General features: G+C 42.1%; 1 protein-coding gene across 4 annotated transcripts; it reads right to left on the bottom strand.

The window, feature by feature from the left end:
* Positions 1 to 71,272: 71,272 nt before the first annotated feature.
* LOC148026013 (YbaK/aminoacyl-tRNA synthetase-associated domain-containing protein) lies at positions 71,273 to 140,848 on the bottom strand. Of its 4 annotated transcripts, XM_087693250.1 has the most exons (14): positions 140,691 to 140,706; positions 120,104 to 120,150; positions 107,871 to 107,930; positions 107,726 to 107,779; positions 105,147 to 105,207; positions 104,954 to 105,030; positions 96,624 to 96,673; positions 96,374 to 96,456; positions 73,455 to 73,525; positions 73,234 to 73,372; positions 72,442 to 72,623; positions 72,272 to 72,370; positions 71,984 to 72,063; positions 71,276 to 71,639 (listed from the first exon to the last, which is right to left on the bottom strand). In XM_087693250.1, exons 3-13 carry the CDS (start codon positions 107,907 to 107,909, stop codon positions 71,989 to 71,991), a joined length of 930 nt encoding a protein of 309 aa, XP_087549376.1. In that variant the 5' UTR covers positions 107,910 to 107,930; positions 120,104 to 120,150; positions 140,691 to 140,706; the 3' UTR covers positions 71,276 to 71,639; positions 71,984 to 71,988. The 4 variants fall into 4 exon arrangements, with proteins under 4 accessions (XP_087549374.1, XP_087549376.1, XP_087549375.1 ...); XM_087693248.1 differs by lacking the exon at positions 120,104 to 120,150 and having other exon boundaries at positions 71,273 to 71,639; positions 72,442 to 72,608; positions 140,691 to 140,848; XM_087693249.1 differs by lacking the exon at positions 140,691 to 140,706 and having other exon boundaries at positions 120,097 to 120,135.
* Between the last annotated feature and the right edge of the window lie 3,331 nt (positions 140,849 to 144,179).

Raw genomic sequence — 144,179 nt, 5'->3', positions numbered from 1 at the left:
TGCTGCATAAACTAAAGTTGTATTAACAAAGAATGTATTTTCCTTGATATCTCACCAATATGTGACGTGTGAAGTTTTTCCAAATAGAAGGATAAGGAGAGAAAGTCGTGTAGGGGGGAATCAACAAAGCCCCAATTACCATTTAGAGAGGAAGACTATACCAGATACAATTTGAAGAAGGAAATCGGGTGATATCTTCACTTGTGATACTATTGGATTCACAACCTTGTTGAACTAGAAAAGAGAATGGCTTATTCTAGAAGGGAAAAATACTTTAATATTATCATTGGGAATATTGGTTGATCCTCCAAATGCTATCATTAAACATTAAGAATGGGTAAAAATAATTTTGTAATGCTTGTTGACAAGCTTGCCTTGATTGCATAGGCTCTTGAAGGTTGAAGGTAGTGGGATGTTCCACCATGAAATAATAGTCTTTGTGGTCCAACAGCATGAAGCAGCAACAATGAACCTTCTAGGTGGGAAAGAAATTGTCTACACAATGGAATCAAAATGATGCCCATTACTGTGTTTATAGCAGCATACCATCGCCAAGTGGCTTAGTCATTTTAAACACCACCACGTGTGACAATGACATTGGCTATGTGGCTGTATTATGAACAAATCCCCAATTACCATTTAGAGAGGAAGACTATACCAGATACAATTTGAAGAAGGAAATCGGGTGATATCTTCACTTGTGATACTATTGGATTCACAACCTTGTTGAACTAGAAAAGAGAATGGCTTATTCTAGAAGGGAAAAATACTTTAATATTATCATTGGGAATATTGGTTGATCCTCCAAATGCTATCATTAAACATTAAGAATGGGTAAAAATAATTTTGTAATGCTTGTTGACAAGCTTGCCTTGATTGCATAGGCTCTTGAAGGTTGAAGGTAGTGGGATGTTCCACCATGAAATAATAGTCTTTGTGGTCCAACAGCATGAAGCAGAAACAATGAACCTTCCAGGTGGGAAAGAAATTGTCCACACAATGGATCAAAATGATGCCCATTACTGTGTTTATAGCAGCATACCATCGCCAAGTGGCTTAGTCATTTTAAACACCACCATGTGTGACAACGACATTGGCTATGTGGCTGTATTATGAACAAATCCCCAATTACCATTTAGAGAGGAAGACTATACCAGATACAATTTGAAGAAGGAAATCGGGTGATATCTTCACTTGTGATACTATTGGATTCACAACCTTGTTGAACTAGAAAAGAGAATGGCTTATTCTAGAAGGGAAAAATACTTTAATATTATCATTGGGAATATTGGTTGATCCTCCAAATGCTATCATTAAACATTAAGAATGGGTAAAAATAATTTTGTAATGCTTGTTGACAAGCTTGCCTTGATTGCATAGGCTCTTGAAGGTTGAAGGTAGTGGGATGTTCCACCATGAAATAATAGTCTTTGTGGTCCAACAGCATGAAGCGGCAACAATGAACCTTCCAGGTGGGAAAGAAATTGTCTACACAATGGAATCAAAATGATGCCCATTACTGTGTTTATAGCAGCATACCATCGCCAAGTGGCTTAGTCATTTTAAACACCACCACGTGTGACAACGACATTGGCTATGTGGCTGTATTATGAACAAAGCCCCAATTACCATTTAGAGAGGAAGACTATACCATATACAATTTGAAGAAGGAAATTGGGTGATATCTTCACTTGTGATACTATTGGATTCACAACCTTGTTGAACTAGAAAAGAGAATGGCTTATTCTAGAAGGGAAAAATACTTTAATATTATCATTGGGAATATTGGTTGATCCTCCAAATGCTATCATTAAACATTAAGAATGGGTAAAAATAATTTTGTAATGCTTGTTGACAAGCTTGCCTTGATTGCATAGGCTCTTGAAGGTTGAAGGTAGTGGGATGTTCCACCATGAAATAATAGTCTTTGTGGTCCAACAGCATGAAGTGGCAACAATGAACCTTCTAGGTGGGAAAGAAATTGTCTACACAATGGAATCAAAATGATGCCCATTACTGTGTTTATAGCAGCATACCATCGCCAAGTGGCTTAGTCATTTTAAACACCACCACGTGTGACAATGACATTGGCTATGTGGCTGTATTATGAAGGCTATCCTTGTAGGGCCTTCAGCATTACATGTGGAAGTTAGGAATGACACATGCTATAAAGGGAATCTCACATAGGTTATCATCATCTTGAGGGGATCCCTTCCAACGATTATAGCGTGTTTTCTTATTTTTGGGTTGTTGGCCACTGTTTTAAGTCTATTTGATGTAGAATGACTAATACCGCTCTTTTTAGGGTCATGTAAGGTGAAATCCCCCCAAATATATAAGCAGGTAGAGATAGATTTCATTATGATGGAATCAATCTAGAAGGTTGACATGAATTGCATGTTACTGAGATGGAGAACTAGGATGCTATTTGTGTTCAATGTATTGAAGTTGGCCGAAGGTTGACATCACTTTGGTAGCACAACAAGAATTATAGGAGATTGGTGTGAGGTCAAGAATAAAATGGTAGCTCCCAAGTTGCCAACCTAGTAGCATAGTAAAAGTAGCACAATGGTGTAGCATTGAAAACAAAATGGCAGCTCCAACCTACTAATCTGATAGCGCACCAGTAGTATAATGACAACACCATGGTAGAACCTACTTTCCAAAAAGTAGCACCCTAGTAGCAAACTAAAAGGGGATAAAGGTGGAATGGTACCTTCCATCCTATAATGTCTCAAGCTAGTAGTGGACTAGTAGCTCTCAGATAGTAATCTCTTAGACCTTGAGCATGGTAGCAATGCGGTAGCTAACAATCAATCAACGTGCTAATAAGATGGTAGATTACCATTTGTAATTGTTGAAACCTTTCATTGGTTGGTGGTATGTTAGCTTCCAATAGAAGGTGGCAGGTGATATTAGGATGGTACATCTTATGTCACTGACACGGTACCAGCTATAGTTTGGTAGTAGAGTGGGATCTAATAGTGGACTACTAGCTAACAATGCTCTAGTATAACTGAGTCTTAGGTGGAAATGGATTTGTACTTGACTTAGTGTAGTAGGAATCTTGCAGCATGCTAGTAGTTAACAATTCTATGTCAGTGAGAGAAAGAAGACAAGAATGTGTGACGGACAATGCAATTGCATGTTGGACTCAATGTGCAACCACATGCAATTGAAGGACAATCAAACCAGTCATAAAATCGATGTAGAATGAAGAAAATAAATCTAAGGTTGCTCAAGAAGATGCATTGGGTGTTGTGTATACACTTCTCCCAATATGCTTTTAACAAACATTCTTTTTTGGGCAAGACACGTGTATTGTTTGTCCAAAAGGATACTATTATGCCTTTGATTTCCTTTGTAATTACACTTCTTGTGTGTCGTTATCACTCACATAAATGTAGTGGAAGCATTATTTTTAGGGCTCGAATTGCATCATTTACCTTAGTACTTCTACTTTAGTACTTATATGCATGTAGGTCCATGGAATTAACATATCTAAAGTGACCTTGGATGTCGCTTGGTTTGACTTGAAAGGGTGGCACCTATCCCTCAGCATTATCAATTGTATATTTTCATATCCTTGATCATTGAAAATACAAAAATCTTCAAGATAGCATCTGCACAAGGTCTCTTATGTTTGATTCTACCAATCTATCTTTGTCTCCTAAAAACTAATGTTATTTGTGTCAAGTTATTTATTCAGGAATGGCTATGTTGATAGTAATCTAATCAATATTTTTTACAAGAACATTTTTCTAAGAATGATTATAACGTGTATTTAATGGCTATACATCAATCTTGAAAATCAAATGTTCAATATGTCTATAAATTGATTCATGAAGTCATATGCAATAATAGTGTTGTTTCAGGAAAAATGGTGTTTTCTGTGTTTTTATTATGGTCTTGAGAGGCCATAACACTTTGGCAATCTTTCTGGTTTCATGAGCACAAATCTCATGATTTAGGCATCAAACCTAGACATAATATTATAGGAAGTGGTTGTAGGAGTGAAGGAAGGTAATGGCATTGAAGATGTACAAGGTGTCTTTCATGGACAACATATATGACAAACAAGTACCCATATTTCTCATATCCTATTTTAATAAGGAAAATATCTCAAGAATTAAAGAAAGCATTGGAAAGACAAAAATAGAAGGTTGTAGGGGTAAATGATAGAGGAGAAGTAGGAGGATTAGGAAGGCTGTATGAAGAATAGTTCATAGATGGTAGGAAAAATTGTTAGGATGTGGGTACCTCAATAGTATACCATTCCTTTGCTACCTTTACCAAGTCTCCTCTAGATCCTCCAAATCCTTCAAGCATACCAAGTTTGTTAGATGATGAGGAAGCAATACTACCCCCTAAAGATCAAGATACTCCTCCTAGACAAGCACTTGAAAGGTTGCAGCATATAGCATTAGGAAGAACATTCTTGTTGCAAAGTGCAAGGATTCCATCAAAGCAATCTATGAACTTTAAACCTTTACCACCTCAGAGGGGAGGCCTAAAAAACAAAACATAATTAGTCCAAATCATCTTGTCAACCCAAAGCTGAGAGCTTCTAAGTTTTCATGTAAAAAGAAGGAAGATCTTGATTGCCATGTGGCTCAGTTTGAGACACGGTGGGTAGCAAGTGGATTCAATTAGATGTATGAAGATCAAGTTAAGAAGCAACAATTTGTAGCAACTTTGCAAGGGAAAGCCATGGATTGGTTTAGTAGTTATGGCATGGCAGCATTTAATACATATGATAAATTAAAGACTGCATTTTTAGGCATGTTCAAGAAGGATAAAATTCATGGAGACATCTTGAGAAAGATTAAGAAGATTAAATAGAAAAATGTGTTAGTTGAAGACTATGCTCAAGTTGAAGAACATGTTTAATATGTTGGATGCTATAGATGCACCATCAATAGAGATGCAAATTACTTATTTCATCATGGGTATGAGGGGTAAAATTATGAATCCAAATGCTAATGTGGAGATTGGTCAGAATGATACACTAGATACTATGATTAGGGATGCTATGAGGGCTGAGAGAAGACTTGGTACTTCTCGATCAAAGACCAATAAAAATGATGATTCCTCATATTTAGATTCAGACTCAAGTTCTCATTTGGGATTAGAAAGTGATAGTGAGCATGAGGACAACGAGTCAACTTTAGGATCAGAAGTGAATTTAGTGATTTGGATGATGAAGAGTCCCAACAAGAAGAAGCACTAGAGGAAGAATAATAAATTAGGTTCATCCAAGAGTAAGAAGAAGAAGATAAAGGAGAAAATCAAGAAGAATATTGAGGACAATGAATTGGATAAGAAGATAAAGCATAAGCTAAAAGACTTGGAACTTTCTTAAACTAAGAGGAAGGAAAAGTATCGTGAAATATGCTAGAGGAATGGCCATGAAACCAGAATTTGTTGGTACAATCCTAATATCAGGATGGCACAATAGGTGCCAGTAATGTAGCGTAGACCAAGAGTTGTGTAGCCAAAAGCAGTTAATTAGGTAATTACTAACACAATGCCTTAGGGACCCTCTAGGGGACCTAGAAGAATGCTAGCAAGATAGCCATGGAAATTTTTTTAGGCATAGCAACAAACTACTCAAACAAGAGCATGCCATTATTGTGGAGGTCAAGGATATTTTGTAGGACCAAATTGTGAACTTTGAGCAAGGCATAGGATTGAGAGAGAAATGCCGATAGCAGGAGCTGCAATGATGGAAGACCTATAGGAGCACCTCATCAATAGCATCCACTTGCCTTTGTAGAAACAATCTTGATAGAACTACTTGACCAAGGTGAGCAAAGGCAACCTCCTAAAGAGGCAAAGACTATTGGTCATCACGAGAGTATTAATCAAGAGCAAGATCAAGGAAGGGCAGAAGAGGTGTTAGGTAGCACTAATACTATAAGTATGCATGTTCATTGTGATTGTTCTAATTGTATTGAAGCAGAGGATTGTCTTGAAGATGCTATGGTACTAGCTATTACAAGAAGCCAAGCTGGTTTGAAACTTGATTGGCAAGAATAGGAGAAAGTAATGAAAAAGGTAACTAAACAAGTTAAGAAGCTACAAAAAATGGTAGGAAAAGTAGCACTTGAGGAGTTTGATGATCAAGAGGGACAAGGTACACTAAATCTTGAGCAATAGAATCAGTATCTTGAAGATATGACCTTAGGAAAGTTTCAAGGAGGAGGTTGAGAAGAGCTATTCCAGGCACTCGAAAAATGCTCTTTGCAGTTAACCTTGGAGAAAATCTTAGATTTAATACTTGGGTTCAAAGATAAGTTGCTCTTAAAGATCCAACACAAACAAGTGAAGTTCTTAAAGGAAAATCATTTGAGGATCAATCATTTCCTTAATGTCAAGGCAGTAATACCCACACAAATGGAAGTTGTGGATTATCAAGTTCCAACTATTTAAGTTGAGTATCCAAGAAAGAAGCATGATGATGTTTTTATTGATGGGGGTTCATGAGTTAATATACTTCGTGTGAGCAAACATAGAAAGTAGGAGAAATTGATACCAATCTAATATGTGTTGGAATCACGAAGTTATGGGGAGGTTGGGGCTTTACTGGAGACACCATAACCGATGCGGGTATTTGGAGCTATGAGGATTACGTGGGAGCTCACATCATACTGCTCGGTTTATTGCTTTTAGCTTCCATCTAGCATTGGGTTCATTGGGATTTTTGGACCTATTTTGTAACCTTGATTTACCTAAAATATTCAGCATTTATCTCTTCTTGTCGAGAATGCTCTATTTTCCTTTAGTGATGAAGTATAGCAGTAAAGGGTAGGCAAGAAAATCTCACATAAACAACTAACTCTTGCCGCATTGTGAATGGTATAGGCTAAATAAATGCTTTCCAAATCAAATGTGTGAGTCACCCGTCATATAGCTATCTCATTGCTTGATGGATCTCATCCAAGCATAACTAGGTAGGCTAGGCATCTTGCGATAGAGTGTTGCTTTAATGAAGTGTAGCATATGGTGGTATACATACCTCTTTTCTATTATTTGGCATCCACTAGGTGATTTTTCATTACTAGTAGGTTTCCAAATGTGAGTGGTACAGGCCCTTTGATTTCCTCTTCACAACAGCGAAATCTACTCTCGAGATCTTATTATCGTTTCCTATATGGCTTGCCTAATGCTTGATTGGATGTTTAGCTTTTTATTTTTAATGACATAGGTCATTATCCTTTATTGTTTGTACTATAGGGAGTTTTCCTCATTAGCTCAATTGCCTTTTAAAGATCTCACCATTGTTATCTATAAAAATATATGTTTTTAATGCTTGTGAAGTGTGACCAAGTGTTAAGGTAATGGGTTTTGATTTTGTCATTCAAAGAATTTGAATCTTTTTCAATGGTTTATTCACTATTTCATCTATCCCATTCTAGGTTAGGATGGTACACCAGAGGAGGTTACAACCATTTGGGCATCCTTAGAAACCAGCAAATAAAGGTGGCTCGCTTGAAGTCAGAGTAAGTGTTGTGGTGGCTAGCTTGAAGTCAGAGTAAGTGTTGTGGTGCTCAAGATGCTAGAGATTCAAAAATCTTACAATATGCTCCTAGTTAGGCCTTGGTTCAAACTTGATAAATTGAGATAGGACTAGGGGAATGATTATGTATGCATCCCCCCAGGGCACCCAAAGAGATCAGGTTATCAATAGTCAATAAGGTAATCCTGAAGAGTGCATCTAGACCTCAAGTGACTCAGACTATTAACTTTGTAGATGGAGTGGAAGATGATGAGGAGGAATTATTCCTTCAGGAAAATCCTTCTCTAGTTCTAGTCTTTGAAATTGATGTTGATACTATTATTTAGGAATATTAGGATCATCCTAGAGGTGTAAGAAATGAAGTTTTGGAACATCAAATTGTTCAATCTACAGACAAAAATTATGCGAGGACGGAGGATCGAGGTGCAGCTGAGAGTGCAATAGACAGTGTGAGAGTGAGAGAGACAGAGTAAAGCACGACACCCAATGGAATAGACTGAAAGAGTGTAGAATGAAAGTACAAAGTACAACCCTTAAACCTTAGGGTTGTAGGGGGTGTTCACACCCGAACACGGTAAGTGCCCATAAGTGTGTAACATAAGCACATAAGCACATATGAAAATAAGACTATAAGTCTAGGGGAAAAACCTCTCCTACCGAGAGTAAAAAGTGCCCCAGTGTCCTACTGATCACTGACACTCCCATATGAGCGTAGGCGTAAGTGAGGCGTGAGTCAAATACCCAACAAACCCCCCTGGAGTGAAGAGTGATCAAGAGTACAAGGATCATCTGCCACCAAAGGGTATCAAATTTAAAGCATCGCGAAATGCTTCAAATTTGTCACGAGGAAGAGCTTTGGTGAAGATGTCTGCCACATTACTGGTGGTAGGACAATAGACAAGGCTGATATCACCTGCATGTAGCCTCTCTCTAACAAAGTGATAATGGATCTCAATGTGTTTCGTGCGGGCATGAAACAGTAGGTTCCGTGCCACTATAATGGCACTCTAACTATCAATGAACAAATGTAGTAGGCTCCGTAACAGATACATCCAAATCAGCTAGCAAGCGTCTAAGCCATACACATTCAACTGTGGTAGTGAAAGCTGCCTTGTATTCAGCTTCACATGATGATGTGGTAATAGTGGATTGTTTCTTACTAAGCCAAGAAATGCAAGAAGAGCCAAGAAAGAAACAATTGCCACTAGTGGAGTGACGTGTATCATAATCACCAGCCCAATCAGAATCACTGTAAGCATGTAACTGCAGTGGTCCCCCCTTGGCATAAAGCAACCCAAGAGATCTAGTACCCTGCAAGTAACGAAAAACACGCTTGACAGCTTGCCAATGTGACATACGTGGCTGATGCATATACCTGCTCAAAGCTGAAACTGCAAACTGTATGTCCGGCCTAGTGTTGCACAGGTAGATTAGACATCCAACTGCAGGAGCATATGTATGTATATCAAACAAATCACTGTCATCATGTAATGACAGTCTCAGTCCAGGTTCCATGGGGGTACAAACTAGCTTGCAATCCTGTAAGCCAAACTTCTCAAGAAGCTGTCCAATATACCTTGACTGGGATAGCCCAATACCTTGAGCATCATGTATGAACTAGATGCCCAAGTAATAATGCAAAATTCCCAAGTCAGACATGTCAAAAGTTTGCTGCAAATTTTGTTTGAATGCTGAAATCTGATCAGCATGTGTTCCAGTGAGCAAAAGGTCATCAACATAAAGACATATAATCAGCATAGATCCCCCTTCTTTACATACATAAAGGGTAGACTCAGATGAGCTGTTTAGAAACCCTGACCAAGCAAGAAAGCATCTATTTTTGCATACCAAGCTCTAGGAGCTTGTTTCAAACCATATAGTGCCTTTTTGAGCTTGCATACCAAATGTTCTGAGCCTTCAACTACAAAACCAATGGGCTGCTATACATAAACTTCCTCCTGAAGTTCCCCATGTAAAAATGCAGTCTTGATATCCAGCTGATGCACTATCCAACCATTATGTGCAGCCAAAGCAATCATAGACCTGATGGTCGTCATACAGGAAGTAGGAGCAAATGTCTCCTCATAGTTGATGCCCTTTTTCTGTGCGTAGCCTTTAGCTACAAGCCGTGCCTTGTATTTATCAATGGATCCATCTGCTTTCCTTTTCAGTTTGTAGACCCATTTTGTTCCAATGGCTTTCTTCCCAAATGGCAAAGACACCAAATCCCAAGTTTGATTCTTAGTGATAGAATCTAATTTAGCTTGCATTGCTGCCATCCAATGCACACTGTGTTGTGCATCCTCAAAACATTCAGGCTCTTCATTATCAAAAGTACTTGTTGCCATAACAAACTCCATGGTATGTGCTGAATCATGCAAACGAGTTTGCCTTCTTGTACGACCAACCATGGGTGCATCCAAAGGACTATCTTGCATAGTCTGCAAATACCATCTAGGTAACTATCTAGCTTCCTGACTGTGTGCAAGCTCTTGCTGAATTTCAGTTTCAGCATTATGCTGAATATTCCGATCAACCAATGGCTAAATTTCTGCACTTTCCATAGGAGCATCTGGCTGAACATTAGGTTCATTTTTTGAAGCTCGAGCTGAATCACCAAAAGTAATGGGCAGCAGCCCTTCAAAAACATCACGGGCAGCTTGAAATGTGTCCAAACGAGCCAAGGATAATTCTGATTTTTCATCAAAAACAACATCCCTGCTGACAAAAACCTCCTTTGTAACGGGATCATAGAGTCTGTAGCCTTTGCTCTCACTGCTATATCCCATAAAAATGCACTTAATAGCCTTGTTGTCCAACTTTTTTCTAAGTACTTGTGGAATATGGGCATATGCAAGACACCCAAAGGTACGGAAGTGGCCAATAGAAGGTTTATGGCAGTCCCAAGCCTCAAAAGGTGTGATGGTCTTCAAGGCTTTGGTAGGGCATCTGTTCAAAATATGGCAAGCACACATGATTGCTTCCATCCAAAAACTATGAGGCAAGCTCTTTGCCTTCAGCATACATCTGGCTATCTCCATGAGTGACCGATTCTTCCTCTCTGCTACCCCATTCTGCTGTGGAGTATAGGCAGTAGTGTACTGATGGACTATGCCTTTCTGCTTCAAAAAGGAATTCAGCATAGAGGACATGTATTCCCCCCCTCGGTCCGAACGGAGAGTCTTAATTTTGCATCCAGATTGATTTTCAACAAGTGCACTGAAAGTCAAAAATGCATCATACACTTTTGACTTCTTTTTCAAACAGTAGACCTAGCAAAAACGTGTAAAGTCATCAATGAATGTCACAAAATAGTAACAACCGCCCAATGGCATTGTTTGCATAGGCCCACAAACATCTGAATGCACCAACTGCAATCTGGTTGTTGCTCTAAAAGCAACATCACGGGGAAATGAGAAATGATGCATTTTTCCCAAAATGCATCCCTCGCATAAGTGCTCAGGAGGTCTCTCCAAGAGAGGTAAGCCATCCAGCATCTGAGTACGTTGCAAAAGCATCACGCTGCCAAAGTTTACATGCCCCAAACGAGCATGCCATAACTCCGCCTGTATCATAGTAGGAGTAAGAGTGGATGTCAAGTATGCCAACTGATCTACTGAAAGAGCATCCAACTCATATAAACCATGACACAAAGATCCTATCAAGACCAAAGTCATGCGTTCTTTATATCTAACCATGCAACGGTCATCATCAAATGTGACCTGCAAACCACAACGTGCCAAAGAAGAAATAGATAGCAAATTCTTCTTGATTCCAGGCACAAACAAAGCATCTTGCAGGTGGAGAATGGAGCCATCAATGGCTGTGAGTTGAATCTCCCCAATACCACAAACATGGTATGATGCATTATTGGCACACTGTACAGATTTCCCAACGGGAGGTTCACTAACTGAAGCAAACAAATCTCTATGAGATGTAATATGCCTAGAAGCACTAGTGTCAAAGAACCAAGTGTCAGAGCTAAGTGCTCTATCAGCCCAAGAGATATCATAACTGCAAGTGTAAAAACAATAGTCCCTGTCGACAACAAAGGATGCGGACTCACTAGCAGTGGAAGGAGTAGTAGAAACAGACATTCCTGACTCCTTCTTCTCTTTGACAATGCGCTTCCTGCACTCAGTGATATAGTGGCCTGGCTTCTTACAATAATGACATTTTCCCTTTTTAGCTTGCGTGCCTCCTTGTGTCTGATTCTGTGATGTGCCAGAAGTACCAGAACTTTGTGGAGCATTTTTTACCTTGCTGTTTTTGCCTTTTTGTCTTGCCACAAAAGCCTGCTCAGAGACTATAGCATCCACACCACTATTTTTCCTTGTTTGCTCCTCCTCCAGAAGCAAACTAACCAGCTGAATAAAAGTGAGTGGGTGCTTAGCAATCCTCATGGTGAGGTTCAAGGCAGTATGAAAAGACAAGTACAAAGGAGGTAAGGAATTCAAGGTGGTGGATATCAGCTGTGCATCCGAAAAGTACTCATCTACATTCATGAGCTGCTCCCGCAAGTCCTGAATCTTATTCAAGTAATCCTGCATAGAATCACCCTCATTCATCTTCAAAGTTTCTAACTCTTTCTTCAAGAAAGAGATTCGAGTCTCATTCTTTCCTGCAAACATATGCTCCAAAGTCAGCCATGCATCTCGTGAAGATGATGCTGAACGAATGTGAGGGATGATGGACCATTGAACTGCCAAAGCAATCAACGAGATAAAGCATGTGCATCATATGTATCCCAAGCTTTTTGAGCTGCAGTTCTTGGAGAAAGTGGCTGAGGTGGAGCGGGCTGAGGTCCCCGTTGTCCACGTGCCCCTTGAGGAGGAGGAGTAACGTGAGCTACAACTCCCGGTCGAGTTTCCTCTCCACTGACATAATCCCATAAATTCTTAGCCACTAATACATTCTTCATCATGAATGACCATAGCGAATAATTGTTTCCATCCAATCTGTCTTCCTTGGATACATACGTAAATACATCACCTCCTTGATTTGCCATGATGACATATTTCCAAAGACAAATGAGCAATGTCACAACAGTAAGGACTAGAAATCTGCAAATTTCCAGAAATTGCAGCAAGCACACTTCTGCAATTAATGTGCAAGGGTGTACTCTGTCAAAAAATGTTTTTAATGCACGCTTCCCAAGGTGCAAGCAGTGCTCATCAACACTGTAATATCAAAATCCCCAAAATTTGTGCCAAAAATGTGTTCAAAACAGTCTTTTTGTGAGGACTGTAACTGCAGTTCATATGCAAATATCCTCAAAATACATAAAAGCCCCAAAATTTTTTATGAATGTGCCCAAAAATTTGCATCAACCGTGTCCTAGACACGTATCCTGAATTCTATACGTGCTTGCGTAGGAACCCCCTCTGCCAGAAATTTATTCTGGAATAAAAGGATATTTTTTTTAAAAAAAATACCTGACGTGGACAGGGCGGACAGTCAGGTCACAGGCAGGTAGGGTAGTCGGGCGGGCGCCTAACGTGGACAGGGCGGATAGTCAGGTGGCGCAAACTGACAGTCGGGCGGCGAGGCTGACGACGTGGAGCTGCAACATCAATGGTGCACACATAAGGGTGGCGTTGGCCACAGGTGGCGCACGCAGGTACATGTGGCGCTGAGGGCGTCTGGAGCTGCGCGCTAGCGAACTGCAGGAGGACACGCTGGTGACGAGCAAGAGTAGGCGGTGCTGGTGAGCAGACGAGCTGGAGGAGAAGCAGGTCGAGCTGCTGTGGATGAAGCGTTGCTGTGAAAGCAGAGGAGCAGGGCGTCTCCTTCTGAAGGTTGAGGCTGGACCTGAGCAGAGATTCTTGAATGCTGAATGGAGCTAAGCTGAACAGGGCCTCAGCTGAACAGAGCCTAAGCTCTGATACCAAATGTGAGGACGGAGGATCGAGATGCAGCTGAGAGTGCAGTAGATAGTGTGAGAGTGAGAGAGATAGAGTGAAGCATGACACCCAATGGAATAGACTGAAAGAGTATAGAATGAAAATATAAAGTACAACCCTTAAACCTTAGGGTTGTAGGGGGTGTTCACACCCGAACACGGTAAGTGCACATAAGTGTGTAACATAAGTACATAAGCACATACGAAAATAAGACTATAAGTCTGGGGGAAAAACCTCTCCTACTGAGAATAAAAAGTGCCCCAGTGTCCTACTGATCACCGACACTCCCATATGAGCGTAGGCGTAAGTGAGGCGTGAGTCAAATACCCAACAAATTAGTCAGGATAGCTTCTTGATTGAGGGTTAGAAATAGTTTAAATTTCAAGAGAGGTTAGGGGATGAGGAGTATAAAATGGTTCAAGACCTAGGAATTAGTCATCCTGAAGCTGCTCATAGTAAGGGATACCTAAAAATCAGCAAATTGATATGGACCACTGTACGAATAGCTCTAATGTATTGGATGTAGAAGGACAAAAAGCTATCATTCAGGCTGAGTTGAGATATAAGCATACAATGACAAGATCTGCAAGGGTAGTTGAAGATGAGGTTTAGGAAGTTAACTTGAATATGTGGAAGGAGAGACTAAACCCATTAAGGACAACATCCATGTGGAAGAAAACTTCAAGCAAGATCTTATCAAGTTGTGCAAAGGGTTTCAATATATTTTTTCTTGGAATTATATGGGTATAAAGGGGTTTGATCCAATTGTGTAATAGCGCAAGATCAACTTAAAGAAAGATGCTAAGCCAATCATTCAAAAGAGGTATAGAATGAAACCAAACTATGCTAAGTAAGTCAAGGAAGAAATTGACAAACTCTTGAGGGTTGGGTTCATCAAACTGTTAATGAAATCACTTGGTTGTCCCCTATAGTGGTGGTGCCCAAGAAGAATGGGAAGATCAAGTCTGTGTGGATTACATCAAATTGAATGCAACTACCATTACCGACCCCTTTCCGATTCCTTTTATTCAATCTCTTCTTGATAATGTGGTAGGCCATGAAATGTATAGTTTTTTGGATGGATTTTAATCACATCAAGATGCATTTAGAAGATATGGATAAGAGAGCATTCATCAAAGAGTGGGGAGCATATGTTAGCATAGTCATCATGAACTTTGGATTCAAGAACGTACATCCTAAGTTCCAAGGAGCACCCCTGTTAATCCCAGTGCAAACAAAGCAAAAATAAAATTAAAAAGACATAGGGAAAAGCGGAAAAAGATGGGCTGGCTGAAGAAATAGGAGGAACAAAGGCCAAAAGCGCAAGGACAACCTTAAAAGTTCAGGGCAAGTGCAAAAGAGAAAAGGCACATTTTAAATATAAAATTGCACTCTAGATCTTTGTAAAAGAGGATCAGACTCCCTCATTTGTAATTTGTAAATGTGGACGAGCATGGGTGAAGGCACAATGCAAATAGGAAGGAAATAGGAAAAGAGGACCTAGGCTAAAATTATCGGGCATGCAAAAAAGGAATGGGTGCCCAAAGGGGATTAGGGTTTTGTATAAAAGGAAAAAAGTGAATGAAGAAGCTCATTCTTGTGTGTGGCCGAAACTAACTCTACTCTTCCTCTTCTTCTTCATGTTCTTACTTTCTTGAGCTTGTGTTTAAGAGAGGGAGTGTGAGGGAGCGAGTGTGTGAGGGTGAGGGACCGTGGTGGAGAAACTCTCCATCTTCTCCTTTCTTCTTCTTCTCTTCTCTTGTCTCATGTGCGCCAACGGAGCATGGAGCTTGGAGCTTGAGGATCAAGCTTTCTTGAGCTTGCACCTTTGGGATCGTGGAGCTATCGGAGTGCTTGAGAGAGGAGACAACTCAATCAAGCATGGAGGTAAGCTCACTACATTGGTAGATGTGAGAGTGCACATGACTATGTGAGAGGTAGTCATTGCACTTGGCTTGAAATACTTGAAACAATAAGTGGTCCGTGGGTCTTGGTGGTAATCGAGAAGCTCCCACATCTTGGTTCCATTGTTGGGACCAATGATTCAAGCTTTGAGTGCTTGTGCACTCCAAATCGAGCATTGAAGTAGGGTTTACCTAGAACCGATGCTTGACATAAGTAAGAAGTGAGGGAGTTAAAGAGGTATTTGATCTCCTTTGCAAGTTTTTTTGGTTTCTTAGATTTAGGTAAGTAGGTTGGATTAGTGTAAGTGGTTGCTTGTGATTTGGATGCATTTAGGTAAGGAAAAATCAGGAAAAATAGAGAACCAAATAATAGGGTTACTACTATAAATAGGGAAAAACAAGAATAAAAAGAGAGCTTCAAGGCATTAGGACAACAAAGAAAGAGAAGAGGGAAGTAAAATGGCAAGAGAGAAAGGGTGTAAGAAGTCAAGAGGAAAAAGAGAGGGCTCATTTGGGTGCATTCAGTTAAGAGAGATCTTGATATATATATATATATATATATATATATATATATATATATATATATATATATATATATATAGAGAGAGAGAGAGAGAGAGAGAGAGAGAGAGAGAGAGAGAGAGAGAGAGAGAGAGAGAGAGCGCTATAGGACTGGAAACCATTTTGTGCTTAGCAATCTTCACCACTGTGCCTTTGAGCCCCACATGTAAGCTTTGAGTGTGCCTTTGTGTTGGATAATTGCTTCCAGGATCATAGTTGAGAGATTGATTAAGGAAGGTGTGAGATTCGGCAAGATTTTCATCATTCTGGATCCTTGGTTGGCTGAACTTGGACAGATTCCACAGTCATCTGAGTTCTCCTACCACTCCGACAGTTTGAGTTACAAGTCCACTCAGACAATGTGACTTGGACTCGAATGCCCCAAAACTATCCATTGGACTCAAATAGGACCACTTGGACTTGATCAAGTACCTAACTTAGACGTCCGAGTCTGAAACTCAAACACTGCAACTTGGACATTGTCACTCGAATGACATGTGCAAAACCCAGATTCTGGCAAATTGGACCCACCCCAAGGCATGCAAAGGCTAAACCCAATCTAGATGATACACCTATAGGCCTCCAAATGCATAGAACGGCTCATAGGGCCACCAAACTCACGAATTGTGATCTAACGGCCCAGAAAACAACTGTGGCACTAACCCTCAGCCCTTGTCCCAATAGAGACCTAGACTCATTGACCAAATCTACTACCCCTCTCAGGCCACATGTCTAGAACGCTCTAGAGACCAAAATGAACTGGCTAGAGTGGTTGTTAAATGAATGAATAAATAAGGAAAAATATATCTAAGCTATATTGTTTTCATTGGATTTGCACATTACGTCAATTAAACACTTGATGTGCATAGAAAAGCTGATAGCTTGATTTTGCATAGCGCACTTTGAGGAGCATACCACTAGCATTTGAGTACTCATAGCATTGATGATTTTTTAAACAACAAGGAACTCACCCAAGATAAGATAAGCTAAACAAACCCACCAATAGAAGGAGACCCCTAGACATCGAATAGTTGCCAAGGATCCCAATCACCGAACATTGAGAGACTTGAATCATCAAGTTTCTTAGGGAGCAACAACAACATGCACAATTGGGAATGCACCTCTACCTGATTTGATCAATTTGATTGATACCCTAGTGGCTCAAGAAATCGTTAACATGTTAGGATCCAGCACCAACTTGCAAAATGACGAGCTTGACTTGGGAGAATTCCTAGTCAACATCCAGCAACAAGTGATGACTCAGTATGACATGCAAACCAAAATGGAGCATCACGATAGACGAGTCAAGGATATCATAACTGATATAGAGGAGGAGAGAAGGTTGGCGAGGAAATCACTGCAAATCATGGTCACCTACAATTGAGAGCAACAAGCTCAAAAGCTGAGACAAGACATAGAAATGCGCAAGGTCTAATGTGTTTTAGCTCTCGCCAATAGAACCAGGACATGAACAAATGTTGAGAGGGAGAGAGCCTTAGAGGTCGATCTTATGCTAAGCAAGCTTCTCACAAAGCAACTCTTAGGCAATACAGCTATAGAGCAGAGCAGAGTAGCTCTAGTGACTACATTGCTAGTAGGAGCAGAAATCACCCCGAATTCTAGTAGTCAAACCAAGATACTTGTGGTTGTTAAGCAACTCAACAATTATTATCCGAACAATGACCCTTATAGCTTTGTGGATCAGTTTGAGAAAGTATGCAAGTCTAATGGTCTTAGGGACCTTACTTAATGTGAACAAGCTTTCAGGATTTGCCTAGGAGACAAAGGATGGATGTGGTACACTAGTCTAGACAATGCTGAATGCAATGACTTCAATAACCTCAAGAGTCTCTTTATCAAGAGATTCTTTGAGGTGGGATACTCTGACAACCTCATCGTCACATTGATGAATGTCAATCAAAAGGACATGGAGGATATCCAAGACTACACCACCCATGTGGTGCAAAGTCTCTTTAAGAGAATCCTAGCTGCCGCCGCAGAGTGACCTAGCAAATGAGTGATCTCCACTTTGTTCATAAGCAAGATCCAAAGCAAAGAGCTTTACAAGGCCTTGGTGAGAAACTCAACCTTGCAAAGGAATGTGCTAGCTAGGGTCTTTGAAGCAGCCATATGAGTGGATAGCATGCTCAAGGAGAGAAGCTCAAGACCCACAACTTGAGACAACACTACCACTAGAATCTCCAAAAGAGCTATGACAATTAGCAAAAGATCTAACCAAAGCACCCAAGGCAAGGGAAAGAATGCCGACCATAGCTAGGAGTTGGCAGATGTAAAGTTAGAGTTGGCTAGGTTGCAAATAGATTATGGGAAGGCATGCATGACCTCACGTGCAATGCATGCATTGTGGAGGAAACCACCTTCCAACCGAGTGTATGAATCCTAGATTTAGACCCTGTGTTAATTTCAGTAGGTTTGGCCATGATGCAATGCATTGCCCATTATCGAGGCGTTTTCTATACTCATAGCCATACAATTAGTCTCACTACCTAGGGAATAGATTGTAACCTTTCAAAAGGAGAGCTCCACTAGCTCTCCTAGCACCTAATGATTCAAAGCCAGTTGTCCCTAGGATGGACATCAACCCCATAGGAATACCTAGACCACATGGACCCATCGTGACCTATCCATAAAGCCATGCTCCGATACATTATATAGAGGAGACAAACAAGGACAAAGCATGCATAAACCCTTATGTCTCATATGATGAAGAGGGAAATCCCATCTTGATGGATTTCAAACCAGTGCTGGTGATGTCATGGGTAGGGGAAGAGGTAGAGGTCTAGGAGGACAGAACTAGGAACCCATCGCATACTGGACTTGCAGTCACCCATTATGCATCTCATCATGATGCCCAAAAGGAAGCAAGCTAATCGAGAGAAGGATAATGTGAGATGCCCTAAGTGTGGGATCCCACACTTGTATGTCGGGTGCCCTAGGAAAAATCCTTCCATTAGTTTGGCTATCACACCATCTGTACCACTGAGAGTGTCAAAGTTAAAACACTTGATGGTGAAGCCACACCAATTCCATTGAATGTCATGACTTGATCACAAGCAAAGGAGACCAAAATTTCAATACCATGACCTACCAACCTCGATGTAGCTTCAATAGGAAAGAGAAGCCATAGAAGAAGGAAAAGGAGGGTTGAGACAAAGATTACGCTCAAGAAAAATAGTGCCATTATGTTACCAAAGGGGAAGCAAGTCACCAACACAAAAGCAGAGATTTGCTCCTAAGACATCAAAAAAGAAAAGTACCAAGGTTGGAGAATATCCGGAGAATATCCCGACCAAGGCACCATTAGAAGTGGTTGATAAGTTTAAGAAGTGGGTGAAAGAAGCCCAAGCACACCTAAAGGATGTGGAATGCATTATCAAAGATGAGATCAATGAGCTCTCTAGTGTGAGCACACTGATCTTGCCTACTTAGGTTCAAATCAAGAGATGCATCCACACCCCACATAGCACTGCATAGACAGAGCCTAGATGCCACAAGTTGGTAGACTGCCCAAGATCATTAGAAAAAGAATGTAGAGCCTAATGAAAAATATGCAGTTGGCAACTTGCTCGTCATTGATATAAGCCCTTCTGACCCTACCTTTGGCAAAACTGCTAGGTAGAACTTAACACTATGGCAAGGGTTGAAGCAGTGGGTAGAACGACATGACGAGCTTGGAGTGACCAACTTGCCTGACCATGATGCAGTTGTTGATACTTTAAGCTTGTGTGTGTGACCGATAGAGTCTTAACTATGTCCACCTGTATCAGAAAGTGTGGGACATTAAATAAGTTGGTGGATTAAGGCTATGTGTGAATGGTCTTACATACCTTAGAGTGTTGTATTCACTTTTAGTTATATAGATTATGGAATATGAAGATAATGTGAGTGAGAGCATGTGACTCCTCTCAATTGCTCCAACCCTTCTCTCTGTCTCTCTCTCTTCTAACATGGTATTAGAACCATGAATGGGCTCTCTGGAGCAGGAGGCTGTGAAGAAGACCTAAAGAATTTGAAGGCTAGAGTATCTAAGAAGAGAAGCATCCTGCCATTGTTTCTTGAATGTATTCATTGAGACATTGAGTTTGCCATTGCTCAAGAAGTGTCTGTAGCTCGTTTGGGAGCCTTTTAAGGCTTCCTTGAGCACTTGTAAGGGTGCATTTGTCATCATTAACCACACGAGAATCAACAGCAACCTCTAGACCAGCTAGCATGATTGCATTTGCTGTCCAAACTACTCCATATGACTACAAATCAGTAAAGTAGTCACTGCTCAAGAGAACTACAGCTTGCATACCCTTTGAAAGGTGCTTGAAGATTGTTGTATGCAAATACTCTGGAGAGGGCTTAGTTATGAGCTACGACATGAATGTATAGATCTAAAATTCAGTCCTGAACTGTTGGTAATAGAGAATGCACAACATGTATGCTGCCTTGTGGGAGCTTTCGCTCAACCGCCAAGACCCACAGACCGCTTATTGTTTCAAGTGTTCCAAGCCGAGCACTAATAACTACCTCTCACATAGCCGATGCACCATCCATATCTATGGGTGTAGTGAGCTTACCTCCATGACGATCCAGTTATCTCCTCTCCTGCACACTCCGGTAGCTCCATGATCCAAGTGCAAGCTTCAAGAAAGCTCCATCCTCAAGCTCCACGCTCCAAGCTCCATTGCCACGAGCAAGAGAACAGAAGAGAAGAAGAGAGGAGAAGATGGAGATCTTCTCCTCCCCGATCCCTCACCCTCACACACTCACTCCCGCACACTCTCACACTCCCTCTCTCAAGCACAAGCTCAAGCAAGCAAGAAGAAGAAGAAGAAGAAGAGAGGCACTTTTGGCCACACACAAGAATGAGCTTCTCATTCACTTTTCAACTTTATATACAAAACCCTAATTCTCTTTTGGGCGGTCATCCCCTTACCCCCTTTTTTACATGGCCGGCCGTGGTCTAGGCCCTTTTTCCCATTGTCCTCCTATCTTCCTAGCTTCCTTCCTATCGCCCATCTACCTTTACAAATTGCACGGGTGAGAGCCTTGCGCTCTTTAAATTAAATCATGATGTTCTTGCACTCTTTTACAAAAGTATTGACTTGCGCTTTTTCTTGTGCGCCTTTTTTCTTTATTTAGGACTTTTCTGCACTTCTTGTGCTTCCTTATTTTTCTTGGTGCACCTTTGTCTTTCGTTTCACTTTTTCCTTGCCCTTTGTCTTCTTCTTTAGATTTTCCAGATTTTCTACCTTGTTCATTTGATGGTTAACATTACCCCCCTCCTAGACGAGTGCCAGTCCCATGGCACTCACAGTCGTAGGTAGCAAGCTTTAGCATGCACCGAAGACGTGGGTGGCAAGGATGTCTGCAATTGCCGTGGAGGAGTGTTGGTAGTGGTGGGGAGGAAGGTCATTGGGGGCACGTTGGTGGCCTAGGTGGTTGGTGGTAGGGCTGTTGGAGTTGGTGGTAGGGTTATTCTTTGTGGGGATTGCATTGATGGCTAGCACAAGTGGCGGTTTGTTGGGGATTCTGCATATGACGATTCTTGGTGGGCTTGCGGGATGATAAAGGATAAGGGTTCAGAGTTGAGTGTCGATGAAGAGCAAATGACACTTTCGTTGGAGTCTTCAATATCTGCAATTGAAAATCTCTCATATGTGGTCTCTCCCTAGGGGTAGTGCTAGTCTTCTTGATTATGCACAAGACGTAGTTCAATTAGGTAGGTCAAACTCTAAGCAAGCTGAGAGTATTGTCCTGCACTTGAGGACCCAACCTGTGTATATATTTCGGTGCGGATATTATGTGAGTGCTCATGTATACTTAGATATTATGTAGTTAGAAAACTGCGGCTTGGACACCACACTTGCGATAGCTGGTAGTTACTTGTATTGCTTGACGAGTACGATGTACTTTCCATGGTTGTTCGTGCATGACTTATCACGATGGATCGCAACGGTAGTAAGGCAGAGTGCAAAAAAGAAATCGTGCAAATGGGTCAAGGTGACAGGTCTAACCATAGGAGAGACAACCTCCCAAGGTATGTCCTGCCCTTGATGTTCCCTGAACAATTGTGGGTGATGCGAAAGGGCGAGAGGACTAGGGATGGAGCCAACCGACCAAGGTCACTGGACGTACCTAATTTGAGGACCCCTAGGTGTTGTGTTGTGATCGTGGGTGCTTCTTTTCTTTTCATCTCTTTTTGTTTCTTTTTTCCTTTTTCTTTTTCTTGTTCTTTTTTTTTAAAGACTAGCATGAGTACAACCATTGCAATATGTTGAGGCTATCAGCCTTTCAATGGATTGGGAGATTTCAAGCTTCGAAAGGCTCACAAAATGGATATTACAGTGATGATTGTGCCCTAGCCTTGTTGTTAGAGAAGTAGTTGTTTGAGATGGGGAGATACACTTGAGATTTTGCAACCCTCTTTGGAACGTGCAATGTTGGTACAATTGAGGTAAGGGCTACCGTGAGTGCCCGGTGTAGAGTGTAATCTAGAAAGAGAAAGTGGTTATGATCATGCTTTGGGCCATGCAATGTGGGTGATTGAAAAGGCTGATTTTCACTTTTGACAACGTGGCTTTGTCGCGGCTCTTCGTGGGGTTGGTGATCTTGCGATGTCTTGGGTATTGAAAACTTTCGCACAAAGACATGTGTCATCCTGCATCCACTTGTCACTTCATGAGAGTATATGTGTCGCATGCATCAAGTACAACGGACAGATGCAATCATATCAAGATATTACTTTATCAAAATCCTATGATGTTGACTGTGATGCATATTTCGATGCTTGTTAAAGATGTGGCATATATTGGGAGTAGGTAAGGAGAGTGTATACAGGTGGGGAGCCTGTCCCTTTAACCATTTAAAGACAAAAAGTTATGGCATGATGGCCTTTGTTAAGCAGCTTATATATCATAGGGGCTACTCTATTTGTACAAGGCAGGGCGAGTTTGGGTGGTCGGGCGACTGAGGCTGTGTCGGTGAGGGGCTCCTGTGAGGCTAGGCGGGGAAGATGTCGGCTGAGACCTGGATGGTGTAGTCCCTGGTCGCAACTATTTCCAGAATGCTTTTAAAAAATGCATCAAATTCCTGCTTGTCTCGAGCTACCCTCTCCTCTTTTGAGCAACTAGTGCCCGAGCATCTGGTGGGAACCTGCATGGTTGGTGTTGCCACACCCTGTGTGCTTCCTTGAGCCCTCATCCTCTTGGCTTGGGGGGTTTTTGGCCTGCATCCTAGGTGGTGTCGTTTGGGGCCTCTTTAGAGTAGGCATGTAGCATTCTGGTGGGGGCGCTAGTGCCTTATGCTCTTTCCGACGGCAGAGAGCTTTCTTGCATGCTAGCTGCACTATGTGGTCCATGGCTGCTACCATAGGGGGACCTGCAAAATGCAAGCCAAGGATTAGGCCCTGAGGCAAGATAAAACTATTATCATGGAAGGGATTATACAGTGGGTTATCAAGCGCATATGATGAGGAGGGGAGAGGTGAGGCATGCAGTGTTTGTTGTAGAGGAATGGCCCCCATGATGATGTTCGTTTTGCCTCCATCCATTAGCAGATCTTGGCTTACGGTAAGTTGCATGGACTGGTTGTCATGGAGTGGGGCAAGGCTCATCCCTGTAAGGATAGACCGGAAAGGGAAAAGGTGTATAGGAAGGGACGGTGCCCCGTCTACACCATTAGAGATGTTGGTCAGGGCTTCCTATGGCGGTAATGAGGGTTGCATGCCCTCCACCTCGAGGCAGGAATGGTCACACAACTTCTAAATGTGTGGTGAGAGGAGGACCTGAGGAGCTTAGCCTGTCAAACCCAACTCTTCTCCCTACGCTTGAATATCATTGCCTGTGTGTGTTGATGTTATCTATACAAGGTCGCAAAATTCATTGTCTATTTACATACATACTTACGAATCCATGTCACTTCATGAGGATAAAAACCAATTGTAGAACTTCAGATTGTACTAGAGTGTGGCACACGCATTTAATACTCGTGGCAGCTTCCTTAATAACGATAGATATTTTCCAACATCAAGTAGCATGGTGCCTTGTCCGAGTCTACTAGCAACATGTAACTCCTCCCCAGTGAGAACCTTATCAACTAGAGAGTTGTCTTGGCAAGTTCCAACTAAGTCCGTACCCTGAATGGCAGTCAGTACTCAAAAGGAAGTTGGTGCCACATAGGTTGGGTCTCTTTGAGATCGCCATTTGGCCAATCACTCCTCTAAGACTAATTTGGGCTCCTAGTTTGGCCATTGCAACATGGTTTTCAAGCCAATGTTTTTCAAATTGACTTCAACCCTCTAATTGTCGCTTTAGTTTCTCTATCTCTAAGAGATTTGGTTGGAAGAGCACATCATTGGATTTTACAATTAAGCCTAGTTCATTGGCTTCCTTGTTAGAGGTGACTCGCATGCGTTCATGCAAGAGCCTGTCATAGTGCTCATCAAGATGTTCTTGCTCTTCCCAAGATAGGGGAAATGGCAAGTATTCTTCAAGATGCTCCTTAGGGAATGCGCCCATGTCTGCCAGGACATAGATACGTGTGAACATTTTGAGCTTAGCATCCAACTCAGTTAAGCATTCTGCGATGCTTCTATGTTCAACAAGGGCTTGCTCGGTTGCTATCTCATGCAAGGTTCTAGGAGTTTTCCTAGGCTTTAGCATAGCTGGGGGCTCAGGCCTAGATGAGAAAGATTGGTCAACGCTAGGGTTGCTTATGCTCTCGGGGTTTCCATATTTCCCCTGAGGCTTTGTTATTGTGTCATTGTTCTCCTTAGATGTGACTGGTATAAATTTGTCACCCTGTTGTGACAGAGTTGTATCCACTCTTGATGGGTCAATGCGAGTTCTGTTGTCGGTGGATTGAGTGTTGCAAGCAACTGTTGATGGTAACGACTGCTTTGATTTTTCAGAACACACGGATATATATGAGGTTTCACTACTATTAGGAGAGACATCAATGGGTTCATTAGTGGATGGTCTCAAAGCTTTATCCCTCAACTCTTCGGCACTCTTGGTTTCAATCTTCTTGAGGTCTATAGCCACTTGCAACTGCTGTTGTTGTTTTCGTTCTTTTCTCTTCTTTTTCTTAGGCAATCGAGGTGTATCCCTTGAAGACTCAGGATCTTCAACTAGATCAGTCGTCGATGTGCTTGGCTAGGCCTCAACATTCTCTTTCTCTAGTGTGTCCTCATGGGACATAGCCGTCGCCTCTGCTAAATAGCCTCGCTAGGTTGTGAGGGTACAACTGCCTCTCTTTTTGGAGAGTCTAACTCTTTAGCCAATTTCCCTCTATTTAACTCCTCTAGCCTAGGCTTTAGGCACTTTGGAAGTGCTGGACTTGTCAAGGATGTTGGTTGCAGCACCGCCTCCATAGGTGAACTGCTAAGGACACGTTCCGCAAGGGTCGTTGTCATGGCCAAGGGTTGTGACTGATGTGATCCCTGATTGGAAGTAGTAGTAGCTAGTCCAGTGGGCTAGCTACTCTTGGTGGATTACGGTGTCAAGTCCCTAGGGTTGTGACTGATGTGATAACTGATTGGAAGTAGTAGCGGCTAGTCCAGTGGGATGGCTACTCTTGGTAGATTACGGTGTCAAGTCCCTAGGGCGATCAAAAGTGGTCGTGTTTTTTGTTGCCCTTTGAGCATTCACTTGTGTAGATTGAGCATGAGTTGATCTAGTCACATTAGGTTGCACAGGCATATCCTTGGAACGAGAGCTATACAGATGGTGTCATGTCCCATCTCTTGGACATTTGGAAGCTTAGATGGAGATAGAGATTGGGATTGAGCAGCTACACTTGATGACTGTTGTTGTGCTTCATGTGTCCGTTTAGAGAAAGAGGGTGTAGGAGACTTGGGACTCCTAAGTGGCTCAGACACTGGCTGGAAGATTTGCTCGTGGCTATTAGATGATTTTACCCTTTGCTTTATTGAGCATTTAACCTTGCCATGAGCAATGTTGTGCCTATGATGCCTGTTATCCTCTTGGGGAATCAAAGGCTCCTTGGGCACTAGTGGCTTTTGTGTATCCTCAATGATTACATCTAATATCTACTTGTCAAGTATGCTAGGTTGAGGATCTACCCTCCTATTAGTTCCGTTTGGTTTCTTAATTTCGACCGTGAGGGGCTCGATCACTCCAATGCTTTTGACTCAAGACTTGGTTTTTCATTTAGATCTCCTCCTACGCTTCTTTGCTCTTGATACAATCTGGCCTTCAACCGACAAAGGAGGTTTAGCAGGGGGTTTTGGCACCCAAATCCATCGGTTACCTACGTAATACCCTTGAGCGCATAGCAACGCTTTGGATATCCATCGTGGCATTGTGTTGACCCTCCATCGATGCCTTTGTCTATAAGGATTGGGCTTCTTTTGGGGTCTTCTACGATATTTGTAAGTCCAAAGCCCGTCCTTGGCATTGTCTCCTGACCTTCTTGTTTCAGGCATGGCCTCACTCAATGGTTCTCGTTGTTCAACCTATGCTTGTATCAACTCTTCCAACAAGTCCTTTCTCTTGTTAGTTGTTTCATGGATCAGATTGGATATTAGGGACTCGTGCCTTGGCGTCCTCAATGTCTATGCCTCTACGGAGGTTAGGGCATGCAACAAATTCTGGGTGGACATCGCAGATGGACTCCCAGAGGTGGGGTGGACTCCCGGATCATTGGAGAAGACTTCAACAACTTGGAAGCTTTGGAAGACCAGTAGGGCAGAGGCAGAAACTACCATGACATGGCTGGGGAGGAGTAGGAGGCATGGGAGGTCTTTCTACTGGCAGTAGGAGAAAGTGATGCCTGGAGAGACCCTGCCTTCCATAGGAGGGAGAGATCGCTAGACTTCTGTTGGGCATATAGGCGGCGAGGTGGAGTCCTGGTGGAGTGGCTAGACAGGTTTTATGTGGAAGAATGGGGTGGCTCTGTTATGTCAACACCCTCCTCTTTTTTCCCTCGAGGTTAGATGAGGTCACCCTTGCTAAAGGTTGTGACTATCCTCACACCCGGTAGTGTCAGGTGTATCCTCTGTGCTACATAGTCGGCCTCACACTTGGTCACCCTCTTGAAGGGTCTTCCTAGGAGGGTTTCCTTTCTGCAATTAGCATTATTTGGAGAAACATGAAATAGGATAGGCAAGCTTTCAGTTTCAATTGTTGCAAGGATTTTGCACTTCCCTATGAGTGCTTGTGGGTGTCCCCTGTAAGGGCTAAGAGTTGCATTAGTCTGTATGAGCTCTGTTTGGTCTAGTAGGGTCCATGCTTCACAGGTCGAGATATTAAAATCTACTCCTTTATCAATCAGAGCATTGATAGTGTGCTCTCTTTTCGCGGTGAGTTTGACCCTAAGATAAGCAGGCGGTACTGTGTCTTCATCTTCCGGGTCATGGCTCATAAATTTAAGTGGATAGCCAAATCAAAGCGGATCCATGCAACAAAGCTTTCTCCCTCTCTCCCTCTCTCCTGCTCTCCTGAAACCCTGCAATGCACAATGTGGCCTTTCTTGCCACTCCTGGCCCCTTATCACAATGTTTTGCTCCTATCCTTTCTAAATGCAAAAAAAAATCGTAAGGAAAATACCTACACTACTCCATCATACTTCCCCAAGTCCAAAACAATAAAATCCTACTTGCTAAGGAGATCAAATACCTCTTCAAACTCCCTCGCTTCCTACCTATCTACCTCAAGCATCGGTTCAGGGAAAACCCTACTTCAATGCTAGATTTGAAGCGCGCAAGTGCTCAAGGCTTGAATCCATTGGTCCCAGCAAACGGAACCAAAATGTGGGAGCTTTCGCTCAACCGCCAAGACCCACAGACTGCTTATTGTTTCAAGCATTCCAAGCCGAGCACTAATGGCTATCTCTCACATAGCTGACGCGCCATCCATATCTACGGGTGTAGTGAGCTTACCTCCATGGTGATCGAGTTCCCTCCTCTCCTGCGCACTCCGATAGCTCCACGATCCAAGTGCAAGCTTCAAGAAAGCTCCATCCTCAAGCTCCACACTCCAAGCTCCATTGCCGCGAGTAAGATAAGAGAAGAGAAGAGAAGAGAAGAAGAGAGGAGAATATGGAGAGCTTCTCCTCCCCGGTCCCTCACCCTCACATACTCACTCCCTCACACTCTCACACTCCCTCTCTCAAGCACAAGCTCAAGCAAGCAAGAAGAATAATAATAATAATAAGAATAAGAAAAGAGACACTTTTGGCCACACACAAGAATGAGCTTCTCATTCACTTTTCAACTTTATATACAAAACCCTAATTCTCTTTTGGGCGGTCATCCCCTTATCCCCTTTTTTACATGGCCGGCCGTGATCTAGGCCATTTTTCCCATTGTCCTCCTATCTTTCTAGCTTCCTTCCTATCGCCCATCTACCTTTACAAATTGCACGGGTGAGAACCCGACGCTCTTTAAATTAAATCATGATGCGCTTGACTCTTTTACAAAAGTATTGATTTGCGCTTTTTCTTATGTACCTTTTTCCTTTTATTTAGGACTTTTCTGCACTTCTTGTGCTTCCCTATTTTTCTTAGCGTGCCTTCGTCTTCCGTTTCACTTTTGCCTTGGCCTTTGTTTTCTTCTTTAGATTTTCCAGATTTTCTATCTTGTTTCATCTGACGGTTAATATGCCTTGACATGATCTTGGAGCCCTATGTCATGCTCAGAAAGCATCATTGAACCATAGGTATATGCAAGAAGGATATATGAATTGACTCTTAAGTCTTGGAGCTGAAGTTTGTTGACAAAAATACTCAGATCTGGAAGTATTTGATAGGCTAAAATCTATCCTAGAACTTCGAGCACTAATACATGGCACTATTTGATCCATACATGCCTTGGAATGATGGATATGCCTATCTAGAATGCTGGGTGAATGTCTGGGAAATACTCATGTACACTTGAGCATGATTAAAAGTATTAAAATTTTAGTTTTGGAATGCATTTTCAGATCTAAAAATTACAAGCTGAAAACAATCATAAAATTGTGGACAATAAACACGGTCTTTGCCTGAAGCACTACATGACATTGATTGGTCCTTATCAAATGTATGGTTTAGGATATGTCTAGGAATGTTTGGAGCATTAGAACAAGCATTGAATGCCATTGAAAACTGAATTTTGGAGTTGAAATCAAATGCATTTAAAGTGTATTGATTGATTACAAGCAGGTAATGCAGTCCATGACATTGCTTCTTGAAGATAGAGTATCTATGGTTGTATGTATGGTCATGTATTGACCCGACACACTGAAGCAAATGTATGAACTGATTTGAAGACATTTTGGAGCAGGATAAACCTTTCTTTGCTAAATATTTATTGATTGCAATCTGTGAACATGAGTTTTGACACTTGTACTTGCTGATTATGCACTAATTTGTGCCAGTATGGTCATATTTGGACTGCTATATGTAGTAGCAGATGTCTATGAAGTTTTGGAGCATATATGACATGTATAGATCTCAATTTTAGCCATGAATCAGTTGCTGGTCACTGACAATTTACATATTTTGGACTGCATGTATGTACTCTTACAGTAAGGTTACATGAGAAACTGAGTTAAAACACCTACATGGTTTATGTATTGATTGATATACCTACGGGTTATACCACATGTTGTGGATGGTTTTGAGATGTTAAGGGGCTGAAATACTCTAGTTTCAATAGTGAATTTGTTGCAGAATACTGTCATAAATAGTCAAAGACTGCAATTAGTTAGTTAGACTTGTTGGCTTGCAAGTAGTCAAGCATTGTTTGCAACATGGCAAATGCACACATAACCGACAATATAGCCCAGATAGTGGGGGAAAAGCTTGATAGAAATAATTATGCCATATGGAAGTTTCGTATGGAGAATTTCTTGATAGGAAAAGGATTTTAGGACTCGATGACATGTGTTGAAGCTAAACCTAAAATTCCAAAGAGGAATCCTGTAGTTGATCAAAGACGAGCTCACCAAGCTTGGTTGAAAGAGCTCGTAGGGTGCTACACTAGTTATCTTTGTGTATCTCAAATGCTATGGTAATGTAGATCACGAACTACAAGTCACCAGTGAATGCATGGAACATATTGATCAGGTACTATGGCACAACTACCAGTGCCATGAAGATACAATTGAAGCAGAAATTCAACAACATGGAGAGAAAAGGCATATCTATACATGATTATGTCATAGAGATTAGACTATTGCAGATCAATTAGCATCCATTGGTACACAGGTTGAGGATGAAGACATGGTTACAGTGACATTAAATGGTTTGGGAGATTTGAATATAAGTCATTTGATACATCCATCTCTATGCGGGCTGAAATACCGAATTTCAATGAGCGGGTTGCATTGCTTATTCATGAAGAGTTAAACTTGGATTGGCTACAAGTTCTACCAGCTCCAAGAACAATGATGTTGTATTTTATTCAAATCAATGCAGTTGTGGCATCCATGGTAGAGGTTATGGTTTTGGCAAAGGAGGCCAGCAAAATATATCCTATGGTCATAATAATCAGTAGGGTTCAAATGCACGAGGAGTTGGAAATTTCAGAGGTAGGGGGGGATCTAGCCCTAGAGACAAAGGCTCCTGGCAGCAGCAACACCCATCTGACAATCCTAATAAGGATAAGGATTGTCACTATTGTGGAAAGTACAGTCATATTGCTAAGGACTGCTAGAAGAAGCAAGGTAATCAAAAGGGCAAGCAACATGAACATTATGCATAGTCTAGTTAGATAGATGATACTTCTGGGGATAGATTGTTTGCCATGACATATGTGAAAGATAGGGCTGTTGAGAAGTCTCATGAGGATGCAGTTTGGTACATTGATTTGGGGGCATCGAATCATATGACACCTCATGGTGACTGGTTTATAGATATGATGTCTGAGAAGAATGGCTATGTATGCACAGGGGATGACACGTAGCATCGCATAGAACATAAAGGCAAAGTACCTTTGGTAATCCATGATCGTAGGAAGAAGAACTTACATGATGTATTGCATGTCCCATCAATTACTAAAAATCTATTATATGTGGGTCAGATGATTGGGCAGAATTTGCAGGTCTGATTTAACAAGCATGGATGCTTTATTGAGGAGTTTGGTAATGGCTACAAATTGATTGCTCGTGGTCATAGGAATGGCAGGATGTTTGCTCTTGATGCCACTTTTCCACAACTGAAATCAACAATGTTTGCCCATGGCTCTAGCACAGTTAGAGACTTGGAAATATGGCATAAGAGAGTAGGACATGTTAATCTTTAGTGATTGCAAATGATGCAGAAGAAATAGCTTGTGACAGGTTTACCCAAGTTTCAGTATACAGATATTGGTCATGTCTGTAATGCTTGTCAGTTTGGTAAACATTCAAGGTTGCCATTTGTCAGGCATGTAAGAAATAGTACATAAACATTGCAGTTAGTTCACTCTAATGTGTGGGGGCTAGCCCATAATGCATCTATGGGAGGCTCTAGGTACTATGTGACATTCATTGATGACTTCAATTGCTATACTTGGGTTTATATATTGAAAAAAAAGGACGAGGTGTTTGTTGTTTTTCAATAGTTTAAAAAGAAAGTTGAAAAGGAATTTGATTGCTATATCTCTTGCTTAAGATCTGACGGTGGTGGGGAGTATGTGTCAAATGAGTTTTGGCTAAAAATGGCATACGTAGGCAGCTTACATGTAGCTACACTCCACAGCAGAATTGTGTAGCTGAACGGAAGAACAGGGTATTGATGAAAGCTACTCGGGAAATTATGAATGAGAAGAGTATGCCACTCTATTATTGGACTAAGGCTATTATGATAGCCATGTATATCTTGAACAGGACTTCCACTACAGGTATTCATGAGATGACACCATTTGAGAAGCTATATGGCTACAAGCCTAATGTCAGTGTCACATGAAGGTATTTGGCTGTCTTGCTTATGTGCACATACCTGATGAGAAAAGGAAAAAGTTGGATCCGAAAGCACATAAGTGTGTCTTTATTGGATATTCACAGGAGAAGAAGGCATACAAATGTTATGATCCCTCTACTTGGGATACATTAGTAAGCAGAGATGTCATCTTTGATGAGATGGCCTCTTGGTATGCATCACCGACTACAGTGCCATTGGATATGCCTTCTACACATGTTTCTATAGTTGATTCATAGTAGAGTACTGCATTGATAGGCCCTAGTGGTACGACAGTATCTCCACGGACAGGGAGATTGAGGAGCTCTGGCTCACCATCCATTGACACCACTATGTGGGTGAGGAGAGATATGATGTGGACAACAAAGGAAAAGAAAAAGACATTGATGATACATCTGGTGTGATGACGCCTGGTAAAATGACTTCAGGTTATGACTCAGCTGATAGTCTAGACAATGAGCTTGGTATTCCGACAGTGTATACGCCTGGTATTAGGGAGAACAGGTACATTCTGCCTCATGAGAGAGGGGAATTGAGTAGTGCACCATAGCTTAGATCCTCACAGAGAGTTAAGTATCTTGTGGATAGGCTAACTTACAGTGGTTACTCTGCAAAGCATTTTGCTTATATGACAAAGGTGATAGAGGTCAAAGAGCCTATTACATTTGCTGAAGCAGTTATGGATCAAAATTGGTGCACATCTATGGATGAGGAGATAGATGCTTTAGCTGAAAATAGTACTTGGGATCTTGTGCCACTAGCAGAAGGAAAGAAGACCATTGGCTGCAAATGGATCTACAAGATTAAATGCAAGTCGGATGGCAGTGTAGAGAGGTATAAAGCTAGGTTGGTTGCTAAAGGATATGCTCAGCAGTATGGGTTAGACTATGAGGAAACATTTAGCCCTGTTGCCAAGATGGCAACCATACGAACAATGATCACATTGGCTGCTACTAAAGGCTAGAAATTGTAGCAGATGGACATGAAAAATGCTTTCCTCAATGGTGACTTGGAAGAGGATGTTTATATGGATGAGTCTGAAGGATATATACACCCTGATTTTGAGCATTATATATGCAAATTGGAAAAAGCATTGTATGGGCTAAAGCAGGCTCCGAGAGCTTGGCATGCAAGGATCAGTAGTTACTTGTAGAGTTTGGGATTTACTGTTGGCAAAGAGCTGATCATAGTTTGTTTACAAAAAATACTTGGTAGTGCCGGTCATCTATGTTGATGACTTGATAATCACAGGTGATGATGACTTTGGGATACAACATGTTATGCACATGTTGAAATCTGAATTTAATATAAAAGACTTAGCTGAACTAAAGTATTTCTTGGGTATTGAGGTGATCAAGGTTGAAAATGGTTTATGGCTAATGCGAAAACACTATGCCATTGAAATGCTGAAGAAATATGGCATGGTTGAATGTAAATCACTAGATACACCTCTTGATCAGAATGTCAAGTTGGACATTTAGCAATGGAGCTGAAAATGATGATGTGACTATATACATGCAGATGGTTGGAAGCTTGATCTACTTAACCATCACAAGGCTTGATTTGAGTTATGCAGTTGGGCTCATAATTCAATTCATGCAAAAGCCTAGGAAGCCACATCTAGATGCTGTTAGGTAGTTTATGAGATATGTTAAGTCCACTATAGATTATGGGTTGTTCTATGTGAAAGATAAGCCCTTGACACTGGTTGCATACACATATGCGGATTGGGAAAGATGCTCATATGATCACAGATCTACGAGTGGTTATGCTTTTGGCTTTAGAAGCGGAATGATTAGCTGGAGCAGTAAGAAGCAACCAACGGTTGCATTGTCTAGCACTGAGGTAGAGTACATGGGTGCTACATGGGCAGCATGTGAGATTGCATGGCTGCTCAAGCTTATGACCAATTTGGACATATAGGTGGATACTCCAGTGACCTTGTTATGCGATAATCTTAGTAGTGTACTACTAACAAAAAATCTAGTGTATCATGCGAGGACTAAACACATTGAGGTACACTACCATTTTATCAAAGAGATGGTTCTTGTAGGGAAAGTAGACCTTATGCATGTGAAGATGGATGAGCAGGTTGCAGATATCGTTACCAAGTCTTTGGGTAAAGATAAGTTCAGTGTTTTTTGATAGCTACTTGGTGTGCAGAGACTATCTTGAGCTTGAGGGGGAGTGTTGAGACTTCAAGCTTGTGTGTGTGACCAATAGAGTCTTAGTTGTGTCTAGCTGTATTAGCAAGTGTGGGACATTAAATAAGTAGGTGGATTAAGGCTATGTGTGAATGGTCTTACAGACCTTAGAGTTTTGTATTCACTTTTATTTATATGGATTATGGAATATGAAGATAATATGAGTGAGAGTATATGGTTCCTCTCAGTTGCTCCAACCCTTCTCTCTATCTCTCTCTCTTTTAATAGCAGTAACGCACATACCAAGCTTAACCTTGAACTCAATGCCTAAGTCCTTACACATGAATGCTTTCTAGGAAGGCAATGAGATGCACGCAATCTTACTTGTCAATGCATTATGAGATGCTACAAGGGAATTGTAGATATGGGAGCCGGAGTCAATGTGCTCAACCATGCAATCCTGCAAGCTTGAGGTAACCCACCTGTGGAGACCACAAGGTTTAATGTCACATTGGCTAATGGAATGAAGGTCAAACCATTTGGAGTAATAAAATACAGGCTTTTGAAGATAGTGGGAGTCCAATTCTCAGTGAACTTCATATTTATGAAGAGAGTGGACTACCACAGCATCCTGCTATGTTGACCCTAGATGCGAAATGCACAAGTAATAGAAGATTGGGGTAACGGTCTCATAATCTTAGGCAAAAAATCAAAGACTATGAGAGTTGAGATTGATACTTGGAAGACACTCTCCGATTGACCTAGATGCCATCTTTGCTATGTTGAAAGGAGGCTCATAGGTTAAGAATTCTTACGGGCCACTAACAAAGTATATCCATTTCCGCCCTAACGATGAGCAGGATTGGATGCATGTGCTAGCCACCCTCGATCTTCCATTCTTCGATGAAGAGGAGAATTATAAGCATGTTACTAGGGCAGCCAATGAGTCCCACAAAGTCATACCATCTCACCGTCGAAGAGTAGGACCCCACAATCAGTGCCACTTTACATGATAGCTAGGAGCTCTAGCAATCGACTAATACCAGTGCACCCACTACACAAACCTCCAATGCTAAACTTTCCAAAAAACGTAAGAGTAGCCACTATCATTGAGATTTAGAAAGAGGATGAGGAAATATTAGTGCCTACCTATGCAATATCAGTGACTACCGAGAAGACACATGTCTTGGATGCACTCATTGTGACAAGGGAGATGATTGTAATATTCCTTCACACAATCATTGGACCCTCATTGGTCAGCCTCAACTGCAGCCTACCAATGCTAAACTCAACCCATTTGGGGAAGAGTCCTACTCACTACCGGGAAAGTGCAAAATAGCAATCTCTATTGAGACTGAAACCCTACCTATGAACTTCTATGTGATGCCTAACACCAAGGCCACCAGTAAGGAATCGCTACTAGGACATGCATTCAAGAAACAAGCACACTGCAATGTCAACTATGACTAGCAACGCATTCACCTCACCATTGGCAATTTTGGATAGTGATGGCTTTCAACAAGGGCAGCATGGCTCCATCATAGCCTACAGTGCCACACTAGTAGAGGATCCAAGTGCAAGGTCTAAGGAGAGGGATTGTAACTTGTCCCACCTTGCCAAGACAAACTGCTCACAACCTAAAGGAGACACATCCAAGTCCATTGAGCAACAACTCAAATGGGTGCCCAAACGCCAACCGCAATCGCCTAGAAGCCAAACCGCATAAACTTGTGACCAGAGAACATCACACCCTAGGCCTAGGAGGCAAAGCTGACGCTACATGAAAGTAGACGAACGGAAGCCGCAATGGGTATCCAAAGGCCTATTGCATGATCAAGGCTACTACAAAGGCAACAACTTTTTTTTTTGCCCAAGACTACGAGCGGTATGCATGCCGCTCAATCCAGGCTCTCCAACCCATCTCCATGAAGCAGTGAGCCAATTGGAATGAGAAATCCATGGACTCCAAAAGCACCAAACCCATAGAATCTCAATGCATATATTGACCAAAGTTGCAATTAGCTGTGACCCTAGGCCAATTCAACTTAACATTTCAAGTGTCCCAACTACTCCACAAGTAAAAGGCGGTGCATCATCTGAGCGACATGACCAATCCATCGCACAAGTGGCTAACAAATGCCCCACGGAACAACCCAGGAGGCATGCGCCAGTATAGTAAATTTATCCAACCTAGCCAAACCCTAACCTCCCATAGGCCTTAGACCCTCCTATGAGTGGAGACCCATCCTTACATTGGCCTCAGACCTAGCCGTGAACATGGGGGACGACCTCATCGCTTGTATCAGATGCTTGGATGCCACATTCACCATGCTAGCTAGGAGCTATGAATGGTTGTACTTAGGCCTCCCCGACAAGACATTAGCAGTGGAAGTGTGCTCCTTACCATGCACTTGGGAGGAATATAAGTTCTTGTTCATCAAGATTCCTAAAATGGTCGAAGCCTTGCAAGATCTCTCAAGAGCAAGCTTGCACACAATGGCTGATCACATCCTATCACAGAAGCCAAGTCTCTACAACAACAAGCTAAGATCTAGAAGAGTTGACAAAGCTAGCCTACTCTGACTCTTCCTTTCTGCGAAAATGGTATGCTTTGCATCTCCATTGCAATTGCCAAATCATGACCAATGCTGAGTAGAGACATGCAATCAAAACAATTGAGTACGACCCTACCTACGTGGCTCCTACCTCATTCAAAGTCTTGGCCATCATATACAAATGACCTTTAGAGGAATATGTCATGGACCACCCCTATTTCGATCAAATCCTAACCGAGGAAGAACTGCATATTGCTAGCAGGATGAAGTCTGGTGACTTCCTCATACTAATGTCCTGAATTACATTGTACACATAGGAATTAGACTTCATGATATGGATTGTCATGCTACCCCAAACTTCTATGATTGGCTCATGACAAAGTAAAACATAGAATACATGTACTTCATGCCCTTCACCCTTCATCTTCCAATCATAGGAAGGATTTCCATCACTCCCCGAGGGGAGGGGGAGGAGGGGAGGAGGTGAAAAAGAATATATGACTTGAACCTTGAACCGAACTTTAAAAAAGCAAAAAGAATGGTTAAAAGTCAATTTGTACTTAATAAAAAATTTTGTGAAATGTTGGGCGGAACTATGTGGACTGATTGAAGAAAAAACTTTAATTTTGTACTTGAGCACTTTATCTTTCCATAGCATATATTCATAACCCCCTCGTATTTTCGCAAAAAGTCATTTCAAGTAAACTAATAGTGAACTATCGCATCATGACAGAAACTTGAGATAGATGGGCACGACAAAGACAGCAAGCTCCTATTCATGGAAGAGAGTAGGACAAATACAACCTAACAATGGACACAAGGGCCTTCAATCAACTTAATTTTAAAATCATTTAGAACTTAGAAAGTGTGGTGATGAAAGATCAAGTGGTAAAATAGATGGTCAACCAGGGTAACCTTGGTAAATATATGGAGAAGGTCAGCCAAGCCATCGGCTACAGCAAGTACACAAATTCTAAGAACTTTCAATGCGAACAGGAACTCGGGCACCATGAGAGTGAGATAGGGAGGAGAGATTTGTAGACGAGAAGTGGAGTTTATCCCCAAAATGGTAGAAAGAGCTCTAGTGCTAGGCAACAAGCCCGAGAGGCATCCCAAAAGAGATGTTTACGGTATGCTAGGGATGTACAAGGCCCAAGTGTACACAAATGATGGAGTTAGCTTAGCCGACATCCTTGACCCTGACATTAGGCTACAAGCAAAGATAGTCCATGATCTATTCTCCAATCATAGGTATAATGCCTTGATGAGCAGGATTGGAGTGCCACTGCTCAAGAGCCTCGTGCCCAAGTCTCTAGATGAGATCAATTGGAATGGCTATGTGCATAAGACCATGGAATCCTTAGCGAAAGCTCTAGCCATAGGAGCCAAAGCAACAAGTGGGGAGTCTTCAGCTTCCAAGCAAAGACGACAAGGAAAAAGCCAGCAGCTAAGACCTCCAACATAGGCTTTGGAGGTGTACTCGCTGCCATCATCATCCAGGACACTGTTAAGGACTTGGAAAGACAGGAAGTAGTAGAAGAAACCCTCGAGCACTCACTAGCCCATAGATGGCCAGTGTTGTCACCTACAAAGAGGGAAGCTCCACCCCAAGCCCACCAACAACAAGAGGCCTCAAGCAAGAGAACCATTAGTGAGGAAGGGAAAAAGGGCTCAATCCCAACGAGCTGAGATGCAAAAAGAAAAATCAAGTTGAGCATCCCAGGGAAGAGGAATAAAATCATGGCAAAAGAAAACCAAGAAGTAGAAGCCGCATAAAAAGAATCAAGGGAATTAGAAGATGAACAGAGAGAGAAGTAGGAAGAGGAATAGGAACGAAGAAGAAAGCTAGTAGAGAACGAGGAAAGGATAAAGCAGAGAAGAGGGTAAAAAAATGGCTCTCACCATCAGGTTGTTGGTTGAGAAAACCTCCCATGTAGAAGATCTAGCTGCAAAGAGCCTAGATTATATGCTTGGAACTAGCTCTGTAGAAGCAAAAGCAGCCAGAGAGGACCTGTGGTGGAAGGAAAAGGGAAGGCCCCATTGGAACCTCCCCCGCCCTTCATGGTCACCACCGCTACTGCCACCCAAGAAACCATGGATGCCAATGGACCAAAGCAATGTGATGGCTTGAGTGCAATACCTAGTCAACGTGGTGTAGCATCTTAGACCAAGACCTAGTGGAGGAGTCCCCCATACTAGGAACAAAGAGGTTGCTGCTATGGATATTGAGTCCAGGAAGGAACCAAATAAGGCCAGGGTGGAATCCTCGACCATGTCCATACCCTTGACCATGCCAAGGTTGGTGAAGTATGAGAAGTACGTCCGTGAACTGCTAGGCCAACTAGAAAGAATAAAAGAGGAGAGGAAGGTAGCACTAGTGGAGCTGGAAACTGAAAAGGAAACATTCTCAGCCTACCAACTCAAAAAAACAAAAAAAAAAACCATCAAGCAAAGGTAGATAAGTGACTTGAGGGAAGAGTTGGAAGCCAAACAGACAATAGAAGGGAAAATGGAGGAAAAAGTAGTAAAAGAGCTCTATGGCGAGGGAAGCAAAGAACATGTGATGTTGGAGGAGGACTTTTTGGTTCTCCTGCGACAAAACAAGTGGATGCAAGAGTACCTTGACTAATTAAAGAGAATTGGAGATGAGCTCACTAAGGAGCTAGATAGGGTTAGGACCCAAACCTACGCAAAGTGCAGAAAGGAGAAACAAAAAAAGGAAGAGCTACGTAAGGACTTTGTGAGGCGAAGGCACAAAGAGATCAAGTGGTAGCCAAAAAACTAATAGAGATGGAAAACCAACTTTAGATGGCCCTCTTAGAATGAGAACAATTGGTAGAGCAACTAAACTACCTCAAACAACAAAAAGAGGAAATGCTTGGAATCTGGAAGGAGCAAGAACATATGGTCATGATGCTATCTCAGTACTAGAATCAGGGCATAGAGAGGATGATCGAAAAGGCCAGGGCGTGGGAGGAACTCACCGCTAGAAGACTCAAACATCTCATCGAATGCCTCACCTTGCTGGAAAATAAATAAATCATGACATTGGCTAGGGCGCAGAAGTAGTAGAGGTAGTGTAAAATATTACCCACGGCGCAGCGAACAGAATCTGAGAAAGAGATAGAGAGTACACAACAGATAAGAGGAGAATCAGTAAATTCTTTAACTCCAAACAACTAATACAAAGATGGCTCTGTCCACCCGTGCGCTTCCACTGTATGAAGCTTAGATGGCGATCTAGACAAAAGATAGGTGAAGAGTTTAAGGCTAGCTGGAACAACAACTCTGACTGGGTGAAAGATGAGTGTAAGATGGCTGCAAAAGGGTTTAGCTTTTATAGCCCGTGAAGGTCGTTAGGTCGGCCTGCTGACCGCCGACCTACCATATGAGCCTCCACTAGTCGGCCAGGGAATATTCCCTTTACCATCGGGCTGGGGGTGCTGCCCCCAGACCCCCGCCAGGGGGGCCACTGGCCCCCCTGGGACCCCCCAGCCAGGGGCCGCTTCCGCTGCCCCTGGACCTCACAATAGGGGCCCCTTTTAACTCCCTTACACCGCAACTCGATGCAATGCACCTCAAGTTGCTACCAGCTTAACCACTCCGTCTAACCCAAAGATTAGACCCACAATGGTCACCTTTTTGCCATCCAGTCACATAGACCTCATCTGATATACAAGTCAGGACTCCACCAATGTCTGGGCTCACACTTGGCTTCTCCTCATAATGGGGGCCTTACAACTTTGAGCACCATGGATCATTGGTAGCACCTAATGAGGGTGGGGCATTGATCATATCTAACACCCCCCCTCAATGTCCACCCATAGGTGAACTATCTCCTCGGCCCAATGCCAAGTCTCTGAAGATGAACTTGAAGCAGATCCTTCGTAAGTGCTTTGGTAAAGATGTCTGCTCCATTCTCCTCTGTTGGACAGTAGACCAGTTCCACTATCCCATCCTCCATCAAATCACGCACATAGTGATACTGGATCTCTATATGTTTGGCACGTGCATGAAACACTGGATTTTTGGCAATGGCGATGCAACTCTGATTGTCACATCTCATCACAGTTGGTTCTTCATCCTGCACTCCCATATGCCATAGAATCCTTCTCAACCATACGGCCTCACATGCAGCAAAACAAGCTGCCTTGTACTCTACTTCGGTAGAAGACAATGCCACTGTTGGTTGCTTCTTACTAATCCAAGAGAAAATTCGTGAACCCAAAGAGAAACAATAACCAGAAACTGACTTCCTGGAATCAATGACTCCTGCCCAATCTGAGTCACAGTTCCCCACAAGAGAAGTTCCGAAACTTTATGTGATACCATAGTCAAGAGTTTTCTTCAAGTATCTGAGCACCCACATCCCAGCCTTCCAATGACTCTCATGAGGTTTGTTTGAGAACCTGCTCAAAACACCAACAACAAAACTGATATCTGGTCTGGTGTTACACAAGTAGATCAGACTGCCGACCAACCTCCTATACCTCCCAATGTCTGCTAGTGCTGATGTATCCTCGACGGATAACTTTTCATTCACCTCCATAGGTGTAGCTATCTCCTTGCACTCGGTCATGCCAAATGCCTTCAAGATCTTCCATGCATACTTCTTCTAAGAGATGAAGATCTTTCCTGGCTCTTACCAGACTTCAATCCCCAAACAATAGTGCAACAAGCCCAAGTCTGTCATTTCAAACTCAGAACTCAAAGCCTTTCGAGTTTGGTTGATCATATCTTCATAGTCACCTGTAATAAGAAGGTCGTCCACATATAGGACAATCACTACAGACTTTTTACCATCCCTGTAAACATACAAGTTAGCATCTGAGGCACATCTTTTGAAGTTTAGGTTTAAAAAGAACCTATCTATCCGTTGGTACCATGCTCTGGGGGCTTGTTTCAGCCCATACAATGCCTTCTTCAATTTACACACTTTGTTCTCAGAATGGGGGGCCTCAAACCCTGGTGGCTGAGCCATGTACACCTCCTCCTTGAGGTCACCATTTAAGAATGCTGACTTAACATCCATTTGGTACACTGGCCACTTCTTGTGGGCAGCCACTACAAGTACCATGCGAATAGTGGTCATTCTGGCAGTTGGGGCAAATGACTCTTGAAAATCAAACCCTTCAACTTGTGAAAATCCTTGGGCAACCAGTCTAGCTTTGTACTTTTCTAAGGTACCATCAGCCTTGTACTTTACCTTCCAGATCCACTTGGTGCCAATAACCTTCTGCTTTGCTGGTCGATCCACTAGCTCCCAAGTGTCATTCTTCATTCTGCTGTCATACTCCGCCTGCATAGCAGCCTTCCATGATGGATCTGCAAGTGCTTCTTCTAAGTTAGTTGGCTCCTTTACTTCTCTCATAATCTCAACCATCAAGGCCATATTGACTATGTGAGCAGAAGCTCTCCTTTGCTCCTCTATTCTCTGAGACCTCCTTGGTCCGTCTGCCTTCTCCTCAACAGATGCAGGCATAGGATTATTGTGGTCATAGAGCTGCTTCACCCAGCGCGGCAATGGCTTTTCCGGTGGGGTGATGTCAGGTTGGTGAACTTTTTCCTAATCATCTGAAGATGATGCTTCCTCCTCCTTAAGGATAGGGATAGCTCTCGGGACAGGTTCATAGTGGACTACTTCTTCGCTTGATGATAAAGTGGAAGAACTTGCCTTCTCCTCCTCCACTGTATGCGGCTCCTCCTTGAACACCACATCACGGCTCGCGATGATCTTCTTTGCCTCTTGGTCATATAATTTGTAAGCCTTCTGCTCATCACTATAACCCAAGAAGATACATTTTCTGCTTTTTGGTTGTAACTTGTTTCTCTTGTCATCTGGAACATGTGCATAACATTCACATCCAAAAATTCTGAAATGTGAGACAGATGGTTTCTTACCAGTGTAAGCCTCATGAGGTGTTTTTCCCTTGAGAGCCTTTGTATAGCTCCGATTTAGAATGTAGACTGCAGTATTAACAGCTTCAGCCCAAAAATGGTTAGGCAATCCCTTGCCCTTTAGCATGCATCTTGCCATCTCCACAATGGTGTGATTCCTGCGTTCCACAACACTGTTCTGCTGAGGTGTGTGAGGCGTCGTCAATTGACGCTTGATACCTTTGCTCTTGCAAAAACCTTCAAACTCCTTTGAGTTGAACTCACCACCACCATCTGTTCTAAATTTCTTCACACTTTTCCATGTTTCATTCTCAACAAGTATTAGCCATTCTTTAAACTTACCAAAAGCTTGAGCCTTATCACGAAGGAAGTACACCCACATCTTCCTACTGTAGTCGTCGACAATCAACATAAAATAAGAAGATCCCCCCAAGGCCTGTGTAGGCATCTTACCACACAAGTCAGCATGCACCAACTCTAGAGGAGCCTGTGCTCTATTCTTGCTTTCTTGTGGAAATGCCTTTCTCTATTGCTTGCCCATCATACAAGCTTCACATGGTTCCTTCAATTCAGTTATTGTAGGTAGGTGAGCAACCATACCTTGCTTTTGCATCTCCTTCAATACTGCAAATCCGATGTGTCCAAACCTTTCATGCCAAAGCTTACTTGTGCCCACTCCAGCGGTGGCTGTAAGAGCACTTAGCTCATACAGGTTGTTCCTTCTTTCTCCTTTGCCAACAATTATGCCAGCACTATCAATAATTTCTGCACCTGTCTTCTTGAACCTCACTTCATGACCAAGATCAGTTATGGCAGCAACTGATAAGAGATTTCTCCTGATTTCAGGAACATACAACACATTTGAAAGCTTTTTGACTTCACCATTTGCAGCAACAAAAGAAATAGTACATGTGCCCGCAGCAGGGCATTTAGCATCATTTCCAACCATCACAGTGATGGATTCTTGTAGAGGCTGCATAGAACTGTATAGACCTTTCTTGTTGGTCATGTGACGGGAGGCCCCACTATCCAACACCCATGAGTCAGTGGTAGATTCTTCTTGCGCTGAGGAGCACACTTCCTCAATGGTCGCCATGAATAATTCCAACTCTGCTTCAGCCGTATTGGCTGTCTCTTTCCCTTTACTTTTAAGAGTACCATTCTTTTCATCTGCCTTCTTGACACGACAATCTGCAATTGCATGTCCTTTCTTCTTACAGTAGAAGCACTCTCCTTGAAACTTCTTCTTGCCGCCCTTCTTCTTTTTGTCACCATCATTTTTGGTGGAGGAAACACCTTTGCCTTTTGCATTGGCAGAGAATGCAGCATCTCCATTGTTGCTTCCTTCTCGGGCTTTCAGCCTCAACTCCTCCTCCATTAATAATGCACAAAACTCCTCAAAAGTCAAAGCTTGAGGTCTCACCTGAGTATTAAGGGCAGTTACTAGTCCATCAAACTTTTGTGGACAAATCCGAAGACACCTCCGAGCTAGCTCTTCACTAGTCTTTTGTATCCCAGCACCAGCCATCTGGTCGCGCAGATTCTTAATCCGAGTGATGAATGCTTCAACCGTCTCTCCTTCAGCAAACTTCTCCGCTGCTAGTTGATTCTCCAAGTTTTGAATCCTTGTTTGGTTTTGTGTTTCATACTGACTCCTTAGTACATTCCAAGCATCTGACGCTTTGGTTGTATGCTGAATCAGAGTCAAAACACTGTCAGAACAGCTTGTAACTAAGGCACACAATGCATCTGCATTCCTTTGTTTCCAAGCTCATAGAAGATCTGCATTCGGAGGAATCATCACACTAGGATTTGATGGGTCGGGGGTAGGCTATGGTTCTGCATCAGTCCCCAGCACAGTCTCCAGAAGCTCATAAGAATCAAGGATAGTTGTAATTTTGAACTTCCACGAGGTGTAGTTTGTACCATCTAACTTGCCTTCGCTGAAGGTTGGTGGACGAATCCTCAGTGTTTGAATAGCCGGTACAGCACCACCACCTCCTGCACCACTTCCTGATGTGCCAAAACCGCTTCCCGAAGTCGACATAGTTTCTCTTTGCTGTTGAAGCCTTTGCCTCTTGCACGCTCTCCGATCTCTAGAGCCCCCTGGGCTCTGATACCATGTAAAATATTACATAGCGCAGCGAACAAAATCTGAGAAAGAGATAGAGAGTACACAACAGATAAGAGGAGAATCAGTAAATTCTTTAACTCCAAACAACTGATACAAAGATGGCTCTGTCCACCTGTGCGCTTCCACTGTGTGAAGCTTAGATGGCGATCTAGACAGAAGATAGGTGAAGAGTTTAAGGCTAGCTGGAACAACAACTCTGACTGGGTGAAAGATGAGTGTAAGATGGCTGCGAAAGGGTTTAGCTTTTATAGCCCGCAAAGGTCGTTAGGTCGGCCTGCTGACCGCCAACCTACCATATGAGCCTGCACTAGTCGGCCAGGGAATATTCCCTTTACCATCGGGCCGCAACTCGATGCAATGCGCCTCGAGTTGTTACCAGCTTAACCACTCCGTCTAACCCAAAGATTAGACCCACAATGGTCACCTTTTTGCCATCCGGTCACATAGACCTCATCTGATATACAAGTCAGGACTCCACCAATGTCTGGGCTCACACTTGGCTTCTCCTCATAATGGGGGCCTTACAACTTTGAGCACCATGGATCATTGGTAGCACCTAATGAGGGTGGGGCATTGATCATATCTAACAGGTAGGTCGTGATGTCCAACAGCAGGTCTTTCTAAACACAGTCTTGCATGTGACTCAAGCTGAGGGTGAAGATACCATGGAAGGGTTGCAGACGAAGCTAGACGAGCCCTGAGATACAACCTTCATGAAAGAGTACTAAAAGAGAGCACCAACCTAATCATGGAGCAACAACAATAATACCTCAGGTAGGCTAGGCTCTCAACGAAGGATTTGGAGGAGTTAGGGTTTAGAGAGCTAGAACAACCAACTCAACCACCTACTACAGCTCCAACCGAACCACCAAGAGAAGAAGGGCCAGACTTTGAAAAAGGCCAAGATGAGAAGAAGAACAATCACAAGTGTTGAGCCCAGCACAATAGGTGCAAGCACACATGGAAGAGCAAGGTGAGGAAGCCTACCTTGAGAGGATTGTGGAAAGGAAGCACATGCAGAGAGAGAAAGTAGAGTTGGCACAAAGGAGACTCCAAGCAAGGCCACAGCAAGTTCCTGAGGTCTAGGTCCCACAAAGAGAGGAAAGCCACCATATAAAACAAGCCTAGGAATTGGTTGTTTGGGAGCAATGGGAAAATCAAAGCCAACCCTTTGAGTTCTCTTTCCACTGTCCTCGTTCTTTAGACAGAGTTCTATCTCTAAGGGTGGTGGATCAGGTGATCAAGCTCACGCAATGACTGGGGAACATGTGGACAGAGGAGAGAAGAAGACACCCCACAAGATGGCAAAGGGAGCCTACAGATTATTGGTGGCAAGACAAGGTTTGGGAGATTCCAAACACCGTCTGAATATGAAGCCCAACCACAATAGTAGTGATGCATTTGGGAAACCAACATTGATGTGCTTGGATGGCCATCTGTGGCACCAGATGAGTGCAATGACCCTACCTACATGCCATATCTGCCGAGAATAGAGGTAGATTACAACCTAGAAATGCATGGTAGGTGCAACTTTCCAAGGATATACAATGTGAATATAGAAAGACCAAAGGAGTGCCTAATCTTCACTAGGCAGGACATCCGCCCATCCATCACGCACGATTAGTTCTCATCTTGCCCCCCAAACCCGCCCTTATTACCACATGTAATTATCTTAAGGTACTTAGGATTTTTCTCAAACAAAAGCCCACGGTAGAAGAGGCCTGACTCCCATCATTCTTCTTTTTATCTAAATGCAGGTATTGATAGCTATGTGATGGCCCGTCTAATGATGAGGGGTGAACTCCTACCTTATTTTTGCATGGCCATCCTAGAATATATGAATGATAGCCACTTCACCAAGTACAACCACCCCTTCCTATCAACGATACCTCTAAATGTACATGTTAATATAAAAGGCTACTTGCAAAGTAGATCCTACCTTACCAAGTCCCTTAGGCCCCCTCATAGCATACCCTTGAAGAGCATAGGGATGATGCCTAGCATACTTTCCCACCATGTATTAAGTGTCAAAAAAAAAAAGGGAGTGAAAAGAAAAGAAAAGAGTAAAAGAAAGGAGAACAGGACAAGAAAAGACAGAGGAGAAGCATAAGAAAAGGACGAAATGGAATTCTCATACAAACATTGCACCTAGGGGTTCTCAAATTAGATGTGTCTATTAGCCTCGATTGGCCTAGTTCCATGTCTAACCCCCTATCCCTTCTTGTCCCCCACTTCACACTTAGGGTACATCAAGGGCAGGATACACCTAAGGAGTTTGCACTACCTATGGTTAGACATGTCTCCCTAAGTCACACCCACACCACCTCCCCTATACACAAACTGGGTCCTCAAGTGTGGGACAATACCACAGGCTTTCCTAAGGTGTTTTGATCCAACTCCTTGTTTCACTAGCATGAACACCCCACATTGCACAGTGAGGTAGACATACCCCTAGGTAGTGCACTTCCTTTGTCTTTTTTAGGTACACTCAACAATTGCGATCAACCACTGACATCAGAGACCCCCATTACCTACTCAACAAATTTATCCTCGACCTTTGCAATCTCTCATCCAATTTTTTGATGCTTCTTCTCCATAGCCAATCTCCACGAAGCCCCATCATTGACCCACATGACAACCCTTCAACCACCCGAGCCCTCATCAACAAGTGCTACGAGTGCCATGGGATTGTAACTCGGCTCTAGGAGGGGGGTAATATTAAACCCAATGTAAAGAAAGCAAAAAGGAAATTAAAAAGATGCAAGGTAAAGTGGAAAAAGGTAGCTTGACTAAAGAAATAGAAGAAAAACAGGCCAAAAGTGCAAGGACAACCTTAAAAGTTTAGGGAAAGTGTAAAAGAGGAAATGCACATTTTAAATATAAAATCACACTCTAAATCTTTATAAAAGAGTGGCAGGATCCCTCCTGTGCAATTTGTAAATGTAGACAGGCATGGGTCAAGATATAATGCAAATCTCGAAAGGAAATAGGAAAAGAGGACCTAGGCTAAAATGGTTGGGCATATAAAAAAGAAATGGGTGCCCAAGGGGGATTAGTGTTTTATATAAATGGAAAAAAGTGAATGAAGAAGCTCATTCTTGTGTGTGGCCAGAACTAGCTCTCTTCTTCCTCTTCTTCTTGTTCTCACTTACTTGAGGTTGTGCTTGAGAGAGGGAGTGTCAGGGAGTGAGTGTGTGAGGGTGAGGGACTGTGGTGGAGAAACTCTCCATTTTCTCATTTCTTCTTCTTCTTCTTCTTCTTCTTCTTCTTCTCCTTCTCCTTCTCCTTATCCTTATCCTTCTCCTTCCCTTCCCTTCCCTTCCCTTCCCTTCTCTTCTCTTCTCTCATGCACAACAATGGAGCATGGAGTTTGGAGTTTGAGGATTGAACTTGCATGAGCTTGCACCTTGGATCGTGGATCTATCGAAGTGCTTGAGAGAGAAGAAAACTTGATCAAGCATCTAAAGGTAAGCTCACTACACTTGTAGGTATGAGAGCATGTATGGCTATGTGAGAGGTAGCCATTGCACTTGGCTTGAAACACTTGAAACAATAAGTGGTATGTGGGTCTTAGTGGTCTAGCAAGAAGCTCCCACAGGCCCACAAAATTTTTGAGCCATACCTAACAACTTTCATGAGGGTATTTATTGATTATTTTTGTGTCTTTGGTAGCAAGAGAGGGCACTGGTTATCTTTTGAGAGATGCAAAAGATTCAGCATGTCCTTAAATCCCTTCAAGTTAGCTTTTATAGCAAAGCGAGGTGTTCTCTTAGGCCATATTCTATCTAAATAAGACATGAGTATAGATCCAAGAAAGATAGTAGCTTTCCAAAAGGCCAAGGCTCCAGCTACTGTGTAGGAAGTTATGAGGTTCTTGGGCCAGGTGAAGTGGCATGACAGGAGGTACTTAAGATACTTGTCACATATTTATTCTCCTCTTACTACTTTAACCAAGAAAGGAATGTAGCATATTTGGAGGGAAGATCAAGAGAGAGCTTTCAATATCCTCAAGGAAATGCTAGTGATAGCTCCAATACTATAGCCTCTTTCATGGAGCTCACCCTTCCACGTATTTGTGGATGCTTTTGATCTAGATGTGGGAGCTGCACTTATGTAGTATAAGGTACCTAGCAAGTAGAAGATTGGGTGCTCACCCTTCCACGTATTTGTGGATGCTTTTGATCTAGCTGTGGGAGCTGCACTTATGTAGTATAAGGTACCTAGCGAGTAGAAGATTGGGTGCTGAAAATAATTATTTAGTAACCAAAAAAGAAGCTCTTGGAATGGCTTATTGTGTGCAAAAATTCATGCATTATTTTTCGAGTAATCGGGTGATATTCCATGTGGATCATCAGGCACTCTTATTCCTAATCAATTCCAAGGAAAGAACATACAATTGCTGACTATCTCAGTAGAGTGCAAAGTGATGATGTAGAGTGTAGAGCGATGATGTAGAAGCAGGAGTTCCCGATTACCTACTTGATGTTGAACTCTTTGAAGTTCAAGTAATAGACCCAGATTCATATTATGACTAGTTGTTACATTTCTTACAATGACTTATTCCTACACACCTTACAACAAATCAAAGGAGCTAACACTAAAGAGTCCAGTATTTCGGGTGATTATGAACACACTGTATAGAAGAGGAGTTGATAATGTACTCAGAAGGTGTGTATTGGAATATAAAAAACCATCAATTTTTCATGAGGCTCATGCGGGACTTTCAGTTGGTCATTTTTCTAGAGAGATTACACATAGTAAAAATTTGCAAGCTTGTTTGTGGTGACCTATTGTGTTGAAGGATGCCCATCAATATGGTAAAAAATGCTTGCAATGTTTCAAGGGTCAACCTCTTGATGACAAGCGTAGGATGCAAGATCATCCAATATTACTGCTTGAGCCATTTCAAAAGTGAGAAATTGATTTTGTTGGACAATTAAGTTAGCTGCTAAAAGGACACATAATCAATATAGTTTCGTCTGCACTAATGATTATACGAAGTGGGTGGAAGCTTAGGCCTTGAAAGACAATGAGGTAACTAGTGTGGCCAAGTTTTTATATTCTGACATCATGACTAGGTTTGGATGCCCTATTGAGTTAGTAAGTGACATGGAGAAGCTACTTTTGAATTAGGTTATTCAAGAGCTGATTGTCAAGCACATGATTTTACATAAAAAGTCTACCCCATACCATCCAAGGGGCATGCAAAAAGCTCCAACAAGATTCTACTGTGTATTTAGAAGAAAACAGTCAAAGAAAATAGGATGGATTGGGATGTCAAGTTGGGTTCTGCATTATGGGCATTTAGGATAGCATATAAGGTCACTACACCTTTCAAGTTGGTTTATGGATTAGAGGCAACTATGCCAATGGAGTTTGTGGTTCCTAGTCTAAAGAATTGTTGTAGAGAATAAGTTGGATCTTGAAAGTTCAATGCAATACAGGCTGGAACAGCTCCTGAAACTGGAGGAGGATAGAGTGATAGGTGCCTATTTTGTAGGAATTACACAATCCAAAAGGCAGGCATGGTGAATAGGCATGTTAGGAAGAAAATTTTTGAAGAGGGGGATTGGGTTGTGGTATATAATTCAAGACGTAAAAAATTTCCAGGAAAATTGAAGCTTAGGTATGCTAGACCGTTTGTTATCTATAAGGACCTTGGACAAGGCACATTTTTCCTTAAGGACTTGAAAGGCAATGTGTTAAAACCTGTAGTGAATGGTTTTTGGCTTAAAAGGTTGGTTCAACCTTATTGTACACCCATTAATCTTATTATTCCCATTGGAAAAGGCAATCAGTTAGGGACAATTATTTGTGTGAAGAGACACACTCATGAGATTGACTTGACATTCGGTACAAGGTTAGGAAAACTCAAGTTAGACTTGGACTTCTCAATGCAAATGGAGTCTAAAATAGGTCACTTTTCTTTCTCACCATTGCCACTTCATGATTGAGCTACTGCCACCCATGATGACACATACCCGTAGGTCATCTGCTCACAAGCTGGCACTCTCCAAACGTGCTCGAGTAGATGTTGATGATGATGAGGATGTTGAGTATGGCAACAATGACACGTTCAGGCAGACCATAGAGAAAGAGGTAACTCCAACGCATACTACTATTCTCTCTGGTGGCCTGAGTATAGTGGATACTCCATTTGTCAATTCTACCTTGGTTCTTGATGTCAATGAGGATGTACATTGAATATGGTTGGACAAAATTGGGTTGTGTGCATATGCGTGGTTGCCATAGAAGAGATGGTCCTCCAATATTCATGCATCATTGGAATTGGATATATTATGGTAGGAAAATGGCTGAATCGGAGGGAAAATGGAGTTGATTGCTAAAGGGGTTAGTCACGCCTTTCATCTCCCATTGAATGCCAATCCAACATTGTAGAGATGTTCAAAAGAGTAGATGAATTAGGCGTTTGGAAATCCTATAGGTTCAAGAAATGTTTATGTGATGAAAAATCTTGATCTAGCTCGGAAATTGCAATTGCATTGGTTCATGGAGTGGTTTATGATGTTCATCAAAACTAATAAGATTGCATGGGAGACATTGAATTATTTACTATGTTGAACATGTTGGCATGCCGAATTGGGTAGGGTTAATGCATGACAGGCTTATGCTAAAGCCAAGGTTTCAAAGTCCAAGAAGGTTTCTCATAAGTCGATAATGGGATGTTTTCTTGCTACCTTGTGTGAGCATGCCATGACTTTATATCCTAATTTAATTCCAAAATATTTGCTGAAATTAAATCCAAACAGTTTGCAGGATAATGTGACTAATGCTGAGGATAAATATGATGGTTGTTAGTAGACTCAATAGGATGATGCTATTGAGGTGGTAATAAGCACAAGCAAGCTATTTATAGAGATTTGCATCAGAATTTGTAAAAGGGAATACTAGTGATGTTTTCCTTGATACTTCATTAAATGTATTGGAAAATCACAATTTGGAAGCATCTCAAGTTGAAGGCCAAATGCATTCTAAGAAGAAGATGAGGATTGGGAAAATATCGTTGAGGAGTATATAGGGGCAGGATGGTAAGAAACAGGATGCTTTGCATGAGGCTAAAGTTCATGATAAGAGTAAAGTTGTGGATGAGCATGTTGATGTTCATGGGCTTAATGTCCTTGGTATTTCTTGGCATTCTATAGTAGATAATTTGTAAGTTAATAGTATGCTAGATGTTGCTGATGTTCTACATAGAATGACAAGTTATCTCCAACAGGTGGATAAGCAAGGTACTCATATTATGGCATTGATTAAGAACCTCCAGATTTAGCCTCTTAACAAGCAACAGAATAATGAAAATTTGGCTAAGCAATTATAAGAAAAGCAGGTTGAGCTTGATGCATTGGAATCAAAGTATGCTAAAATTATTACAAAGATGTAGAAGGTGGTTGACAAGGGCAAGATGTCAATGGCTTTATTGTGGGCTCATGAACTTAGAACCAAATATATTGCTAAAATGGAGAGTTTTAAGGACATGTATGTTGACTTGCAGGTTGAGCATAAGCTCTTGTATGAGAGGTTTCACCCTTTGCATGAAATTGAAGGGAAAATATTGCAAAATCTTGATGTTGATGTAGATGGATCTATGATTTTAAAATCGAAACTGCATTATATGAAAAATGCTTTGTTGGGTGATGTCAAAAATGCATGGGATATGCTATTGGAGAGACTTATAAAAGTGTTATCTCTAGGATGTATGCAGTGCTTAGTGATGTGTTTGTTTCCAAGGATAATGAGTCCTTATTGCAAGAAAAGGACACACTGATTCATAAGGTTCATGACTTGCAAAGTAGATGTTTGCACTTGACTAAAAGGTTGGAGAATGCTTAAGTTGCCAAGAGGAAAAGTGATGACTATGTTGCTTCTTTGATGCAATGAAAAAAATTTAAGTATGTTGACAAGGATGTTAAAATGCATGGATCTAGAGCATGGCACAAGCTATGGTGAATGGAAGATGAAGTCTAGATTCATGTTTACATAGACAATGATTAGACAATTGTTACACAAGTGAATTAGGTTCCAAGATGGAAGCTTGGACTCATAAAGACAATCTTGTGTATGAAACTAACAATGGCAATTACACTAACTAAAAGAGGAAAGCATCATGATATTGCATTGCTCATTGTGAAAGTGATAGTCAAGTGCAATGCTCTATAGAAGCTCCATAGGTAGCATTCTACACCACTATGCTTATGGGATTCATGACCTCTTCCTAAACTGCTAGTATTTTCCTTGCCCATTGCTCCATACAAAGAGGTTGTCACATGGGTGTGATTGCATATTCTCAACACCCCTCCTCAATTACAACCATAAAGAAAGCACTAAGTGTACAGAGGTTGTCATGAGTAGAACCTTGCTAAGTGTGGGCATGCCACAAACATGTTATACACAAGATGTTGTTGTAGAAAAGGCTAAGTGTGGGTACCAAAAAACATGGCTAACATCTAGGGGTTATTATACAAGACCTCATTAAGTGTGTAGGGGCTTTTATGCATAGGCTACATGAGAAGTTTTACAAGACATATGTCAGGATAATTAATGGGAAGTACATACAATAAAAAGTTCTAGTGAAAAATAGAGACAAGGACCGATGCCCTTGTGGTTTTCTTCATCCAATATGTCATGGTAGGCATAACATATCTTTTTTTCTTTGTCTTCTTTGATGTAATCCATTTTTCTTTCCTTGATGCTCTTTTTGTCTTCATGGTCTTCTTTTTCTTGGTCTTTTTCTTTATGGTCTGTTTGGTCTACTTCTTCATTATGGTCTTTCTAGTCTTCATTGACTTTGCTTGCATTGGTCTTCATTTCCATCTCCCCCTCAAGCAAAGGTATCATCATTTTTGAGGTAGCAGAAATGTCTTCAAGATTTTCAAATAAGATCATTGATTGCTCTTTTATGTAGACAACTCCATGTCTTCCTACAAGTGGGTCAACCAAGTCTTGCATGTAGTGTAAGTGAGCAACATGAACCATGTTACTCTTGAAGGTAAATATCCATTTATAGTTCTTTATGTTTAGCATATCTATGGCTAAGAATCAACTGAGATAAATTAGTAAATGAGTTGGAAAAGATTGTGTCAAAGGACACAATAAGCTTTAGTGTTAAACAACACTATTTAGTATCAAGAGATACTAGCTTGTTCTTGAATCTTCCAAGTTGAATCTTGATATTGGAGCACTTTCTTTCTCATTTGTTATGGTTTCCTTGTTGGATACTGAATGGCATTGACAAGCTTGAGCTGAAGGAAGTAAGGGTAAAAGATGAGCTTAAAGTACTTGATGTCAAGCTTGATGATGCTTGATGTCAGGTGGGCTTCTTGATCTTTAGGACTACTCCAAATCTTCTTCTTGAAGGTCTATACTTGTTGAAGACTTCAAGTCCGACAGTCAGTGACCTAGTTGAGCTGAGAAATGTGAGATCTTGAAGTGAAAAAAGAGCTTGAGTTAAAGTAGCTATGGAGTTAGGGTTTTTGACACTCAATCTGACTAGTTTTTGAGCTACTACAGCTTGTATGTAAGATCATTTGGCAAGATATTCCGTGAAGGAGAACCTTATGTCTAGACCTTCCAAAGCCCTAAGCTCGTAGAGTGAATTGCACCACATAGGGAGAGAATTGATTGTATGAACATCGGCAAGTGCACTTCAAACAATGTCAATAAATTTTTGTAATGTTGGAGCATACAATGACTAATGTTGCACTCTAAGATGCCACGAAACAATGCCATGAGCAAAGGAGCAACCTCTAGAAGGAAGTACTGGACAATATGGCCTGGTTAAAGAGATCCAAAGGCTCCAAGGTAGGTAAGTACTATTTTGGCTATGGCTACCACAAGGTCAAGTGGAGATGGAAGTAAGAAATGGAACCATGAGTTGGATTTGAGCTAACTTGAGGTTAAGGGGATTGAGAGAGTAGAGAATGCCATGCTCAGCTGAGCTTTGATACAATGTTAAAATGCACGAATCTAGAGCATGGCAGGAGCTATGGTGGATGGAAGATGAAGTCTAGATTCATGTTGACATAGACAATGAGTAGATAACTATTACACAAGTGAATTAGGTTCCAAGCTGGACTCATAAAGACAATCTTGTGTATTAGGTTCCAAGATGGACTCATAAAGACAATCTTGTGTATGAGATTGACAATGACAATGACACTAAGTGAAAGAGGAAAGCATCATGATATTGCATTATTCATTGTGAAAGTGATAGTCAAGTACAATGCTTTATAAAAGCTCCATAGGTAGCATTCTGCACCACTGTGCTTATGGGATTCATGAGCTCTTCCTAGACTGCTAGTATTTTCCTTGCCCACTGCTCCATACAAAGAGGTTGTCACATGGGTGTGATTGCATATTTCTCAACAAAGAATGACATGCTACAAGAGGTACTTCATGAGGTTAAGGAAGAGCTTAGAGCTATGGACCATGATTCTCCTATATTGGCTACTGCTCATGCTACAAGAGGTACTTCATGGAGTTAAGGAAGAGCTTAGAGCTATGGACCATTATTCTCCTATATTGGCTACTGCTCAACAGCCAGTTATGGAACTTTCTTCATGCATGGCTATCATACTCTATGTATCTAGATGTAGTCTTTAGTTTTTGTATTAGTTGTACTTTATGTTTGGCTTCATCATAGTTACTAGCTACATTTTGTTGGCACTTGGGACTAGTTATACAACTACACTACAAAGTTTTGAGTATCCTAGATAGGCTCTACTCACTGTTGCTCAATGTGGCCTGTCATGAGGTGCAAGGCCTTTGGCAAGGTATAACTATGTTCTCTAGGTCAGTCTTCAAGTTATTCAGTTTTCATACTTCAGATCATTTAGCTGCATGTTGGTGGGTTCGTCCTAGGTTGTGCATCATTCACCTTATTACTTTCTACTTTAGTACTTATATGCATGTAGGTTCATGGGATCAGCATATGTAAAGTGACCTTAGATGTCATGTGGTTTTACATGAAAGGATGGAATCTGTCCTAAGCATTATCAGTTGTATCTTTTCATACCGTTGATCATTGAAAATATAAAAATATTTTAGGATAGCATCTACATAAGGTCGCTCATGTTTGATTCTACCAATCTATCTTTGTCTCCTGAAAACTAATGCTATGATAATAGTAGTCTAATTTGTGTTTTTTAGAAGAATAGTGTTCTGAGAATGATTGTAATGTGGATTTAATGACTATACATCAATCTTGAAAATTAAATGTTCAATATATCTATAAAACGATTTAAGAAGTCATTTGCAGTAATAGTATTGTTTCAACAAGTAGAATGGTGTTTTTTGTGTTTTTTGTGCTTTTGTTATGGTCTTGAGAGGCCATAACAATTGTCTCTTTGTATTGCAATCAAGATCTAACTACATATAGGTTTCTTCAATGTACATCAAGAAGTCGTAATCCAGTTGCTATATTTGGTTTCCTCATTTGGTTTGTCGAATTCAACTAAATCATGATACTTGCTCATTTCAAGAAAAACTCTTTTCAACTTTTTGGTTTCTTCATTTCCTTGAGCATGTTGTGCAATCCACTCAAGAAAAGACTTTGCTTAGCATTGGAAACCTCTGGTTGGTTTTGCAGGCCGCCTCTCAACTCTTGGTGTTCAAGAAACCTTCTAAGGATCTCCACCTTCTCTAACTTGCCAAGAACTTCTATGCAACACATGAAATATTTAAGCATCTTAGAATAGATTCTACGTCATTTAGTGTCACTTAGTCTAGCCTATGTAATTGTAGCATTCTTGGCCTTGGCCTTTGCATGATACTTCTATTACTTCCTCTTTGCTTCATACTCCTTGATTAGAGCTTTTTTACTTGAGGTGCACTGAACTAAGCCACTCCATAAACATGTAATAATAGAATTACTCCCATTTCCTATTGGGATCTCCATCCAATGGGTCTTTGGGAGGCAAAGTAGAATGGCAAAATAATTTCTCCCAAATCACATATACACACCACAAGGTTCCAAATGCAATTCTTGTGTGTCTGTTAGAGAGTGTGAGTGAGTGAGTGAGAGTAGATATGAGAGAGAGAGAGAGAAGAGAGAGAGAGAGAGAGAGTGTGTGTGTGTGTGTGTGTAGATATTGGGAGGGGGAGAGAGAGAAAGTAGATATGCAAGAGAAACAATGATAGAGGGAGTCTCTAAGAGAAAAAGAGTATGTGTTGTAATGAGCGGGATACATAGAAACTAGGGGTTAGACACCTAGTCACACTAACCAAGGTATATAAGGTGTAAGAGTCCCAGTTTAGGGAAACCAATTATTATCAAGAAAATACTCTTCACCTTCATCTTTAGCTTCCATGTCTTTCTCCTTCTTTCTCCCCACTTTTCTGTCTTTCTCTCTCCTCTTCTTCTTGCTCTCTTTCTATCTCTTCAATTATTTCTCCTCTCTTCTCTCGGCTTCATTCATACAAGTGGTATCAGAGCATCAAGATTTGGTCATTTTCTTATTTCCCCTTTCTCCCTTCTCAAATCCCAAAACCCTAATTACTCAAGTTATAGGTTACAGGTACAGCAAGACGGACCATAGTTAGTAGTCTTAACTTTTTGGAGCAAGCAAGAGTTATGGCTAGAGACTCAAATATATCAAGAGGTAAAATGGCTAAATTATCATGTCGTCACTTCTTTTCATGAAAAATTTAGGGGTTCCAAGTCAAGCTTATAGTCTCAAGAGTTAGCAGAGGACAAAAACTCAACTATTTTTTACTTCAGCCCTTTGTCCCTCCTCCCAAGCAAGCTACCATAGCTACCCAAGAGAGAATAACTCCTCTTTTCCCCCAGAGCAACCATGGAAGTGCCCAGCTAAGACCTCAGAAGTATCCCCTGCCTTCCCTTAACCAAGGGCAAATACCCTTGTGAAGGGTTATTGCCAGGGAATAGCCCACAAATTGCGGTGCATTTTGCGTTGTTGTTCCTTACTCTGCCTACCCTTTCCCTTAGCTCCACCCAGTCCTCCTGTGGCCCCCATGGCATTGAGAGCTCCTCCTTTATTAGATTTGGACCTCCATGCTTCAACATTTGAACTCCCACCTCTAGCCAGGATTAGTTTACTGATGTACCTTTCCCTGAACAACCATTGAAGCTCAACCCAAGCTCTTAATTCACTCCACAACCTCTGGAAGTAAAGCCCTCATGAGAACCTTCAACCACCTTTGCTTCCCCTTACTCGGATTGAAGACATGGAGCTGAGCATGCATGGGATTCTTGTAGGAAGTCATGAAAGCTCCATTTTAAGCTTTCCATATTTGAAGTTCAATATTGGGAATAAACACGAGAGCCCCCATCATTAGTGGAAGCATTCCAATGCTTGAATTCTTTATCCATTGGGCTTTCTTGATGGAGCAATAGGCATCATAATGGATTATGCTTCAACCATCTTCCCTAAACATTGAAGAGGTATGTCAATATTATCTTAATCTCTCATATTAATCCACTTGCTAAGCTTAATCCCCTTGTTGGAGAGATTAAAGATTGCACAGGCTTTGCTAGTTCAATCCCTCATTGTATGCATGTGTCCACTAAAACTCAATATTCGTTTGCCTCCAAATGCATCATAACTAATCCTAAATCAATTGTAATTTCTGACATTAACCCTTTGTTTATCTTGTGTGCCTTGGATAAATCTCAAGTGAGTCATAGACCTTTGTAAATGGGTAAGTAGTAGCCAGTAAGTCACTGGGCTGCCAAGGTAATCCCTATCCAAGATCCTTGCATCTCATGAAATGACCCAATGTTTCCTTTCCAATGCATCTCATGATCATTGCTTGATAAAAACGACTGCCATGTATACTCCTGCAACAGTTAAGGAAAAAGGCCGATGCCAGGTGAGGTGGTAAGACAAAAGAGAGGTGACCCTCCCTTACCACTTAAGACCCTGAAGGGATGCACAATTCAGCCTAGAGGGCACTTTGCCCACCTCTCGATGATCTAGAGCACGATACTTGTATGCAGGTGTAGGTACTCTCCCATCATCACTACCTCTCTCAATAAAATGATTCCCTTTTGACACCCTTTTAGTGCTGATGGTACCTATGTACGACACTTGATGTGTGTGCAGTCAGAAGAGATGTATGGCAATAAGCCTAACTTATGCAGTGATGCGAGAGCAGATGGACATGCAATTGTGCTTGGGATGGTGATCAGTATGCTCACGATGTTGTTTATGATGTTTCTCACACCCCTCAATATATGAGTCATTCATATAGTGCTTCTACTTTAAGGGATAGACATTGTTTTTAGTCACAGTCAATCAGGACAGTCATAAAGATCCAATTGCAAAAAAAATTGTATTGCACCTGGGAGTAAATTGTATAGCTCATCTTGAAGAAGGCTTTGTCCCCTTTGTTTTAAATTAAAAATCTCCCCAAAATCAGAGCTATGATATGAAAGTTATGCCCATTTTTGTGCACTAGGGTCACTATAGGCAAGATGCAGACCACTCTAGGACCAAACACAAAAATCCTATTGCACAATATTCTGATCATTTTCTGTCACAAAGCTTAATAGCTCATCTTGAAGAAGTCTTTGTCCCCTCCAATATGAATTAAAAATCTCACCAATCGGAGTTCCCTATCAAAAGTTACACCCCATTTACTAACAGCAGACCCTATGGACTGCATCCAGATGGCTAGCCAAAAAGGCAAAATTAGGGCCCATGAGGAACTCCAGAGGGAGATTAGAGACTCCAGGACCTCCATGAATGATGAACCCAACTCGAAACAAGATTAACATGGTGATATATCAGGAGGAAATGCCTGATACGGATCCCTACAATAGCCTACTCAACCACACCTTATGTCAACATGAGCTTCGTCACATGGAAAGGCATAATGACATGGTCATCAATGACCACCAAATGATGTTCAAGTTTGATGAAGCAATTGAGAAAATGGCCCTCTAAAACTCAGAACTCAACAAACCTTGGAGCAGCTCGCCATTCTTGTTGCTCAACTAGTTACAGCTTCATCCCAAGAGAAGGCAAATGAATCTAAGCATAAATTTAGACGCTTGCCACCATTGGAGCCACTGCATGGCCCACAATGCATCCTTGGAGCTAAGGGAATTCCCCATTCTATCTATGAGATTGGTGAACCCTCTCATGTGCATGACGAGCCCCTATTGAGTTCCCCCATCAACCATGTAGCCAACCCCCCACTGAGGCCCTCTCCTACCATTGGTTGAAGCTCCCCCACTCTCCCTAGGAGCCCCAATGGAACCTATATGAATCGTCCCCATCATGGATAGTATGGTACTAATGGGAAGCATGGCAATAATGGGCAACATGGCTATAATGGGCAACATGGGACAAAATGCACCACATAGTATGTATGGGCAGCAGCAAGGTATGTATAGACATCATGGGATGTATGGACAACAAGGGTTTCATGGGCAGCAAGACCCTCATGATCTGTGTGACAAGATTCTCCTCACTAAGCATAATGGGCAATCCCCCTCACCATCAGACTTGGAGAAATGGGCATCCAAGTTGGAGTCCTACTTCAATATCTACCCCTACACTGATGATCAGAAAGTTATCTTTGCCTCTCTCCACTTGGAAGGATTTTACCACACATGGTAGCGCTATATAAATTAAGAGAATCATCAATTCATTGATTGGGAAGACTTTAAAATGCATATGGCTCAAGTATTTGTGTCCTCTGTGGAAAAAGAGTGGTTGGCAAGACGATGGTACACTCTTGACCAACGTAATCTCATTGTGCATGAGTACACAAATCAATTTATGAACTTGACCATGTATGTGGAGACCATTAGCAATGATGCCAAATTGCATAAGTATATCTATGGATTGGAACCGAGTCTATCCACAGATGTCATGGGCCAAAAACCTACCACACTATTTGAAGCAATTGAATTGGCTGAGACATATGCAAGGAAGTACCGTAAGAATGAAAAATTTTAGCAAGGTTATGGACAGCCCTATACCCTTCAAGATCAGCCAACATAATATTAGTGAGTTTGGGAATCTCCCAATTCCCATTTTTTGAATACTAAAAAGGTGGCACCCGGATAACATGCCCATAAGTTTCTCAAAATCATATGTTGTGACCTATCATTAGAAAGTTCTTGAAAAACGAAATCTATTGAGCTATAGAGCGCTCAATTTGGAGTTATAGTGTTCAAGTTATGACAAATCCAAAGATTTGACCACGTGTCCCAAACTTATGGGAAATTCCCATATTCCCCAATATGGTGTTCAGCCCCTTATGGAGGTGGTTTTTGAGGCAATTCTATGCCTAATAACAGTCCCAAAATACCCACTTGCCCCACCTTCCATGCTGAAAGAAAATAAGGCACTTTTGGGACATCATTTAGCTCTAATGCTGAGAGTAAGTATGCTAAAAATAAACATTTCACTGCATCACCTTCCCATGGCTCCAATGGCCAACGTTTCATTTCACCAGATATTGTGAAGGAATGGAAGGAAAAATATCTATGCTTTAAATGTAGGGATAAGTACATGGTCAACCGTGCCTCCAAGTGCCCTTAGAGGACAGCTAAGATCAAGGTTCAAAGCATGTAGGTCAATGGAAGATTGGCACAATGATTAGGATGACCTACCCATTGACCACATGGAGCATATTGAGGATGTGGATCACGAGAAATTCTATGACCTAGAGGATGGGTTTCCTTTTGACCCGGGTGGTTGTCCCATCCTAGATACTTGATCTGACATCCCACCTGACTACCACCTCCCTTTGCTCCATCTCCTTGGATGCTTGGATGGGTTCTTGGAGCCCCAACACCCTATGCATTCAAGGTAGTATCCATGGGAAGCATGTCTTCATCCTTGTGGATAGTGGTAGCACTCACAGTTCTATTAATAAATTAGCCATTGATTAGTTGAAGTGCACCCCTATGGAATTACACTACCCCTTGAAAGTCCAAGTAGCAAATGGAGAGGAAGAAATCAACATACATGTATCCACAGTTCCCTTATGCTTGGCTGAAAATTATGTGGCATTGGTTGACCTAATTGCCTTAGATATGGACCCCATTGATGTTGTCTTGGGTTGTGGTTGGTTGAAACAATTGCAGAAAATTGCTATGGACTTCTCTCAACTTTACATGGAGTTTGTGATGGATAGATAGCTCATCCGCTTAGAGGGAATTCAAGATCATGATGATGCAAAGCAACTCAAACGGGAGTTTAAGAAATGCTTGCAAATATTTGTCTTGCAATTGAATAAGGACAATTCAGGTTAGCCCTCTGAAGTATCTAAGGATTCAGCCTTGCAGGCCCTACTTGAGGAGTACAGTGATCTATTTCAAATGCCTACAACCCTCCCCCCTATGAGGAAAGTGGACCATCCACTTGATCTAGAGCCCCATTCCAAGCCAGTAAACAAACCACCTCACAGACTCTCCAAGTGTGAACGTGAAGAGGTTGCAAAGCAAGTCAAGGAACTGCTGGAGATGGGTTTCATTGAACCAAGTTCTTCTCCTTATGCATCCCCTGCCGTCTTGTTAGTCAAGAAGAAAGATGGCTCTTTTCGCTTGTGCATCGACTACTGAGACTTAAACAAAATCACTGTGAAGAATCACCACCCCATCCCACAGATTGATGACTTGCAGGATGAGTTGAAAGGGGCATGTTTTTTCTCTAAGATTGATTTGTGCTCTGGCTACCATCAAATCCATATGAGGAAGGGAGATGAGGAGATGAGATCGAAACGGCCTTCAAGACTGATTGCGGGCTTTATCATTTTCTAGTGATGCCTTTTGGGTTGACTAATGCCCCCGCCACATTTTAGAGCCTCATGAATAAAATTATTAAACCCTTTTTGTTCAAGTTTGTGCTCGTTTTCTTTGATGATATCCTCATTTACAGCAAGTCATAAGAGGAACACTTGGCACATGTTAGAAGGGTGTTTAACATATTGAGAGAGCATCGACTCTTTGCTAAGGAGAGAAAATGTATCTTCATGCAGACATCTATGGAGTACTTGGGACACATTGTGAGTAAAAATGGCATATAGGCTTACTCGAAGAAGGTTCAATGTGTTAGGGATTGGCCCACCCCATCCACCACCACTTCATTACATGGCTTCCTTGGTCTCTCTTCATTCTATAGATGCTTCATTAAGCATTACACCACCATTGCAACACCTTTGATTGATCGATTAAAAAAGGAATCATTCTTTTGGGATGACACTGCTAATCATAGCTTCAAACAATTGAAGGAAATACTTACGTCCACCCCCATTCTTGTCTGCCCTAACTTCTCTAAGTTGTTTACCATTCATTGTGATGCCAGTGGCAAGGGTATTGGTGCAGTATTGCTGCAAGAGCATGGTGTGATTGCATTTGAGAGCCACAACCTTGGTGATAAGGAGATGCAGATGAATGTGTATGACCAGGAGATGTTGGCCATCCTCCATGCTATCAAGAAATGGAACCACTATTTGTATGGCAGCCGCTTCCAAGTAAAAAGTGACCATCAAGTCCTCCAGTACTTCCAGACTCAGTCCACTTTGACTCCTAAGTAAAGGCGATGGGTGGCAACATTACAAAACTGTGACTTTGACATTTCTTGCACTCGGGGAAAAGATAATATAGTGGCTAATTCACTCTCTCAGATGTGGGCATGCAGAGTATCCTCTATTTCAAAGTTGCATAGTGATTGGATTGAAGAGCTTCAAAAAGCTTATTTGTTAGATGATAACCTCAACCACATCTTTCAAAAATTACAGTATGGGTTCATGGCTGAAAACTCCCAATATTAGCTCAAGCATGGCCTTATTTGGTCCCATGGCAAGATCGTCATCCCACACACTTCTCCCTTCACACAAAAGATCATGAAAGAGATGCATTCTTCCACTAGTGCTGACATTTGGGTGTTTTCAAAGCATATGATGGGATTTCCAAGAGCTTCCATTGGAAAGGATTATGGGGGGATATCAAGGACTTTGTAACCAAATGTGTCCCATGCCAACGAACAAGGACAACACACTCAGGCCCGTTGGCTTTTTACAGCCTCTCCCTATTCCTGAAGGGAAATGGACTCATATCACAAAGGACTTCATCACTTGCCTACCTGTGACCAAGAAAGGTTGGAACTATATATATATATATATATATATATATATATATATATATATATATATATATATATATATATATATATATGTATATGTATATATATATATATACAGGCCCGTTGGCCTTTTACAGCCTCTCCCTATTCCTGAAGGGAAATGGACTCATATCACAACGGACTTCATCACTGGCCTACCTGTGACCAAGAAAGGTTGGAACTATATATATATATATATGTATGTATGTATGTATGTATGTATGTATGTATGTATGTATGTATGTATGTATGTATGTATGTATGTATGTATGTATGTATGTATGTATGTATGTATGTATGTATGTATGTATGTATGTATGTATATATCTATGTATATGTATATATATCTATATCTATGTATATATATCTATATATATGTATATATATATATATATATATATATATGTATGTATATATATATATATATATATGGTAGTTGATCCCCTCACCAAAACTACTATCCACTTTATCCCCACTAAGACCCAATACACTGCCTCTCAAGTGGCCACTCAGTTTATGGAAAATGTGTCCCATGCCAACGGAACAAGGACAGCACACTCATGCCTGTTGGCCTTTTATAGCCTCTCCCTATTCCTGAAGGGAAATGGACTCATATCACAATGGACTTCATCACTGGCCTCCCCATGACCAAGAAAGGTTGGAACAATATATATATGGTAGTTGATCGCCTCACCAAAGCTATCCACTTTATCCCCACTAAGACCCAATACATTGCCTCTCGGGTGGCCACTCAGTTTATGGAATATGTCTTCAAGTTACATGGCTTACTACAAATCATAGTACATGATCAGGATGCTAAGTTTATGAGCAAACTTTGGCAGACAGTTTTCACATCTATGGGTACCAAGCTTGCTCCATCCACTACATACCACCCTCAGACTGATGGCCAGACTGAAAGAGTAAACAAATGGCTTGAGACATTTGCGGCACTTTTGCCATGATGTACAACACAGTTGGGATACGTGGCTCCACTTGGCTGAGTTTGCCTATAATAACTCCACCTAATCTAGCATTGGAGTTTCCCCTTTTGAGGCATTATATGGGTAAATGGTCCCCCTTCCTACGGTCTTATTCAATGATAAGATCAACCCTTAGAGTCAAGCCGAGTTGGATCGCATGCAGGCCCTTCTTCAGCAATGCAAAGTGAATCTTCAAAAGGCACAAACTCACATGAAACTCTATGCGGATGAGAAAAGAAGGCATTCGAAATTCCAGGAAGGGGAATTGGTCCTCTTGAAAGTGCCTAAGTCTCGCTACTCCACTCTCAAATAGAGCAACAGTAACAAGTTGGCCCACCGCTTCTATGGCCCCTACCAAATCTTGAAGAGAGTTGATGACTTGACCTACCAATTAGAGCTTCCCCCTACCACCAAAATCCACAATGTGTTTCATCTCAACCAGCTGAAACCCTTCATTGGCACCTCATGGACTATGTGGAAGAACTTTCCCCCATAGATGAAGAAGGTATCATTCAATATATCCCTAAGGCAATCATTGGTCAATGAGATAAGCACTTATGATATCAATCCATCAAGGAGTACCTCATCAAATAGCAAGGCCTACCCTTGGAAAAAGCCTCCTGGCGCCCAGCCACCATTACCAATGAATTTGCTCACCTCCAAGAGGCGCAATGGACTGAAGACTAACTAGTTATGCCCCCATTTGACTACCCCCTGCATGTAAACTACACACTGTCTTAGAACAGTTTTTTACTTGCCCAAATCTCAAGAATGTGTATCCTACCTAGGCTGAAAGTACTCGTCATAAGCTCCGTTTCGACATGTAGCACACCCCATTTGGAGAAACCTACCAAAAGTTATGATGATTTTACCTCAGTAGGCCTATTAGGGATAGCATGATGTCCCTAGTCTTTACCCATCCATTTTCATTGTAATGTGGCTCAAAGTAGTACTCTCCACCCCACTCCCTAAGCCCAGCCATTACTTCCCTCCAATTCTCTTCATTTTTTAGGGAAAAAACCTTCAGGATGATGGGGATGGATTGTAATGAGCATGATACATAGAAACTAGGGGCTAGACACCCAGTCACACTGACTGGGGTGTATAAGGTGTAAGAGTCCTAGTTTAGGGCAACCAATTATTATCAAGAACATACTCTTCACTTCATCTTCAGCTTCCATGGCTTCCTCCTTCTTTCTCCCCTCTTTTTTGTCTTTCTCTCTCCTCTTATAGTCTTCCTTTCTCTTCTTCTTGCTCCCTTTCTCTCTCTTCAATTCTTTCTCCTCTCTCCTCTCAACTTCATTCATTACATGTGTGTTGATCTCATGTAGTTGAGAGAGAGAGAGAGAGAGAGAGAGAGAGAGAGAGAGAGAGAGAGAGAGAGAATTGTAGACTGACTTAAAGAATGTCATGGACCAACAATTGGCCATGTTCAGTTATCTTAATTTAAATCTTTAACTTGAAGATGCTTCACCTTTTAGACAAAGGTTCCCATTACATTAAAGAGGAACCTACCAACTTGCTAGTGATTTCTTGGACATAGGTGCCCACCTATTCATGCTTTCTTACACCCAAGAAGGTTTAGGTTCAATAGTCCATGGGTCTAGTGACAAACACCCACGATTCTTTTCATACATATATACATAGAAGGGATAAACCCTCCATATGGTCCCTTCTACTTCAAAGCAACCCAAACTTTTATGCACATATGCTGAACATTCTAGGCATCCACTAGCCAACCCTGCTTTTGATAAATAGGGTGAGGCGATCACACCATGGGATTGTAGATATCCATGATCAAGTTCGAAAAATGAGGACAAACCCTCTTTCTCCAATCTAACCATTAGCAAGGACAAAATGCTTTTTCAATGCTAAACACTCATTAATTGGAAGAGCATGCACTTGAAAAGTTGGCTGATAAAGCAAATGGAGGCAAGATTAACATCGACTATAACTTTCCTCTCAGTTTGTTACTACATGAACATTGCTACTTTGAATTTTCGTGGGATTTGCTCTTGTAGCAAACAAAGCACATGTGGCGTGTTCTATATGAGAATAAATGGGATGCTATATGAGAGAGTTTTATGTTGGAAATGATGCAATCCACTACTATAGTGTCCTTGTGATTTTTTCATAAGAGATTTCAACCAATTCTTGTGAAAAATGGTATCTTTGGTAGTTTTTAGTGATCAAAATTATGGTTGATGGTGAGGCTTTATGGCCAATGGGTCTCTATGCACAAAATGATTCCTTGTATCATCATGATCTATGGGCTCATTTGAAAGCACACCTATCCCTTGGTAGACCAAGCTTGATGATGGGTGACTTTAATATGTGTGTTGCTTCTTCATAGTCTACCTCTAAAGACTCACTAATGGATGCATCGGAACATAATGATAGGGATGTTTTTGCATTATGCACACTTAAACATGATCTTTGGTCTTGGCTTTTTCCCATTTTCTTTGGGATTCACCTTTCATTTGGCACAACATACCACAACATGGAGCCATTTTGATCCCATGTGTGTTATGCAAGATAATGCTTTCTTGCCAAAGATTCTAGAGATGAGGGTAATACAGTAGTATGCATTATCTGATCACTTTAGCCAATCACACAAATAAGGAAGCCAATAAATCATCATTTGGAAACTCAAGCAACAATTATCAAACCAAGGCTAGCAATTCCTATGTAGCATATATGCATTGCCTACAAATAGAAGCAGTGTGAATCCCATATTGCTTGGCAACCCTTTGCACATTTTGTATCAACTACACAAAGGAGGCACTACCCACATGTGGGAAGTCAAAATCAAAAACATGTCTAGTAGCTATCCCATGTAGTCAACTGAAAATAGCATGACTCAAAAAGGAGGAATTGAAATGTAAAGGAAGCTTATGTATATAGGAATTGAAAAAGGGAGCTTGTCCAAAAATTGTGCAAAGGAGGAATAGAAATATAAAGGGAGATTATCCAAAAAATGTGTAAAGGGAGCACTAGGTTAGCTTAGCATCTCAAACTACAATGGCTATTAAGCATTTTCAACTTTGTTCTTATCAATGAGCTAAGTTAGAAGCCTTGACCAAGGGTCTCCAAGATCACTCTTGTTAGCCCCATAATTTCTTTTGCAGTTTACATGCATCCCTTGCTCAGGAAAACATGGTGAGATTGCAGAATGTTAATGGTCTAATGGTTACAAATCCTCGCTCTATTGTTCATATGTGTAGCCAATATTTTTAGGATCTCCTTACCTCGAGACAAGCATACTCTGATCACATTGCCCATGTTTAATTCGTATTTTATTCTTGATCAAGGATTAGGTCACTCCTTACATTCATATTGTTAACATGGGTTTATTAAGGGCAAGAACATTTTGCATAATAAACTGAATGTGCAAATGGGTACTCATTATGCACATCATTCAGACCAAGAGGTTTTTCTTATCTAGTTGGATGTTGAGAAGGCCTCTAATTGCTTGGAATGGACCTTTTTGGTGGAACTTATGAAAGCCATAAAATTTTGGCAATGTCTATCTCAGTAGGTATATACTATTAGCGGCAATGCCTCTTTATGTCATGCTAAATGGTGGTGTTAATCTTTTAACACTCGCAAGATCAATCTAACAAGGTTGTCCTCTCAACCCTTTGTTTTTTGCCCTTGCAGCCCATTTGATTCTCACTATGTTATCCCATCTTGTGGAGACTGGGCAATTGATTGCTTTGTCATTTCCTTTCAACATTTTATTGGGTAGGTACTAGTGGATGACACATTTATGATATTGAAGGTGGCATGGACAACCTTCGTAAAGCATTGGAGATTTGGGACTTTAGTCACGCCTCCTCACACCTTTGTGTTAATGCTACTAAATCATCATTGATCAGCTACACTAAATCAAATTTATAAGCATTGGGATAGTAGGGTGAAGTAGTTCCACATGGTCATATTGCCCAACATTTTGGCTATCCTTTAGGCATTGATGTACAAGCTAAACAACTACTGCAATGGATTTCTCAAAAGTTGGATGCCAAGTTCCTATATTGGAAATCTCAAGCATGGCATCTTAATGTTCACCTTAACATGCCACATGTGATTATGCTAACCATGCTTGTTTATTATTTTCCTATTTTACCTTGGCCCGGAAGTTGCATGCATAACCTTACTAGGTATACCCGTCTCATGCTATGGGAAAAAGATTCAATGCATATTGGTATTTCTTGGATCTCCTGGGGCCATGTTTGTACCACAAATAGCATGGATGGAGAGGTTGCCTTGAAGGCTAAGACTCACATGATTACTCTTCATTGGTCATGTTTCAAGTTATGTGTGTAGGCCATCAATCTTGGGTATCTATTGCTCACTTCTTTTTGGATAACCTAGGAGTCATGCATGGCAATATGAAAATTTAGGGCTCATGGTCGCATGTACTAAATAATGATTCTCCACTCTCGCTTTCGTCTTCTATTCTATTGACCCATTTGATAGGGTCATGAAAGATAGCTTTTTAAAAGGTGAATTAATATCCACCAAAGGATAGAGTGCATACTAATTCCTTGCAAATGGAAATATTAGATGTCTCAATTGTCGTGATTGGAAGGAAAACATGATGACTACTCCAAGCTCAATTGAATAGAGTGATAGGACCAAGTTTGTTTTGCAAATGCAACCCTATCAACTCACGTGCTCATCTTTTTGCATTGTGGACAAGTTTTTCAAATCCTTGGTGGATATCATGATTTGTGGGACATGATCTCCATGCATTTACATGATCACCCTCTCCACTTGATCCAAATCATTCTTGGCAAAACTAAAGACTTGTAGGGTGATTACATCTAGATCATACATCAATCAATTGGATCTATTATCTCTTGATTAGAGACTATTATTGGTTGATGACTAAGGCCAACATTATTTTGGACTTGCACAAACATAGGGCTTGATGGAAATCAACCGTAATGGAAGGGTGGCTTAATAAGATCCCATTCAAATACAAAGTCTTTCTTTGGAGAATGTTGATTGGTGGCTAGCCCCTCGCCTCCGCCCTCTAAGCATCTTCTTTCAAATAGTAATTGTATTTTGTACTACAAATATGGAATCTTCCCAACATAGATTTATATTCTACTCTATCCATTGGCTAAGAAGATTTGGTTCTGAAGGGTTGTGGTGGAGCCTCCCTTCATCCATTGGATTGAGTCTCCAACAAAATAAAATAGCCTACTCCAACATGACATGAAAATATTATTTCATTTTCTTAGATTTTGGGACTATTGGCACAATTCACACATAATGCTTTCATATTTGATTCTACCTTCAAGGTTCAAAGTCATCTTGCTGGGCTGCAAGAGCTTTGTCATTGAGAATTGGATCTTGTTCAATACACCAATATTTTCTGTAAGGAGGATTTGTCCGTTAGCATACAATAGTCTCTTCTACTATTTTGTCGAGGCTCTTGTACTTTCATGTGACTAATGATTGCCCATTGTGTGTGTGTGTGTGTGTGTGTGTGTGTGTGTGTGTGTGTGTGTGTGTGTGTGTGTGTGTGAGCACACTTCAAAATGGCATAATATTCTTGCTAAATGCACTTAGAATCCCAAGCGAGGACTGCCTTTGTACGAATTTAAAATGGTATAACACTCCTTGGTAAATGCATTCAAACCTAGTGCAAGGGCTATCCTTCCACTAATGTGTGTGTGTGTGTGTGAGAGAGAGAGAGAGAGAGCATAACACTTCTTACTAAATGCGTTTGGATCTAGTGCAAAGGCTATCCTTTCACTGATGTGTGTGTGTGTGTGTGTGTGTGTGTGTGTGTGTGTGTGTGAGTGAGAGAGAGGGCTTCAAAATGGCATAATGGTCCTTCCTAAATGCATTTGAATCCCATGCAAGGGTTGCCCTTCACTAATTCATAAGTGGCTGCCCAAACCTTTATAAATGGCTCACACAAACTTCATTCAAGTGGTTGCCCAAACTTCAACTAAACTTTCCTTTAATGAAAGTTTCATTAATCTAACCTTAGAAACTCACTATTTCAAGAGTAAGAAGCCAATTTGCTGGTTCTGACCTTGTGCCGTAAGACCTAGACTTTGTTAGTTGCGTATCCAGTGCCCATGCGTTAAGCTGGGCACGAATCACCTAGGGAATAAAAGCTGTCACAAGAGACATGAAAGCCTTGATGCCGTGTATTGCTAATAAAAGACAAAGGCATGCTGGAATGGGCAAATGTATAGCAGAAGGTGCCCAAGGGATCTACTAAAATGAAGCAATTTGTGGCCAAAGTCGAGAGGCTATTGCTGTCACTGAATCAAAAGATTCGGTGGGCATGTCCAAAGGAAGAAGCTTTGGATGAAAGTGAGGCTTAATATTGTAGACATTGAAGCCTTCTTTGAGTTCATTTGTGCCAAGATTCCACTAGTTTTCTAAACGAATCTCAACAAGCCTATCACACCACAAAAGCTCTTGGTCTCCCCAAATATATTAGAGGGATACATGGGTCCCAAATAGGACACTTCAAGCTGCCTGCAGCATACTCTTGACCTTTGTGTCTACCATTTTGACCCTGATCCAGACTGCACGACCAACCAAAAAATTTTACTTTCTTGCTTAAACAAAATAAGAGCACATCCTCAACTTTCACTCCTAAGGGCAAATCCACTACATAATGCAATCTTTCTTTAAAATTACTGGGATCCTCTAGACACCCCTGAAGATACACCTGTATATAATGCTAACAAACAGAGTGGTTGCAAGTCCATGAATATATATGAATTTTCAAGAGAAGAAAATTTGTACATCAGATTCTGAAGAACCGGTGGCTGGATATTAGGCTCACAATTTTGGTAAAGACTGAGAGGGGTGAAACCCACCCACCAACTACAAGCCTCAATCAAAAATTCAAGCTGCTCTCTTTTCCTGAAGAATTATCAGTCACAATTCAAGCTGCTCTCTTTCCCAAGCTTGTCTCATCACTGCAACATTGTATTTCCCCATGTGAGGATCCTAAGAACTGTAAAATAGTTTGATAATCTGCGTAGAAATCATATCCATTGTTTAGAAATAAGCTTCCCCAGGTAAAATACAGATACAATGTGGCCCTGCAAAGACTTCCATTATACAACAAAATACAGTAAGTCTAATACAAGGGCTGGGTGAACAACACTCAGGAAGAGCAATCATTTCCATTACACAAACAACCAAAAAGTACAAACTTAAAGCAAATGTAAAACTGTCCAATCTGAACTACAAGAATTACAAACCAGCACCATTAACTAAAGAAAAAGCTGCATATTGCTGCAAAATCAATTTTCAGTGATTCGACCAAACTCTGAAAGTAGCATTCCACACTTTACTTATAATAGAAAAGAGCTAACCTTTTTTACAAGCATCTCAAAGATTGAGAAGAAACACCAGATTTAAACCCTTCTGTGTATGCTGTATTCTTGAATAACATCTGCATACAGGTTTGAATGCTAGTATTAACTAACATATGCTCAAGTCCCTTGCATGCCCAAAAAATTTAAAACGTGTAGCACCAATAAAACTAAACAATAGAAACCAGAATATGGAACTGCTTTTTCATGCCCTGCTATCTCTAGGTGACACACGTGCTACAATATTGCTAGGGATAGAGTCACAAGGGTGTCCCGTCAGGTACTTACAATAATGTTTTCTATATCTGGTGTAAGTTGTTCCTTGGTCTTCTTTGATACAGCTACCATTACATCCTTGCTTATTGGATGCCCAATCTCAGCTTCAATCTGTTGATGCATAGCCATGGTGAAGAGCAAGGAAAGTGTTTAAGGAGCTTAGCAATAACTCACATTTGTACCTTGAGAAATACCCTGCCTACAGTCTCATCAATAATGTGATTGACCAGATTTTGTGGGTCCTGGAGTAATGTTCGAAGTTGTCCTTCTTCAATAGGTTTTTCAACTATCTTTTTTTTCGACTTTACTGTTGAGACTCCAACAACTTGCTCAGCCATGCTTTTACTCACTGCATGCATAGAGTCTACAGAATCCTTATGAGATTAAAACATTTCAGATTAGATTCTCCTTTCAGAACTTATACCATGTCATATTGGTGTTTCTGCAGACATTTAGAAATGAAAAGATAGGACAAAGCCACAAAGAGTTCTGGACAGGTAGGAAAGCCACTTGTGACACAATTTTCATATGACTTGTTAAAGGCGTTTATCCAAAAACGTGTTTTTGCAGCTTACTTCCAGACCGGGCATTGATATATTACTTCAGAAGAACCTTCTTCAGTGCAATCTATGAATGACCACCCTTAGTTTTCAGGTCTAGATTAACTGTAAAATGTAATCATGGACTGAATAGGTACATTTGTTCAAATACATCTGTCATGTTTTGTCTGGAAATTGTAAAGCAATGCATAATGAAGGGGATATGCTCTTGTTATCCATGATTTTCATGTATGAAATCTCACTGAATGCTAGACTAGTATTGTTTTCACGAATTAAAGATCTTCAATAGTTAATTCCTGCTTCTGTAAGGAATCACCCTCCACCCCATCAATACAGCCCACTGCTGCCCACCCCCCTTTTCTCAGGACTTGGGCACTGAAATTACTTGCAAAAAGATGCGACTGTGTCACCTACTTTCAGATGAGCTGTTATCGTGCAAGGAAGCAACGGCTTGATTAGGTTTAGGTTTTGGGATCTCTTCCCCATGATCAGACGTGGAAGGCACATATCTTGCCAAATCTGGTGGCTGATCCTTCCCAACTGTAACTACCGCCTGCACATTATTCAACAAAGACTTTCCCATAAACAACATGAACACTTGCGATGGATGTTTTTGTATTTCGGGCAATACATACCTCAAGGTCTATGTAAGATGCCTCTCTCTCAATTGATCTCAAGAAAACATCAACGTCTGAATTTGTTAATGCTGCATTAAGAACAACATTCAAATAACATATTGGTCTCATAAAAAACTTTCCACCTTGAAAGCAGATACAAACTAGGTTTTAAAAATTATTCTAGAAAGCAAACGGATCAACAGCTTGGCAAACAAGTCGACATTGTAATTATTAGAAAATACTGGAAGATGAGATTTTTGTTTCATGTGCAGAAGCAAGGAACTGACCCCTTGCACGTGCACAAGCAGCACACAAAGATCAGAAAGAGGACCATTATGAGGTCTTCATGGAAATTCACTTCTTTAATATGTATGTACAGGGTGCTACAAGATCAACAGGGATGGCTTGCCTTTCTGGAGAAAATTTACACAGATATCCTATCACTAATCTAACAGGATGAGGCAAGATTCATGGGGGTTAAGCCAGCATCCAGAACATTCACACTAGGGTACAAGAGTGTGTATGATAGAGACAATGTTGTAGTTAAAATGATGGGTAGCATTAAGTGATTGTTGAACTTATTACTACAATTTTGTGATCATTTGAATCTCTATTGCTTCGAATAATAAATAGAATTGGCAGCAGCAGCAAATCACACCATCCTCAACGGAATAAGCTTAGTGCCTAAAACACAAGCCACCATAATCCTTATGATTGGAGACCTATTGCTATTTTGCCTATGATCTATAAGCAGATTACAAAGATACTTGTGTTGTACTAAGAAATGCACTTAATCACTTAAACTGCCCCAAAACATGCTTATTTTAGCCTTATTTTAGCCTTATTTTAGCCAAAACCCTAAAATGGGGAGCGGATCGAGAGAGTTAAGTGGGAGAGGATCTAGAACCCTAATTTTCTATAAATTGACAGCCAGCTCTCCACTCTTCGCTCAATCTCGTTTTTGCAGATTTCAGGTGTTTCAGCTTGCTGCCCACACCCCGTTCGCGGAGGACATCACAGCCGAAGCTGTCCATTGCTATCTCCATCAGTTGGCACCTGATTTCCCTCTTCACGCAGTTTGGAGCTGATTTCAGTCAAGTGACTGTTGTCCCTGTGCAGACCTGCTGCCGTACAGCTTGCCACGTCATCACACTCCTGCAAGCTGTCCTGCCTGCGTTTTTAGACTTTCTCTCTCCTCCAGGCTGTCCTGCCTGCGTTTTCAGTATTTCTCTCTCCTCACTGCTGTTTGCATCAGATCCAGCTTCTCACTGCTACATTTGCTGGTATTCGACATCCGGAGACTGCCTTGCTGCGATTCGGGATCCGTTCGGAGGACGACACACTCTCCAACTCATTACCCCTACCTTGATCCTTGAGATACAGGAGTTCGAGGTTCAGTATTCATTCACTACAAAGTGTGTTTGTTGCATGAGCATCGTATTATTCAATAGTTATATCACTTCATTTATTCACTGTGTTCATTGTCTCTGAGTTACCCTAACCCTAACTGTGTTATTTTATCAGTCTGTGCTTTGTCGTACGGTTTCTGTTTATGTTTCTCTGTTAGGGTATTTCTTAACAAGGTATCAGAGCCTAGTACTCTCGAAGAAACCGAGGCCTTTGATCTGAAAGCTCTACACAAGAAGCAAAAACAACAATAGGTTCAAATGACTTCGAACACAACAACACCGAATCAATGTCCAAAATCAACTATGCCGAGAACCAAGCGAGAGTGGGCCGATCAGCTTGCTCCACAAAGTTTGGACATGGTGGATGACACTTCTGATTACATGCAAGAACAGCTAGGCAAGCTGACCTCTGAAGAATATAAACTGATAATAGCTTATAGACAAAAGAAGATTGAGGAGCTTGATCGAAGGATTGCCCTTCAAGAAAATCTCCTAAATGAAGGTATGCATGAATTTCTCTTTAAATTTTGCGCGTAAGTCTGATGATATTGCAAGGCCATCGAGATCTCCATTAGGGATGGGTCCCCCTGTTGGAAAACAAGACCCGGAGTATGCTCATTTATTTCATCCACTTCCATCCACTCCGATACAAGGTACATTAGATTCATCTTTTGTGCCTTCTTCTTTTACTTCTTCTGCATTGCAATATTCTGGTAAAGATCACATGGAAGAAGAGTACAGTTTGTTGACTACATAAAAGGTCCTCTTGAGGACCAATTCTTGTATGTTAACACACGTCATGGGGAATATAAGAGAAAGCCAGGTACCTCTTCTTCTAACCTTCCTTCTTTTCAGTCTACTTCACAAAATCAAAATGAATTTGGTATTCCTTTTTTTTTCATTGCATGGTGCATCATCATCTTCACATTTTCATTTCCAATCATTAAATGATAAAAATGAACAAAATGCATCTACACCTTATACACCTCATTTTCAAAACCCACCCATCCCACCACATTTATCCGTTGCTTCTCCACTTCCATTCACACCATTCACTTTTCCATTTTAGACACCTTGTGTCGTACCGCACATCACATCGGAGGGTTATGGAAACATAGGCACATCCTTTAGGACCTCATCCTTACCTCTCCCAGGTGGTGTTCCACCTACTTCACACACACTTTCGGGATCATTGCAGCCTAGATATCCCCCCCAGTCTCTCCCGAGTGTGAATCAGTTAACTCCACAATTTGCCTCCCTGGCTTTTCCTAGTGGACCTTCTAGTCATACTGTTGTGCCCCAACCTCACTTTGGACAGGGCTTCCATGTCCCAGTGCCTTCACATACACCGGCACCTTATGAAAACATTCATGTTCCAATGCCTCCGCCTCAATCGGCACTCATTGGACACTCACAGCCTACTTCTGCCTACCCCTCTTTTCCCCCTCCTTATCAGACACATCCACCTCTACCATCTTACCCTTCACAATCTTATCCCCCACATCCATCTTACCCTACCTACTCGACACTTATAGTTCTAGCTCGTCTTCTGCCAAGCATGCATTTAATGACAAGACTCGTTTTAACGGGTCAAACTTTACTACTTGGTTGAACTTGATGAGACATGTCCTTGACTCCCAGAACCTATGGGATCTTGTGCAGGGGTTAGAACCCCAACCCGATCCCACACTTGTTCCATACGAGCTTGTCCGCTCATGGAAGGCTGGGAATGCCTTCGCTATTGTCAAGCTGATGCAAGGCTTAATGCCTGAGTTTCATTCTCAACTTCAGTATTTTGACTTAGCATCAGAGCGATGGACACACTTGACTAACCACTATGCGGCTCGGGATAGGACCTGTCATATTAATCTTGACCATGAGATTCAGCTTTTCAAAATCACTAACCGGGATGACTTGAAAGTCAAGTTGGCTGAGTTTCAACATCTCCTCGCTGAATTCTCCACTACAAGGACTCTTAAGTCATCTAACGGTCAGGTCACATTGTTCCTAAACAAACTCCCTAGGAAATACTTCAATTTTGTGGAAGGCCTAATTTCAAAACCTACCATGCCTACATTCTATGAATTTGAGCGTCAGCTGTTGCGTTACGCGCGGTTGTTCAATCAGTTTCATATGAATTCCTCTTCAGAGGGGGCTCTTGTTGCTCATTCTCAGAAAGGACAACAAGGGAAGGGAAAACAAAACCAAACCTCCACTCAAACTCAAAATCAAAAGCAAAAGCAAAAGCAAAAGCAATCCAGGGAATCACAATGAACATCCCAAACTCTGAAACCTGGGTGGCAGAATATACCTAAAAAGAATAGGTATTGTCAACATTGTCAAAAGGCTGGCCATTTTGACGATGAGTGTCGATCAAAGGTAAGAGGCATAGCACCAAAACCTAAGTCTCAAACCCCCGTCCCTCAATCGGACAACCTCCTGCAGAGGAGGCAGGGTGATGGCAAGGGACAGTTTAAAGGTCAGACTCACGCTGCCACCACACAGCCATCTCAGTCGGCAATGCTCTCAACTCCAAAGGTCTTGTCTAACTGGTCCACAAAGGCCCACATCGTCTCCATAGAGACATCAAATGCGAGTCTCGTCAACAAGGCAGGGTGATGGCAAGGGATAGTTTAAAGGTCAGACTCACACTGCCACTGCACAGCCATCTCAGTCGACAACACTCTCAACTCCAAAGGGTTTGTCTGACTGGTCCACAAAGGCCCACATCGTCTCCATAGAGACATCAAATGCGAGTCTCGTCAACGAGGCAGGGTGATGGCAAGGGATAGTTTAAAGATCAGACTCACATTGCCACCGCACAACCATCTCAGTCGGCAACGCTCTCAACTCCAAAGGGTTTGTCTGACTGGTCCACAAAGGCCCATATCGTCTCCATAGAGACATCAGATGCGAGTCTCGTCAACGAGGTTACCATAGAGGCCCACTCGACACAGTCAAGCACTTCAGTTCCTGTTTGGATTGTGGATAGTGAAGCTACACATCACATGACTCCTATAGATGACATCTTCCGTACCTGAGCCCCTGCAGCTGGGCAGGTCCACGTAGGAAACAACTCCTCAGTCAAGATTCAAGCACAAGGTTGCGTCAGTTTTGCCACTGGTAAGGGTCCGAATCTAGCTACACTGGACAATGTATATCATGTCCCTCAGCTTGGGATGAACCTATTATCTATTCAGTAGCTTTGTCGGTTGGGGCGAGCGGTTTTCTTTACAACAACCACAATCGAGATGCTTGACTCGCTAACTAGTTTAGTGATTGCTCACGGTGAGGCACAGCCTAATGGCCTATACCACATGACACACTTTCTGACCGAGCCGATAGCCGAGGGCTCCGTGTTTCATAGCTTCCAGGCCTTGACGATCTCTCGGGAGCCTAGGAACAATGAGCGTCTTTGGCACTTTCGCTTGGGGCATCTTGGTTATGACTCACTTTATGAGTTGTCACACCGTGAGCTAGTTGAGGGCCTTCCACGCCTGAAGCTCGCTTGAGATGTCTGTAAAGCTTGTCAACTCGAGAAGCAGCAACGTACTCCATTTCCTCAGCAGTCCTCTAATAGAGTTGAGGCACCTCTTAGATTGATTCATGTTGATCTTTGTGGGCCGACTTCCACTGCTGCCTTGAATGGCGCACTGTACTTCTTTTTGATAGTGGATGATCATTCTAGATACTTGTGGGTGTACTTCCTCAAGCATAAATCCGATGCTTTCACATACTTTTTTGCTTGGGTGTTGCTAGTTCATAACCAGACTGGTCGTCGTGTCGGTTGCATGAGGAGTGATAGCGGTGGTGAGTTTATCTCCCACGAGTTCTCCAAGTTTCTACAGCAGCATGGCATTTCTCGCGAGCTCAACTCTACCAACTCCCCTTCTCAGAATGGAGTTGTAGAGCGTAGTAACCGAACAATCATGGAAATAGCACACTATGCTATTCTCAACAAAGCTTCCTGAGCGCCTTTGGGTCGAGGCTGTTAACACTTCGGTATACATCCTTAACTGGTGTGCGACTGCGGCTCTTCCTCAGAAGACCTTATATGAGGCATTCTTTGGCTCTCGGCCTGTTATTTTCCACTTTAGAGTCTTCGGATGTCGTGTGTACACACACACGCCTGACGACAAGATAGGAAAGCTCACTCCTCGAGCTGATCTTCTTATTTTTGTGGGATATTCCTCTAAGGCGAAAGCCTATCATTTGTTCGATCCTCAAACAAACAAGGTGACCGTTAGGCGGGATATCGTCTTTGACGACAAGGATATTGTGCAATCTTCTGCATCGGATTCCAATCCAATTCCTTCTTCCACATCATTGGAGATCGCGCCTACTTAGCCTAGTCTACTTCCCGCTCCTGACCTTCCCAAAGATTCTTCAGTTCCTAGGCCCCCTTCGCGAGACCCACTACCTCGCTGGTACCAGCAGACCTTGCGGGATTCGGGGATCCTACCACCAGATTCCACTACAGAGGGACCTAGAAGATCTGCCCGGTTTGCTCCTCAGGCATCATTTGCGTCACTGTTTACAACTGATTACATAGCACATTCTGAGCCAAATACATGGCAGGAGGCTCTTCATCACCCTCAATGGCGAGCGGCCATGGAGAAGAAGCTCCAGAGTATTGACCGAAATGCGACTTGGACATTGAAAGATTGTCCGAGCCACAAGAAAGTCATCGGGACAAAGTGGATTTTTAGGACTAAGCTAAAAGCTTATGAGACTTTAGACAAGTACAAGGCTTGCCTTGTAGTCCAAGGGTTTCGACAAAAGCATGGCATTGATTATGAAGAGACCATGGCGAGCGGCCATGGAGAAGCTCCAGAGTATTGACCGAAATGCAACTTGGACATTAAAAGATTGTCCGAGCCACAAGAAAGTCATCGGGACAAAGTGGATTTTTAGGACTAAGCTAAAAGCTGATAGGACTTTAGACAAGTACAAGGCTTGCCTTGTAGTCCAAGGGTTTCGACAAAAGCATGGCATTGATTATGAAGAGACCTTTGCCCCTACTACATGGTTGACTTCCTTTCGGTTGCTACTCGCACTAGCTGCTCACCACAGTTGACCGATACATCAGATGGATCTCAAGAGTGCCTTCCTAAATGGTTTTCTCGAGGAGGAGGTCTATGTGGAGCAGCCACCAAGCTTTCCTTCTGGCAACCCGAGAAATAAGGTATTCCGCTTGCATAAAGCTCTTTATGGGCTAAAGCAAGCGCTGCGGTCTTGGTTCCATAGGATGGATGAGTTCTTACAGACTCATGGATACCATTCTACCCCTTATGACCTGAACTTATATGTTCAATCTACTGTAGAGGGGGTTAGCTATATCCTACTATACATTGATGACTTACTCATCACAGGTTCAGATTCTACTGCCATAGCAAAAATTAAGGCTAAGCTTCAAGCTACATTTGAAATGACAGACCTTGGTTTGTTATCCTATTTTTTGGAGATGGAGGTAGTTCGTTCTGAGGGCTGTATTTTTGTGTCACAGCAGAAGTACGCACTTCAACTCGTGGACCAGTACACTACGGATCAAACACGGCCAGTGGCCACGCCTCTTAATCCTACTGTTCACTTGTCGAAGGATACCCTAGGACAGCCCTTCGATGACCATACCTATCACTCTATTGTAGGAAAACTTCTTTGGTTAATTCATACTAGGCCAGATTTAGCTTACTCAGTTAGCATACTCAGTCAGTATTTCACAGTACCTAGGATGTCACATTGGACTACATGTCTTCGTGTGTTGCGTTATTTGCAGTATACTTTTTCTTATGGCCTGACATATGGTTCTAGTTTGTGTTTGCAGGGGTACACTGATCCTGATTGGGCAGGAGATCTTGACACCCGATGTTCCCATAGCGGCTACCTCTTTACCTTGGGTATGGCTCCCATTTCTTGGTCTAGCCATAAGCAGGAGACGGTGGTGGCTTCCACGGCTGAAGCTGAGTACTGGGCTCTCTTTGATGGCACTACCGAGGCCATCTATCCGAGGAGTCTACTGGCGGCACTTCATTTACCATGTGACTCTCCCACAGTTGTCTACTGCGACAACCAAAGTGCCATTGCCCTTACGGGCAATCTGATCATCACACCATAAACACGACATGTGAGAGTCCACTTTCACTTTTCTAGAGAGCAAGTTGAGCTAGGCACTATTCGCCTAGAGTTTATGCCTTTATCAGATAATTTTGCAGACATTTTGACCAAAGCGGTCAACCGGACGGTTCTTCAGTACCTGCTACCCAGGATCGGTTTGGATACACCCTCCTCTACTTCTTCAGCTTGACGAGGAGAGAGTACTTCCCTCTTGCTTTTCCTTCCAGTTTGAGAGGGAACGGATTCTAATCTTGATAGTGATAGTGATGATACTTACATTTTTTAGACATTACATTCATTTATTCTTTTGTATTGTATTATGGACATTTGTAACTTCATCCGCACTATCAAGATGACATGATTGTAAAAGGGCACTTGGACAAGTGAACAATTCCCCTGCAAGGGCATTGTCCAAGTGGCACCGTTGCATAGCATATTACATGAGCATGTCATCTTGCATCTCTCTTTGCATTACCCCATGCATTGGCATTCTGTTCATATAAACATGCATCTGTGCGCATTTATCCCTCTTCAGTCTTTTGGAGTCGTCGACTCTAGGATCCACCATATTCATGGCATAACACATGGCAGTTCTCCTAAAAGGCAGTTTTCCTACCCTTGCTTGCTTGCTTGCTTTGCTTGTCTTGCTAAGCCCACCATCATCTTTTTTGCCTCTACATATATTTACCACATGATTGGCACACACACACTCTTTTATCATCCTTAGGCACTTATCCTAGTTAGTGTGAGGGATTGGCTTGCTAGTTTTGTGAATGACTTGGATTTAAAACTCTCTTTATCCTTTCCTATCTGTCACTTAATCGGCTGCTTCTCCTATATTCCTTATGTATTTTCAAAACACTTTTTCAACCAAAAAAAAAAACCAAAACACAACCAACACAGTCGTGGGAGCTTTCACTCAACCGCCAAGACGCACAAACCGCTTATTGTTCAAGCGTTCCAAGAGAGCTCTAATGGCTATCTCTCACCTAGCCGACGCGCCGTCAATCCTACGAGTGTAGTGAGATTACCTTGATACTTGATCGAGTACCCTTCTCTCTCTTGCACTCCAGTAGCTCCACGATTCGTGATGCTAGCTCAAGCATCCTCAAGCCTCCTCCATCTCCAAGCTCCATCCTCCATAGCCGCACGCGCAAGAGAAGAGAAGAGAAGAGAAGAGAAGAAGAGGAGAGGAGATGGTGAAGAGCTTCACCCTTTGGATCCCTCATTCCCACACACACTCACTCCCTCACACTCTCACACTCCCTCTCCCAAGAGCACACACAAGCAAGAAGGAGAGAAGAAGAGAGGAAAAAGAATACTCTTTTTGCCACACACCAAAGAATGAGCTTCTCATTCACTTTTCAATTTTATATACAAAACCCTAAGTCCCTTTTGGACAGTCATCCCCTTTTTCCCTTTTTTACATGGCCGGCCGTAGCCTAGGCCCTTTTTCCCATTTCCCACCACTCTAATTTTATCCTATTCCCAACTAATGCGTACAATTTGCACGAGCGAGCCTGGCGCTCTTTTACAAGGATTCGGGAGCGCTTCCATATTTAATGGTGCGCCTTTTACTCTTTTGTCGTCTCGGCGCGACACTGAGACTTTTTGAGGGTCGTGCCCGAACATTTAAATTTTCAAGGGCCTGGTTACGGGTCAAGGCGTCTTTCTTACTATTTCTTTTTTCCGTTTTCCGCTCCTCTGTGCTGCGGGAAACACAGTGACAACGGTCCATTGTTGTATCCATCCGCCTTTGTAGGACTTGGTAGGCCCTTGGCCAGCCAACATGCATCCTTGGTTCAATGCCCTGGCCTCTCTAGGGTGATCACTTGGGCTCCCTTGGTAAGATAGCCATCGCCTCTATAGTCTTGGTAGGTCACTAGGCAGCCGATGTGCACCCTTGGTCCGATGCCCTGGCTACTTTGGGGTGGGATGCCTTGGGGTAAATCAAAATTTAGGTTGACCTACTTTTCTAGCCCTATTTTGGGCCTGAGAGGAGGTGTTTGCCTAGGAAATGTACTTATCACTTAAATAGCCCCAAAACGTACTTATTTTAGGCTTATTTTAGCCAAAACCCAGAAATGGGAAGGGAATCGAGAGAGTTAAGTGGGAGAAGATCTAGAACCCTAATTTTCTATAAATTGGCAACCAGCCCTCCACTCTTCCCTCAATCTCGTTTTTGCAGATTTCAAGTGTTTCAACTTGCTGCCCACACCCTGTTCACGAAGAACATCTCAGCCAAAGCTGTCCATTGCTGTCTCCATCAGTTGGCACCTGATTTCTAACTCTCTTCACACAATTTGGAGCTGATTTCAGTCAGGCAACTATTGTTCCTATACAAACCTGTTGCCGTACAGCCTGCCACGTCATCACACTCCTACACGCTGTCCTGCCTACGTTTTTAGTCTTTCTCTCTCCTCTAGACTGTCGTGTCTGCGTTTTTAGTCTCTCTCTCTCTCTTATAAGCTGTCCTGCTTACGTTTTTAGTCCCTCTCTCTTCTACAAGTTGTCCTGCCTGCGTTTTTAGTCTTTCTCTCTCCTCATTGCTGTCTGCAATCAGATCCAGCTTCTCACTGCTGCATTTGCTAGTGTTCGACATCCGGAGGCTGCCTTGTTGCGATTCGGGATCCGTTCAGAGGACGACACACTCTCCAGCTCATTACCCATCCTGATCCTTGAGATATAGGAGTTCGAGGTTCAATATTCATTCACTGCATAGTGTATTTGCTGCATAAGCATCGTATTATTCAGTAGTTATATCACTTCATGTATTCACTGTGTTCATTGTCTCTGAGTTACCCTAACCCTAATTGTGCTCTTTTATCAGTCTGTGCTTTGTCGTATGGTTTCTGTTTATGTTTCTGTGTTAGGGTATTTCTTAACTTGTAGAGTCACAAAACAATGCCACATAAAGGTTTGCTTTTGCCACAATATTGTTTCATGCCTCGTCAACAAATTATTGACTATGTGTAATACTTGTATCGATTATAGACTATGCCTAATTCTATTAGTATTCTTCCAAGACACTTCAGACCAAGCCAGCTACTCGTTCATTCTTCACATTATCAATAGTGAATATGAGGACTTCCCTGAAAAGCAAGAGGGTTTTGATCTTCTTCCCAAGGCGATGGATTACACAAACAAAAGATGTTGAGCCCTTCCCCAATGTTGTTCCCGCATGCATCACTACACAAAAAATGACTTCATAAGATCAAGCAATACAAGTACAAGATCTGAAGTCATTTTATCCTATTACGAATATTATCCGAGAATTACCGGGCAATCTGCCTATCACAGACAACATTATAGAGGACCTGCCTAGAGAGTGGCAAAATGATTGTTACATAACTCATCAAGTTCACCCAAGCATTCAGGCTTTACACCCTTATATCTCAATGGCTTAATCTACAATTTCTGCACTAGAATCTACCAAATTTAAGCCTTCCAATAGCTATAATTTGTGCCATCCGACTTCTCAGTGTTAAAGATAGTACCGTCATTCGATCCACCAACCATAATGAAAGAGATAAAATGACAATTCAAGAAAAAATAATTGCTGTAAATAACATCAAAACAGCCCCAAAATCACAGCCAAATTAAGGGCTAAGCAAGAGAAATTGCTAGAGGGATGAGCTCACTAACTATTATCAAATGTCAAATCCAAGTGACTGCCCTCGAACCAAATACAAAAAACTGAAATGACAGACTACTATGATAAACTGCAACAACATGTCAACAACCAAGTGTGAGCATCCAAGAAAGAAAGACAATGAACAATTAACACTAAAGGCTGTCACAGCTACAGTGTGTCAATAACCATACATGCAGTAGGTATGGACATCATGCACATAGGAGATCTCAAGGTAAAGAGAGGAGAGCTATCAAATGCATAACCCACTACACAAAGCTCAATACATAACCCAGAAGCATATAAATATCATTGATAACACATTGACAGGCATAAGTGCCAAGTCCAAAGTAAGTGATCAAATCAACCCATTGTAGGGTAATTGCATCCAATGCATATCAAGAGAGCATGTACATGAAGTATCCCACCGCATCAATAGAATCAACTACGTAAATCCCAAGCTCTGCTCAAATGTAAAATTTTCAAGTAGCATAAGTAACTCCCATAAGAACAAAAAAGAATGTCAAATGAGCAATGCAAGCTCAAAACATCAAGTACATGACATCCGAGTATCCAAGATACATGAAGCATATGCTAAGGGCATAAAGCCCAATAGATTCTTCAAGCCCGTAATTGCATAAGCCAATGAAGTAACAAAGGTATGTAGCCGCAACCAAGATAAATGTCACCAAGCTCAAAATCGAAGCTCAAAAGCTTTTAATAGCATATTCAAGTGCTTAGACCAATGGTAAGCATCAATACATTGATATGAAGCACGAATGACATCTAAGAGCAATAAGCATTTAGTTTTCCCTGCTGATAAAAGTTTGTTGTTGTCCACTGTATTACAACAATGAAATCTCTGCTAAAACTGAGCCAATGCAAGCTCAAATCAGCCAAGGAGCATTCCAATACAATGTCATAACATCCTTCAAGTATTAGGGTAGCATATGAGCATCAATAGACATAAATGGGAGCTTTAAAATCTAAGAGTATGCTGTACCAGATATTATTACAGCAAGCTGTCCTGTATGACAGTCAAGGACTGAAGTATGGAAGCTCAAATCCAATGCCACATGCTCAATACCAATGTCAAGACCTTATGTCAGGTCTTTTCCTAATGCCCGAGAGTGCCAAGGGCTGCAAAAGATGACTGGAAGCAGGTTTTAGTGGGAAGAGCTGATTAGAGAAATTCACGCTGAATTTTTTGCGCCTGTTTTGCTGATGCCTTTGCTTACCACAATGCTAGTGCTATTAAGAGTTAAAATGTTGTAGATGATTCTTGAAGTATCCCTTCGAAGGTCCATGACAAGTGTAGAGAGGCATGAAGAGAGCTGACTATCAATGGTTACCTTGACAGGCTGAAACCATGGATGCCCTTGATGAAGAGCTGAAGCTTCCAAGTCTAGGCTGAAGTAAAGCTAAAGGAGACGCTCCCTGAACCAATGCTCTGATGTTAGTTGAAAGGAGGATGCCCTGAGTGGAAGCCCACGAGCGAAAGTAAGAGCTATGGTGGAAGAAGCAAGAGACACAAGATGTGGGAACTCCAATACTCATAATGTGTGACCAACCTTCCCTTATTCAAATATCACTAAAAGAACAAAGATAAATTGACAATGATGGGCACCCGCCACCTATAGTGTACAAGTGTGTAGGTATTGTTAGAGTAATGAATACACAAGTGGTTAGGCACAAGAGCCTTTACCCCCAACAAATAAAAGTAAGTGCTTGCAGCCTATCTTGTACACAACTAAAAGGCTGAAACTCCACACTTTTGCCACCTTCGTCATAGTCCTTTGGTAGTCCTATGGGTATCAAATTATCATAAATAGGCTATTGCAAAAAGGATGCATTTGCTGTATTTACATGAAAACCAGAACTATTAGATACACTTGCATGACCAGCACCAAATCCTTGTGCTCCAACAGTCACTGGGGGTGTAGATACATGTCTATATCACTTTGTGCCCCCATGCATCATGCCTATGCTGCCATACATGAGATCATGTGTTCCTCTTGCATTACCCGGATACATTGGTGTTGTGAGATATACATTGGTTGTTGTATACCATAGGGATTTGTGCCATACATTCCTATATGTGTTGCCTATCCAACCATAGCATGAAAAATAATACCTCCACCAAAGTATCCTTGTTGCCCCATGCTTACATTTGCATGAATACCTTGATGTCCATACTCCCATGGATTGGCATTACCAAGTTGGCCATGTATTTGCACTTGTTGTCCCATGGGTACCAATTGTTTGCGCTCATCAAGCTTTTTGGGCTCTTCCAAAGAAGGCTTACATCTCTCCTTTGGTTCTTCCAACTGTCCCGAAGCTTTAGAAGAGGTTTTCTCTTTGCCTTTGTTTTCCTTACTTGGAGCGTTCAAGAATCGAGTAAACTAGGGATCCTTTGCCAATTTACGAAAGAGTTTTGTTTTTTTTCACATCCGATCCTTGAAGCTATCATCGAATTCTTCAGCCTCTTGCTGGTCATCGGCCTCTTGATGCATAGAGGTGCCAACATTTGGGTCATTTCCCACATTTTCAGCTTGCTGTCCATGCTAAAGACCGTGTCCAACATCAGACATTACATTTTCCCCTTCACCACGTGAATGACCAAGGAGTGATGCATCCTCTCCACTAGATCCCATATCATTGTATTTGAGCACGATTGCAATAATCCCAAGTTGCAATCAAATGCCATAGGCCCACCAATTCAAAGAATTTAATAGTATCTTGGCAATGGAACCATATAACCAACCTTCGTTTAGTGGATGGGTGGTAATTCCCTAATTACAACTTAATTCTGGTACTAAGCATTTATTGCAAAACAAAAAAATGCAAATTTACCTATTAGTCTTTGGGCAATGGACACCAAGTTGGCCCCAAAACTAGTGCCTCTTTCGGTATTTCTTTAACATTATTGAAGTAGAAGTTGATTTACAATGGATTCTCCCAATCCCCTTCGCAATCCAAACTCCCCTTGCTGTGCAAAGTAACCAGTAAGTCTTCAATCTAGTTTGTGTCAGATGGGAGAGGATCGAGGTGCAGCTGAAGTGCAGTAGACAGTGTGAGAGTGAGAGACAGAGTTGAGCACGACACCCAATGCAATAGTACTGAATAGAGTGTAAGCTGAAAGTAAAAATGATAACCCTTATACCTTAGAGTTATAAGGAGCTGTTCACACCCGAACACAGTAAGTGCCCGTAAGTGTGCACCACAAGCACATACAAAATAGTACACATAATCTGGGGGAAAAAACCTCTCCTACCGAGAGTAAAAAGTGCCCCAGTGTCCTAGTGATCACCCGCACACTCCCATATGAGCGTAGGCGTAAGTAAGGCGTGTGAGATACCCAACAAACCCCCCTGGAGTGAAGAGTGATCAAGTGTACAAGGATCATCCGCCACCAAAGGGCGTCAAATTCAAAGCATCGCGAAATGCTTCAAATTTGTCTCGTGGAAGAGCTTTGGTGAAGATGTCTGCCACATTGCTGGTGGTAGGACAGTAGACAAGGCTGATATCACCTGCATGTAGCCTCTCTCTGACAAAGTGGTAGTGAATCTCTATGTGTTTCGTGCGAGCATGAAACACAGGGTTCCGTGCCACTGCAATGGCACTCTGACTGTCAGTATATAAAGGAGTAGGCTCCGTAACAGATACATCCAAATCAGCAAGTAAACGTCTAAGCCATACGCACTCAACTGCAGTAGTGAAGGCTGCCTTGTACTCAGCTTCACATGACGACGTGGCAACAGTGGATTGTTTCTTGCTAAGCCAAGAAATGCATGACGAGCCAAGAAAGAAACAATTGCCACTAGTGGAGTGACGAGTATCAAAATCACCAGCCCAATCAGAGTCACTGTAAGCATGTAACTGCAGTGGTCCCCCCTTGGCATAAAGCAATCCAAGAGCTCTAGTACCCTGCAAGTAACGAAACACACGCTTCACAGCTTGCCAATGCGACATACGAGGCTGATGCATGTACCTGCTCAAAACTGAAACGGCAAACTGTATGTCTGGCCGAGTGTGGCATAGATAGATGAGACATCCCACTGCTGGAGCATAAGTATGGATATCCAACAAATCACTGTCATCATATAATGACAGTTTGAGCCCAGGTTCCATGGGTGTACAAACTGGCTTGCAATCCTGTAAGCCAAACTTCTCAAGAAGTTGCCCAATGTACCTTGACTGACATAATCCAATGCCTCTAGCATCATGTACAAACTGGATGCCCAAGTAATAGTGCAAAATACCCAAGTCAGACATGTCAAAAGTTTGCTGTAAATTATTTTTGAATGCTGAAATCTGATCAGCACGTGTTCCAGTGAGCAAAAGGTCGTCTACATATAGACACAAAATCAGCATGGATCCCTCCTCTTTATGTACATAAAGGGTAGACTCAGATGGGCTGTTTACAAACCCCTGACTAAGCAAGAAAGCATCTATCTTTGCGTACCAAGCTCGTGGAGCTTGTTTCAAACCATATAGAGCTTTTTTCAGCTTGCATACTAAATTTTCTGAGCCTTCAACTGCAAAACCAATGGGCTGCTGTACATACACTTCTTCCTGAAGTTCCCCATGTAAGAATGCAGTCTTTATATCCAGCTGATGCACTTTCCAACCAAAATGTGCAGCCAAGGCAATCATAGACCGAATGGTCATCATACGGGAGGTAGGAGCAAAGGTCTCCTCATAGTCAATGCCCTTTTTCTGTGCGTAGCCTTTAGCTACCAGCCGTGCCTTGTACTTATCTATGGATCCATCTGCATTCCTTTTCAATTTGTAGACCCATTTCGTACCAATGGCACGCTTGCCAACTGGCAAAGACACCAAATCCCAAGTATGATTCTTATGAATAGAATCCAATTCAGCTTGCATGGCTGCCATCCAATGCACACTATGTCGTGCATCCTCAAAACATTCAGGCTCCTCATTATCATGAGTACATGCTGCCATAACCAACTCCATGGAATGTGCTGAATCATGCAGTCGAGTTTGCCTTCGAGTACGACCAGCCAAGGGTGTTTCCAAATGACTATCTCTCATAGTCTGCGTGTACCATCTAGGCACCTGTCTTGCTTCCTGACTGTGTACAAGTTCCTGCTGAATTTCAGTTTCAGCAATGTGCTGATTTACTGCATGTTCCATAGGAGCAGCTGGCTGAACATTAGGTTCATTTGCTGAAGTACCAGCTGAATCACCAAATGTGATGGGCAGCAGCCCTTCAAAGACATCACGGGCAGCCTGATATGTATCAAAACCAGCCAAGGATAATTCTGATTTTTCATCAAATACAACATCCCTGCTGACAAAAACCTTCTTGGTCACGGGATCATAGAGTCTGTAGCCTTTGCTTTCGCTGCTATATCCCATAAAGATGCATTTTACAGCCTTGTTGTCCAACTTCTTTCGAAGTACCTGTGGAATATGGGCATATGCAAGACACCCAAAAGTACGGAAGTGGCCAACAGAAGGTTTGCGGCTGTGCCAAGCCTCAAAAGGTGTGACGGTTTTCAAGGCCTTGGTAGGGCATCTGTTCAAAATGTGGCAAGCGCACATGACGGCTTCCATCCAAAAACTATGAGGCAAACTCTTTGCCTTCAGCATACATCTGGCCATCTCCATGAGTGACCGATTTTTCCTCTCTGCTACCCCATTCTGCTGTGGAGTATATGCAGTAGTGTACTGATGGATAATGCCCTTCTGCTGCAAATAAGAATTCAGCATAGAGGACATGTATTCCCCCCCTCGGTCCGAACAGAGAGTCTTAATCTTGCAACCAGACTGAGTTTCCACAAGTGCACTGAAAGCCAAAAATGCATCATACACTTCTGACTTCTTTTTCAAGCAATAGACCCAGCACAAACGTGTAAAGTCATCAATAAATGTTACAAAATAGTAACAACCACCCAATGACTGTGTCTGCATGGGCCCACAAACATCCGAATGCACAAGCTGCAATCTGGCTGTTGCTCTAAAAGCAACATCACGGGGAAAAGAGAAACGATGCATTTTCCCCAAAATGCAACCCTCGCATAAATGCTCAGGAGGTCTCTCCAAGAGAGGTAATCCATCCAACATCTGAGTACGCTGTAATAGCATCAAGCTGCCATAGTTTACATGCCCCAAACGAGCATGCCATAACTCTGCCTCTAACATAGCAGGAGTAAGAGTGGATGTCAAATATGCAGACTGATCTACCGAAAGAGCATCCAACTCATATAACCCATGACACAGAGAACCTGTCAAGACCAATGTCATGTGTTCCTTGTCACGGACCATGCAACGGTCATCATCAAAGGTGACCTGCAAACCACAACGTGCCATAGAAGAAATGGAAAGCAGATTCTTCTTAATGCCAGGCACATACAAAGCATCTTGTAGGCGGAGAATAGAGCCATCAATGGCTGTAAGCTGAATCTCCCCAATACCACGAACAGGGTATGATGCATTATTAGCACACTGAACAGACTTCCCAACGGGAGGTGCACCAAGAGAAGCAAACAAATCTCTACGAGATGTGATATGCCGTGAAGCACCACTGTCAAAGAACCAAGTGTCAGCATCTTCTGTAGAGCTAAATGCTCTATCAGCCCAAGAGACATCATAACTGCAAGTGTAAAAACAATAGTCCCTGTCTGCAACAAAGGACGCGGACTCACTAGCAGTGGAAGGAGCTGCAGAAACAGACATCCCTGACTCCTTCTTCTTCTCTTTGGCGATGCGCTTCCTGCACTCAGTGATGTAGTGGCCAGGCTTCTTGCAGTAATGGCATTTTCCTTTCTTGGCTTGCGTGCCCCCCTGTTTCTGACTTGTCTGTGAAGTGTTACTACTACCAGAACTCTGCGAAGCATTTTTCCCTTGGCTGTTTTTACCCTTCTGCCTTGACATAAAAGCCTGCTCAGAGGCTATACCATCCACACCACTGTTCCGTCTAGTTTGTTCCTCCTCTAGAAGCAAACTGACAAGCTGAATGAAAGTGATGGGCTCTTTCGAAATCCTCATAGTGAGGTTCAAGGCAGTATGAAAAGCCAAGTAAGAGGGAGGCAGTGAATTCAATGTTGTAGAAATCAGCTGCGCATCTGAGTAGTACTCATCCACATTCATGAGTTGCTCCCGCAAGTCCTGAATTTTGTTGAGATGATCCTGCATAGAATCACCCTCATTCATCTTTAGAGTCTCTAGCTCTTTCTTCAAGAAAGAGATGCGAGTCTCATTCTTTCCTGCAAACATCTGCTCCAATATCAACCAAGCTTCTTGTGAAGAAGCTGCTGAACGAATATGAGGAATGATAGAACGCTGAACTGCCAATGCAATCAGCGACATAGCCTGTGCATCCCGTGTATCCCAAGTTTTCTGAGCTGCAGTTCTTGGGGGAAGTGGCTGAGCGGGGTGAGGTGGAGGGGGCTGAGGTTGCCCTCTTGCACGTCCTCCTGGAGGAGGAGTAGCGGGAGCCACAACTCCCGGTCGTGCTTCCTCTCCACTGACATAATCCCACAAATTTTTGGCCACTAATACATTCTTCATCATGAAAGACCAAAGGGAATAATTGTTCCCATCCAATCGGTCTTCCTTGGACACATAGGTGAATACATCTCCTCCCTGATTTGCCATTATTTCCCAAAAGGTAATAGAGCAATGTCAATGCAGTACGGGCTGGAAATCTGCAAATTTCCAGAAATTGCAGCAAACACAAGTCTGCAATTAATGTGCAAAGGGTACTCTGTCAAAAAAAACTGTCACTGATGCACGCTTCCCAAGGTGCAATTAGTGCTCAGCAGCACTAAAACATCAAAAGCCCCAATATTTTCTGCCCAAAATTTCTGTCACAAATGTCTGTTACAAAAGCCCCAAAATTTGCATTCAATGTGTCACAGACAGACACAGCACGTTTCCCAATGCTGAAAACTGAACCTGCTGTTCAGCACGTTTCCCAATGCTGAAAACTGAACCTGCTGTTCAGCACATTTCCCAATGCTGAACCTGAACCTGTTGCACGAACTCCTGTGTGGAAATAAAAAATGCAGAAATGTTACCTCTGCAGAATGATTGCAGCTGACTAACGACGTGCACGGATCCCGAGGCAACGTCTGCGCACAGGAACAGACTGTCGAACTTGGTGGTGGACAGCTGCCGGTTCAGGAAGCAGCACCTTCGGACAGAAGTCTAGTGCATGCCAGTGGCGCCCTGGGCAGGACTGGTACGTGCTGGGCAGATGGCGCGCTGTGCAGAACTGGCGGCACGTTGTGCAGGACAGGTGGCACACTGGGCAGGGCGCGCTGTGCAGGACAGATAGCACGCTGTGCAGGACAGGTGGCACGCTGGGCAGGGCGCGCTGGGGGCGTCTGCAACCAGCACGCTGGGCAGAGAAGGCTGCGCCTGGACTGAAGACGTCTGCAGATGGCGCGCTGCAACTGGCGGGTGGAGCTGTGCGCTGGCGGCTGGAGCTGACGCTGGCGGGTGGAGCTGCGCTGGCGGCTGGAGCTAACTTGGCAGGTGGAGCTGCAAGTGACGTGGCTGCTGACGAAGGTACAGGCTGCACGTGCTGTACCAGACAGGTACTGACGAGCTGTCAGTGCTGACGCAAGTCCTCGGGAACCGAACAGAGCTGCTGACCAGCTCTGATACCAAATGTCAGATGGGAGAGGATCGAGGTGCAGCTGAAGTGCAGTAGACAGTGTGAGAGTGAGAGACAGAGTTGAGCACGACACCCAATGCAATAGTACTGAATAGAGTGTAAGCTGAAAGTACAAATGATAACCCTTATACCTTAGAGTTATAAGGGGCTGTTCACACCCGAACACAGTAAGTGCCCGTAAGTGTGCACCACAAGCACATACAAAATAGTACACATAATCTGGGGGAAAAAACCTCTCCTACCGAGAGTAAAAAGTGCCCCAGTGTCCTAGTGATCACCCGCACACTCCCATATGAGCGTAGGCGTAAGTAAGGCGTGTGAGATACCCAACAGTTTGCCCCTTCATTCAGGCAGCCAATTGGCCTTCACCCACTTCAAGAAGAGTGGAAATGCCCCAAATGTGATGGTTGGCTGGTCCTCCACCAAATTTCAGCTGAAAATCACCTTCAACCCCGAATAATTCAGGTCTTGGAGTCTTCAATGTATGGCACACTTCCCAAGGCAGCTGCTAAACCCTAATTTTTGCTGTAAATTAGGCTTTACAACAAAGAAAATTGAAATTCCTCGGTCTCCAAGGGTCCAAATGCTAAGATCTTCAAAGCAAGATTGTGAAATAGCTAGGGAATAAGAGAGAATGTTGAAAAGAGAGAAAATTCAGAGAGAAATTACTGAAAATCATTCAAATGCAGCTGATACCTTGTCCCAACAGCAATAAATGCAGTCACTTGCACCTAGAGACCCAAAATCTGCTAACATCTTCAGCCTGGGGTTGCCACCCAGCTCCCTAGGATCTCATGCAACTATCAATTGCTCCAAATCTGCAAACACTTGTTGGTAATGGCTGAAACTCAGCTCACGATGGCTGCTCTATCTCCTTACAATGTGTTTCCGGCAAGAATGAATGATTCTCTCTCCCCCTAAGCCTTTGTTTTGACTCTCCCAACCTTACTCACATTTTTTCGAGCCTATCTTTGAAAAATGTAATAAGTGACAGTCTTTCCAAATGAATTTCCAACATTATCCACATTATTATATTAATTTTCAATCTTAATTACTGAAAATTAATAAAATAATTATATTGGTGTCCAAAAAAATAGTCTTATCAACCAGTAAATAAATCAGCTAGGCCACTTTATCTTCCAAGTGTCCCTGTGTCATTTTTTACCATCCAATTAGCATTAAGTACCGTTAAACGCCACATCTCTAATGTTGCCAACTTACAGTTATAGCCAAATAAATGACTTAGGCTAATGACTGGCACCAAATACCACCTAGTATCAACCTTTTTTGCATCTGATGATTCCCTTGGGTCCCGAGCCCATTAATTGTACTAACCTCGATTGCATCCCACATGTAACATTTACTTAAACATGTGATCAAAAAATTAATCCACATGTTCAAGTGAGACATACAAAAATACATGTTTTCATGACAAGGGGGCTTTTGTTGTGGTTTTCAAAAGATTAAGCGTTAAGCCAGGATTTTCAAAAAAACTTCAGTTGATTGAATAATAGTGCCCCAAAGGGAGATAGAGATGGTAGGTCACAAGACCTTCACAAAACAAACAAACCTATCCCAGCCACTACTAGGTGTCTATGAAGTAAAAAATAAGCTAAGTGTGGATGAAGTAAATATGGGGGATATATAGAGAGGCAAAAAAGAAGGGTGGAAAGCAAGCTAGGCAAGCTGAGCTCCTCAGGTAGATGGCCTCAGTGGTGCCATCAAAGAGAGCCCTATATTCAGCCTTGGCCACCATGGAAGCCGCCATTGTCTCCTACTTACGGCTAGCCCAAGAAACGGGAGTTGTGCTCAAGGTAAAGATGTAGCCACCATGGTAATGTCAGCTGTTAGGATCTCCTGCACAATCAAAATCAGTGTACCCCTACAAACATAAACTAGAAACATAAGTTAGTCCATAAGAATAGGTACACCGTAAATCTCTCAAAATACAAAGACATGCACTGCCATGTGACATCCTAGGTGCAATGAAATACTAACTAAGGAAACTAGCTCAATAAGCTAAATCTGGCTTAGTATAAATCAACCAAAAGAGTTGCCCTACTACAAATCTATAGATGTGCTCGTCGAAGGGCTGACCTAGGGTATCCTTAGATAAGTGGATAGTTGGATCAAGAGGCATGGCCACAAGTCGAGTTTGATCCTAGCAATACTAAGTACACCATGATATCCAATGATTACTACCCATGGTACATGATTTTGTCTCATAGCCTGTTTTCAGCCTTTGTAGACATTAGCATTTCTTTCTTTCTTCCTTCCTTTCTATGTACACACACACACACACACACACACACACACACACTTATGCCCACCATAGCTCATGCTCTCTCTCTCTCGATCCCACTTTGACTTTCAACCTAGTGGTATTCAAGAGGGTCATGCCTTATTCTTGTACGTCTTCATATTTGAGAAAATAAAAGGATGTAAAAATTTTATTGTTAGAAGAGATTTTCTGCTCAAACAAACATGAAAAAGACAGAAAAAGGAGAAAAGAAAAGAGAGACAAAAGGCCACTGGTTCAATCAATTTTCTTCAACATTTGCCCTCTGTCTTGTTTCTAGGTGCGTAATATTTGCCAAGGCTTCAATCACACATGTTTCCTCTTGCATGAGAAACCACGCAACATTGTGCTTTCACAGACATCAGCTACTCAATATCTGGATTCTCAAACAAGGCATCAGTTTTGACCCCCATGACATTTACACATCACCAGCTCACTAGGCCTCGGCAATCTCCTTACGCAAAATGTAGATCATCACCTCTGCTACCCTCTGCCACAATCTACAAGAACCTTGTGTCCCAAACAGTCAAACCTCAGGTGCCACATGCTACACTAGTGCTATGTCCCACCCCCATTGGACATGTGGAGCACAGCTTAACAAAGAATGCACTCCTGAAGATGCTTAAAATAAAATCGGTATCATGTTATCATGGTTGATGCTGTGCTAATAAAGAGACTAATAGCACACTAGCAATTTACTTAACTTCTTTCCCTTAATATAAAGATGTGTCACTTCAGGCAGCAAAACACTTTGTAACCTTTTTTGGGTGACCATAATTGAAGTTCACTACCAAGCTTTCCATCTAAAAGCAAATATAAATGAGTAAGAACTCTTACCGATAGTAGAATCATTTGATAGTGGATGAAAGAAAACCCTTTCATAACTTCTGAACTTTTCATCCAAAAGCAATGCAACCGATCTTGAAACACAATTTGGTTAAGATGTAATAGTGAGTTTCTCGTTTGGCAATTGTGCTCTTGATTTACAGTATAAATAGAATTTTGAATCAAGTTTCATGTTAAACAGTAGATAAGGTCAAATACATCAATCGAAAAGCAATATCAATTATGAAGCAATTAGCAGTACCTTGCAGTATTGTTGATCAATGCAAATGGTGTAACACATCCAAGAGGAACCTTCAAATATGACATTGAGTATATGAGTTCTGTCACTTCCTCCCTCCCTCCTCCGCTCCATCTTTCTTTCTCCCTCACCTCTCATCCCCTCAATCACTCTCAATGTTATCACATACTAACATGGTATACTGATGAAGTACGATGTAAGTGTGGGATTGAGTAAATATATTCTGTCACTTCCTCCCTGGACCATCCCTCCATCTTTCTCCCTCACCTCCCCATCCGCTCAATCACTCTCAATGTTATAACATACTAGCTTAATAAACTGATGAACTCAAAAATAGTAGTAGACTCACAAGCACATCAAGAACAAAAGGCACCAAAGGTCCCTCCTTAGGACAGTGAGCTTATCTTACCTAGTGGACACAGATAAGGAAGATCCACATCACCGTACTGAAATGCCTTTTTTGACTGGGCTGTTAGTTCAGCCTGTACACCGTTCCTTGCCTTTTTCCTTCCTTCCTTGGTCCTTTTAGACAAGGTTGTGTATGCAGATTGGAATATTGTTTGTCTAAGTGACCGATGCAGTGGAATCATGACAATGTATCTGTTGGATCTTGAACGCCAGTACAGTTTGCCAACAGGTGTCTTTCTTTGATGCATCCAAGGAGATGCTACAAGAGCAGGATTTGGATGAGCTGGGGATGGAGCAGCAGACCTCACATGGCATGGTGGAATACACAGAGCATGGGAGACCTTATAGAGATGGGCATAGCACATGGATTAGCCATACTCAATGGTCTAGCAATATACAGACCATGCTTACTTGTCATTCAGAGCGGACTTCCAGTTCACTCATGGACAGATCCTTCATATGGCTTCTTGGCACCCAAGATACTACTTCTGGTGAGAGACAAAGGGTATCGAGGCTTTACATGCAGCAACAAGTGCAACATTCCACATTCACCGCCCACATAGAGAGCTTCCTCCAATTGATGCCTCAGAATAGTTAGTATGATGATAGAGTGTCATGATACTAGAGCTCAAGGTGGCCTTAGGATCCTATAGACACATACAAACACAACTGCTTCAAACACGACAAAAGCTAAGAGCTGTCTTAGACCACTTGGAGAGAGACTTGTACCATGGAGAGATGAGAAGAGAACGAAGATGGAGACGGTCGCCCTGCCCCAAGCCCACCGCCCTGCTCTTGGCCCACCACATTGTCATATGAAGACGATGCAATGGAAGAAGACATGGTGCCCTACACTGAAGAGATGGCTTGGTCTCCCCCTGATGTTCAGCAGCCTTTTGTCAAATGCAGCAAGTATGAAGAATTTCCTGCTGTCCTTGAGGCCCCACATGATTCTCCGCCACGCTCATATGCTCAAATGGCTTCTACTTTGCAGGATTTGCAAGAACCAAATTGGGAGCAATTGATTCTCTGCCACGCTCATATGCTCAAATAGCTTCTACTTTGCAGGATTTGCAAGAACCAAATCGGGAACAATTGCTCAAGTTTGTGAACTCACTTTTGAAGGAGTATATCGAGCATAATCATCGATCAATTCCTGCATGCGTGGAGGAAGAGATTTTGGATACACATGTGAATATTGATTAGGTTCTTCAGTCCTTTTCTACTTTTCATGAGCAACGTGTCATTCTCTTCTTCACTAGCCGGATTCTCATGGTAACCAAGATCCGTTGGTGGCTGACATCTCTTCTTCAAACTAATTGTGTGGAGGAGATATTCGCCAGTCCCCGTGGTTTCTACAAGGTTGTGCTCCTTACTTCGGCGTGGCATTTTCTTCTCAATAAGCAGCCCCTTTTCTTTGATAAACAATTGGTGCGCATTGTTTCATGGCGTCCAATGGCATATTTCCAATGCTTGCTCAAGCAAGCATGTCCAATATGGGTGGAAGTGGAGAGTTGCCCAGCTATTTATTGGGCCCTTCTCAAGGATGCAATGGTTGCAGTAGGTCATGTGTTGGTGCCCCCAAGTCTAAAGGTAGCCAGCAGCAAACCCAAATCAACTATGCATACTATGTGATACTACTAAGCGACCCAATTGGTTGCGCCTTAATTGTAGTGGTATGTAGCCCCTTTGGTTTTGGCTCAAGTGGGGTACTTTTGCTGGCCACTACTTCTCCTATGGTCAATTGGGTCACTTCATGGCTGACAAACGTCTAGATCAAAAAGAGTTCTTTGGTGGATCAGGCCCCGGACAAGGACCAAAACATGCCCCCCCCCCCCCCCCCCCTTTTTTGCCAAGGATTTTTGAAAAGCTTTTGATTTCCAACAGCCACATTGATCCATAGCCTGTAAGCCATGGGAGTGTCTAAAGAGCTCAGTTGTGGGATTCTAGCATTATATGAGCTCCTTATTTGTAGGGTACCAGCATCTAAGGGCCTATCAACTTTTGTTCATTCCACCATTAGGGTTAAACAGATATATTCTCTTTCTTTGCCATTAATTGGACATGTAAATTTCTGAGATCTCTAACTTTATCTCCTGAGGAGGGGATAGAGCTGTTAGAGATTAGCCATCCCCTAAACTGGCATTCTCAGACTACAAGTGGTACAATTAGTTCTCTCAGGCAGAGATACACATTTTTCCTGTCAGTTTTGGGCTTTTCCAGCAGTCATCAAATGCAATCACCATTTACCGGGCAGGTCAAGGCAGGCAACAGTGCCACGTGGCAGCCAAATGGCAGATCACTGATTATTTTATTGTTTTATGCAGCAGTTGGCAGTTTTATGCAGCTGGTCACCCAGTTTGCTGGCCACCCTGATTTATTTAATGCTTTGTTTCCAGCTATTTATAGCCGCCTGCCTACCTGCCCTCATCACTTGTCATTCAAGTGGTGGAGAGAGAGATCAGCTTGAGGAGATACTTCAATAGCCGATTTGTATATTTGCCGCCTTCATTTCAGCATTCATTGACTGCAGATTTATGTGTTATTCCATCTCTTTCCTCTCTCCCTCTTCTCTCGTGTTCATTCTCTTTCAGTCTTGTCCATACACTTCCGCACTCATTGCAGTCTAACATGGTATTAAAGCAACATAGAAGGGCAGATTGATCATGGGCAGACCTGATCAGGAGGATTCTTCGAAACAAAAGCTCGTGTTTTCTGCATTCAAAGGCTGGGGCAAACATGTGAAGCACGGAGAAGGAGAGAAGATGCTTTTTTTTGCAGGCTTTAGCTGTTGGAGAAGGAGAAAAGGCTGTGTTTTCAACCTTTTGGAGCAAATTTTGAGTTTTCATCGCCTCTAGCAGGTGAAACTCTTTGAGAACGAGTGGAGGAAGCCCTAGCATGCACAGGCAACGTGCATGCAGTCAGAGGGGGATGCCCTTGCTTTTGTGCAGGTTATTCTATTTACAATGTCCACCGAACTTGACGTGAAGTTCCAAGCTCTTATGGACCATAAGGTCCCCATGGTGCCGGCTCTTCCTTCAAATCCGAAGCACAGTCTTTCCTCTTTCTCTCTTGTACTCCCGCCATCATTGCTCACATCGAGCACTTGACCATGGCCTGTGAGACATAGTTGGAGTTAGATCAAATGTACAATCGGATGACCATAATGAAGCGGGTGTCTTTGGAGGTTCAAAATAGGACTTTAAGTCCTAACATGTCTTATTCTATGCGGAAGCATCTCAATAAGCTTTGGCAATTGCGGAATCAAGTCCAAAACGCAAGGAAGGTGATTACCTCGGAGGACATGGTGATAACTCTTCTATCACAGTTATTGCTCTGATTCAGTGCTATTCCACCTTGATTGCTTCAAGGTGGATAGAGACTCTTAAGTGGGAGGAGTAGGTTCCGATAGTCTTGGACCAAGAGGAACAACTCAAAGGTCAAAACACTCCCAAGTTGGAGGCTTTGACCGGTCAATCTTCCCAACAAGAGAACAACGACAACAATAAGAAGAAGAAGGATGAGAAGTCCAAACACAACAAAGCCAAGGAGTCTACTTGCCACATCTATAGCAAGGCGAGTCAGTGGAAGAAAGATTGCCCCGACATGGACAAGGAGGACACCAAGGAGAAGACTACAAAGGACTCTGGAGGGGTGGCTACTCCTTCATCGGCCTCCTTCCTCAATTTGGAGGTGGTAGGGGATGTTCCTCCACCAGTCATGGATACAACAATGATGGCCCCACAATCTCATGAGTGGATTGTGGATAGTGGTGCTTCTTGCCACATCACTTCTTCGGATTGTATTTCCCATAAGCATATGATGCATGGGTAAATTCTCGTACATGACAGTTCTTCAATCCCCATCAAAGGCAAAGGTGATATGCAATTGATTCCAAATGAGCAAGGTTGTGCACACACGGCACGGGAGACACATCATGTTGGCATGTCCAAATGTCAACTTCGTTTGAGTTACATGGATCTATTGTGAACATACCGCCACCCCTTCAATATTCCCTTTGATGCACTGTCCCTCACTTTGAGCCACTCAAAGATTGGCAACATCACTAGACACAATCTTTTTCAATTGGATACCTAGAGAACATGGTTGACACCAATAAGGAGTTCAGCAAAAAGGTGGCTTTTTCTATCAATAGAATCTTCTCTGCTCTACAAATGATGGCTTTATTGTTCAGCTAAGAAATATGAACACCCACCTTTCTCATGGAAACAAATGTGTTATTGGTCAATTATGCACATCATCAAACTAGCTAGAGATTAAGAGTCACAAGTATAGCTTCGTATGTTCTCAGAAGTGCATATGCACATTTGTACAACTAGAGCTAGAGACAAGCACACTACATCTGATCTTATTCAGCCTATTATGAGACTTAAGGACGCGTTCATTGTCTCTTCAAAGACAAATTTGGCCCGCAATCAAGATTCACGGATTACATTGATCAATGATATCTCAATCTCTCTCCCCTTAAGATACCATAGCTTAGAGAGACTCTTCTTAGGAGTAGAGTACCAATACATTGAAGGCCTATCTAGAGGCAACCTATAGATTTTCTTCAAAAGCAGTACCCAAGTGGGTTCCAGCAATCTCAAACTCCACCCAAAAGGAGTATTGAGGAGACCCAACGCAGCCCAATTTGCATTTGCACAAGGATATTGATTGGTCCATCAATGCATCTTGGTCAATTCAAGCGTCTTAGATCTGAACCCATGCATTGGCAACACGTGTATAGCAGAGCATAGAATAGTATTGCTCAAACTAGAGCCAAGCCCTACAAATTCTTCTCCATATGGGATGAGATTTAGACTATGCAATTGAAATTGACCTTCGAGAGCCCAAAGGGCTTTAGACCACATTTTAGCAAACACTTAATTCATCTTAATAGTAAAATCAACAAGAAATATTCACATACATTTGGGGCTAGAGTGCTCCTACAGCACATATGATACCTGTTGGCCCCAAAGCTTGGCACCCTTTCGGTATTTTTTTAGATTTCTAATGTTTGCTCAAAATTAGTTACACGTGACTGTATTTTTGCGGCACAACTGATCAATGGGTGCACCATGACCTTGTCACCTTCAATATAGACCTCCAACCAACCATAGAGTGTTTGAACACTTTAGCCTGCCAAGCCCTAAAAATTAGAACTAGCATTTAAACCCAATTTCACACAGCATTCACGTAGACCATTGTTCTGCTTAGTTCCCATGTAGTCCCACATTGTTCCTCTCACAAATAGAGAGATTTCACACAATGAAATTGTGACAGCATCCCTTTCTTCGTGACAAACTTGTCCAAAAAGTGCACTAGGCTTCAGATTTCAAAGGAGAAGAGAGAATCTAACCCTATAGTACTGTAATAACTTGTTTTTTTAATATTTAGTTCAAAAAAAGTAGCATGCCTTGCTATATATGGAGTTACAAGGCATTCCAATAAAATCGCTATATGCAAAGAGGAGAAGATTGGGTATTGTCCACACTCATCCGTGTTGCTAGCTCATATTCCATGGTTGAAACCTATAACTTTTGTAGCAAAGAAGATAATAATAGCTATCTCTAAACTTGAATTGCTTGAAGTGAGAGAGAAGCCCCAAATAGCCAAGATAAGCTTTTCAAATGAATAATCATATGCTCCTTAATCGTATCTCATTTTTTATTAAGGACTAATTAATTACTTAGTCATGAATCATAAGTGAGCTACTCACTAGACCAAACTTAAGCTTAGGGCCTACTTTATAAGAAGGGTAATTTGAAACCTTTGCTTATCCTAAAGTGCCACAGTAAGCAAGATCCACAGAACTATGTTTGGCCAAGCCACAACGCAAAAAATACATATTTCTCTTTTCACTTTGTTGTTGTACCCATTATGGAGAGTTTATAGCCCGCTGGCTTCCTAAAAAGAAAGTACTTGTTTAGAGAAATAGCAAACAATTTAAGGATGCCACTACTAAATAGGTAAGTATGCAGGCCATAATCACATATGGTGGAAACGACAACCACAATGGCTGACCCTCATATAAGGACAAAGACTCAAGACTAGACAATGGCAATGGCTTGGAACAATAGGAAATAGAATACATGTAAGAAACTTTAAAGGGAAGACGATAGAAAATATACCTATGCTTAAGTGATAGTTTGGTGACAGTAGAGATTTGGCATTTAATGGTACTTAATGCCAATCCAGGGGCTGAAGAACATTCAAGAATACTTGGGAGTTGAATTGGCCTAGCCAATTTCATTATTGGTTGGTCATACTAATTTTCTGGGCACTAAAATTATTAAAAATAATTTTCAGAACTTTAAAGTTTGAAATTTAATTTAATAATGTGGATAATGCTGAAAAATGGGATTAAAATGCTGCCACTTGGCAAAATTTGCCTGTGCAAATTGGAAAGACGTTTTTAAGGCTAGAGGGGAGAGAGAGAGAGGGTCATTCCAGCCCTGTGCAAGCTGAGAGAGATAGAGAGAAGGCTACCATAGCTGCTACAACAGTTGACAGGTCATTTTCAGCCAGCAAGAGACTCTCTGGGAGCTGGCGACATGCCCTGAAGAGACTACAGCAGTAAACGACAGTCACAATAACGCCCAATGTGTCTCTGAGCCATTCCTACCATTGCAGCCATGTCTAGCAGTAAATGCCTCAAACCAATATTTCCCCATTTCCACCATGGAAACAATCATTGCTTGCGACTGTTATACAGGTGTACTGGATACTTGCAACTCAAATGTGTACATTGCAAAGGTGGATATAGTCTTATTCAGGGCATCTTTAAGTTACATGACTATCAATATAAAAAATTTGTTTCAGACACAGTGCAAACATTGCAGTGCCTTATTCAATGCATTTATCTATAATCCTGTCATAAAGTTGTTATCCCAAACTTTCTCATCCTTAAACAGACCCTCCCAAGGAGAGTACAAACAAGACTGGTGACTTTAAATCCACATTTTTATTCAGTCATGGCAAGGGCCTATGGGAGAGATCTTGCCAGTCAGCAATGCCTTCAACTGATCCATTTGCTCTGACTTACATGGCAAACTAGTTGATCATCAACATGGACCACTTATTGAAACAGGTTTGAGACAACATCGAAAGGGATCAGCAACAAAGCATGGAAGGTGAACAAGCATAGGCTGGGGTTGATCTCCATGAGAGTAGTAGTGGTATCACAAAATAAAAAAGTAAACATTGATGCAATTTTGGGATTCCCTCTGAAGTTGGCACCTGGTTAACATTGTTCAGAAGTTGGTGATGTCACCTACCAAGTTGGGATTGCCTGAAGATTGCAAGATGAAAGAAATGCCTTGTGTCCTCTAGCACACTATATGGACTTTAATTTCATAGTTGATGCACAAGCTAAGTTTGTTGCCACTTTCAAAAGAAAAGCTATATATTAGAAAATGGATGTATGGATAAGAAAAATGAAACATTCGATACCTTTTAGGATTGCCCAATGTACGCACTAAATAGATGCCCTTTCCTAACTCACTGTTACAAGTTAACATGCCAGGGATTTTTATAGAAAAGAGCCTGGGGAATGTAAGAGTTAAATCTCCCCTTAATGGAAAATAGGGGTTGTGTTTCATGATGTTAAAAGATCCTGCATAAACTAAAAGCTCCGTGTTATCGAAATAAAAATGCATGCAGCTTTACACTCTGTCCCAAGCACTAACACCCACACAAGATGTCTAGCTGTTCATGCAGCCCACAAGCAACCCCATTTAACCCAAATTCTCTATTCTTGCAAATATCAACCTACTACTACACAAAAAGAACTAGAAAGGGCCATAACACAATTCTAGTGTTATAATACATGACAGCAGCGACCATCCCAGATACAATGATTCTTAAGTAAGACGAACCAAAATTTTATATTGAGTACTTTTGCAAGCAATATAACACAATACCTTCAGTACTTCTTGCAAAGCTTCCTCTGGGGCCATGCGTAATCCACCCTTTCCTAGACCTAAGCGCTGAGAGAGTACTGCTCAAAAAGCCACCAATTCCAAGTAAAATTTAAGTTGTAAGTACTTTTCAAAAAATCAAACTTTCATGGGATTGATAGAATTGGTCGTCCACTGAGGTAATGAGCTTTCATACCTTTCAAATCAACGTTTGTAGCTGGTAAAGCAGAAACCAAATAGAGACGACCTTTCTTATCCTAATTATAACATGTAAAATAGTTATCATACTGTCAGAATAACTACTCAGTTTGTCATTACAAAGGAATTTACCGAGAAAGTTATTCACATAACTGGTCAAGCACATAGTCACTACATGTGCTAATACTGAGAAATATTTCCAGAAACTAAGCACCTTAATGGTCCCCAGTCTTACTGACCTTCGATATACAAAGACCATTATATACGATATTGAGCTCTGGACAAGAATACAATGGGTTCAAAGAAAGAACGCAATTAATTCACTGCAAAGGACTAGGGTTCATGTTCCTATATATGCCTTGTAGCATCTGTATAACTATTCCAGCATGATGGAACTCTGAATGCTGATTCACAAACCGCTCTTAAAAAACAGAGTCGGCTGTAAGATACCCTCAGACCTCAAGATCTACTCACCTTAGAAAAGTGCTAAGACTGAAGATAGAAGGCAAAAAAGACCTCCAAACTCATATACTGCTGAAATAAGTTTTATACAAGGGGAGATCAGTGTGGCATACAGGTGAAAGCAACATAAAGCTGGGCACTTAAAGCATAAGTAACATGTATGCTGAAAACTCATGCTATTATGGCTGTGCAGCAATGTAAAAATGAGACTGAGAATTGAGGGAGAATTAGTCCATTGTATAATCAATAAACATCTGCCAGTACAGCCTCAAATGCTTGCCAAGCTGTGCCAAGTCTGGCCAGATCTTTGACAGACTCAAGGGAAGGCCTACTACAACCTGGATGATGCTGTTGTCATCTCACTTCACCTTCCCCGTTCTCCACAAGTACTTTGCAGTCTGCTTCCAGAGATTGGCTCTCAACTAGAATGGTTGGTAATGAGAGAGGGATCCTATGCAGATGCAGGAGGGGAGGGAGTCCTCCATAAACCTTCAACCAGAGTTATATTACTCCCACACGCTCTGGATCCTCCCCAACCCTCTGTTCTCCTTTTTACTACTTAGAAAGAAAGATGCTACAACCAGTGGAGCACAGTGACCTTCTTGATGACCAATGCTTTTGTTTGCAGAGAGAGTGGGCAATAGAAAACTCATGCAGCTTTAGCCATCCAAATGGGATGGTTGATGGAGGAGATAAGGCAACCAGCACCACACCAAGCACAGCGCACTAGTTTTTGGGCACAAAGCAAGGAGTAAGTGATTGAAGCTAGAGTTCAAGGAAAAATGAATGTGCAGGAACACTTGCCGACACTCAACTCCTAAACATGAGGGAGAAATGAGTACATACAATGTCTGTCTACTGATATCAACTAGATGAAGAGTGTCTAGTTGTAGTAAAGCTGAAGTGTGTGTGCTGCTCAAAATGCATCCAATGTGCACAAAAATGTATAAAATAGTGGGGTGATTGGGTTAGCAAATAACAAAAGATAGGATGCCACTCAAAATGTGTTGAATGTGCACAAAAGTGTGTAAAAATAGTGGGCTGATTGGGTTAAAAGATTCTCAGAAGCATGTTGGGTTCAAAATGAAGATGGAACAAAACCAAATGGACATGGAGGGATACATCAGAAAGTACAAACATGAATGACAATGGTGAAACAAGTAGCCTCCTCACAATTGAAGAGCCACCTTATGTGCTCCAGAAACTGGACTACAGAGAAAGACGGTGTGCAACCACCTCTCAAAAGATGTGGTGGGTGTGCCAATGGCAACTGAATATTGAAGAAACTTGTTGTTGTCCTTGGGGTGTGTATCTGGAGATCAAACTTGTTATCAGTTTGCTTGAGTCTCTCAACTCTTCTATAAAGATGAAGTAGTGGTCCCCCTCACACTAGTCAACTAAGTATGTAAGTTGCTGACAACACAAGCCGTAGAATTCTGCACTCACACTGAGGTCCAAAAGTGACTTGAAGTGTTTTGAATATCTTTAGAGAACTTGGCTTGATTTGTCAAAACTTGTCTTTTAACTTTTGTCTTGACTAGCAATGTAGATGGAAGAATGTCGATGGAATGAAAAAAACTCAGACTCGTAGCAACATGGAACAGGCAGAAGTTGAAAGAGCAGTGACTAGGACATACCTGCTCCTAGAAGCTATGCTCTCGCCATCCTCAATCAAATAAGCAACCCAAAATGGTGAATCAGCTTTGAAGGATGTGGTCTATTGATTTCAGATCTCTACAGGATTATATACATTTGGCTCTGATAGCTGATGGATTGCCATTAAGCTAAACCCAAACACAACAGATGGCTGCCCCTGAAGTTGAAACTGCAATATCCAGCACTCAGAAACAATGATCTAAATATTGAGACAAAATGGTTGACATCTGAGTATGTTTCTAAGGTCGGCTTATATCTGATAAAAAATGCAAATTTAACTGCTGCAGCAGACCTCAGCTCACTTGACAATAAGGGCACTCTCAAGATTGCAGTTCTGGGTGAGTACTTAAATCAACTAAGGTGCAACTAATACACAGGCAATTGCAAGACTGCAGTTAATGACGTTCAGATACTACATTCAAAAACAAATGTAAAGGACAACAAACAATGTGTGTTTACCTTCAAAAAAAGGTTCTTGCTTTGGGCTCCCTCCAAATGGCCAATATATTTAGCCTGTACACCAAAAAATGGCATTATGTCAGAACTCCCACTTAGAATGATTGCCCATACCTACAATTCACTCCCCTTGGAGATAGATGCATGCCTGTTCCTCCACTGTCATCACAGTGGGATGCACATACATCTGAAATGTAACGCCCAACCCCTATCACAAGGAAAAAACAAATTAATACATGATTAGAAGAAGATTATATGCAATTAACAATCTATAAGCAAAATGTTCCACTACCTACTATGTCACAATAGCACAATGTCAATGCAATGGGCCATGCATAGACCAGGACACTAAAGCAATCATGGGATACCTCCCAGCATTCAAGATATTTAATTAACATCAAACATGCAAAACATTTTGAGCACACTAGTGCACACCATGAGCTCTTATCAGTGTAATACCAATGATGAAACCCAGCTTTCCTGTTACCTGCATGATATGAGCAAGCTGCAACGTATACAGGAACAGACATAACCAGTAGCATAGGGTAAATAAGTCAATACATATCCTGCTCTCCAAGTATCAAAGGGGTTCAAACCAGTCGAAAAATGCATGCAAGGGCAACATCAGATAAAACAAATTTGTTCCAGTCTTGCGAAAGGCATGCACATACATGAGTGTTGACAAATCTGGAGCTAAACTACTAACAATCCCAAAAGTAAAATCCTTGTGCTGCCTTCAACCTTGACAATACAATAATGCTGCTGCAAGGGCTACACCAAATGAAACCATAAACCGGAACGCATCTAGCTGTGAGAGTGCGCAATGGAAGAGAAACACAAACACAGAGAGAAACAGAGAGAGAGAGAGAGAGAGAGAGAGAGAGAGAAAGAAAGAAAGAAAGAAAGAAAGAAAGAAAGAAAGAAAGAAAGGAAGACCCATTAACATCTCTAGAAGGCCAGAATGGCCTATGAGACCATAACTAATACAATTGGTATCATCATCTCTCATCAGAGAAGAAAACAGAATTATGTCAAGGTCTTCATGATAAATTGAAATAGAAAATGAAAAATATGGAAAACTGAAAACTGAAAAGAGTATAGAGTATCTCCCTCTCAATGTATGGAGTCCACCAAGACTTTGCAAGCTACCTCTGACTGAGTCGTCGTGGTAATCTTCATCTATAGCGAGCAATCATGATGCGAATGTGTTGCATATGAGAATGCTTGCGTTGCCAAGCAGGTATCCTAGGGCGTCATGCTCTGCATAATATTGTAGCTCTATCTATTGTGATGCCACCTAATGATGTCCCTCAATGGCACCTGTTAGTAGGAGATGTAGTGTCTAAGGTGGCAGTGGCCGGGGGGTCAGCTATACTGAAAAAGTCTATAACTGCTCTCTGGAGGGGTGGATGTGGCTGGGGTTGCCTCCGATCACATAACAATGCTACTTTGCGCCGTTGAAGCTCCAATAAGAAAAAGGCCCAAGCATCTCTAGTCCTCATAGTCCATCACCCATTTCAATGGTCCAAAGCCTTCCTTAAAGAGGCAATGGTAGTGGCCTCGAATATCATAGTATACAGTGCATCTACAAATGTAGTGTTCCTCCATCTCTGGCTCCCATCCACAAAGCTCACACATCCTCTCATTTGTTACAACATGGCTCCATCGACTTGTCTCAATCATCAACTGATGTGACAAGGTGAGGATCTGTCCAATAGCAACTCGAAGCCCGTGAGAAAGTTGAGTATTCATATATCTCGGCCTCAGTATGAAACCATCATGGGAAAACTGCAAGAAGTGACATTGGTATTGTGCCATCTCTTCGTGCCTAATGGGAAAGGGGGCTTGGACCAAGACCTCTCAGTCTCCACTTTAGTGGTGTCTAATATGATCACTCTATTCAACTCTGAATGACTAAGCCTCAAAGTGGGACAATCAAGGCTGTAATCAAGCAGTGGCAATCTATCTATATTCATGCCATGCAAGTTCAGCCACGTGCTCATATGTGCATACCAACAGTCTATCTCCCTTTGCTGCAAGCTGCCTTGAAGACTCTAGAGCTAGCCTAGGGTATTGGTCTTTAGGGAGTTGCCATATCCTCTGGAGGAAGTTGATTGCCTGGAATAGTGCCTCCACTACCATGGATGTTGCACCAACTCTGCTCGGATGATCTCTTGTGGTACTGAGGTTTTCGCCCTTATCATACGTGCTATCATCATGGGTGCCTCCACTACCATGGGTGCTGCACCCAACCTTGCTCGGATAATCTCTTGTGGTACTGAGGCTTTCGCCCTTATCATACGTGCTATCATCATGACTAGCGGTCTCTCCATATGTTCCCAACCATCATAATGTTGTGCTTCAAGTCCGTTACAGTCCATGAGAGGCACTTGTCTAGTATGATAAAGGCTTGGGCCCCAAATGACTGCTCCATAGAGTAGTGTGGGCACAACTAAAGTGTCAAAGAGCCATAATTCGGTACGAGGCTCCTGAAACTATATGTGTGCATATTATCACTCTAGAGTGCCCAAACCTACATATGCCCGTGCAAGCCTAGCCTCTAAAGTCTCCTTTCATGAAAACTATGGCCCTTTGAAAGTGACCCCAAGGTATACATATTGTCTAATCATTTCCACAGACCGACCGTCATACATAAAGTGATGCTCTGAGCCTGTCACCCAAGCTGCCGAGGAGTTAAAGACCATAATTTTAGTCTTTCCAATATTAACCTTGAGGCCTTCCTGTCAAAAGATGACGTACCAGCGAGACAGTAGGGTTTGCAGGGAGGAACACGGAATGAACTCGGCAAACATAGAGAAGAGAAGAGAAGAGAGACGAAACTCTGATGAATGGAATGATGAAGATCTGAATCATGTAGTGAATGTGATACAAGGGAAGAACGGTGCCGTAGCACAAGGAAGATGATGAAGATAGCCACGAACCACGAACCGCAATGTCCTCCTGAAGGGGTGTGAGGGTAGTGGAGAGGATGGAGAGAAGAGGTGACAGACTGAATGAATCAATAGTGAGGAATGAATGAGAAAGTGGCCTATAAATAGGCACAGTCAGTTTAGGATGGCACCCTTTTTTGGGGCTGCAAACCCTAAACGCAAAACACAGAAACACAAAAACGCAAACTGCAGGTGAAGGGTGAAGGGTTTCTCAACACCCCCTCTTAGGCCCAAAAAGGAGAGCAAGAGAAAAGTGAGGTGGAGATGCAAGGCTACATGCTGAAGAATGCTCATGCAACAGGTGCCACGTGGACAATGTCCCTCAAGCGCCCTAGTACAAAGATGATGAAAACATGCAATGCATAGGAGGAATGTTGGACTTTGTGTGGTGCCGAGAACCATAAGGATATGTCCGTACTCGATCTCGGGAGGTGGCTCCATGCTGACCAAGTGACCAAGGCAAGAAGAAGAGGAGCAAGAAGATGTAGAGGATCCCTAAGATCCAAGATTTCCACCAGAAAGGGAATCTGCAGTAAAGACTAGTAGAAAAACACAGGTGAGGACAGAGAATGACTAAAAACGTAGGCAGCAGGTGAGAGTAAGACTAAAAACGCAAGCAAGACAGCCTGCAAGAGAGAGAAAGACTAAATACGTAGGCAGTAGGTGAGAGAAATACTAAAAACGCAAGTAGGACAGCCTACAGGAGAGAGAAAGACTAAAACGCAAGAAAAAAAACAGCAACAGCAGTCATATGCTGAAATCAGCTCCGAACAATGTGTGATAGGCTTAAAACAGGCGCCAGACTGTTGTAGACAGCAATGGCCAGCTTGGACTGCGATGTCCTCCGCGTTCGGGGTGTGGGCAGCAAGCTGAAATACCTGAAATATGCAAAAACGAGATTTTGATGCAGCAGAAGAAGAAGAGAAGCGGATGCCGAACCCGCCACCGGTCTTTGCCTTCACTGGAGTGGAGGATCTTTGCCACTATTTGAGCAGATCCAACTCTGATACCATGTCAGAAGATGACGTACCAACGAGACAGTAGGGTTTGGGGGAGGAACACAGAGTGAAATCGGTAAACATGGAGAAGAGAAGAGAAAAGAGACGAAATTCTGATGAATGGAATGATAAAGATCTGAATCATGGAGTGAATGTGATACAAGGAAATAAGGGTGCCATAGCACAAGGAAGATGATGAAGGCAGCCACGAACCACGAACCGCAATGTCCTCCTAAAGGGGTGTGAGGGTAGTGGAGAGGCTAGAGAGAAGAGGCGACAGACTGAATGAATCAGCCGTGAGGAATGAATGAGAGAGTGGCCTATAAATAGGCACAGTCAGTCTAGGATGGCACTCCTTTTTGGGGCTGCAAACCCTAAACGCAAAACGCAGAAACACAAAAACGCAAACTGCAGGTGAAGGGTGAAGGGTTTCTCAACACTTCCTCTTCACAAAACACATGCAATGCATCCAGATGTCGCTATAGCCCCTCAAGTGAATTTGAGATGAGCACAATATCATCTATCATCTACATATAACAAAATTGGTATCAATATCCCAGCCAAGTTGACTCCCATACCACCCCATCTTTGTATGTAATCTGAAATCTCATCAATGTACAATCCAAACAGCAAAGGAGAGAGCGGACAGCCTTGCTTTACACCACTGTGCTAGACACTGAGTTTGTTGTGCCTCCAAGAACTCGTACTCTACCTATCACTGTCTCATACAATGTATAAGTACACCACTGCACATCCTCTGGGACCCCAACGGTTCGCAACCTTTGCATGAGTCTTGCTCATGATACCGTATCAAAAGCTTTGCTGAAATCCACGAAACAACAGTAGATTTTTTGCCTTCGTGATCATCCCTCCTCAATCAAGGCCCTCAGCGTGAATACATGGTCTAATGTACTGTATCCTTGGCAGAAGCCAACTTGTCTTGCAGCCTGTATTCCCTTTGTTTCAGCCCACCAACTCAACTCATGCTCCACTGATGGAAGGAAGAATACTCCACTCACTGAAGAAGAATGTTGATACAATGAGGATGGACTGATCAGTAGTTTCACTGCACATAGCCCACAGCGTCAATGAGGGCATCACATCAGGCTGATGACGATGACATCACCAACCACAAACTGTCAGAGTGTGCACCTGCAAATGAAGGACTAAAGACTGAAGAGTGTGTGTGTCTGCCAAGTGGGAGGGTTGTTGGCTATAAATAGCCATAAATGCCCAAAATTGGCCAACCTGCACTAGTAGGTACCAAAAAAGTTGGCGAACCAGCATTTAATGCTGGTCACTCTAAAGAAAATGCCAAAAAAAAGAGGGAAGGCCATGGAAAAATCCTAGATGACAAGGACAATGTCTGGCAAGTAGAGACAGACTATGGAAAGTAGAAACTGGCCTAGCTATGCACACAGGAAGCCAACAAATGAAGAAAATGCACCTAAAACTGCCAAAGCTTCTATATCTCCATTAGACTCTGACAAGAGCTCACAACAAGGAGATGACAAGAGCTCACAACAAGGAGATGACAGATTGACATTGCTAACATAGGTAATCTAACAACCCGTCTCAAATCCTCGGAGTGTCTGAAGACCCAATAACCTCATGTGATGAAGCATAGAAGCCTTGGATAAAGGCTTCGTGAAGAGATCCGTTGCATTGTCTGTCATGGAATAGTAGGCCACTGCTAACTTCGAATCTACAATCCGCTCTCAAACATAGTGATATTGAACCTCAATGTGCTTTGTGCGAGCATGAAACACAAGGTTCTTCGCCAATGCTAGAGCACTCTAGTTATCCACACACAGTTCCGTAGGTCCCAGGCAAGGGAAAGCCAATCTCCGCCAACATGCGGTGAAGCTAAACCGCCTCCATAGCTGTAGAACACAATGCATGATACTCTGTCTTTGTAGAAGCAAGGGCCACATTATGCTCATTCTTACTACTCCACAAGATAGCTCCCAATTCAAGGGACAAGGCATAGATGTTTTGAACCATTTCGAATCTGTTCGAACCATAAAACACACAACAAAATAATGAAAGACACAAGATCGATGAAAGAGGCAATGTGCAAGATGTAATTGGGAATAGGAATCCACTATGACAAGAGTACAATGGTTGATCACCAACTCACACACTCCACAAGCTCTCTCTCTCCATACCAAGAACCTGCAAGTACATCAGTGATGGATTATAGACTGTGGCCACACTCCCTCCTTTTATAGATAAAAATAAAGGAGTTATCCTACCACAAAATAGGCTGGCCAAATACCAAATAAAGAATAAACAGAGTATCATAAATTAGGCCATGGGTGCCCGTGAACCTGTGATATAACATGTCATGAGGACATGTATTTTTGAAACCTCACTAAACATGTGGATTAATTTTGAATCACATGGTTGAGTAAATGTTGCACATGTGAGGTGTAACTGGGGTTAGAGTAAATTTATGAGCCCCGGACCCGAGGAAATCATGTGATGTCAAAGGCAAAAGTTGCTATAAGTTATACCACACAGGTACTTGGTAGTATCTAGTGCCAGTTGTTGGCCTAGGTCATTCATTTGGCCATAAGTGTTAGTTGGTGACACTAGAGAAGTGGCGTTCAATGGTACCTAACGCCAATCTAATGGTAAAAGATGGTATAGATGCACTCCAAAATGGAAGCTGCCTAGGCAATTTAATTATTGGCCAGTCTGATTATTTTTCAAGGCACCGAAATAATTATTAGATTAATTTTCAGTATTTAAAGACTGAATATTAATATTTAATTATGGATAATACTGAAAAAAACCATTTGGGAAGGCTGCCACTTGTCAAAAATGCCCATGTAAGGCTGAAAAACGTCTTCAGAGGTTGGAGAGAGGCATTTTTAGTATATTCAGCTTGCAAGAGAGAGGGAGAAAATACTGCCGGTCTAATTTGCAACCATTGGAGGACCTTTTGAGGCAGCCAAGGGCAAGAGAAGACCAATCAAAAGCAAGTGACAGCATCTATAGGCTGTTGAGACAGGGCAACAGCAACAAATGATTGATTTTTTTTAGTTCTTTGCATCTACAAGCTGTTGAGACAAGGCAGCAGCAATAAATGACAAATTTTCTTCAGTTCTTCCCAAAGAAAGTTTGAATTTTCTTTCTCCTCAGCATTCTCTCTCATCTCCCAACCTTTCTACAGCCTTGCTCCAAAGATTGCAGAATTGAGATCACTAAAGGCTGAGAAATTTCAGATTTCTCTATTATAAACCCTAATTTGCAGTAAAAATTAGAATTTAGCAGCAGTCTTGAGAAGCGTGCCAAAAATTGGAACTCCAAGACTTGGATTCAACTGGGCTAAAGCTGTTTTTAGCCTATTCAAGTGGAGGGACTTGCAAATAATTGAATTTGGGGCATTTTCCATCTCCATCAAAGCGGGTGAAAGCCAATTGATTGCCCGTATCAAGGGGCAAATCAGATTAAATACTTGCTGGTCATTTTAAACAGCAAGGGGAGTTGGAATACCGAAAGGGATTGGGAGAATCCCATTGTACATCAACTTCTTCTTCAATTAAGTTAAACAAATACCGAAAAGGGCGCCAATTTTAGGGGTCAACAAGGTGTCCAATGTCCAAGATTATATGGTAAAGTGTACTTTTCAGTATTGTGAATTTGTTAATTGCTGTAAATAGTGCTTAATCAAGTTATTTACCACCCTGTCCGAGGAGAAAGGCTAGTAATATGGTTCCATTGCCAGGACACCACTCAATCCCTTGATTTGGTGGGCTCAAGGCACCTAATTGCAAACCAAAGCTTTGTGCTAGTGCTGATTTTTACTCTCAGCTGAGAAATTACAGCAATATGTCTTCATACAGTGAAATGGACTCGAGCAATGATGATGCCTCTCAGTATGAACGTTCACATGGAAATAAAGGAAATGCAATGCTTGACCTTGGACAAGGCTCAGACCATGGACAGCAAGGTGAAAATGTTGTTATTGGGCAAGATGCACGGCCTTTAGGGCATAAGGAGGCTGATAACTAGCAAAGTGAAGAGGAATTTTATGACTAGTTCAAGAATCGGATGAGGACAAGAGCAAATCTCTTTGCTCGATTGGTAAAGGATCCTTAATTTAGCCGAATTTTAAATGCTCCAAAGAAGGACAGCAAAGACAACAAGAAGAAAATGCCTTCTACACCTTCGGAATAGCAAGATACACCGAAGATAATGCCAAACCCTTCATTTGAAGCTCCCAAAGTTGCTAATGAAATAAAATAGTTGGTACCTACGGGGCAAGAAATGCAAATGCAAGGCTATCACAAAAGTGCCAATCCAATGGATTTTGGACAACTAAGCATGCATGCTATGATGGGGCAACTAGGATCTTTTGGTGAAAGCACGATTTTCAATGCTATGGTTGGACAAGGACCGCATATGAGAATGTATGGCACAAATCCCTATGGTATGCAACAACCGATGCATGGTGTGCAAGGCCCAATGTATTCGGGTATGGCTAGAAATATAAAAAACCCTATGTATGGCAGCATTGACTTAATGTGTGGGGCACAAAGTAGCATGTTTGGTACTGCATCTGCACCCCCGAATGCTTATGGGCTCAAGGAATAAATGTTGGTCATGCAAATGCTCTGTTTGGCATTGGTTTTGATGTAAATTCAGCAAATGTACCCTTTTTGCAACACTCAGTGTATGATAACTTAACACCCAAAGGGGCAGCAAAAGACTATGATGAGGATATCTTTTGAGGTCCTATGTTTCAAACCACGAGACACAGTGGGAGGAGTATTTGCCCTTTGGTTGAGTTTGCTTACGAAAACACAGTGCATAGTTCTACGGGCAAAGCTCCATTTCAAATAGTTAAGGGTGGCAAAAAGGTACCACCTATTCTGCAAACTAAGGGTAAGATCTTTAAGGTTGATCGTTATGTGGAAAACTTCGATGTAGCATATGCAAAGATAAAATATGCACTTCAAAGATCGCAAGAAAAGCAAAAGAGGGCAGCTAATCGCCGTAGACGTGCTTTGCAGTTTGCAGAGGGTGATTATGAATTGCTGTGTTTTGAAAAGGCAAGGCTGAAAAAGATAAAAGAAATAGAAAGATTGTATCTGAAGTTGAGTATGAGATACTATGGGCCCTTCCAAGTGTTGTGTGGCATATCGGCTGAAATTACCTCCACATTGGCGGATACACAATGCCTTTCATGTTAGTTTGTTGAGGCCTTTTCATGGTGATGTGCCAAAGGATATGTCTGCTGAAATTCAGCCTGAGGTTGAGGAGCTGGATGAGATTTTGGTACCTCAACAGATTTTGGCACATAAGGAAAGAAATGTCAAAGGTAAAGTTTCCAGGAGATACTTGGTGAAATTTCAAAATTATCCACCAATGGATGCCAAATGGATGGAAGAGGATGACTTGGGAGACCATCCTCAGTTGTTACAACTTTACCTAGATGCCTTTCAGTTAGAGGCGACTTTAGTTTGAGCTCCATCAGGTTCAACAGAGCAAGGGTCTGGAGTGTTTCCTGATGCTCAAGGGGGAGGTAGCACTTCCATTCCTCCAATTATGGACAGCTCTTCTATGTAGTGGATCTCGGATGTATTCAATATGCATCCGAGGTACTACATTGACAGTATGCTTACCATGAGGTCACTACTTAGTTTACTAGTCACTGTGAGATGTATGCAGATAAGTATGAGTTTCACCCAGGCACTGGAACTATACTTTTGCATCAACTTATGATCAATTTGGCATGAATTTTGGCTCAATTTTGAGACAAAAATTTTGATAACTTTCAGCTAAATTTTTTATCAACTTGAGAACCATTTATGGTCACTTTTTGGATCAGTTTTTGCATTGATTGCTGGTCAGCTTTTGCAATGAGTTTGTGATCTGTTTGGGGTCACATTTGCAGCAGTTTGTGATCAATTCTCAGATCAGCAAGTGATCGGTTTATGGTCAAATTATGCTTATGGTATATTATGATTGGTTAGTAATTTTCAACATGTGTTGGGCATATGGAATGGTTGAGCAACAGTGCACAATGTTGTGTTAACTATGATGCCTTGTGGAAATTCCAATCCACAATTTTGCTTTTGATGCATTTGGCAGTGCAATCGTGGACGATTGCAAGGATTTTAAGGGGGAGGGTTGTCATGAGGACATGTATTTTTGAAACCTCACTTAACATGTGGATTAATTTTGAATCACATGGTTAAGTAAATGTTGCACATGTGAGGTGTAACTGGGATTAGAGTAAATTTACAAGCCACGGACCCGAGAAAATCACATGATGTCAAAGGCAAAAGTTGCGATAAGTTATGCCACACAAGTACTTGGTGGTATCTAGTGCCAACTGTTGGCCTAGGTCATTCATTTGGCCATAAGTGTCAGTTGGTGACACTAGAGAAGTGGTATTCAATGGTACCTAACGCCAATCTAATGATCAAAGATGGTACAGAGGCACTCCAAAATGGAAGTTGCCTAGGCAATTTAATTATTGGTCAGTCTGATTATTTTTCAGGGCACCGAAATAATTATTAGATTAATTTTCAGTATTTAAAGACTGAAAATTAATATTTAATTATGGATAATGCTGAAAAAACCATTTGGAAAGGCTACCACTTGTCAAAAATACCCATGCAAGGCTGAAAAACGACTTTAGAGGCTGGAGAGAGGCATTTGTAGTATATTCAGCTTGCAAGAGAGAGAGAGAAAATATTGCCGGTCTGATTTGCAGCCATTGGAGGACCTTTTGAGGCACCAAGGGCAAGAGAAGACCAATCAAAAGCAAGTGACAGCATCTATAGGCTGTTGAGACAAAGCAACAGCAACAAATGACTGATTTTTTTTAGTTCTTTGCATCTACAAGCTGTTGAGACAAGGCAGCAGCAATAAATGACAAATTTTCTTCAGTTCTTCCCGAAGAAAGTTTGAATTTTCTTTCTCCTCAACATTCTCTCTTATCTCCCAACCTTTCTACAGCCTTGCTCCAAAGATTGCAGCATTGAGATCACCAAAGGCTGAGAAATTCCAGATTTCTCTGTTATAAACCCTAATTTGCAGCAAAAATTAGGATTTAGCAGCAACCTCGAGAAGCGTGTCAAAAATTGAAAGCTCCAAGACTTGGATTCAACTGGGCCGAAGCTGTTTTTAGCCTATTCAAGTAGAGGGTCTTGCAAATAATTGAATTTGGGGCATTTTCCATCTCCATCAAAACCCTAATTTGCAGTAAAAATTAGGGTTTAGCAACAGTCTCGGGAAGCATGTCAGAAATTAAAAGCTCCAAGACTTGGATTCAACAAGATTGAAGTTGTTTTTAGCCTATTCAAGTGAAGGGACTTGCAAATAATTGAATTTGGGGCATTTTCCATCTCCATTAAAGCGGGTGAAGGCCAATTGATTGCCCGTATCAAGGGACAAATCAGACTAAAGACTTACTGGTTATTTTAAATAGCAAGGGAAGTTGGAATACCGAAAGGGATTGGGAGAATCCCATTGTACATCAACTTCTTCTTCGATTAAGTTAAATAAATACTGAAAGGGACACCAATTTTGGGAGCCAACAGGGTGTCCAATGTCCAAGATTATATGGTAAAGTATACTTTTCAGTTTTGTGAATTTATTAATTGCTGTAAATAGTGCTTAATCAAGTTATTTACCACCCTATCCGAGGAGAAAGGCTGGTTACACGACCACTTCTAACACCCTCTCTCAGAGCACAGGTGAACAAGCAATGAACAAAAATATCCAAGATGCACCATGGATACTCCAACAGTATGCACTCCGCTAGATACACCTCGATAAGAAAGCACCTTGAAGAAAAAGTCAAAATGCCATAAGCCCTCTTTGAAAGTAAAGTAGTCGAGCTAGCCATCTTGTACCTCCTATAGCCACACAAGCTCCATAGATAGCTCGCCATGACAACAAGATTCCTCCACTAGAGCATCAACATGCCCTCTCCCGAGCCTCACACTTGCCCCTTCTAGCTAGAAGCATGTGAGGGCATGCAATATCACTAGAGCCAAGAAGAATTGTCCACTTGAGTGGTGGTAGGCCCCAATTGAGCCAAGACGATGCAAACATGTATGCAGTCTCGTACGCCGCCAAGCATGACCATGATATCCACCACACAAAGTAGTAGCATGTCTTTCGTACCTTCCTTCTCTTCAAATTTGACACTACGCCACATCATTCTGTCTCTTCTCCTTCATATGCATGACCGCAATTGTGCCACATCATGATTGAAGTAGAGATTCCTCCAAAGACTAGAGTAATCCAATATGCTCATTGAAAAGCATTGATTAGCATCACAACACTGAACCACAGCCATATGTTAGAAGAATGAATCTCGCAATCACAAGGGTACTGACACGATCATAATGAAGTGGAATGAGAATAGAATAGTATGGAATGAGAACAGAATAGTGCTTACACGTTACCTCGGTTGGGAGAGACTAGCAAAGGGAGTGTGAATGCCTGCACGAACCTTTGAAAACAACAAGCAGAGTATTATGAGTACAAATACAAGACAAATGCAAAAGATGAACAAGGCATGTGAACATCTACAACACGAGCACTAGAACAACCATCAAAATGGACTCCACATGTGAACAAAGGTTTGGAAAGACCATGTGGTTTCAAAAGCCTCAAAATAAAAAGAAATTAAGAAACAAAATGTATGATCAGAACGTCAACTGCAGCCAACGTGATCAGGGTGACACGTGTTCTGTTCCAGCATGATCAACGTTAGGGCAGATCGGCAGCAGAATCGTCAACATTGCAGCACAGGAAGGTCATGTCAACGCAAAGTTAGACATCAACAAGCGGGTGACATTACCCAACAGCCATCAAGCTGCAGCATGAATATACAGCACTGGCAACATCAACACACGTGGCAGGCCACAGTGATCGGGAAGTCACACAGGCTGAAATGTTGATTATAAGTCAACAAGTAATTCAAACGCAGGCAAACAAAGAAAAGGCTGGTCAAAGTAAGCAACAGGGAAATGGTTCACACATGTCAATAGGCAGTCCCCAGGTCTCGATGGTGAAATGCAAGATGATGACTCCAACCAAAATGAAGGCAAACCACAAGGTGATGCAACCTGAAGTCAACATCTAGCCAAGGAGACAGAGCAAAACATCAACCTAAGTATAGCTCCTTCAAAGAATCTAAAAATTCTCATACCATGTTAGAAGAGTAAAACACACATTGGAATAATGAAAGACACAAGATCAATGAAAGAAACAATGCGCAAAATATAACCAGGAATGGAAATTCACTATGACGAGTACAATGTTTGTGCACCAACTTACGCACTCCACAAGCTCCCTCTCTCCACACCAAGAACCTACAAGTACCTGAGTGATGGATAATAGACTCTGGCCACACTCCCTCCTTTTATAGACAAAAATAAAGGAGTTGTCCTACCACAAAATATGCTAGCCAATTACCAAATAAAGAATAAAGAGAGTGCCATAAATTAGGCTGCAATTGCCCGTGAACTTGCCCAATCAGAATCACTCCAACCAGAGAAAGTAACCCCCTCTCCATACATGATCCCGTAGAATCAAGTCCCCTAGAAATAACAAAGATGTGCAAGGCCGCTCTCCCATGCTCCTGAGTAGAAGTCTTCATGAAAGAAGACAACAAAGCCACAACAAAAGAAATATCCGACCAAGTGTGAATAAGCCAGCTGAGGGAGCCAACAAGATACCTGTAATGAGTGACATTTGTAAGGGGAGCTCCAATTGCCAAGAGCTTGGACTTTGGGTCCATCGAGCATGAAATAGGCCAACAATCGGCCATACTAAACTCCGAAAGAAGTTCGATAATGTACTTGGGCTAGGAACTAAAGATGCCATTTGCCATGTAATAGATCTCCAAGCCAGGAAAAAGTGTAGGATCCCAAGATCCATCATGTCAAACTCATGTCTCAAAATCTCCGGAGTCCGATCAACCTCCTAAGTATAGCTCCCTACGATGATACGATCATCCAAATACAATATGAGCAAAACACGCCTGTCACCCTCAACCTTGTAGTAGAGGTTGGGATCATGAGCCGATTGATGGAAGCCACTCTATAAAAAGAATCAATCAATCGTCTAGTACCAAGCTCTAAGAGCCTACTTCAGGCCATAGAGGGCCTTCCACAATTTGTAGATATGGTCCAACAATGGTGGATTGCAAGAGTCAAGATAGCCCAAATAGTAGACATCCGAGCCGTAGATGCAAAACTCTCAAAATAGTCCAAACCTGCTCTTTGTGTAAAACCCTTGGCAACAAGCCTAGCTTTGCACTTCTCCAAGGATCCATCTACAAGGTACTTGGTCTTGTAGACCCACTTCACACCTATCACCTTCCACTTTGGCGAATATGGAACCAACTCCCAAGTCTAATTGCACTCGATAGAATTGAGTTCCATGCAGCACTCGATAGAATTGAGTTCCTCCTGCATGGCCTAACGCTAAATATCATGTGCAGGCTCACTGTCATGAAGAATCTGTAACATAAGAGCATAGTTCACATAGAGTGAACTATTCAGCTAGGCCTATAGGCGAGCTGATCTACGTGGACATGTAGGACAAGCAAGAAAGTAAGAAACACCTAAATCCTACATGAGCTGTTGGTACCAATGAAGAATCCGAATAGGCTCATCCTACTAGGAGGGAGACTCAGTAGCCTCCGGCACCTACAATGCACTTGTATGTGAAAGGGACTCCCCTCACCAAGGGAAGGTAAATTCTCCTCATCTGAAAAAGGCTTCCCCTCTGATGGCTGGGCATCCCTAGAAGACTCCGGAGGGGAGGTTGAAGGAATGGAAGAACTTAGCGAAGAAGAAGAAGTGGTCGCATCCATCAAAGGTGGTTGGAAAGCCGAGGGTAATGGTGGAGGAGGAGGGAGGGGAGCCAAAGACAAAGAAGGGGTGCTAAGAGGCAACCTAGAAGGGAAGAGGAACTAAGAGTCGATGATGAAGAATCACCTACAATAGAACCATCAATAATCCTTGGAGGCCGCAACCTCATCGAAGATCAGATCCTTGTTCACCTCAAGCTTCCTTGTCATCGGGTTGTAGAGATGATAGCCCTCCATGGTAGTACTAGAGCCCACGAAGATGAGCTTCTTGGACTTTGAGTCAAGCTTCATCTTTCTCTTCTTCTTGTCCACATGGACAAATGCATCACATCCAAAGACGCAAAAGTGAGACACGAAAGGCTTTCAACCACGGAAAGCCTCGTATGGAGTCATGTCCTGTAAGCCAAAAGTCGAGGAGCAGTTGCAGATGTAAACTACAATAGCCATTGCCTCACCCCAAAGGGAATGAGAAAGAGCCCGATGCGCCAACATCAATCAGGCCATCTCTAGCATGGTCTGATTTGCACACTCCACCACACCATTGTCCAAAGGTGTATTTGGATGGGAATGCTCCATCTGCATACCGTGATCCCTAGAAAACTGAGAAAAGAGGTTAGAAGTAAACTCTCCACCGTGATTTGCTCGAATAGACAAACTTCGAAAGTAGTCTGCGTCTCCACAAATACCTTTCACTCGCAAAAATAGAAGTACTCCTTGCTCTTGTACTCCAGAAAATAAGACCACACATAATGACTGAAGTCCTCTATAATCAGCATCAAATACTTGGCCTTCCCAAGGGAGGCCGTGCCCATAGGTCCGCAAAGGTCGGTATGTACCAAGTCAAGTGATGTAGAAGCCCTCATAGTAGCAACTTGTGGATGTGACTGTCAATGATTGCTTGCCCCTCAAACAGCTAGGACATAAAGTGTGAATAGGAGGGAAATCGAAAAGTCTCTCTGCAATCTTCTTCTGAGAAGCTCGTCAAATAACGCCAAAGTTCAAATGACCATAACGAGCATGCCAAAGCAGCCCAAGCTCATGGGAAGTCGTCACAACTAAGGCTGTCAATGTGACAACTAAGGCTATCAATGTGTAAAGCCCATTCTCTTGGAAACTTATCCAAAGAACTACACCTATAGAAGCATCCTCCATTCTCACCGCATTGTGTGTAAACACCACAAAGGTACCAAGATGTGTAAGACCATGACTAGAAAACCTAAATCTGGTACATAGAAGACTCTAGCCGAAGAAGATTGCATATCCGGCAATAAAGGAACAGCCCTCACTCCTCAAACAAGAACTGTAGAGTTGTCACCAATGGTGATAGTGGCCCCTCTAGCACTCAAGTCCTGAAGCCAATCCTCTATGTAGGTTATGTGAGAAGAGGCCCCATTGTCCACAAGCCAAGGCTTCTCCTAAGTAGAAGAAGCAAGAGTCGTATCCTCCTCGACAAAGACATGCACAAAGACAGGCTTCCTCGTAGCGGGGGTGGCCTTTGTATCCTTCGAATCCTTCCTCTTTGGCTTCAAATTGGGGTACTTTTTCCACACTTCTCTTCAAGATGAGTATCCCTCCCATAGTGGGGGCACTTGGGCTGCTTCTCCTTCTCATCCTTCTTGTCCTCATGCTTCTTATCCTTTGCCTATGCCTTTTTTTACTTCCCTCCTCCTGTACCTGCAATAGAAAACTTGGTGGAGCCAAAACCAACTGGCCCCAACCTCTCTGAGTCACTCATCATGCTTCAAGACAAGCAATGAAAGCTACTCCCATAAGAGTGTTGGATTTTACTTATGCCTACACTAACACACGAGTGTCAGTGATCTGCACATAGGACACTAAGATACTTTTTACTCTCTGTAAGAGAGGTTTTTTCTCACATTATTCCTCATCAATGTATTTATGTTACACATTTTGGTCACTTACCGCACATTACACATATCTCTGTGTGAACGCACTTTAAGTCACTTACACAACCCTAAAGACTAAGGATTGTACTTCATACTTTTATATCTCACTTTTTTTTAATCAATTAAGTGAGTCGAGCTATGATCACACACACTCTCTCTCTCTCTACTGTCGTGCAAACTCTTCCAAGCTGAGCTACTCTCCCTCATTCTATTCATCAACAAGTGGTATCAGAGCCACCTCGGCCACCTTGCAACCACCTCAACTACCGCCCTGAGCCTGGTTGTGCCAACAGTCCCACCAACTCAACCAAGATGCAGCCTTGCAATCCACAGCTCTAGCCTCACCTGCCACCTTTGCAATGGCTCTACAACTCCACCAACTCCGACCTACCACGTCACCCTGGTTCCTACACAATAAGTCTACACTCAACTGGCACATCAGCATTCTTCCACCTCATCTTCAACTACCACATGTATTTTATTATTTTATTTAGAATTCAAAGCCAAAGCAAAGGGCTTTTGTAGGACAATGTCGATTTTTTCTTAAGCAAGTGCTTTAGTGCACAAATTGCAGAAATTTGCAAGTATTTGGGTCGGCAAATTTGGGGCTTTTGTGTCTTTGACAGACGTTGCCATATGTATTGAGGTTTCAGTTTAAAATTGATTGAAATCTTGCACATTGGATGGTCAAATTTTGGGGCTTTTGTGTTTTTAGTACTGTTGAGCACTCTTATTGCGTTGGGCAATGTGTTGCTTTGCTGTCCGAAGAGGTTTGGTCTGGCAAACCTGCTTCATATGACCACTTAAGAGTCTTTAGCTGTGAATGCTATGTACCTGTTGATTGCGGAACCAAACTTGACGTGAAATCTCATAAAGGTATCTTCATGGGTTATGGAGATGGGGGTGAAATGGGCTACAGAGTTTGGGCTCCAAGCATAAAAAATGTGCTACACAGTCGGGATGTAGTATTGAGTCAAAGCTGCTGAAAAATGTCACATATGATGACTCAGACAAAAAGAATGTTAAATTTCAACATGATCAATCACTTGAACAGCCATCAACCACCCACCGAAAATTCAGCTCCTTTTGATGCTGATTATGACAATCAGCGTATCATTATTGAGCCAAATGAAAATGGGCAGTAAGGGGACACTAAAAATCAGCTAGGGCAACAAAATCAACATGCTGAGAATGAATTACAGCAGCCTGAAATTGTATTACAGCAACCTGAACATGCAATTCAGAAGCCAAATAATGAGGTCATTGGCATTCCCTGGGATGTGGATCCATTACCTAATAACACAAATCATTGGATAAGAAGGTCTACAAGTGTCAGAAGACCTATATGAAGGTTTGATCCTTCTTTGGACTGCATTTTGCTCACAGATGAAGGTGAACCTTACGTATGAAGAGGCTTTATCATATGAATTGAAGAAAAAGTGGAAGCTAGCTATGCAGGAAGAAATGAAGTCATTGTATCAAAATGATACTTGGGATTTGGTTACATTGCCCAAGGATAGGAAAGCCATTCCTAACAAATGGGTCTATAAAATCAAATGTGTGGATGGCAAACCCAAATGCAAAGCCAAACTTGTGGCTAAGGGCTATACACACAAGGAGGGCATTGATTTTCAATAAGTGTTTTCTCATGTTTTCAAAATGACCACCCTTCGAGTATTATTTGTAGTTGTAGCATCTATGGATCTTTAACTTTATCAGATGGATGTTAGAATTGCATTCCTGCATGGTGATCTGGAAGAAGAGCTATATATGAAATAGCCCGAAGGTTTTGTTATACAAGGAAAGAAACATTTGGTATGTAAGCTTAAGAGAAGCTTGTATGGTTTGAAACACGCTCCTAGACAATGGTATTAAAAGTTTGATGCCTTCATGCTCCCACATGGATTTAAAAGTAGTGCAAATCACTGCTTATATATAAAGAAGGCTGATGATGGAAGCCTTATTATACTTGTGCTTTATGTGGATGATATGTTTATTGCTGGTAAGCATAAAAGCTAGATTACTACATTGAAAAGACAGTTGAATTCAGCCTTTTCTATGAAGGATTTGGATACAATTGAACACATTTTGGGCATGCGTGTGTGTTAACTGTCAAACGAACAAGGTGAAAAATCTGGAAAATCTGAAGCAGAAGACAAAGGCCAAGGCAAAAGTGAAACGGAAGACGAAGGCGCGCCAAGAAAAATATGGAAGCACAAGAAGTGCAGAAAAGTCCTAAATAAAGGAAAAAGGCGCATAAGAAAAAGCGCAAGTCAATACTTTTGTAAAAGAGCACAAGCACATCATGGTTTAATTTAAAGAGCGCCGCGCTTTCACCCGTGCAATTTGTAAAGGTAGATGGGCGGTCGGAAGGAAGCTAGAAAGATAGGAGGACAATGGAAAAAAGGGCCTAGGCCATAGCCGACCATGTAAAAAAGGGAATAAGGGGATGACCGCCCAAAAGGGATTTAGGGTTTTGTATATAAAGTTGAAAAGTAAATGAGAAGCTCATTCTTGTGTAGCCAAAAGTGGCTCTCCGCTTCTTCTTCTTTTTCTTGTTCTTGCTTACTTAAGCTTGTGCTTGAGAGAGGGAGTGTGAGAGTGTGAGGGAGTGAGTATGTGAGGGTGAGGGACCGGGGAGGAGAAGCTCTCCATCTTCTCCTCTCTTCTTCTCTTCTCTTCTCTTGCTCGCGGCAATGGAGCTTGGAGCGTAGAGCTTGAGGATGGAGCTTGCTTGAAGCTTGCACTTGGATTGTGGAGCTACGGAAGCGCACGAGAGAGAAGGTAACTCGATCGGCATGGAGGTAAGCTCACTACACCCATAGATATGAATGGCGCATCGGCTATGTGAGAGGTAGCCACTAGTGCTCGGCTTGGAACGCTTGAAGCAATAAGCGGTTAGTGGGTCTTGGCGGTTGAGCGAAAGCTCTCACATTTTGATTCCATTGCCAGGACCAACGGATTCAAGCCTTGAGCGCTTGCGTGCTTCGAATCGAGCATTGAAGTACGGTTTTCCCCGAACCGGTGCTTGAGATAGATAGGTAGGAAGCGAGGGAGTTTGAAGAGGTATTCGATCTCCTTAGCAAGTAAGTTTTTGGTTTTTGGACTTGGAAAAGTATGATGGAGTAGTGTAGGTATTTTCCTTACAATTTTTTCTTGCATTTAGAAATGATAGGAGCAAAACATTGGAGCAAACAGTAGGGTTTTCTGTTGCTGTATAACAGGTTGAAATATGAAAAAGAATGGCAAAAAAATGAAATTTTGGGTTAAATGTTAGCAAGGAAAGCAAGACTAAGGTGAGTACAGGCCTGGGCAGGGTGATAAGGAGCCAAGAGTGGCAAGAAAGGCCACATTGTGCATTGCAGGGTTTCAAGAGAGCAGGAGAGAGGTTCGTTGAGTAGATCCGCTTCGATCTGGCCATCCAGGAGTTATTTGCCCAGCCCAGGTAATTCCACACCTTCCAATGCATGAGTAGGTTGGATCTAGAGCTGCTCAACCAGTATGAAGGCCTCCATCGCTCGGCGCGACGAATTTTTTAAAGTTCGGCGAAAATACACTCGGACGAATTTTTTAAAGTTCGGCCCACTACACTCGGACGCCTTTCAACCGGCCGTCCAAGTGAAGCATTCGGACCAACTTTGAAATTTGGTCCTCGGCCCTTGGCCCTGCCAACTCAGCCCACTTGACTCAGCCCTCGGCCCACTCGGCCATTCGGCCCACTATACTCGGACGCCTTTCAATTGGCCGTCCAAGTGGAGCATTCGGACCAACTTTGAAATTCGGCCTTCGGCCCTGCCAACTCGGCCCATCTGACTCGGCCCTCGGCCCTCGAACAACCAGACTCATATTGGCCGAATTTGACATTTGAACCAGTTACATTCGGCTCTTTCTACTCGGCCCTCGGACGGGCCGAATCGGGCATTCGGCCCCTGCAATTCGGGCCTATTGGGCTGAATTTGGATTTTTTCAAAATTTAACCTGTAGACCCTAAAACTGATCAAGAGACCATATAGAGCAACCACATCATAAATCTATTGCTGGGCTGAAATCTAGAGCAAGTAGTTCAAAACTTGGCTATAAACGATCCTTCAAATTGCGCATGCCATTTACCGTAACGGCCTTGCAGACAGGGGCCGAACTACCCCCCCGGACCCCCGCAGAGGGGCTCTGCCCCCTCTGCACCTCCCCCGAGTAGGTTGGAGAGAAAACGCGCACCGTGACAGGTCCTCCAAATTAGACCCTAGTATAGTAATGGCTCTACACGAGCATGGATTCTCACTTGCAAAAGCGTAACCAAAAGCCCATACCCGAATAGAGACAGCAGACAAAGACCCTAGAACCTCAATGGGCCAATCTAGCCAACAAGGGCAAAAAAGCCACACTGCAAAAACACGTATGTGTTACATTCGGACTACATCTAGTCAAAGCGGAAAGCAACAACATCAAGCCACAACAGTGAGGATGACTAGATATAACAATCCTAACGATAGATGCACCTTGAATAGCACTACACCGGCGATCCAAAACATCAGTGGAGAATCCACATCTAGTCGTGCAGTTGGGGACCCAAGGGCATTTGTCAGAAGGCTTAAATTTATGAGCCAAGACCCAGAAGATGAAGACATAGTACCGTCTGCTTATCTCAGGGTCAAACTCACCGCAAAAAGAGAGCACACTATCGATGCTCTGATTGATAAAGAAGCAGATTTTAATATCTTGACCTATGAAGCATGGACCCTACTAGGCCAACCAGAGCTCACACCGACTAATGCAACTCTTAGCTCTTACGGGGGACACCCACAAGCACTCATAGAAAAGTGCAAAATCCTTGCGACAATTAAAACTGAAAGCTTGCCTATCCTATTTCATGTTCCTTAAAATAGTGCTAATTGCGGGAAGGAAACCCTCCTAGGAAGACCCTTCAAAAGGGCGACCAAGTGTGAGGCCGACTATGTAGCACAGAGGATACACCTAACACTACTGGGTGTGAGAATAGTCACAACCTTTAGCAACGGCAACCTCATTGAACCTCGAGGGAAAGGCAAGGAAGGTGCTGACATAACAGTCAAGTCTGCTAACGAGAGTAAGGACTTGTTGGAAGAGTTGATACAAGCACAGGTCGAACAACGAGAACCAGTGAGGGAGGCCGTGCTTGAAACAAGAAGGTCACAAGACAATGCCAAGGACGGCTTTGAACTTACAAATATCATAGAAGACCCCAAAAGAAGCCCAAGGCTTATAGACGAAGGCATCGATAGAGGATCAACACAACGCCACGATGGATATCCAAAGCGTTGCTATGTGCTCAGGGGTATTACGTAGCTAACAGATGGATTTGGATGCCAAAACCCCCTGCTAAACCCCCTCTGTCGACTGAAGGCCAGATCGTATCAAGAGCAAAGAAGCATAGGAGGAGATCTAAACGAAAAACCAAGTCTCGAGTCAAAAACATTGGAGTGACCGAGCCCGTCACGGTCGAAATCAAGAAACCAAACAGGACTAATCGGAGGATAGATCCTTAGCCTAGCGTGCTTGACAAGCAGATATCAAATGTAATCGTTGAGGATACGCAAAAGCCACTAGTGCCCAAGGAGCCTTTGATTCCCCAAGAGGATAATAGGCATCATAAGCACAACATTGCTCATGGCAAGGTTAAATGCTCAACAAAGCAAATGGTAAAATCATCTAACAACCACGAGCAAATCTTCAAACCATTGTCGGAGCCACTTAGGAGCCCCAAGTCTCCTACGCCCTCTTTCCCTAAACGGACACACAAAGCACAACAGCAATCATCAAGTACGGCTGCTCAATCCCAATCTCTATCTCCATCTAAGCTTCCAAATGTCCAAGAGGTGGGACATGACACCATCCGTAGCTCTCGGCCCGAGGATATACCTATGCAACCTAATGTAACTAGATCAACTCATGCTCGATCTACACAAGTGAATGCTCAAAGGGCAACAAAAGACATGACCACTTCCGATCGCCCTAGGGACTTAACAGTGCAATCTACTAACAGTAGAGCCAGTCCACTGAAATAGCTGCTACTACTTCCAATCAGGGATCACCGCAATCACAACCCCTGGCCATGACAACGCCCCTGGCAGAAAGTGTCCTTAGCAGTTTACCTGTGGAGGAGATGCCGCAACCAGCATTCTTGACAACTCCAGCACTTCTGAAGCGCGTAAAGCCTACGCTGGATGAGTTAAACATAAGGGAATTGGCTGAAGAGCTAGACTCTCCAAAAAGAGAGGCAATTGTACCCTCATAACCTAGAGAGGCTATTCAGCAGGCCACGGCTATGTCCCATGAGGACACACTAGAGAAAGAGAATGTTGAGGCCCAGCCAAGCACATCGACGACTGACCTAGTTCAAAGTCCCGAGTCTTCAAGGGATACATCTCGATTGCCTAAGAAAAAGAAGAGAAAAGAACGAAAACAACAACGGCACTTGCAAGTGGCTGTAGACCCCAAGAAGATTGAAACCAAGAGTGCCGAAGAGCTGAGGAATAAAGCATCGAGACCATCCACCAATGAACCCATTGATGTCTCTCCTAATAGCGGTGAAACCTCACACACATCCATGTGTTCTGAAAAATCAAAGCAGCCATTACCATCAACGCTTGCTTGCAACACTCAATCCACCGACAACAAAACTCGCATTGACCAATCAAGAGTGGATACAATACTGTCACAACAAGGTGACAAATTTATACCAGTCACATCTAAGGAGAACCATGACGCAACAACAAAGCCTCAGGGAAAACATGGAAACCCCGAGAGCATAAGCAACCCTAGCGTTGACCAATCTTGCTCATCTAGGCCTGAGCCCCCAGCTATGCTAAAGCCTAGGGAAACTCCTAGAACCTTGCATAAGATAGCAACTGAGCAAGCCCTTGTTGAACATAGAAGTGTCGCAGAATGCTTAATTGAGTTGGATGCTAAGCTCAAAGTGTCCGCACGTGTCTATGTCCTAGCAGACATGGGCACATTTCCTAAGAGCAGCTTGAAGAATACTTGCCATTTCCCCTATCCTAGGAAGAGCAAGAACATCTTGACGAGCACTATGACAAGCTCCTGCATGAACACATACGACTCACCTCTGACGAGGAAGCCGACGAACTACGCTTAACTGTGACATTCAATGATGTGCTTTGCCAACCAAATCTCTTAGGGATAGAGCAACTAAAGCGACAATCGGAGGGTCGAAGTCAATTTGAAAAACGTTGGTTTGAAAACCGTGTTGCAATGGCCGAACTAGGAACCCAAATTACGACAGTCTCAGAGGAGCGATTGGCCAAATGGCGGTCTTAAAGAGACACAACCTATGTGGCACCAACTTCCTTTCGAGTACTAACTGCCATTCAGGGAACGGACTTACCTGGAACTAGCCAAGAGAACTCTCTAGCTAATAAGGTTCTCACCGAGGAGAAGTTACATGTTGCCAGTAGACTCGGACAAGGTACCATACTACTCGATGTTGCAAAATATCTATCGTTATTAAGTATGTTGCCACAAGTACTGGATTCATGTGCCACACTCCAATACAATCCGGAGTTCTACAATTGATTTTTATCCTCGTGAAGTGTCATGGATTCATAAATATGTACATAAATAAACAATGAATTTTGTGACCCTATATAGACCATATCAACACACACAAGCAATGATAGTCAAGCGCAGGGAGAAGAGTTGGGTTTGACAGACTAAGCTCCTCAGGCCCTCCTCTCACCACGCATTTAGAAGTCGTGTGACCATTCCCGTCTCCAAGTGGAGGGCATGCAACCCTCATTACCGCCATAGGAAGCCCTGACCAACACCTCTGAGGACGTAGATGGGGTGTCGTCCCCTTCTATACACCTTTTCCCTTTCCGATCTATCCTTCCTGGGATGAGCCTTGCTCCACTCCATCACGACCAATCCACGCAACTTGGCATAAGCCAAGATCTGCTAATGGCTGGAGTACGCCTCACAGTCGGAGCAAAGAGAATATCATCATGAGGACCGTCCCTCTACAACAAACACTACATGACTCATCTCACCGCACTCCTCGTCATATGCACTTGATAACCCACTGTATAATCCCTTCCATGCGAATAGCTTTATCCTGCTTTAGGGCCTAATCCTTGGTTTGCATTTTGCAGATCCCCCTACGGTAGCAGTCATGGACCACATAGTGCAGCTGGCATGCAAGGAAGCTCTCCGCCGTCGGAGAGAGCATAAGACACTAGCGCCCCCACCAAAACACTACGTGCCTACTCTAAAGAGACATGCGCCGAAAAGAGACTCCAAACGATACCACCTAGGATGCAGGCCAAAAACCTCCCCAAGCCAAGAGGACGAGGGCTCAAGGAAGCACACGGGGTATGGCAACACCAGCCGTACAAGCTCCCACCAAACGCTCGGGCACCAGGTGCTCGAAAGAAAAGAGGACAGCTCCAGACAAGCAGGAATTTGATGCATTGTTTAAAAGCATTTTGGAAACAGTTGCGGCCAAGGACTACACCATCCGGGTCCCAGCCGACATCTTCCTCGACCAACCTCACCAGAGCCCCTCACCGGCACAACCTCAGTCGCCGGACCACCCAGACTCACCCCGCCTCGTACAAATAGAGTAGCCCCTATGATGTATAAGCTATTTAACAAAGGCCATCCTGTCAAAACTTTTTGTCTTTAAACAGTTAAAGGGGGCAAGCTCCCCACCTGTATACACTTTCCCTGCCAACTGCTAATATATGCCACGTCTTTAACAAGCACCGAAATATGCATTGCACTCAGCATCATAGGATTTTGACAAAGTAATATCTTGTCGTGATTGTATCTGTTCGTTGTACTTGATGCATGCAACTTGCATATACTCTCAGGAATTGACGAGTGGATGCAGGACGACGCAGGTCTTCGTGCGAAAGCATTCAACGCCCAAGTCACCGCAAGACCACCAACCTCACAAGAGCCATGACGGAAGCCTCACCGCCGGAAGTGAAAATCACCCTTGCAATCGTCCACATCGCGTAGCCCACAGCGTGATCAGTGGTAACTCCCTCTTTCTGGGTTACACTCTACACCAGGCACTCATGGCAGCTATTATCTCAATTGTACTAACATCGCACGTTCCAAAGAGAGTTACAAAATCTCAAGTGTATCTCCCCATCTCAACAACTGCTTCTCTAACAACGAGGCTAGGGCACAATCATCACTGTAATATCCATTCCCTGAGCCTTCGAAGCTCGACATCTCCCAACCCATTGAAAGACTGATAGCCTCAACATATTGCAATGGTTATACTCAAGGAAGTCCCACAAAAAAAAAACGAGAAAAAAAAAAGAAAAAGAAAAAAAGAAAATAAAAAAGAAAAGAAAAGACAAGAAACGAAAAGCTAGTAGCACCCATGATCACAGCATAGCATCTAGGGGTCCTCAAATTAGATACGTCCAGTGACCTTGGTCGACTGGCTCCGTCCCTAGTCCCCTTGCCCTCTAGCATCACCCACAATTATTCAGGGCATATCAAAGGCAGGACCTACCCAAGAAGCTTGTCTCGCCTATGGTTAGACATGTCACCCTGACCCATTTGCACGATTCCCTCTTGCACTCAGCCTTAATACCATTGCAATCAATCGTGGTAAGCTCCACACAAATAGCCATGAAAAATACACCGTCCTCATCATGCAAGTCCAATAGCTACCAGCTACGGAAAGTGCAGTGTCCCTGTGTTCAATTATGCTACGTCATGCAGTCACAATGCAAAGGATGTCTCATACACCTTCACGTATACTTCTTCTCAACATGGGCAACTTTGCTTCATCCACATGTTGTTACAAGAAACCAACCCACGGTCTTCTAACTACGTAATATCTAAGTATGCACAAGTACTCACATAATATCTACACCGAAATACATACACAGTTTGGGTCCTCAAGTACAAGACAATACTCTCAGCTTGCTTAGAGTTTGACCTATCTCCCAAACTAATTGAACAACATCTTGTGCACCATAAAGACGACTAGCACTACCCCTAGGGAGAGACCACGTATGAGAGGTTTTCAATTGCAAGTATTGAAGACTCCAACGAACGTGTCATTCGCTCTTCATCGACGCTCAACTCTAAATTCTTATCCTTTATCCTCCTGCAAGCCTGCCAAGAATCGTCATGTGCAGAATCCCCAACACACCGCGACTTGTGCTAGCCATCAATGCAATCCCCAACAAAGAACAGCCCTACCACCAGCTCCAACAACCCTACCACTAGCCACCTAGGCCACCAACATGCCCCCAACGATCTTCCTCCACACACCACCAACACTCCACGGCAACCACAGGCGTCCTTACCGCCCACGTCTTCGGTGCATGCTAAAGCCTGCTATCTACGACTGTGAGTGCCATGGGACTGGCACTCGTCTAGGAGGGGGGTAATGTTAACCGTCAGATGAACAAGATGGAAAATTTGAAAAATCTAAAGCAGAAGACAAAGGCTAAGGCGAAAGTGAAACGGAAAACGAAGGCGCGCCAAGAAAAATATGGAAGCACAAGAAGTGCAGAAAAGTCCTAAATAAAGGAAAAAGGCACACAAGAAAAAGCACAGGTCAATACTTTTGTAAAAGAGCACAAGCACATCATGGTTTAATTTAAAGAGTGCCGGGCTCTCACCCGTACAATTTGTAAAGGTAGATGGGCGGTAGGAAGGAAGCTAGGAAGATAGGAGGACAATGGGAAAAAGAGCCTAGGCCACAACCGGCCATGTAAAAAAGGGGATAAGGGGACGACCGCCCAAAAGGGATTTAGAATTTTGTATATAAAATTGAAAAGTGAATGAAAAGCTCATTCTTGTGTGTGGCCAAAAGTGGCTCTTTTCTTCTTCTTTTTCTTGTTCTTGCTTACTTGAGAGAGGGAGTGTGAGAGTGTGAGGGAGTGTGTGTGAGGGTGAGGGATCAGGGAGGAGAAGCTCTCCATCTTCTCCTCTCTTCTTCTCTTCTCTTCTCTTATTTTCTCTTCTCTTCTCTTCTCTTGCTCGCGGCGATGGAGCTTGGAGCGTGGAGCTTGAGGATGGAGCTTGCTTGAAGCTTGTACTTGGATCGTGGAGCTATCGGAGTGCGCGGGAGAGGAGGTAACTCAATCGGCATGGAGGTAAGCTCACTACACCCGTAGATATGAATGGCGCATCGACTATGTGAGAGGTAACCACTAGTGCTCAGCTTGGAACGCTTGAAGCAATAAGCGGTCCGTGGGTCTTGGTGGTTGAGTGAAAGCTCCCACAGTGTAACACGAGATAAGGAGCAGCAACTCTTATTTCTCTCATGAGAAAAGTACATCGACAAAGTACTTAAACATTTTTCTATGGCAGATGCTAAGCCTCTTGGTGTTCCTTTACCACCATATCTTAAGCTTAGCAAAGCAGATTGCCCAAAAGATGATAAGGCAGCCAGCTCTATGAAGGATATTCATTATGCTTCAGCTTGTGGTTCACTCATATATGCTATGATTGCCACTAGACCCGACATTGCTCATGCGGTGGGAGTTGTGATCAGGTTTATGTCAAAACCTAGCAAAGCACATTGGGAAGCAATGAAATGCATCTTACTGTACCTTAAGGGACACACAAAGATAATGTATTTGCTATGGAAAGGATACGTTAGATCTGCAAGGGTATTGTGATGCAAACATGAAAAGTGACTTGGATACTCGCAAGTCTACTAGCGGGTACGTATTTACCTTGACTAGTGGGGGGATTTCTTGATGCTCTAGAGAAAAGATAGTAGCACTCTCTACCACTGAGTCTAAATACATTTCAGCCACTAAAGCTTCAAAAGAAGTTGTTTGGCTTGGTCGTTTGGTCAAGGATTTTGGGCTGCCAACCAAAACACTTGTACTTAGATGTGATAGTCAAACCATTGTATGCCTAGCTAAGAATGCCATGTTTCATACACGTACCAAACATATTAATGTTCGGTATCATTTTATCAAACAGGTTCTGGATGATGGTGAAGTCACATTGACTAAAATCAAATCACAAGATAACCCTGCAAATGTTCTCACTAAAAGTCTTACAAAGGCTCAACATGAGTATTGCATCAGACTTGTGGGAGTCGGTTAAAGGTTTGCTTAGGACCTTTAAGTGGGAGGTTGTTGGGTGTAAAGGCCCCTTACACTCTCCCGTGTATATATTGCTTTACATATGTAAACTCACCCCAGCGGGTGTAAGTGTACTGTACCCTAAGTATAAATACTTCTTTTATTCTTTGTGTGTACCATACTGGTACATACCTATCTGTTGACTCTCACTCTCACACTCACTCACTGTTCAGCACCTCGATTAACATGTGCTATCTCTGCTTTCGCTTGTACTCATCAAACTAACCCTAACCATTTTCTGTGTTTATTAGTCTGTGCTTTGTCGTAAGATTGTTTTGCGTTTTTTGCGTTCAAAACATTTCTTTACGGAGTCACTACTCAGCGTACTAGTCACTATGAGACGTATGCAGATGAGTACAGTTGTTACCACGACTCTGAGACTATACTTGTAAATTAGTTTGGGATCAGTTCATGTTTAGTTGGGCATGAGCTTTTGCCTCAGTTTTGAGATTAATTTCTAATCAGATTTTGCAATCAGTTTGTGATCAATTTGGGAACACATTTGCAGTAGTTTATGATCAGTTCTCAAATCAACAAATGATTAGTTCACGATCATATTAAGCTCAGTTTTCAATGGTTTATAGCCAATTCCATGGATAGAAGCATGTTAATAAATGCCATTAACAGTTTCAGCCATGGTTTATGCTTGAGAATATGCTTTACTATGGTTATGAAGTCAGAACAGTTAAGAAACATGAGTTATGGATGCATCCAATGCGTTTCTAGCAACAATTTTGGATTGCATTTCAGATTTATATCATGTTTATGCTGGCTGAAAATTTTCAGCAAGGTTTGGGACATGTGGAATGATTGGACAACAATAGCTAATGTTGTGACTATGATGCCTTACGGAACTTCCAGTGCAGTATACTTTTTCTTTCGGCACAATGCAATGCAATTGAAGACATGCAAGGTTTTCAAGGGAGATGTGAAATTTTAAGATGCTTCAATCTTGCTGATAACATTTGAGTAAGGCATTAATCAAATGAGCGAGGTTGTTTACCACATGTGATGCACATGGCACTTATTTCATGGTAACAAGGAAAGGATCCCAAGAAAACAATGGATACCAAAGGCAAAAGTTGTGATAAGTTATATCTAACAGGTACTAAATGGTACTCAGTGTCAAATTTGGACCTAGACCAATTTATAGGCTACTAATGTCAGTGGTGACATTAGAGACTAGCCATTAATCAATTAATTAGTACTGGTCTAAGGATCAATAATTGCTCAGGGATACTTGGAAGACAAATTGGTCTAGCCAATTTAATTATTGGCTGGTGGAATTAAATAATTTAAGGATTGAAATAATTATTAAATTAATTTTGATAATGCTAAAAAATGATATTAGAAATTTGCTACTTAGCAAAACTTGCCCATGCAAGTGGAAAAAACGTTTTTAGGGACTTATGGAAGTCTATTCCAACCATTGTGAGAGAGAAGGAGGTTGTTTGAGAGCAAGAAAAAATTGCTAATGTGAGTTGCAACCACCAGGGATCAATCCTACAACATATGAGAGCAGTTTGAAGCCCTCCAAGAGCAGGTGACAACAGCCCAAGGTTCTTCTGGTGCACGTAATACTAGCAGACACAAGGGGACGGTACTCTTTCTGGCGATCCTAAGTTATAGGTGATAGCTTCCATGGCTATTTGAGCAAGGCAGCAGTAGTTTTTCAACATTTCTCGCAATGAAACTATGAAATTTCTCTCTCTACAGCATTCTCTCGCATCCCCCAACAATTTCTTAAGTTATCTCAGCATTTTTCAGCAATTTGAGCCATCAAAGAAAAAGATTTCAATCAATCTCTGTTGTAAATCCTCATTTATAACAAAGATTAGAATTTTGACGGCCACCTCGAAATGATGCTCAAAATTGAGGGACTAGGACTTGAATTTCAACAGCTGAAATTAAGAAATTTCAGAAAGATTCAAGAGGCCAACCAGTAAATATCGGATTTGGGACTAAATTTGACTTTCAAGGAGTAAGATGAAAGCCAATCCCCAAGCAAACCAAGAGGCAAATTAATTTAGAGGCTTGCTAGTCAATTTTGACAACAAGAGGTACTTAGATTAGCAGAGAAGATTAGAGGATCTGGATTGTACTCCATCCATTTGCAATATAAGTTTTAAAAATACTGAAAAGGACATCGGTTTTGAGACCAACACGGTATTCAATGTCCAAGATTAAGTGATAAAGTGTGCATTTTCAGTTTTGTAAATTTATTAATTGCTACAATTAAGTGCTCAATCAGGTTACTTACCACCCTATCCAAGGAGAAAGGCTAGTTTCACAAATTTCAAGAGAGAGGGATGTCACCAACCTTCTATATATCAACTATTGTCAAGACATATTGGCTCAATGATTCAAATTAATTTAATGTTTATAAACCTTCTATATATCACCTATTATCAAGATATATTGACTCAATGATTCAAAGTAATTTAATGTTCACAAATCTTAAAAGGTGATTTATATTACTTTAGTGTTTAACATATGGTCGAATATTTATCATTTTGTTTAAGGGAAGACATATTGGCTCAATGATTCAAATTAATTTATGTTCATAAACCTTTAGAGGCGATCTATATTACTTTAGTGTTTCAAAATATGATCAAATATTCATCATATTTTACCAAACCTTTTTGCTTGTATAAAATCACGGAACAAAAAACCTCGAGAATTGTCAATACAGCTTTTTCAAGCATTTGTAATTCGTAAATTGATTGGTTGTTTAAGGGTGGACAATGGCCAAAACACCTTGTAATTATACTTCAATCATCATCGACAAGATACCCAATAGAAATAAAAAGTTTAGTCGTGTGGTCAAATTGACTAAAACGCTCAAATAACTAAGATTTTTTTACTCGAATAGTCACATTGACTTGAAGCCCACGTAATGAGTGGTTTCAAAAAGCCAAACTAGATGCTTATGGTCAAAGAAACAAACCATGAACCAATGAATCCATACAATTAAAGCTCTCAATAATGTAAATTTGGCAACTCCTAAAATTTATGAGGTTACTATTTCTAGAAGTTACTCAAATGCAAACTATGTTCCCGTCAAGGGCTTCAGAATTTCGAAGAAAATAATTTTGTCTTCAGCAACTATCTCAAATCCCTATCATCAGAAACCCTCCATGTACTAGTATTCAGGCTATCAATCCATAATAACCTATTCTTTATGGTATCCCACAACATTAGAGGATTGATTACCAAGATTACAATACGAGTAGCCTCCAATAAACTTGATATTTTTTCCATGCAGGAATATAACTAGCAATATCTGCAGGTATCAGCAAAAAGGGCTTCTCTTAGATAAGCACTTGCCAACTACCATTATAAACCATTGCAATCAGATGGAATTTTCGCCACCATTCTGCCAGACACAATAATACCTCATACATAGTGCATATAACCAGCATGGAAATAATTTATGTGTGAAATCATTTATTGCAAACAGTGGATGATATAAATGCTTAGCCCTTGCAAGGCAGAATACACATTCTAGTCCTCGGTTAGATTGATGGTGCATTCTGATTGCCACTCGTATACAAATGACTCCATGTAAAATGGGGGTAAATCATAGAAGTTTGTTATCCTATTTCGATGAATCTTGATTCAGACATGTTTGACGACACATATTTGGATGTCCCCCTTACATCTGTCCACTAATCCCTCAAATACCCTCTGTGAAAAAAATTGTAGCTAGAAGTCACATTCGACGAAACTCAATGCAATAATCCGTTCTTAAAGTTGGTTCAGTCTCTTGTATACTTGGACAGGAATTAGACCCGATCCTCACGCGTGATCAATTAGACAATACTCTCACTTCTAAAAGACCATATCTGTAGCACAGCCCTGATATAGCTGTCAGATTGGAATCAATCGCAACAGATTCCTGAGGTTTAGCCAGCGGCAAGCAACTATTCAATTTGTAGAGTGGCATTTGCATTGGTTGCAATGCAAGCTTTCTTGCAGACACGATTTTGGAGAGCTTACTCGTATTTCTATGTATGAGAAGGCAGCTGCGACGGTACAATGATGGAAATATGCGCTAGCAAGACACACCATACCATGTTGAAGCAGCAAACGACGAGAGAGAGAGAGAGAGAGAGAGAGAGAGAGAGAGAGAGACCTCCAGGTACGACAACAGCATCTCCTTCGTGGTAGCCATGCTTGACTTCGATCGTCGGGTCCTGTTCCTGGAAGGATTAGCTTTGGCTACCTTAACATTAGACTCGTTCTTAGTATTTAGCTACCTTCAGGGTAGACGCGTGAATATACGATTATGCTAGAAATCTTGGTAAAGATAGGCTACTAGAAAAGGGTATATGATCACCTTTCCACTAAAATTTTCCAATAGAACCTGTTAAATTTTATATGTGAACCACCCACATCTCAATCCGCATTATGAATTCTAGTGTCTTCCTATCGATTATTGTGATCAACATGTTCATGGTTCTTATGTTGACCCTTCCCATTCTTGGCAGACTTTGAGACAATCCTTGTGGTCATGGTGGTCAAAACATCATATTTTTTAATCATTCGCATCCTCTATTCTACAAGGCCATCATGGCACCACCTATTTAGATGCATCTCCTTCCCCAACTCCCACAAGTCTCTTCATCATCAGCGTCCTCAATTTTCTAGATGACCCTCATGGCACCACTAGTTTAGGTGTCCATCCTTTCCCAACTCTTGGCGAAAGGCAAGCTTGAAGGCTTGGATTGGGCTAATCTATCATTGCGTAAGATCGAATCTTCTAGACACCTCCAATCTAAGGGATTTCAGTACCCTCCCTACCCCCATCCCTTATCGGATCTATAAATTGAACCTACATAGGGTCTATAATAAATTCAGTAGCCCTGTGGGACAAGCTCAATTGTCCTTCCTCATAAGCTACCATGATTCAATTCTAACTCATGTGTGATATATTCATAATGCCTTCGTGGTCTAGAGTCGTTTATGCTCTCTTTATCAAGTCATGACCTTCACCCAAAGGATATCCCTCGAGATAAAGTCGTGGCAGCGCTTTGGCATAGATCCCATGACCATGAAGAATCATATAGATAATGTCATGATATTTATTTTATCCCTATGAAACTAAGATGTTTATTCTTTTTTGGGCTTACATTATTATTTTCTATTCATTGCATTGTAGTGACTTGTTGCACATTATGCACGCATGTAACACTTAGTCACATTATGCAAAGTGGATAGATGGCAATGAAGTAATGTGTTTTGTGTTTCTAATGAGCAAATTATTTAGATGGAGTTATGTAGATGCAATGATTTTTATATTTATCAAGGGGCACATTTGGTGCATGGAAGTATAATTATTTTGGGCCTATTATCATTAGAAATTTATTTATGAGCTTATACACTAGATTGTTTATTATTGTTGTAAGCTTTGTACTATGGTCTACGAGTAATAAAAATACTTTTGTGAGGTTACACTTATCAAATAGGTGCTAGAAATGATTAGACAAAAGTAAGTAGTTTTTTGAGGAAAGTAAAAAGCCCAAAAGTATTCTTTTCATTATTTTTTAGCACAAGAAGGTGAGAAGTGGGCGAGAAATACAAATGCATAAATATATGCATGAGGGAGATGATGCTCACTCATGCATAGGAGGAGATTATATCCATTTTCTTACCATGCACTCGTGTCTCAATTTCTCTCTCGCTCCCCTGTGCTCTTTCAATTTGTGGTTAATTATTTGCAAAAAGTATAGTAAATGGAATAGCAGTCAAAATAGAGGAGGTTCACGATGAATTTGCATCCCTTGGTAAGCATGTTGCCTCAAAAGACATGGCAATGACAACATAGTCACATCTTTCCTCACCCAAGTAAGATGTGGTCTACAGCAATCTTCTCACCTCTCATGTTTAGAACACCATCACATGGAAGCAATAGTCCTTACAAGACCCAAGCAAGATGCATGACATCAACAGATAGAACCATGAGGAGAAAGATCCATTAGCCGTCCTTAGCTAGCATATCATCAAGGAAATGATAAAGGAAGAAGAAGAAGGATAAATTACAGCCTTCACACACTCCCATGCTCTATATTAGCTTCAAGATTTTAACATGTTGCCACAAAGTAGAGCAACAAAGGGACTTTCATAATATCCTTTCATTCTCCCTTTACAGCAATGGAAAAGATTTCTTTGAAGTCGCCTCCAATAACATAGTCTTGCCACCAAAACATCGGTCACAAAAACATTATCTCTCAAATTGTTATCCAAGGCTTCAAAAGCATTTTGATGCGTCATTAAGCTTCGTTTCATAAAATAAGGCAAGTTGCTCTCAACAATTGTGCAATATCACTTTGCATATGTATGCTACATGTAGAGTGTTATTCTAATTGCAATAGAATTTTTTGGAGTGTGTTGCTTTACCATTTGGCAACATTAATGCAGTAATACTAGATGATGTTGTCACCAAAGCCAAATGCACATAGTGTTACTAAAATCCATTTGTAAATAAATGTCTTTACTCACCCTTTAGGACCATCCCAAAAAAACAAAAACAAAATAACTTCTTCTCACAAGCATAGATGGCATCAACAATTACATTTGAATGGATACTTTTCTCTATTGAGCTATGATATCATTAGCTCCAAAGTCCAAACCTCCTCACATTGGTCATATTCAAGCTCCTCAAATATTAGAGGATTGCCTCACAATACTCCATAGTGACTACTTTTTTGGCAATCCATTGTAATCACACAAAGTGACATATTGTCTCAAGAGTGATCGCAAGTGTTTCAAGGCTTCGTTTCTTGTCTTTGAGTGCAATTGATCACTTGCAAACTAGCCATTCTCAACTTATGAATAATAGCATCCATAAGAGGGGCTTCCAATCTTTCCCATAATTGTCATGGTGAAGCTGATTCATAAGACATTAATATTGCCACAAATAAATTATTTAATTGCACACCAAGCTGCATGTGTTAAGCCTTCTCCAAACACGAACCATTTGTGATGGCTCTTCAACATGTCCATGGGCACATATGCTTCTTAAATGTGGGATGCAATATAGAGGCAATTGTCCGCAAGTCCTCAAAATATACGATTCCCTTTCACCACATGTAGGAGAAACAAAAAACATATGGCCCATGATGTTTCCTTTTTTTCATTTTTTCCAAACCTTTTTTCTTATAGTCCACACCCATTGAGTAGGAAAATATTGGTATAAGAATATTATTACCTTTGGATATTATTGATTGCACAAAAACCACTCTTGAGATAGGTCTTTTTAGCATTATGATTTGTAATTACATCTTGCATGTCATTCTCAGCCCTGTCAATAGAGGGAATTGCAACCTTTGAACATTAGACTTTTCATTGTGTAGATGGTAATGAAAAATATGCCAACAAGCTTTAGATGCAGAGACATAGCAAGCATCAGGGTATCTCTCAATCTCACCAATCATTCCTGTCAAAGATTATGGATTGCTACCTTTTGTTCGCATAGATGCAAATTTGACCATGGTTTTGTCCTAACCCTTATAAATGTATTTGCAAACATATTTGTAGTTGCAATAGTGGAACATATCTCAACATTGATGTGTGCATTGCATTTCTTTGAAAGGTAGGGATTGTAGAGCACCACCCAACAATT

The sequence above is a fragment of the Lygodium microphyllum genome, chromosome 14, assembly GCF_053477565.2.
Source record: "Lygodium microphyllum isolate KBCC chromosome 14, Lygodium_microphyllum_v1.1.10, whole genome shotgun sequence".
Classification (NCBI taxonomy): domain Eukaryota; kingdom Viridiplantae; phylum Streptophyta; class Polypodiopsida; order Schizaeales; family Lygodiaceae; genus Lygodium; species Lygodium microphyllum.
Note: the sequence above shows the minus strand (reverse complement) of the source record. Positions and strands in the feature narration are given on the sequence as shown.

Bases quoted from the DNA above. Each gene is read 5' to 3' on its own strand.
- LOC148026013 (XM_087693247.1), bottom strand. From the start codon at position 140,729: ATGGCTACCACGAAGGAGATGCTGTTGTCGTACCTGGAG. The intron at 73,373-73,454 runs GTATGTATTGCC...AATAATGTGCAG, and splicing joins CATCTTACATAGACCTTGAG to GCGGTAGTTACAGTTGGGAA. The intron at 72,624-73,233 runs GTAGGTGACACA...AGGATTCTGTAG, and splicing joins CGATAACAGCTCATCTGAAA to ACTCTATGCATGCAGTGAGT.